Source organism: Eulemur rufifrons, chromosome 4, assembly GCF_041146395.1.
Source record: "Eulemur rufifrons isolate Redbay chromosome 4, OSU_ERuf_1, whole genome shotgun sequence".
NCBI lineage: Eukaryota > Metazoa > Chordata > Mammalia > Primates > Lemuridae > Eulemur > Eulemur rufifrons.
Window position 1 is genome coordinate 81,643,104 of NC_090986.1, and position 144,179 is coordinate 81,787,282.

Consider the following 144,179-nt stretch of genomic DNA (forward strand, 5'->3'; position numbering starts at 1 on the left):
TTGCGCCAGGCTGGCATCGTCCCCTTCTGTATACGCCGATTTTGCGGCGCGCGGTTAGAAACCGGAAAACGAAACGATGACTTACTCGAGTCAGAGCGTCTGGTCCTCCCGCGGGGCCCGCGCCGCTGCCCGGCGGACTCGCGCTGGGCGTCCGGGCGGTGGCTCTTCCGCGGCGCCGCCCACCAGGACCGAGCGCCCTCTCCCGGCGCGGGGCCAATGGGCGTGGGGCCCGCCCCCAGCGCGGCGCCTAAGAGCCGGGCCCGCGCCCGGGGCTTGGCTCTGGTGCGCTTCCCGGCCCGATCAGACCCGACCATGGCATCCGCGGCGCCCGGCGGGGTGGTGATCGTGGGCAGGTAAAGGCCTCCGAGCCGCAGCGCTGTTGCCACTGGATGCCGGGGAGACGCCGGGGACGCGGTGCCCCGCGCGTGGGGCCCTCGGGGTGGCGCCCAGGCCGCGGTCCCCGAGAGCGAGTGGGGTGGCGTGGCTCGCGCCCGCCTCCTACCCTCTGAGGGCCCCTCCGCCCTCGCAGCCCTCCTCAGGAGCTGGCTGGGCTGGAGAAGCGCCCGGGAGCCGCGTGGCGTGGCAGGCCAAGCACAGCACAGAGTGCCGTTTGAGTCCCTCAGGGGTGGCTTGCTGGGAGGCTCCGAAAGCTGACCGCGCGCGCTGCGCTGCCGCAGCGCAGTTTGTGGCGTCAGCGGAACGGTGCGGGGCCTAGCACCAAGTCCACGGAGGTTCGCCAGGCTTTACGTACTAACGAAACCAATTCTGACAACAATCCTACGAGAATATGTTGTTACTCCCATTTCACGAATGAGAAAACTGAGGGTAGGCAGCTTAGCAAAGTCACGTTTACTGATGGAGACGGGACTAGCCCAGCAGGGAGGATCCGGATCCACGCGTGGGCAAGGCTGCCTGCGGGGCGCATTCCGGTGGCGGGGGTGACACCCTCGCCCGAGACGGGAACAGGTGCTGGCAAACAGACAGGGCATTCCTAATGCGTGGGCGAGGCGGCCTTTCCAGAGGGGTAGCCATGGAGCCAGAGTTTGCCAGGTGTGTTAACAGCCTGAATTCCCTCCAAATTGATTTCTGCTTTGTGCTCCCACCCCTCCCCCACTTTTACAACTCTTGGAATTTTCATTTTAAAAAAACCAGGGGATTTATGTGGACCTTACATTGGTTAACAATCTGTGAACGTGTTAATACTTGCTATTGATATGATAGTTAAAAGCACCTTTTTGGTGGCGACTTTGTGTCCCTTTATGCCATGGAAGTGTAGGCCCGCCCGCTCCCTGTCTGGAGACCAGTCCCAGTGTCAGCGTTTTTCCTCTGCAGCCGTGGAAGGAAGGCCTCAGGATGCTCGTTGTCAGCGTGCCTTTGCTCGCAGAGTAATGGAATTAACTGTACCGTTCGTTGTCCTTTCTGGGCCCATGGGTGCCTGTGGGTGAATCGTGAAGGAATATAAAAAAGTACACTGTGCACCGGTTGCAGTTTTTATGCTTGTCTTGCATTTTAGTTATTGAAGGTCAAGGGCTAGAGTTTGCACATCTTCCATCATGCCTTGGAGTAGTGTTCCACGTGCAACTAATAAATGTAAAGCACGTTGAGTTTGTGCTGCAATCCAGCTTTGGGTAGTTCAGTCTTCTCAGAAGGAGCTGTTTGCTATTGGCAATTGGTTTACCTCTGATTCCTTGAGGGAGGCTGACAAGGAATTGGAAGGGGGTTGAGCAAACTTTAAGGACCACAGGAATTACCTGGGGCTTCAGCTTGTTTCTGTATTTTCTGGTTATGAAAGCCCTGTCTTTCCCTTACACCCACCTCCCGCTACCCCCACCTGGACAGACACCCAGCTCTGCTGCTGGGTCATGCTGGTTTCCTCCTTCCTGCTCTTTTTTTCTCTCCTCTCGCTCTCCTAGCCCCACAGGTGATTCCAGGGAATATCCACTTAACAAACAGGGTTTGAGGAATGTAAATGAATGTGCTAAAACCTGGTTTAATTTCATTCTTGGATTTTAGCAGACCAAAATATACATATTTCAATTTCAGGAACATACTGTTTTTCATCTTCCCTTATCAGTTTCCAGATTTCGTCTTAAACATACTTGCTAGAAAGTCTGAATTTAATTCTTTTCTGTTGATCTTTTCCCAAAGGCCACTCTTCCTCAGGGCCACTTAGCTTTCCTTGAGCATCCAGGGTGAGTCCCTTCAGAATGGTGGTCTTAAAAGGGGAAGAGTAGGTTTTGGAGAATTAAGGAAGGAGAGAAAACCTTTCTGGGTTCAGGGCTGCCAGAACACAAAGAGAGGGAAAATCTGGTAATGACAACTTTTCGAAATTGGAGTAGAAATCGGTATCATGAAGATAAATTTGCACTTCAGTAGTGTTCTCAGGCCTCCATTGTTAAGCTTTACCTTTCTATGACACTGTGTTTCTGAATCACTAAAGCATGGAGGTGTGTATTCATACATGTGCTGCGTAGAGTTTATCCACCCACCTGTTAGGCCTTGAGCTTGTTTAAAATATCAATAGGAACAAGTCTGGGAGGAGGCCCATGTTTTGCATGTTCCTGGTGCCTGGCATACCCCTTCCTCCCTCCTCCTTCCCAAGGAGCACACTCCATCAGGACTACGCTCAGGGACCATCTCCAGGAAACATCCTGCTTCTAGGGCCTTTCATTTAGGGTAGAAACTGTATTGTCACCAGCTGTATATCCACCATGCCTAGTCCTAGTAGACAGATGTTGGGTGTTTGTAACAGGTTGCATATTTTTCACTGATGTGCAGTGTGAAGGGCTGGTAGGATATTGTTACATTAAGCAAGGCATCCCATAAACTAGAGTCTCCATTTTTTTTCAATTGCAAAAATTTTGTTTGAGGTGACTATGTACATTTTTTATTAGAAAATTTCTGAGGCGTGACCTTTCTTTGAAGTGTTACCTGAGGGATTTTCCTGCTAATTTTTGCATATACAGGCACATATACCCTGCAAACCTTAGGGTGCTTCTGTTGCCTCTTAGTCAGCTTAAACTCTAAATGTGCCCTTCCTAAGTATTATTTAATAGTTCTTATGGGCAAAATTTTCATAGTAGACTTAGATCTAAGTATAGGAAAGTTTTACTTCAACTTTAATCCAGTAAATAACTGTAGCTGTTACTTATTTAAACGTATCTAGAGATTTATTCAAAGTTAAGTGGCATTCATGATAAAATTGGAATTGAACCAATTTATTAACTTTTCTCCCCTGCTGCTTTGCTGCTGTGTAACAGAATACGTGTCATTTGCATTAGACTTTGGAGCACCAATTGAGATTTATGAGTTTAGAACCCCTAAGGCATATCAGAATGGGAAAGACCTTAAACTACCTCTGTCACAGGCTCCCATTATAGGGCCCCAGGTATCTTGTGGTTCAGAAAAAGTTAATAAGACGTCACAGGTGCTCAGGACAGGAAACTAATTATACTTGGGCCTGATGTAAAGTAGTGTTGGGGACGAGAAAGCTGTGGGAAACAAAGGCAGGGAACTTCCCTCGCTGTGTAGCCATGCAGTCTGATCTCAGTGCCTCTCCGTAGACTGGCCTCCTTGCCTTCTCACTTCTCTCCCCTGCGACTTTATCTTGCACATTGTGCTCTTTCAAGTGTAGTGCTGGTTACTGATTTATAGATTGCATATTTTAGGTCCAATTTTCTGGAGAGGAAATTTGATCGGCCCAATTCCTCTGTGCAAACCAGGCTGCAGAGAGCACAGGTGCTAGCTAGTGAGCGCTGACTGGCTAATTTGGGTCAGGTGTGCGCCTTGTGCTGCTCAGCAGTGATTGCATAGGTGTGTGCGGGGGGAGGGACACCAGTTGGGTACCAGGAGTCAGCTTTCTGCTGAGGGTCCTACAAGGAAGATGGGCAATACAGGTCATGAAACCTGCTACAATAAAGATAAACCTATTTTACCTTTAACACATTATGTGAAATATAACTAATTTTCCCCCAACTTTTTATGATAAATTCTCAAACACACAGAAAAGTTGAAAATATAGGACAAAGATTTCCTGCATACCTTCCCCTGTATTTCAGTCGTTAAAATTTTGCTATATTTGCTTTATGTATAATATAAAGTACCAATTCTGAATATTAGATGGTTTTTAATATTTTTGCTAATATAAATTTCTGTGTATATTGCACATATTAATCTAAGATAGATTCTAGAAATAAAATTCCTAGGTCTAATATTATAAACACAATTTTGATACAGGCTGTTCGACTGCCTTCCAGATACCAAATCACATTCCTCCACCACAGGAAAAGAGCACCCGTTTCTCCATAACTTCACCAACGCTAAGCGTGGCCAGTCTTCAGTCCCCGTGATTCTGTTGTATGGTTTATTTGCCATTGTTAGATTGATACATATATATATTTGGTATTTATTAGACTAAGGTGATTGAATGTTTTCAAATTTCTTATTGCCTGTTCACAGACTTTATCTTCCTCCCTCCATTCGGTGTGTTCATCTTTTTCTTCTGAACTTATAGGGATTTTTGTATATTTATAGATTATAAGTATTATTACTTTTGGACATTTGTCTTATATTGATTTTTCTTCACCATAAACAGTTAAGATCAATTTATTTGGCAACCAGTATGCAAACATGAGGACCATGGTGACTTGGGTGTTGTAAAAATGACTTCGGAAAGTTTGGAAACTACTGCTCTAGTGTAAATCTGTCCTTCCTGTCCCCAGCCCACTGCATTTGTAGGTGGAGAACTGCTATCTTCTTGGGCACGTGATTGACTTCTGGATTTCTGTATGAGCATAGTGGTAGCACAGCTGAGGCTGGAACTCAGGGTCCTGATGCCAAACAGACTACTGAGATAAATGATTGAGTTACAACGCTGCATATATCACCCTGCTCATTAGAAAAGTAAAGTGAGCCACAAAGGCAAGCCACATATGTAATTAAATTTTCTAGTAGTTGCATTTAAAAGGTAAAAAGAGGCCAGTTGCAGTGGCTCATTCTTGTAATCCCAGAGCTTTGGGAGGCCAAGGCAAGAGGATCACTTGAGGCCAGGAATTCAAGACCAGCCTGGGCAACATAGTGAGACCCCATCTCTACAGAAAATTAAAAAATGGAAAAAGTAAAAAGAGACAGGTGAAATTAATTTTGATAGTATGTTTTAACATTTACAAAGTGTTATTCCAACAAATAATATAAAATATTAATGAAATAGTTTTTTTGTATTGTCTTTAAAACCCGGTGTGTATTTTACACTTATTTGTTATATACTTATATTTATACATTTTTATTTTTTATTATAGTGTCATTACACTTGTTATTAGCACATTTCAGCTCTGATGAGCCACTTTTCAAGTGCTTAACAGCCCCTATGGCTAGTGGCTACCACGCTGGGCAGTGGAGGTGTAAGCAGTGATGTAACCTTTGCTAATCGAGAAAGGTCTGCAGAAAACTTCCTTCTCCTCTTTTTTTGTGGCTCCCCCTGCAACACACACTTAAACTTGTTTTCACAACGCAAGCTGTGGGCGGTGGTTTATTTAATGGGATGAACCTGTTGTGTTCTCCCCTGTGGAAGCTTTTGACCTTGGGCTTTTCTAGACCAATGAGCACCCCACCATTCTACCTTTGACAGCTTCTGCCACCCTGCCCGTTCCCCTTGCCTAGTCCTTGCAGCTCCTTTCTCCTCGGTGCCAACCCTTCTCTCTTTCACTGTGCGGCAGACACAGAGATGTAAGGGTACCTGGTAGGGAGAGGGGTCTGAGGCTGTTCTCGGCACCTGAGGGCCAGTTGGTCAGCTTCACCCAGTCCCCAGTCAGCATGTAGTGAAGGCTTTTACATGTACAGAAGGGAAGGGTCATTTTGTGGGGTTGTGGTATTTTCTTAAACTACAGAGTAGAAAGGGAAAGAATTCTCATTTTAAAAAATATTTTTATGAATTATGTCGCACATACAACAAAGTGCAGAAATAATAAGTACAGTTGTGCCCTGGTATCCATGGAGGATTGGGGTCCAGGACCACCCGGCGATAACTAAACTCCACAGATGCTCAAGTCCTTGATGTAAAATGATACTAGCACATAACGTATGCTCATCCTCCCATAAACTTTAAATCATTTCTAGATTACAAATAATACCCGATACAATGTAAATGCTATGAATGTAGTCGTTATACTATATTGTTTAGGGATAATGGCAAGGAAAAAGTCCACATATTTACTACAGTTTTTATTTTCCTGAATGTTTGTGATCTGCAGCTAGTTGAATCCATGGATGCAGAACCCATGGGTCCCAAAGGGCCAACTGTATACAGCTCAGTGACACATCACTGTGAGAGTATTCTTCATTCTGGAGTTAGGCTGCAGTAAGGGCTGTTATGGTTAAATAAGTCACTCTCTGTTTCAAACATAGTGATAGTGGCAATAGGAAGAAAAATGTTTAAAGTCAATGGCTGGTCAGTTGGGGGCAAGCATGAATGTTCATTGGCCTCTTAACTTGAGACCTTACGATTTGGAAATACCTTTCAAAGGCCTCTGCAAAGAGTGGCTGGGGGCGGGGGGGTGGTGGGGAGAGATCCACTTAGCATGAATTACCAGTATTTCATTCCTTTTTATAGCTGAATAAGGTCTGTATGGTATAGCACATTGTATTTATCCATTCATTAGTTGATGGACATTTGGGTTGGTTCCATTAAGCTGTTATGGATAATGCTGCTAAAAACATTAGTATACAAGGTTTTTCGGACATATGTTTTTATTTATGTTGAGTACATACCTAGGAGTAGAATTGCTGGTACACACATTTAAAAAAAATATTTTTTAGACCAATTTTAAATTTATGGAAAAATTGTGAAGATAGTATAGACAGTCTCCATATACCACCTTACCCAGTGTCTCCCGTTAACATCTTACATTAGTATGATGCATTTGTCACAATTAATGAACCAATATATCATTAATATTTAATATTAATCATATTGGCTATTGACAACACATTATTAGGTGCAAAAGTAATTGCGATTTCAGACTGTGAATTTTAAATAATTATAACTAGGCTCAAACACATCTTTATTAATCAAAATAGGAACCATTACAATCAACACATTTTTGCCGACAAGAAATAAGTTTGTTTATTCCTGTAGTATAAAAATCTGTGCTTCAGGGTTCCGCGAACTCTTGGAAAGCATTTTCTGCATCCTACTGGTTGTGGAAGCGTTTTCTCTGCAAAAAGTTGTTGAGATGCTTGAAGAAGTGGTAGTTGGTTGTTGAGTGGCTGATGAGGCAAAACTTCGCAGCCCAATTTGTTCAACTTTTGAAGCGTTGGTTGTGCGACATGCGGTGAGGCGTTGTCTGGGAGAAGAATTGGGCCCTTTCTGTTGACCAATGCCAGCTGTAGGCATTGTAGTTTTCTGTGCATCTCATCTATTTGCTGAGCAGACTTCTCAGATGTAATGATTTTGCTGGGATCCAGAAAGCTGCAGTGGATCAGACCGGCAGCAGACCACCAAACAGGGACCTTTTTTGGGTGCAAGTTTGGCTTTGGGAAGAGCTTTGGGGCTTTTTCTCGGTCCAACCACTGAGCTAGTTGTCACCAGTTGTCGCATAAAATCCACTTTTCATTGCACGTCACAATCCGATCAAGAACTGGTTCCTTGTTGCATACAAGAAAAGAAGACAGCACTTCAAAAGGATGATTTCTTTTGGTTTTCGGTCAGCTCATGAGGCACCCACCTATCAAGCTTTTTCACCTTTCCAATTTGCTTCAAATGCAAACGACCATAGAATGGTCGACGTTGAGTTCTTTGGCAACTTCTGGTGTAGCTGTAAGAGGATCAGCTTTGATGATTGCTCTCAATTGGGCATTGTCAACTTCCGATGGCCGGCCACTGTGCTCCTCATCTTCAAGGCTCTCGTCTCCTTTGCAAAACTTCTTGAACCTCCACTGCACTGTACGTTCATTCCTGGGCCAAATGCATTGTTGACGTTGCCAGTTGTCTCTGCCGCTTTACCACCCATTTTGAACGCGAATAAGAAAATTGTTCGATTTTGCTTTTTATCTAATCCATAGTTTATCATTTCCATAGTTTAAAATAAATATAAAATAGCAAGTAATAAGTCATTAGCAGAAACACATAGAGGAGAAATGCGCAGTAAAATGATGTGTAACATAATCGCATTTATTTAAGAACGTATTCCAATATCAAACGGCAAATTTCAACAGTTCTAAAACCACAATTACTTTTGCACCAACGTAATATTTAATGTCCATATTCTCTTCGGATTTCCTTACTTTTTACCTAATGTCCTTTTTCTGTTCCTGGATTCCATCCAGGACACCAAAGTATGTTTACTTGTCATTTCTGTTTCGGCTTCTCTAGACCATGACGGTTTCTTAGACTTTCCCTGTTTTTGAGGACCGTGACAGTTTTGAGGAGCACTGATCACAAGTGGGGTTGTCTGATGTTCTTCTCACAAGTAGAGAGGGGGGGCTCTGGGTTTGGGCTCTTGGGTTAGACCAAGGTGAAGTGCCCTTCTCATCACATCATGTCAAGGGTATGTACTATCAGATGATTCGTCACTGTTGATGTTGACCTTGAACACCTGCTGAGAAGGCGTTTGTCAGATTTCTCTACTGCAGAGTTACTCTAATTTCCCCCTGTCCATACTGCGCTCTGTAGAAGGAAGTCACTCAGTGCAGCCCACACCTCAGGGATGAGGAGTGAGGCTCCACCTCTCTGAGGGGGGAGTAGCTACATAAATTGTTTAGCATTCTTCTGCAAGAGAGACTTGGCTTCTGAATTTACTTATTTATTCAAACATTTATATCAGTATGGACTCATGGATATTTATTCTGTACTTTGTGTTATAATCCAGTATTATTTGTTGCTCAAGGTGTTCTAGCTTTGGCCATTGGGAGCTCTTATAGTGGGCCCTTGTATCCTTGGGACATAGTCCATCAATATAGGGTTTTTAATTTTTTTGAGCACTTTCTTACTTTCTGGCACTATAAACTGCTCCAGGCTCGGCCTGTATATTTCCTGGTTCAGTCCTAGAATTAACCATTTCTCCAAGAATTCCTGCTTCCTTTTATTGGAGAATGGAATTAGAAACCAAAGTTTGGACTCTAGATATGTTGCGTACATTTGTTTTTAACCCTTTGAACAATGATGTGTGAACTCATGGCTTTTCTTTCCTTTTCCAGTAAATCTGAAACAGCAGATGGACTGTGGTTGTTAAGAGTAAGGACTCGAGTCAGACTGCTTGGCTTCCTCTTGTGGATCTAGCACCTATAACCTGTGTGGACTTAATCCCCCTGTTCCTCAGTTTCCCCATTTGTAAAATGGAAATAATTATAGCACCTGCCTTGTAGGGTTGTTGTAAATGTTAACAGAGGTGAGACCTGTGAAGTGTTTAGTGGTGCCTAGCACCTAATCCATGCTCAAGTGTGGGTGGAGGTGGCAGTAGTTATTTGGGAGCTCAAGGAGTACTATCTCTATTCTTCAAGTTCAGTGACTTTCCAGAGACAATGTCAAATGGGAGTTCACCAACAGCCCTTGTGCCTCCGTGGCACCCTGCCACCTCTTGGCTGTAAGTTTTTGTTTCAGTGTGTGAGCAATAAATACCTGAGATACCTCACTCAGTGCTCCGTGTGGAATATTAACGCTGGCACTGGGGTCGAGGGCTCAGAAGCTCGTAGGAGGAAACGGATAACATTTAAATGCAGTTATCAAAATGTATACTTTTAAAAATTCATATATAATATTTGTACATATTTATGGGGTACATGTCCTATTGACACATGCGTAGAATGTGTAATGATCAAGTCAAGGTATTGGGATATTTCTCATTTCTTTGTGTTGAGAACATTTCAAATACTCCTAGCTATTTTGAAATAAACAACATATTGTTAATTGTAGCTACCCTACTGTGCTATCGAATGCTAGAACTTATTCCTTCTGTCTGTGTGTTTGCACCCATTAACCAACCTCTCCATCCCCCCCACTCCCACTTCCCAGCCTCTGGAAACTATCATTCTATTCTCAATCTGAAATGAGATCGACTATTTTAGCTCCCATGTGAGTGAGAACATGCGATATTTTTTTCTGTGCTTGGCTAAAGTGTGTAATTCTAAGATATTTATTAAATATTCTAAGAATAGGATACTGTATAATTTTAAAAAACTCATTCTAGGTTAGGAATGAAAAGCTGTTCAATTAAGTTAACCTGAATCCCTTCTTAATTTTATTTCCCTTTAGTGGACTCATTGGACGAAGCTGGGCTATGTTGTTTGCCAGTGGAGGCTTCAAGGTGAAACTCTATGATATTGAGCAACAGCAGATAAAAAATGCCCTGGAAAACATCAGGTGGGTCAGCTGGTGCCTTCTGGGAGGAATTGAAATGAGTCTGTTTCTCTCAGTTGGTCTTATTTATCATACCCTCAAGGTTATAAATATCTGTGATTTCACTTCTTCGCTTGATGGCTGTTGTGGCACCTCTGAGTTGATAAAGGCCAGGCTCAAGGTGGCTGGAACGTGAATTCAGACTGGAGAAAGGGCTCCCGTTGTGAGGAAAGGATCCTTCGGGTTGAGGAGATGCCAGATGGGAGTGGGGAGCTGCATGTGAATCTTGGGCTTCAAGCCTGAATGGATTTGCTGATCCTCTCACCTTGTCCACAGGGCTGGAGAGCTGGAGTTTCCTGCGTTCTATCTGGGCAGAATGAGCCCAGTTCTGACCATCTCAGACACGAGTTTGCTTAACTGCTTATTTTCCTCCTTTGGATGGATTTATAACTTGATTTTGTATTTTTGTGCAACAAAAATATACTTAATTTTTCATCTTTTCATATGATACATTGGGCTATAGGCATTAAGAAATTCTGGCTGGGTACAGTGGCTCATGCCTGTAACCCCAGCGTTTTGGGAGGCCAAAGTGGGAGGATTGCCTGAAGCCGGGAGTTTGAAACCATCCTGGGCAACATAGTGAGACCCCTGTCTCTACAAAAAATTTAAAAATTAGCTGGACATGGTGGCATGCACCTGTAGTTCCTGCTACTTGGGAGGCTGAGGTAGGAGGATTGACTGAGCCCAGGAAGTTGAGGCCACAGTGAGCTACAATCATGCCACTGCACTCTAACCTAGGTGACAGAGTGAGACCCTGTCTCTTAAAAAAAAAAAAAAATACCCTAGTCTAACATTGTTTTACAGATTAAGAACCTGGACCCAGAGAAGCTATTTCTTCTACATAGTTACATATAGCCAGTGCCAAGATAAAATGTCAATCTAAAAAACAAACCAAAAAGTAAAACAACCCCCACAAAACCACTCATGCAGACTGTACTAGTTTGGAAGGAAGGGGGCTTGGCCCTGCCAGGCATGTTCTATTCACTACGAATACGTAGGTAGATAACGTAGACAAAGTCCATCCTGCCATGGAGCTATGGCCTAGAAATCTAACTGTGTTGAATGTCATAATAACCCTATGAGGCAGATATTATTGCCGTGGTTGGTTTGTTTGTTTTGGTTTCTTTCTTTCTTTTTTTTTTTTTTGAGACAGTCTTGCTTTGTTGCACAACTTGGAGTGCAGTGGCACAATCATAGCTCACAGCAACCTCGAACTCCTGGGCTCAAGCAACCCTCCTGCCTCAGCCTCCAGAGTAGCTGGGACTACAGATGTGTGCCCCACACCTGGCTAAGTTTTTAATTTTTTGTAGAGACAAGGTCTTGGTATGTTACTCAGGCTGGTCTTGAATTCCTGCCATCTTCAGGTACCCACAGCTTTCCATCTCAGTTTCTCTGCTGCCATCTCTCCGTGGTGGTCTGTAGATGGTCACTTTGGTACTCAGATCCACCTAAAAATGAACCAGCTTTCTGAATGGACTAGGAGCTAGTAAAGTACCAGAAGTGATCTCTGAAACTAGGTGGCTTCCCTGCACTCTTGTCTCCTCAGTGACTGAACTTCTTGTGCCTGGACTCAGGCATTTCCAGGAAGTCACTGGGTCTCTGACCTTACCTGGACACCTTGAACTCTGTTTTGATCTGGGTTTCTCTGGATTGGTCTCTTTCCCTGTTTTGAAACTTAGTTTTCTTAGTAACATACCTTTGGCTAGCATAACTGAGTATGGTAGATCACAGATTGCTCCCATCTCTGCCTGCACTCTGTTTGCAGTGTGACTTTACTACTCTCGCCCCGTGAGTCTGGGCTTGGCCACAGGCTTGCATGGCCAGTGGGCCATCAGCAAACACAGCACATGCGGCAGAGGCCTGAAAGTGCCTGTGCGTTGAGACGCCCTCACGTGCTGTCGGGGGCCCTTCCTCCCTCCTCTGTCTTGTTGGTCAGCTGGAGACATGTGGCCCAGCTCTTAGCCAGTGCCAATAGCAAGTAACTTACTGATACTCAAAAAGCCATTAAGGGGAATAAAATTGTAAAGAACTTTAAGGAATTTATGATATTCCTAAATAAGTAAAATTACATCTAGTTTGTTAAATTCTCCCTTTATTCCCACATTAGCAGTTTTTGTAGGTGAGAGCATAGCAAGCCCCACTTTGAAAACGGTAGTTGTTGCATATGCTGTGCTTTCTGTCCCTGGGTGGCCATCCTGACTTAGCAGCAGGCCTGGACTTTCAATTAATTGGTTTTCTAGTGATAGTATCGTGACAGGTGGGTTTGCAGCCGGGAGACATTAGCTTAGTCACTGGCCCAGTATCAGAGGAGAATCCCATCTGGGGAAAAGGACACCCCCGAATGTCTGACTAGGTCAGGCTTTACGCCAGCCCCGCGTGGGCTCCAGATGAGGGCTTGGCGAGGCCCGTCTGTACAGGCCGGATGGGAAACACTTCAGGCTTTGTGGGTTGTGTGGTGTCAGTCTCAGCTTCTCATCATAGACTGTAAGCAGCTGTAAATGGGCGTGACTGTGATCCAATACAACTTTATTTTATGGACTAACGCTGAACTTTGCTCATGTAATGTTCGTATGTCACAAAATACTGTTCAAAAAAACTTTGTTTCAACATTTGAAAAATGTGAAAACCATCCTGTCTCACAGACTATATAAAAACAGGTGGGGACCAGATTTGGCCTGCGGGCTGTTTGCCCACCCTACCCTAGACTTCAGCTCTGTCATCGCTTCATCTTGTATTTTGTGAAGTCTATTCCAACTTAGGTGTAACTAAGAAAACCCCAAAGTTCCTAACTGAGAAGTTCTTTGTTCTATTTTCTGGGGTATTTGTATTTTAGGCATTATTTTTTAGCCTAATTATTTATATCACTAAAGGTTTTGGGCACTTTTAAAGTCCTTTCAGGCATCAGGGAGTAAGTGGGACGTGTGAGTAAGGTTTTTGATTTTTTTCTTAAAATCAGGTTAAAGATTGTGCTATTATACTTAATTAAGACTTATATTTCTTTTTGTTTTTTTGAGACAGGGTCTCACTCTGTTGCCTGGGCTAGAGTGCAGTGGCGTCGTCATAGCTCACTGTAACCTTGAACTCCTGGGCTCAAGTGATCCTCCCACCTGAGCCTCCCAAGTAGCTGGGACTATAGGCATGTGCCACCATGCCTGGCTAATTTTATTTTTATTTTTTAGAGATAGTGTCTCTCTGTTGCCCAGGCTGGTCTTGAACTCCTGGGCTCAAGTGATCCTCCTGCCTCAGGCTCCTGAGTAGCTTGGATTACAGGCCCGCACCACCATGCCTGGCTTCCTGTTTTTATAACTCACGTATATTTAAGCTGAGTTAACATCAATATGCAGAACTGGTTGTACTACTTTGGCAGGAAATGGGAATCTTGGGGTATCTTGTGACCAACTGCCTCTTCCTTCTCAAATTATTCTTGGCAAATAGCTTCAGGAAAGCCAGGTTGAGTCGTGTCATATTACCCCCCTAGGGAGTACTGAATTCTTGGTCTTGAGTAATTTTTGAGTAAATCTATCTGCTTCCCTTTCTTAAATCACAAGATCTTAAAACATGCCATTCCTGTACAGAGAGTCCAAGGTAAGAGGATGGAGTCCAGACCTTGTTTTTGTAAATATTTGGTCAATATGATGAGTTCTGAGGCCTGCAGATTGGCAGTGACTATGAGCTTCTGTCAACATCATTGTGTGTTGCCTGTGGTCCTTAGACGTTAACGTGAGGTTCAAATGCCCTGGACCACATATTAGGCAAAAGGAATGTAAGGAGAACCAACTTTATCCTCTTGTCAAGAAGAATAAATGATGTTATCTTCCTGACTGTGTTGGGTTGACTGATGTGTCAGATGGTTTGTGCCCTACAGGCATCTTTCATGATGCCGTTTTGTGGTCTTCGTAGGTCGTGGGCTCCATGAGGACAGAGACTGTGCATTACACTCCCAGCATCCGTCACTCATTAATGTCATGTGGTCTCTGTAGTGGTCGTCATGGATGTGGAAAGAAGCAATATGTGTTTCTTGTTCCCAGAGCCTAGAACATGCGAGGCATTAACTCAGTGGTTGTAACTGAGTCACAGGAACCTTTTCTAGAGTCTCAAAAGTCTGGCCATGTTTTTCATAGACGTTCTCCCCATATCTGTTTCACCTTGCAGTCTAGCTCACTTCCCATATCTGATTCTTTTCAACATTTTATAGTTGAAAATATGTGGTTGATATTTCACTACTTCTGTGTGGAAATTTTGTGTATGTCAGATCTGTTAGACATCAATCTTGTTAAACAGCAGACATGGTACATCTGGATTCTGAACTTGTAGAAATGAACTTAAATTGGGTGAAGTTGATTTTTTTTTTTAATCTAAGGAATTAGAAGATTAAAGAAATCATCACAATTCATATCATGCCAAGGGATCTTAGTGAATGATAGAAACAAAAAAGCTGTCATCCAAGACTAATCTTTTCCTAACAGGGTGGCAGAAGGAAAAACTAAAAACTTTGAGTGTTTACATTTCATCATAGAAAGGTAGTTTGACCCTGGGAAACCTTATTAGCAGACACTCTACTGCTTTGTTCTCCATTGTGTGCCCAGTGTTTGCTGCTTATTTGGTCTAAGTAAGGATTTCAGAGGATGGATGCAGTGTTTAAGAAGAACACCCAAGTAAACAAAGTTGTAATATGAACCCATAGCTCAGGAGTGTTTTACTTATAAATTTGGAGCTAGTCTCATTTCCGTGTACTGGTTGGGCCATTCTAGCCTTCAAGAGACCCGGACACCCCTAAAGGGCCAGGATACCCTTGTACAGGCCATGTTGACATCTTGGTGATCACCCTGACTCCAGGGGCAGAACAGGCTGCCTTGTCTGGCCTGAGTCCCAATCTGAAATCACCATCTTCAGGTACCCACAGCTTTCCATCTCAGTTTCTCTGCTGCCATCTCTCCGTGGTGGTCTGTAGATGGTCACTTTGGTACTCAGATCCACCTAAAAATGAACCAGCTTTCTGAATGGACTAGGAGCTAGTAAAGTACCAGAAGTGATCTCTGAAACTAGGTGGCTTCCCTGTACTCTTGTCTCCTCAGTGACTGAACTTCTTGTGCCTGGACTCAGGCATTTCCAGGAAGTCACTGGGTCTCTGACCTTACCTGGACACCTTGAACTCCGTTTTGATCTGGGTTTCTCTGGATTGGTCTCTTTCCCTGATTTGAAACTTAGTTCTCTTAGTAACATACCTTTGGCATAGCTCAGCATAACTGAGTATGGTAGATCACAGATTGCTCCCATCTCTGCCTGCACTCTGTTTGCAGTGTGACTTTACTACTCTCGCCCCGTGAGTCTGGGCTTGGCCACAGGCTTGCATGGCCAGTGGGCCATCAGCAAACACAGCACATGTGGCAGAGGCCTGAAAGTGCCTGTGCGTTGAGACGCCCTCACGTGCTGTCGGGGGCCCTTCCTCCCTCCTCTGTCTTGTTGGTCAGCTGGAGACATGTGGCCCAGCTCTTAGCCAGTGCCAGCCAACACAGCACCAACTGCCAGACAGGTCAGGGAAGCCATCCTAGGCCAGCAGCCCCCACTCACGGCAGCCACATGAGTGAGCCCAGCCAAGATCACTGATCCCCGGGACTGTGGCAGTGGGTAGCCGGTAACAGATACTCTGAGCCTTGGTCTGGTTCTGGGGTTGGGAACCTCTGCGGATACTAGGGTCTGGGGTTTCTGGTTGTGTCTTTCCACAGCTTTCCTGCCCCCAGGGGAATTCCACTCTTGTAGGAAGCGATGCAAAACTATCAGTCCCATTCCCTATCTTAAGGGAATATATTATAGTTTTGTTTGATACATAAAATCCCCATTTGTTTACAGGCCATCTATGGCTACTTTAAGTTTACAAGTAGGTATGACAGACCATGTGACCCACACAACCTAAACTATGTATCCCTCCCCTGCCCCCAGTTAGGGAACTAGATCAGGGACATGTGAGTGACAATGAACATGCCATGAGGTTTCCGGAGAAGTTGGGCAGTTCCAGTCAAACGACAGTGAGTGCTTCATGGGAAAGGTAAAATTTGAATGTAGACTTTGTAGGTAAAATTCCAAAGATGGGGAAAACACATGACATGTTGAAGAAAAAAAAATCAATTATATTTCTTTACATTGGCAATACATGGTTAGAAAACACATTAAAAAATTTGCTACCGTTACCAACAAACAGAAGCAATCTAGGTATAAATATTTTTTAAAAGAAGACAGTCATGGAGAAATTCCTTCAATTTTATTGAAGGGGATAGCAAAGAAGACCTAAATAAATGGAGAAACATATACCCCCTTCCCGGGCAAAAGCCTGTAGTTGTTTTTTTTTTTTTTTTTTTTTTTTTTTTGAGACAGAGTCTCACTCTGTTGCCCAGGCTAGAGTGAGTGCCATGGCATTAGCCTAGCTCACAGCAACCTCAAACTCCTGAGCTCAAGCGATCCTCCTGTCTCAGCCTCCCGAGTAGCTGGGACTACAGGCATGCGCCACCATGCCCGGCTAATTTTTTCTATATATATTTTTAGCTGTCCATATAATTTCTTTCTATTTTTAGTAGAGGTGGGGTCTCGCTCTTGCTCAGGCTGGTCTCGAACTCCTGAGCTCAAACGATCCGCCCACCTCGGCCTCCCAGAGTGCTAGGATTACAGGCGTGAGCCACCGTGCCCGGCCAAGCCTGTAGTTGTTTAATTACCTAGAAGCAGGGCACAGGGAGGCGGGTTGAGGAAAGTCCTGTTGCTGGAAGTTCACAGCTGTAGGTTCAGCCCCGGTTGTTGAACCTGACTTATCTGTGTGTTCACAGATCCTGCTGTTACTTGGCCGTCATTAGGACAGAGCAAACAATTGCTTCATTTTTCCCTTGTTTATTTTTCTTCCCAAACAAATAGTTCTGCTTTATCTGATTTGTGAAAGCCACATATGCTAACTATATGTCTACAAAATCGGGGAGAAGTCAGAACACTTAGACTCTCTAGATGGCAGGATTACGAGTGACCGTCCCAGAACATTCTGAGGGTGCACACTTACGTCATCCTGTGCGCTGAGTGGGCGCGTACATGGTAGCAGTGACAACGGCGCTGTGACGGTGTAGTTAGTGGCATGAGGGAGGTGTGTACTCAAGAATGGTGTGAATCCTCCCTCATCAGGTCATTGTCTCCCTGTGAGGTTTCTGACAATGACAAACAGGAAACCAGAACACCACATTTATTAACTGGGCCAGTGCTTGATACTTCAGCATCAACTTTGGTAAAACTGATTGCCTCAAGGCTGACGCAGGCCCTCTCCTGCCTGCCTCTCCCTCTGCCCTGAGATCTCACTGTCACCACCAGCCTGGAGGGAGAAGAGTTGGGTGCGGGAGGGCAGGGGCCCTGCTGGGCCACCCCATGGCCCTCCTGCGGGCAGTTTTCTTTCTTCCTGCAGGACATTTAAGTTCACATGCCCCACAGGGAGGCTTTTAGCTTCCGAAGTCTAAGGGGCTGGGCAGGTAATGGGGGTGAATGATAGGGTGGGGCTGGGGCCACACTGGAGACAGTCTTCAGTGGAAGGCATTCACGATTTTATAGTCACTGAAAAGTTTGGTACTGTGCCCTCCCCCCAGCTTTCAAAAACACTTGCCGTGACTTTTGGTGTCCACGTGCTGTTCCGCCTTGGCACACGGGCTGTGTTGTTCAGCTTGTGTTCTGGCTCTTGCACATCGTGGTGACTTAATTCAAGGTTCTTACACAGGGTCAGCTTAGCCTGTCCGTGTGTGTAGTTGGAGAAGTCCATGGGGCACTCGGTGAAGTCTGGCTCCGTCCTTGTCCAGGCAGATTACACAGCCATCCTGGAGGCCAAGGAGGAGGCTCACCTCTGTAAGCTTAATCTTACCTGGTACTCCACCTCTGCCCGCTTCTCCCCTGACTTTAGCTGCCTCAGATCCTCAGACCCTAGGGAAGAGGGGGGAGGCAAAAACCCTGCCAGGAATTGTCTTGAGGGTTCACAACAGGCTGATAGGATAAAAAACATAATCCGTGAGCTTTATTCCTCAGGGGCTTGCATTGTAGGTGGAGTCCTGCTGTAGATGGGAAGCAGGAGGTGAAGCACGAAAATAGATGAAGGGTGCACAGGGGGTCATCATGGCTCAGGGCTGCAGGCCGCGAGCTCTGGAGTCAGATCTGGTTCAGTGCTTCATAACTAGGTAACTCGCCTACTCTTTCCTCATCTGGGGTGTAGAAGGAGCAGAGATAAATACATGTGCTTTATTTACCATGTGTAATTTGAAGTCTAAGGCCTAGATCCATGAATCAATTGGAGTATACTAGACAAAATTATTTTCTAACTCATTCTATAAAATATACAAGCTGCTTATTCCCTAAATCAGTTTCTGAATTCTAGTTCACGTGGAGTTTGACCATCTTTACCATTTTTATTTTTTTATTTTTTTATTTTTTTTTCATCTTTACCATTTTTAAATGTGCAGTTTAGTATTAAATATATTCACGTAATTGTGCAACCAATCTCCAGAACTTTTCATCTGTGAGACTAAAATCTGGGCCAGTTAAACAATGACTCCCCACTCCCGTCTTCCCCTCCGCCAGCCCCTGGAAACCACCATTCTGCTCTCTGTCTCTATGATTTTGACACTCTGGGCACCTCATGTAAGTGGAATCACAGTATTTGTCCTTTTGTGTCTGGCTTATTGCACTTGGCATAACATTAAGTGAAAGTTTCATCCATGTTGTGGCATATGACAGGATTTCCTTTCCCTTTAAGGCTGAATAATATTTCATTGTTTGTACCATGTTTTGTCTATCCATTCGCCTGTCGGTGGACATCTGGGATGCTTCCATCTTTGCTCTACTGGGAACAAGCTGCTATGGACGTGGGTGTGCAGCGATCTCTTTGAGATCCCGCTTTCAGTTCCTTTGGCTGTATAGCCAGAAGTGGGGCAGCTGGATCATATGGTAGTTCTATTTTTAATTTTTTAAGTTGCCACCATACTATTTTCCATAGCAGCTGCACAATTTCACATTCCCACTATTGGTGAACAAAGGTTCCAATTTCTCCACTATTTTTCTTTTTAAATAAATAACTCCTTTTGAATAAACTTCAAGAATAAAAATATAAAGTAAAAATCACCCATATCCTACCCTACAGTTTGAATTGTTAACATTTCCTGTTCTCCAATTTTCAATAAAAACTCAGCTGAAGTTAGGATGCAAATATTCTGAGTCTTAGCGTTCGACTGCCCTCTAGAGGTAGAGCTGTGCGTCGCAGCCGTTCGCTGGCGCCCTCTAGCGGTTGGCGGTTGGTACAGCGCTGTGACACTCGGGTGCGGGCGGTTTTGAGAGTCCGGGTTGATGGGCTTATGTTTTCTAGGTGTTTATGTAAATCTTCCACAAAGCCGAGAGAGAACCGCTTGCAAAATAAAACAATGGGATTTGCCTAACTGGGGCAGAACGTTGCCGAGAGCCCGGGTGCGGTTGGTGGCGTGTAGTTGTGTTGGGCTTGAAGAGGGCGCGAAGCCGTCTGGAGGCTCCTCAGACGGTCCCCGGGTCCCCTCAGGACGCTGCGCAGCCGCGAGCTGGACTCCGCGGTCACCCGGTGCGTTAACGCGCGGCGACGTCGCTCCCCGAAGCCCGAGTCTGTCCCTGTCCCGCCCGTGCGAGTCCTGCCCGGGGAGGAAGGACCGTGAGGCTTCTGCAGATTCCTGTGCCGAGTCCGACGCGAGAGCCGGCGGCCGTGGCTCTCGTGCTCTGCTCGGCCTCCCGGGACCTTCTCTGCGGCTCAGAGCGACATCCCGGGAGGAGCGAGGAACGCGAGACCTCGCACGCCCGTCGGGCATTTCTGGAGAAAAGGCGAAAAAGGATGCGGGGACACACGGTGCCCGCTGAAGCTCGGAGCAGGTGCGTGCGAGCACGCGGGACACGGCGGTCCCCCGTGTCACCGCGCGTCGGCGCCAGAGAGCCTGCGAGAGTGCGCTGGAAAGGGTTGTGCGAGGCTGGGGTGGTGGCTGAGAGTCTGTAATGTTGTGTTTACTTAAATAAATGACACGAAGCAAACGTGCCAGGATTGGTGGTAGTTAGTTCTGGGCGGTAGAAATAAGGGCATGTTTATTTCTACATTTTTAACATTTCTGAAATCAACAAAATAGTTTTAGAAAAGCATTGGACACTGTATTACATCTCTCACTTATTTCTCTGTAACACTAAATACTTTCAATTAAGCTGAAGTGAATTTTTGTTTGGTAGCTGCAGATAGCTCTACAGAGATACGAACGTTTTATGTTGGTTGTGTTTATGGGCAGTGTATTCTTCCTGTTGTCTTTGCTATATTGGGTACCTGGAATCTTCAGATTTTAAGCCAATAAATTGTGCCAATTAGTCCTGTAAGTAAATCCAATCAGACAAGATTTTTTTTTTTTTTTTTTTAACAAGAGAGACAATGTGTTTTGGTAGGAAGAGTAAAGAAGAGAGGTTCCTGTGAACTGTGCTGTAGGAGAAAGAGACTGGTTTTAGTTTGTCATTCTTCTGACAGCCTCTTGTCCTGGGCGAGTCTGTAACCTCTTTGGGCCTTGATTTCTTTGGCACCAAAATAAATAGGTGAGACTAAATAAAAAAGAAATATCCTTTTTGTCTTGATTTATTTCCTCAGTATCTCTAATTGTTTTTAAGGCTAACTTTATTAGATTCGAGTGAATTCTTACATATTTTTTTCAAATTGCAAAACTAGGAAACAAACAAGTAGGACTTAGCATTGATAACCCTAAAAATCAGTAATGTTTTTGTCTCTGCACATATGGATAAGAACTGTGATATAATTAGTTAATAATTGTGTGTTATAAATTTATTTGTATAGTAGGGATCATATTCACATTGAATAATTTATCGTTACTAAAATGAAGAAGGTAAACATTTCTCTTTTCTCATGAAATGTCAAATATGCGTAGTACCTAGGAATACTGAACTTTAAAGAAATGGTCTAAAATTCCATTTCTGGCAGTATGGCAAAGTAAGTATCCTCAAAACCCTTTCCACTTCAGAATACTTCAAAATACTGGGTAAAACTCTTAGAGATGTTTTAAAACAATGCACCGTGAGCTGGAAGAACGTCGTGGAAACTCCCAGAGGCCCCCGTGGGAGCACCAGTCCCCGACGTGCTGAGAGCCGGAGCCGGTGGCTGCTCTAAGGACCCAGCAGTCCTGCTCATCTAGAGCTTTGGTCTTAACGGCCAGCCTTAGTCTGTGCAAGGTGAGGAGTCAAACTGGAGACCCCTGACTGAAGCCAGAATTCCCAAAGGGCTACATCCTCAGTGAAAGGGACAGTTAGGACAAAAATCACTGATCTGCAAGTGGAGGCTTGTCTATCTCCGCCTTGACTCTGGGTGTCAGGGAGGAAGTGTTTCTCTGAGGATTTATAAAAGCAGCTCTCAAAGTTCTGGAGTCCAAATTCATACTACCTGTGTGGTCTGAAACACCCCAAGGCAAGAATTCACGTTGCTTCCTTGGTTGGCAGCCCCCAAGTGCCTGGCAGAAGCAAAATGCCGTCATCTCCAGAGCAACGTACCTTAAACCAACAGCTCATGGAATCCTCAGAGTTCAGTGAATAGCCGCTCACAAGCCAAACCCCCAAACACATGAGAAACAGAGCAGAGGACATTATTTAAAATGTAATTCAGAGCGATAAAGAGATGAAAATGTGAAAAAGTGGTTAAGAAACATGGAGGATAGAATGTCTAGCGTCCACGTCATCAGAGTTCTGAAAGATTTAGAGAACAAGGAAAGAAGCAATATGTGGAGATTTAATGATTAAGAGTTCATGTCAAAGACACAAATCCTCGGATTCTGGAAGAACAAAGTGTCCCCAGCAGGACAAATACCCAGGTACAGCATCGTGAAACTATCAAACACCAAGCCACAAGGGGGAAAGTCTTTTTTTTTTTTTTTTTTTTTGAGACAGAGTCTCACTCTGTTGCCCAGGCTAGAGTGAGTGCCGTGGCGTCAGCCTAGCTCACAGCAACCTCAAACTCCTGGGCTCAAGCAATCCTCCTGTCTCAGCCTCCCGAGTAGCTGGGACTACAGGCATGCACCACCATGCCCGGCTAATTTTTTCTATATATATTTTTAGCTGTCCATATAATTTCTTTCTATTTTTTTTTAGTAGAGATGGGGTCTCGCTCTTGCTCAGGCTGGTCTCGAACTCCTGAGCTCAAACGATCCGCCCACCTCGGCCTCCCAGAGTGCTAGGATTACAGGCGTGAGCCACCGCGCCTGGCCACAAGGGGGAAAGTCTTAAAAACGGCTAGAGAGAAAAGATGGATTACTTATAAAGGAATGACAAGTTGACAACATATGTCTCAACAGCCAGTGGAGGTCGGAATATAGTGGGATAATATCTGCAGTGGCTTTCCTAAGTCCTCTTATTATACAAGCACAATTTGGACACTGACTATACAGGATATTCTTATATACATTACATATTCTGAAAGTTTTTTAAACAGGCGTGGCAGGCAGAATAATGGCTCCCCCAAAGATGTCTATGTCCTAATCTCTGGAACCTGGAAATATGTTTCCTTACATGGCAAAAGGGATTTTGTGGAAGTGATCCCATTACGAATGGCAAGATGAGGAGGTTACCTGGGTTGGCCCAGTGTAGTCACAAGGGTCCTCATAAGGGACAAAAGGAGGCAGGGGAGTCAAAGGAGACGTGACGACAGAACATAGGCGGGAGTGGAGATTGCTGGCTGTGAAGGGTGCAGAGGGCGGGGGCACAGGTGGCCTCTGGAAGCCTGAAGAGGCAGGGGATGGCCTCCACCCTGGTGCCTCCAGCAGGAAGGCGGCCGAGCCGCCACTGGGGTGTCCACCTCGCAGAAGTTCCTGACCGAAACTGTAAGATAATACATTTGTGTTCTCCAAGCCACCGAGTTTGTGATAATTTGTTATAGCAGCAATAAGAAACTAGTACACCAGCTTCATTGAGATACAATTTACATGTCATACAATGGGCTAATTTAAAGTATACAATTCAAGGGTTTTCAATATATTTAGAGTTGTATAACTAAACATTTTTGAAAGCTGGATCAGACATACACTATGAAACGGGAAATAAATGACCTTTGCATCACACAGTGCTCTTCCCTGATGACACAGGTGACAGGGAGGTTTGCTGGGCATTACGCTGTGTAATCACACAAACCTCAGACCTGTGAACTTTTGCCTTTCCCTTTTATCTTAGTAGGGGAACCTTTTCTTATGACCCTCTCTGCTGTATTTTCTTCAATGATGTTTCAGATACCTATTTGCTGACACTTACCTTGAACCAGCTTTCTTGATTTTAGCCGTCAAACTTTTAAATCTTAACTAATCTGTTGCTAAGGCACCTCACAAAACCATATACAGCTAATATAAACTTTCGGGTGAACTGGCTCAGACACACACTTTGTGTATTTCTCACTATTTTATAAGCTTCTACTTTAAGGAATTAGTTTTGTGTAAAAATTTAAAAATACCTGCCCATTGAGGGCAGTCAGGGATATTGGGTACCCAGCGTTGAGCTGTTCTGTGGGTGAAGAGATCTGAGGAGGGACCTCTGCATGCTTGTCCTCCAAAATAAGACAGCCATTTTCTGGACTTATTTTAAGGGTTGTTTTTTTTTTTTTAAGTTGATATATTGCAGATCTTCAAAATTATTTACATGAAAAAAAAACTCACATTCTCCCCATCCTAAAAAAAAAAAAAGCCCAGTCCCATGTGTGGTGATGCCTATAATTGCTTTTTTGTCCTTGCTGACTTTTAAGCAGGAGAGACTTTGCATCTGCCTGATCAACAGAGGACTCATTATCTTTTCCTTGAAGCTTCTTTTTGCTAACGATACTGTAGAAACCTATTTGTATTTCAGTGTATCTTGATATTTTTTGCCTTCGCCTGTTGGACGTGAGCAACCTCAGACAGGGTCATTCTTAGACCAGGACGGAATTAGGCAAAGCAAGGCTGCTTCATGAATTTGCCTAAGCACAGACAGCAGCAAGGCAGCATGCAACCCACCGCTCTCTTGGCTAAAACGAGTGACTGCTGCTTCTTTGCCCATGACGGCTTTATCTCCGATCTGGCCTCCCTTCCATATGGATAAGATTTATTGACATCCCCAACCTTCAGATTGCCCTGGCTTTCTCACGGCATGCAATCTAGGGAGCCCCACTTCCCAAGACACTCCTCCAAGTCTCCAGACCAGAGCCCAAACCCTGTTCCAGGCTTTCTCTGGCACTTTCCTCCTGAGATGCACCACGGCGCCCCCGTGCACAGTGTGTGTCTTCCTGGCTGCTCCACCCCACTGGCTCCACTTCAACTTTTTGCTGAAGAGCATCGACAGCTTAAAGATAAAATCTGTGACATGAAATGATGTAAAAATTATTTGACTTACTGGCAAAAAGTCCACAGAATTCTTTAGAAAGCAGGGGCGTTGCTCCTTAGGCAGCTGTGTGTGTGTGTGTGTGTGTGTGTGTGTGTGTACATGTATTCTGCCTGGTTTATTTAACCTGTCATGAAATACAAGCAGCACTGTCTACATAATTTGCGTGGCTCAGTGCAAATGGAAATGTGGGGCCCCTTGTTCAAAATTGAATAAGAATTTTAAGAAGGTGACAGCAGAGCATTAAATGCAGCATGGGCCCCTCCAAGTTCAGGGCCCCGAAGGACCTCACAGGCCACACTCCATGAAGCCCACCCTGATTATAAGACACCTTCTTTCAACCCTTCCATGCCGGCGGGGGGGGGGGGGGCTGACTCGAGCATGAGGGTTGAAGAACCACTGCTTTCCAATCCCCACCCTCAGGGCTTACTGCATCCTTTATTTTTTAAAATTTTAATTAAAAGTTTAATTGAGTAAAGCATATATAATTTATTCTCTTAACCACTTTTAAGTAGGTACATTTACATTGTTGAATGAAGGTGATGGTAGCGCATCTCCAGGACTGTTTCATCCTCACCCACTAAACACAAACTCCTGATTCCCTCAACCCCCAGCACCTGGCAGCTAGGACCCATGCTAGTTTCTGTCTCTGACTGTGACCACTGTAGGTACCTCTTATAGGTAGAATCATACAGTGTTTGGCCTTTTGTGTCTGGCTTATTTCATGTAGCGTAAGGTCCTCAAGATTCATCAGTTTGTAGTATGCATCAGAATTTCCTTCTTTATGGCTGCCTAATATTCCATTGTGTGTATACACAACATTTTGTTTTTCTATGCATCTGTCAGTGGACACTTAGGTTGCTTCTACCTCGTGGCTATTGTGAATAATGCCACTATGAATGTGAGTATGCAAAAGTCTCTTTGAGACCCTGCTTGAAATTATTTTGGGTAAATACCCAGAAGTGGAATTGCTGGATCCCATTGTAATTCTACTCTAATTTTGGGGGGAACCGCCATACTGTCTTTCATAGTGGCCGCACCCTTTACAGTCTCACCAACATGCTCGGCAGTTCCGGTCCCTCCACATCCTTGCCAACGCTTGTCATGTCTATTTTTTTCGTAGTAGCCATCCTAATGGGTGTGAGGCGGTTTCTCATTGTGGTTTTGATTTGCATTTCCCTGGTGATTAGTGCTGTTGAGCTTTGTTTGCTTTTGAATCTGGTTTTGAATACTCAGCGATCATTCTCTGCTCCTTTCCAGAAGGGAACTAAAGTCACTGGAGGAGGCAGGTTCCCTGAAAGGCTGCTTGAGCGTGCAGGAGCAGGTGTCGCTCATCAGTGGCTGTTCTAGTCTCCAAGAAGCAGTAGAGGGCGCCGTGCACATTCAGGTGAGTCAAGGACATTGGCGCCCAGGTATGTGTGGCCCAAGAGATCGCTTTCCAGTCCCTGGAAGAACAGTGCAGTGAAAGGTGTGGACATTTTATACCGTCAAGGTCAAGAATTCTGTTTTCTGTGATAGGAAATGTGGTCCTCAAAACATCCCCAGTACAGATTCTCCTCAAACTACCCGTGACAATGTTATATTTTAGAGGAGTTACAATTTCGAGCAAAAATATGACTAGACTGCTAACATTATTTTATTTTGTTTTATCATCTTATTAAATGAGAGATTATATTTTTGTTCTCGTATGTAATTGAATGAAAGCTTAAACTACCTAAAAGAAAACCTTTCATTTGCATGTAGCCTATTCAACAATTTCACTTCAAAGAGGAGACACCCGAGGGCGCTGTGTCCACAGCGGGACGAGCCTGGAGAGACGCCGCGGTGTGTCGGGCGCAGCCGGCAGGCAGCCTGGCTCTGTGGCCGCAGCTCCGTGCTCTTCCCAGGCACCCGCCCTCCTGACGCTCCTGTGCCCACAGACAGGCCCTGCCCCTGGGGAAGAACCCGAAGCAAAATGTTGTGTTTTGAAAGGTTACACTTACTGCTATTAGGATTAAGTAAATTTACCTAAAAATAAGAGTCATTATTCCCAAAATACTCCTCCTCGATATTTTGTGTTCTGACACTTGCACAACTCATGCTGTTCCTGTGAGGATGTTCTAGCCGAGAATTTGGGAGCAAACCAAAAAGGCTCAGGTCAAATACGGGAGATGGAGGTTCTAGGTCTTTGTGGCTCTAACATTTCTCCAGTTCATTAACACATGTGTCACAGGAGAACACAAGGAGAGGGCTGTTCTTCAATTCCTCGTCTCTCCCTAGATGTGGTGAAGTTTGTGTGACATTGAAGGGTCTAAAAGGGCCCAGAGGGGCTCTCTTAACGAGCATCAACGGCTTGCTCCAGCCCTCCCTGACTGCAGTGCCCTGAGAGGCCTGGCCTCGGAAGAGCAGGGGCTTCCAGGCCTGGTCACAGCAGAAGGGCTTCTTCACGTGGGTTTAGCTTTCAAGGAAGGTGTTTAGTTATAGTGTGTGATCTGAAGTGTGAATATGTGATGTATCATTGTCATATTTCTACTTTCTCGCGTAACAAAACACTTGTATTGAAACTCTGGACTGGTGTCCCCAACTCCAGTATGTGTGTCTTCGTTAGAGTCACTTTTTGTCTTTCTAAACAGTTTCCAAGAGTGGGTAATTTTTGCTTCCTTGGAGATATTTGCTATGCAGAGCTTTCTGAATCCATCTGTGATATTAGCACTGGAAATTTTATCCACATCCTCAATCACTAGCTCTCAGGCACTTATGTGTTTTCCTCTCCGTAATAGTATACTGTGGTTCCATAATGTGACAACTTGCTGTGTTGCTTTTTTTTTTTTCCCCAGAAAGTGATCTTACTAAAGCCTGTTTACAAATTTCCTAGCAATAGCAATTGCAAAGTTATGCCCTAGGAATAATGAATGTATCTATGTTAAATTTCTTTATCTCCTTGTCTCATTTTTAAATAGTTTATCAGACGATTGTTATAAACACCTAAAACTAGCATGACTGAATTAGTTCAGGCTAACGTGTCTTCCTCAAACAGAATATTGTTTTTCAAAAACTGGAGAACTCTCCATAATATGAGAACATTATAATGACTTGAGTATAAGGTGAGTCCTTCTTCTAAGGGATAATTTTAGGGGATATGCTAATTTATAAGACATTTAAAGTGCTTAGCACAGTACTTCACACATGGAAAATAGTAAATGATAATGATGACATGGCATTTATAATAATTTTGATAATAAACGACATGGGGCAATACATGGTGTTCTGTACATAGTAGGCGCCACTGAAGATGCTCTTTAACTAAGGTCCGTCTTTGTCTTGTAGATGAAATGACCGGATTTATATGGCATGACGTGTTGAGCAGCATCTACCATGCAGAAGGACAAGAAAGCAGGCAGTGTGGGGAGAGGCAGATAGAGAAGGGTGGTGTAAACCACTAGGCTTAATTCCTGCGAGAGATTGTGTTCTTCTGAAACCGTTTGTACCTCTAGTACCACAGAGCAGAATGGGTGAAGGGAACGGTTCTGACCAGGAGGGTTTGGGAAGGTTTAATGAAGGCAGGATTTGGCTTGCTGTGGCCTTTGAGAAGTGGATTTTGGAGAAGTGGTGGGGGCAGAAGTAAGGATCGTGTCTCAGGAAGAGATGAACAGAGGATGTGAGGGGTCCCTGTGAGGACGGTCTAGGCACCTGGAGAGGTCGGCGAGGCCGAGTTACAGGCCCATGAGGGGGGTGGGGAAGGGGTGGAAAAAGATGCTGTGGATGCCACCCTAAAGAGTGGCCCAGATGAAATGAAATCTATGCAGTGCTTACAGTGGTGCATGATACATAGAAGCACTATTTAGGTATTTCCTTAAAGAAATAGAGTTTGGGGCCGGGCGCGGTGGCTCACGCCTGTAATCCTAGCACTCTGGGAGGCCGAGGCGGGTGGATCGCTCAAGGTCAGGAGTTCGAGGCCAGCCTGAGCAAGAGCGAGACCCCGTCTCTACTAAAAATAGAAACAAATTATATGGACAACTAAAAATATATATAGAAAAAATTAGCCGGGCATGGTGGCGCGTGCCTGTAGTCCCAGCTACTCGGGAGGCTGAGGCAGTAGGATCGCTTGAGCCCAGGAGTTTGAGGTTGCTGTGAGCTAGGCTGATGCCATGGCACTCACTCTAGCCCGGGCAACAAAGTGAGACTCTGTCTCAAAAAAAAAAAAAAAAAAGAAATAGAGTTTGGATTTCAATCTATACCCTGATTAGAATCCTCTAAGGAAGGTGGTGTGTAGTAGGAGCATGAAACTAATGAGAAGGAAAGATGGGAAAGGAAAAAAAAAATGAAGATTTCATTTTTGCCAGTTTTCTTGGGCATGTTTACACATTTCTTTATATGATGGGCAAATTTTATCCTCCAAATCTTATAACTAGTGCATATTAAGGTCTCATCTTAGGTTTACCAAACTAGTATTTAGGTTGGTGCAAAAGTAATTGTAGTTTTAGCATTTTGGAAATTTGCCATTTGATATTGGAATATATTCTTAAATGTGGTTATGTCATACATCATTTTAATGCACAGTCCTCGCTTTATGCTTTTTTGCTAATGACTTATTACTTGTTATTTATTTTATATTTATTTTAGACTATAGAAATATGTTAGACAAAAAGCAAATTCAAGTGATTTTCTTATTCGAGTTCAAAATGGGTTGTAAAGCAGTGCAGACAACTCACAACATCAACAACACATTTGGCCCAGGAAGTGCTAACGAACATACAGTATGGTGGTGGTTCCAGAAGTTTTGCAACGGGGACAAGAGCCCTGAAGATGAGCACAGTGGCTGGCCATCAGAAGTTGACAAGGACCAATTGAGAGCAATCATTGAAGCTGATCCTCTGACATGAGAAGTTGCTGAAGAACTCAACATTGAACATTCTACAGATTGTTTAGCATTTGAAGCAAATTGGAAAGGCGAAAAAGCTCAATGAGTGGATGCCTGATGAGCTGACTGAAGTCAAAAAAATTGTTGTTTTGAAGTGTTGTCTTCTCTTCTTGTATGCAACAACGAACCATTTCTTGATCGGATTGTGACATATGATGAAAAGTGGATTTTATGCGACAACTGGGGAGAACCACCTCAGTGGTTGGACTGAGAAGCAGCTCTTCCCAAAGCCAAACTTGCACCAAAAAAGGTCATGGTCACTGTTTGATGGTCTGTTGCCACTCTGATCTACCACAGCTTTCTGTATCCTAGCGAAACCATTCCATCTGAGAAGTCTGCTCAGCAAATCGATGAGATGCACCAAAAACTGCAACACCTGCAGCCGGCATTGGTCAACAGAAAGAGCCCAATTCTTCTCCACGACAACGCCCGACCGCGTGTCTCATAACCAGCGCTTCAGAAGTTGAATGAATTGGGCTGTGAAGTTTTGCCTCATGCACCATCTCACTTGACCTCTCGCCAACCGACTGCCACTTCTTCAAGCATCTCAACAACTTTTTGCAAAGAAAATGTTTCCACAACCAGCAGGATGCAGAAAATGCTTTCCAAGAGTTCATGAAATCCTGAAGCATGGATTTTTACACTACAGGAATAAACAAACTTATTTCTCGTTGGCAAAAATGTGTTGCTTGTAATGGTTCCTATTTTGATTAATAAAGATGGTTGAGCCTGGTTATAATGATTGAAAATTTATGGTCCAAAAACGCAATTACTTTTGCACCAACCTAAATACATAAAGCCTCCAAAACAAAACCTGCCAGCATGATACCTAATGCTGTACATTAGTGACATTAGTATTTCTAACAAACTGTAATGTTAAATATATATCTTAAAGAATTAAACATTTCTATAAAGAAAGCTTAGGAGAATCCTGCTTTGGTCTTATTCTGAAACTTTAATATTTTTGTGTATTTGTATTTCTTTCCATTTATCCTATTTATTTTTTTTTTGTCTCTAACATAGTTGAGATAATACTGTAAATGGAATTTTGTATCATGGTTTTTATTTAAAACTTAGAATATTTCTTGCTGTGTGATTTGTTCAGGACTATATCAGGTAGAAGAAATAAATTTTTGGCCTTAAAAAATTGTGATATTATTTGATGTCAAACCTGGAAGAACCTTCCATCTAAGGATGCCGATAACGCTGAAGTCCCCAAAGCATCTGCTGGGCAACGACTGCCTACCCGGCGCCAGGCACGTCCTCACCTTAGGGCCTGTGGGCGTCTTGCTGTCTGCTAGTGCTGCTCTTGTCAGCTCAGACGACTCCTTTTTCTGATTTATATGAGGACAAATTCTCATTGTAGAAAAATCTAGGCTATTTAGAGACAGTTTTCTTAAAAATTTTTACTGACATAGTTGTATATATTTTGGGGATCCGTGTGTATCTTGATGCATGTATACAATGTGTAACGATCAGATCATGGTAATTGAGATATCATCACCTCAAATGTTTGTCTTTGTGTTAGGAACATTACAGATTTTCTCTTCCAGCTGTTTTGAAATATATGGTAAATTATTGTTGACCATAATTTCCTTACTGTACTACCAGATACTGGAACTTATTCCTTCTAGGTCTACCTTTTCTTCCTCCCTCCCTCTCCCCTTCCCTTCCTGGCCTTTGGTAACCACCATTCCGCTCTCTACCTCCATGCGGGCCACGTGTTTAGCTCCCACATAGGAGTGAGAACTTGTGACCTTAGTCTTTTTGTGCCAGGCTTATTTCACTTCATGTGGTGACCTCCAGTTCCATCATGTTGCCGCAGTTGTTTTATAAAAAGAAAATTATTATTATTTTAGGGAATTTTCAAAAGCAGCATACGGAGCTTGTGGATACACACACACTCTCGCAGGTTGCTTGCCACAATTCTTCAGCTAAAAACAATCCCATCATAGGAGCTGCTGGGTCCCAGAGGGCCAGAGCCCTGGCACTGTGAGTATAATTCTCCCTGGTACGTTGTCTTCTACCCAAACCCCAGAGGGCAGGAACATGGGTCAGAAAGTTTCCTAATACTCTGCTGAAATGTGGGAGCATGCAAGAAAGAAACCTGAATTTCTAGAACTTGGTGCAATTTTGAAATCAAATCTTGCTTGGCAAGAAAATCTACCGTGCTGGAAAAATAAGTTTATTCTGAAAAGCCTGTCTCAAGCCTTGATTCTTAAAGAGCATTAAGGCTCATTAGCCACGGTGCAGAGGCGTCATCTAATCTCTGGAATTTAAGACTGGAGATCTCAGGGGCTAGTAGGAGCCAGGGGGATGGTTTATACAGTTATGAAGTTTAATTGGGGTTTCCTTACACAAAATCGGGGCAACAGCTGAAACCTAGAAGGAAAGCTGACATTGTCCATGTAGATGATCAGAATTTGATCTAAACTTTACCTTTAAACTTTAGCAAGTGCTAAGTCATTCTGATGAGGACTTTCAGACACTGTCAGTGGTTACAGGAAGCAGTGTTCTTGAATACCAGCACCATTTTTGACACTTACATATTTTCTTAAGGGAATAGAAGCTTTGTGGACTTTTGGTCTTGGTTCACTGGGAGTTGGGTGGGGGTTCAGGTAGCATCGGGCACATGGATGGCCAGCCTTGGACTTACAGGAGTGCGCATTGAAACTGGAATTTCACTTTTTCTGTTCCATGTGGTTTTCTTAAAAATTATAAAACCAGGTTTACTGAGGTATAGTTCATGTACAATAACCTTGGCCTGTTTTAGCGTTCAGGGCTATGTGTTTGCACATGGTCACATGGGAGACCAGCGTCAGGCAGGCTGTAGAGTGTTCCCGCTGCCCCCGGAGCCCCCCTCCTTGCAGTTAATCTCCTCTCCCTCTTCCCCGGGCCTTGACCTCCACTGATGTGTTTGTCCCTAGGGTTTTGCCTTTTCCAGAATGTTATATGAAAGGGAATCATACATTATGCAGCCTTTTGCGTTTGGTGTCTTGCAGAGGGTAAAGTGAATCTCACATTTGTACATGTTGTGTTTATCAGCAACTTTTCTGTTTATTGCTGAGCAGTAGTCCATGCCTACAGTGCATGGGATGCCCCACGGTCTAGGTGCACGCCTGCCCTATGTGCTCAGAGGTCATTTGGAAGCACGTGGCTTTGCTGTTTTCACTTGCAAAGTGTGAAAAGCTTTCTGTCCTCCTGTTCTTGCTGCAACCCTTACTTCTGATGGTTTGCTCTCCTCTTATTCAAATAGTGTGCTTGCACAAGGGGGCATGGGGTCTTATTTCTGTGTACCTGTAATTTTATTTGCTTGTTTTTTTTGTGGTTTGTGTAACTTCAAAGATATAATACAAGCAAGGAATGAAAAATGTCATCATATACATTCAAGAGACAGGCAAGCTTTTCTCTTAATCTGTAATTCTGTATTTAGCGTCTTCCTGTGACCAAATAGGATGTGAGAAATTGATTCATCGAAACATAAGAAGACCAAAATAAAGTCCTAGAAGAGAAGGGCATCATCTCCACATTGGTCTGGCTGCACACAAGGGCTGAAAATGGCCAGCCTTGTGGGCCCCCAGCATCAGTGAGTGAGTGACAGGCGTTGGCATGGTTTGCACCCACAGGCCCTGTGGTGATGGCCGAGACGATGACTGGCCTGTGTCCCAGATGTCATGGGACCTGTGAGAACATTCCACAGTGATGTTCTCTTTGGCCTGGACTCTGTGGAGTTGAGTATGAAGTTAAATGTGCTGGAGCAGAATATTATAAGGCAACAGGGCAGTCTGAATTTCTACTGTACTTTTTTCTTTCTTTCCTTTTTTTTTTTTCTTTTAAGGAGACAGAGTCTTGCCTTGTTTGCCCAGGCTAGAATGCGGTGGCACCAAGTAGCTGGGACTACAGGCGCACAGCACCACACTTTTAATTTTTATGAAGATGGTGTCTGGCTTTTTTGGTCTCAAACTCCTGGCCTCAAGCTGTCCTCCCGCCTCAGCCTCCCAAAGTGCTAGGATTATAGGCATGAGCCTCTGTGCCCAGCTTACTTTACTTTTCAATTTTAGTATCTTGGCTCGTTTCCTTCATACCAAACTGCAAATGGTACAGTAAATTTTTATGAAGAGTTAAATGTGTCTTATTTTTCAGTAAGATTGGGATCTAGCTGTGTTGCGGTTTTGAGTTAAGCTTTAGGGTGCAGCTGCTGGTATGCTGTGCGGTGAGGAGCGGGTGGTGACATGTCTCGGTGTTTTCTCTCAGCAGTGTAGGGAGACGTGGTTCTTGGTGACAGATAGATGTGGTCGTGACTTAGGGGCACTGCCCAGGACTGGATCCTGGGGCAGTCTCAACATTGACATCCTTAACGCTTTGTCTCCAAGATGGGGTCAGCCATGGTGTTCCTTCCAGGGTGCTTCAGGACACAAGCCATCCCTTAAATAGAGTATCGGGTTATTAAGTATGAAATGTCTGATTTCCTTAAGTACTAAGTTTGACAGTTGGTATCTCTGACATTTCACTTTGACACTTCTTTTATTTTTATTGTGAAGGTGCATCCTCACTCAGTCTTTCAGATATACATTTGGCTTGTCATTATCTTTCAAATTTTTTAGAGCAATTTTTGCAAAACCACAGATAAGTCAAAAATTCATGTTATTTTTGAATATGAGTTCCGTTGGGGAATGAATGCAGTGCAGAAAGCTCAAAATATCACCAAAGTATTTGGGAAGGATGTGGCTGATGAACGCACAGTACGTCAAGGGCTTGAGAAATTCCATTCTGGTGATTTTAGCTTGAAAATGAGCCACATGGGCGACCTGAGACCGAGGGTGGATAATGATGAGCTGAAAGCTGTAGTGGAAGCAAATCCATCTCAACCTACGTGTGAATTAGCAGCAAGGTTTGACATTACTACTGCAACATTGGACCATTTGAAACAAATCAGTAAGGTAAAGAATGATGCTGTGTCTATGAAGACATGCTACAATTAAATGAATATCAGCAGAGAATTCATCTTGAAGCTTGCCTTTCTTTGCTATTATGACATAAAGGCGAACCATTTCTACACCATGTTGTTACATGTGATGAAAAATGGATTCTTTTTGACAATTGCAAGCATTCGGCACGGTGGTTGGATAAAGATGAAGTGTTGAAACACAGTCCAAAATGAATAGTCATCAAAAAAAGCTAATGGTGTCTGTCTGGTGGTCCAGCACTGGTATTATCCACTACAGCTTCATGAAACCTGGTCAGTCCATTATAGCAGATGTCTACCACCACAAATTGGATGAAATGATGAGGATGCTTGTGATTAAGCAGCTGAGATTGGTCAGTAGAGACAGGCCAATCCTCTTGCAAGACAACACTCAACCACATGTCGCACAAACAACGCTGCTCAAACTACAGACGCTGGACTTGGAAACTCTGTCATCCACCGTATTCACCAGACCTTGCACCAACTGACTACTGCTTCTTCCAGGCTTTGGACCACTTCTTGCAAGGAAAAATATCCAATTTGCAACAAGCTGTGGAAACTGCCTTTTTCGATTTCATTGCCACTTGCTCTCCAGGCTTCTTTGCTGCTGGCATAAACAAGCTACCGTTAAGATGGCAAAACTGTGTTGATAGTTAGGCTCATACTTTGATTAATTGTACTGCTGGTTGTTTGAGATATAATAAACTATACTTTTGATTTGAAATTGTACATTTCATGTTTAGTGACCTGTAAACAAAGTTTGGGTGCTGGAAAGGGGGAAACATGACTAATTCAGTTACTCTAACACCCATTTGTTACATTTTTATTTATTTACTGCCAATATTTTTTCACATATAATTTTTTATAGTTATAATTGCAGTGCGTCTTCATGGGTGCAGCATCGTTCTGCTCAGATCAGTCAACATTTAACACTTTTCTGTTAGAGTTTGCAGTTCTTCAGTGGCTGTGTAGGAGGCTGTGGAGTGGATGTTTCAGCTAAGTCAAATCATCATATAGAGAACAAGGACCTTAGAGCTGCTCCCGGTACTGTACGCTTATAGTTAGGCTGGTGGGTCATCCCTGCGTGGTGTTCTTTCCTGCTTTTCAAGGGCAAGTGCGTTAAAAATGGAGTGACTCGATGTCAGCCCCTTTCTGGCTCTTGATGATGGCAGTATGAATTCCCCTTATGCCTTCCGGAGCAACCCGGTAGTGCAGTTCGATGTTAAACTTGCCAGAGTTGGAGTCTATTGCTCTTTAAAATGATTACTAAAGTGTTAAATGAAAACATTGTCCCAATTTGTAACAATCAATATGGCATCGTCCCAACATTGACATTCTTATTTTGGTTTCTAAAATAGCTGTAAAATTGAATGAATAACCCTAAACTTCCTCTAAACTTAAAAAATAAAAGCTAAAAGTATGTTTTAAAGGGTCCTACAGAACAATTTTGGAAAGTTGGTATGGTGAGTTATAACACAAACTAGAGAGTTGACTTTATATTGTTGATATAGTCAGTCTAGATAGAAACCAAATTGTTCCTTCTGCTTTAGAAGTTGTAGGTTGTGTTAATGCCCGAGGTCAAAATAAGCAAGTATCAAATGTAAACATTTATTTTAGAAAGTCTGTTAAATGGGACAAATAAATACAAGCTAAGGAAATAATTTTTTAATCTTACCAGTAGGTTAAAAACATGATCAGCCCATTTGGAAGTGGCCATGGCTTACATATTTAACACTTGGACAATAGTAAATGCTTTAGCACCTAAATGTTTGTTTCTGGTTATTTTCTCCAAACCGTTTTCACTTCTTGCTGTTGGAAGCAGGTGGTGGTTATTTACAGGGAACATTAGACACTGCACCACACAGAACACACCGTGGAGTCTGACTTTTTAAGAGTTACTTTATAAGGTGTGTGAGGAAGTCTGTCTTCATGTAATATTAATAAGGAATAAAGGACATGTGGGCAGGACTCGGTGCTGGTCCAAGTCCCAGGGACCCAGCTGGCGAGTGCTGGGAAGGCGCTGGGATTGCTTGTGTTCCCTGGGCTCTGGGCCTCCTGCTGGCCTGGGATTGTATCTGCTGACTCTGAACCGCCTGGGTTGTGTTTACTCTCATTTGAAAGTCAATATTCAAAGATTTGTTGCCCAGTATATCTGTTTGAACCGCTGGGGGGAAATCAAAAGATTTCTTTCAAGTCAGCGACTTTCACCTTTTGGGAGCTGGGCTGTGCGGTGTCAGTCCCTGTTACCCCGCGGAGACCTTCCTGTCACTCACAGCCCGGCGGTCTGCAAGCCCCGCACTGTGCGTTGGGTGAGGGGGCACGTCTGGGATGCTCAGTCCTGTCGCTGTTGTTTGGCTGAGGGGCAGCTCCTGTGCTCCCCTGAGGGGGGCTGCGTGCGTGAGGTGGGGGGAAGACCTGCCGCCCTGCCAGGGCGTGCGACACAGGATGCTCCCACCGGGCTGAGGCTCGTGGCCTTCCCGGAGAAAGGCAGTTTTGGACTGACTGGGCAAATTTACGCCAGCCTTCCTTTCGTGGGATCTCTGCCCACTGTTTGTTAGTATGTTACAGGGACTTGTCCTGGGGCCTTTTTACGTCTCCTTGCTCTGCTCCTGAGTTTGAAATTTGCCACCAAGTTGGTAGGTGGTGGGGTGGGAATCTTCTCCCTCCAAGGGTCCTGGGTTTCTCCCGTAACTCAGGGCACTGCCAGAGCCGGCTGCACCACACTGAGCGGCTCCCCTGTGTGCCCAGGACCCCCGAGGCTGGCACGGCTCTTTTTCCATCTTGGCCAGTGACCCGCTGCCGGTGGTCACTACCATACATGCGTCGGTCCTCACCATCTATTAAATACCAGGTCCTGTGCCGTGTGCTTTACACAGAGAGTGACCCACGTCAGTCCTCAGGACGACTGTGCGGGGGGCACTGTCAGTTATCCTGCCCCCTGCCCGCTCCCACCCCGGCCACTGGCACCGCCACGCCTCAGGAGCATTTTTTTTTTTTTTTTTTTTGAGACAGAGTCTCACTCTGTTGCCCAGGCTAGAGTGAGTGCCGTGGCGTCAGCCTAGCTCACAGCAACCTCAGACTCCTGAGCTCAAGGGATCCTCCTGTCTCAGCCTCCCAAGTAGCTGGGACTACAGGCATGCGCCACCATGCCCGGCTAATTTTTTCTATATATATTTTTTAGCTGTCCATATAATTTCTTTCTATTTTTAGTAGAGATGGGGTCTCGCTCTTGCTCAGGCTGGTCTCGAACTCCTGAGCTCAAACGATCCGCCCACCTCGGCCTCCCAGAGTGCTAGGATTACAGGCGTGAGCCACCGCGCCCGGCCAGGAGCATTTTTGATTGTCTTATTTGCTGCTGTTTGTCTAGCACCTAACAGTGCCTGGCGTGTGGCAAGGACTTAATAAACACTTGTTGATGACTGAATGGATTATCGTTCACAAATGAGGGGACGAGGGCCTCACCCAGGAGCCCCCAGATTGCACAAGAGCATGTTTGGATCAGGTCCTGCATTCCAGCTGGAGCCTTCACACCTGCCGACCCCAGGGGAGTGAGAGACACGGTGCGGGCGGCGGGGTCTGGGAACACGGAGAGGCCGTTCCCGGCACTCCTGAGGCAGGAGACGGCTCCTCCCGGCCTCTGCCTTTTCCGGGTCTCTGCTGCTTCCCCACCCCTCAGCCCGATGTTGGCTGCCCTGGCCCTGTCCACGAGGCAGAACTCGTCACTCCGGGCAGCTGGCACAGCAGCTGTGGGAGTCGGGACACTTGGCTGTCGGAAGCTGGAGGAGGCAGACCGGGGTTCTGAGCTGGCTGCACCCCGAGGCAGGGCAGCCTCATCCCCGAGCCTTTGGGAGCTGAATATCAAGGTCCCAGATGGGAGGGTGTCAAGGTGGTTGAGGCCAAACTGTCCCCTTCCCTTCAGCGAAAGTGCAGGAGGTTGGGGCGAGCCCCAGTGGGAGACGGTCTCTCCGGCAAAGCTTTCTGGGTCGGGGTGTTGGCTGGGAGCGACTTGGGAGGGCAGAGCCTGGGCAGCCCGGGGCTCCCGCTGCCTCTGAGGGGCTGGGAGCATTTTATTTCTTCCCAAGTTTTCCTCGGGTGCTTTCCTCAAGCAGACCCTTGAAGTACTTGGTTTGGCTGCGGAAAAATATTTACTGATTACATCATTTGTGTGAATGGAAATCCCATGCAGCAACTCTGCACGCTGTCAAAACTGGGCTGAGCTGGCTCTTGGTAAGCCTTTTGATGGCAACGTGGAACTTTTCGCGTGTTTTCTGCTTTATCAGTTGCTGTGGGATGTGCCCTCTCCTCCTAGCTCAGACACTAGAGGCAGGTTCATGTCCCATCTCCTGTGTGGCCTGGGGCAGGGCGTGAGAGCCACCTGCTGCCAGAGCCTGTGCTGGCCTTGGGGTGTGCCCGTAGGTACCCAGTGAGCACTCCCAAGGCCACTATTATGGCCAACAGTGGAAGAAATTATGAAAAATGTGTCGCTACTACCTTAAAACTCCAACTCTCATATTGCCCGTAAGTGGACAATTTTCAGTAATGGTGGTCAAGCCCCAGCCACTGTCCTTTGTAGAACTCGGGGCCACCTGTGCGTGTTTTCCTCTTGGCGCCCAGGTGGTTTTATCCAGTATCTGCGCTCCCCAGCCCAGAAGTAGGGATTCCCCCTCTTTAGAGCCTAAGAAGCGGAAACCAATGCCTTTCATTAATAGTGTTGCGGGTGAGCCACAGCTAAATTACCCTGTTATTTATACCCAATTCACTTGATATGTTTTTGGTACTTTCCTAAGACGACATTAGAATAGGGAAGAGTCATTGTTTTATTACATAAACCATGATAAGAGAAATGAAAAATGAGTTATCTTTAATCCCGCTACCCTCGTAAATTGTCTGTTTTGTTTTTCCTGTTTTCTTTTGATCCTGATAGAATTTAACATAAAGGTTACACCTTGATCATGCTTCCCCAGCCCAGCCGTAACCGAGGGTGTCATTCTACTTTACGTTTGCACTTCTGTGACAGTGCCCATGTTATTTGTGGTGGCTCCTCTAGCTGAAGGCCGGTTCAGAACCTCAGGCTGGTACCAGGAGCTGAGTCTGGCCATGTGCAGTTTCAAAAATAATTGTTCATTTGTTTGTTTGAATGACTCACTGATGTTTAAAAGTCTGGAAATTTCCACATAAAATGTAGCTGTCTAGTAGCTCCTTAGGATTGGGCGCTCCAGCAGCCAGGAGCTGGCCTGCCCACGCGGCCACGGTGAGGCTTTGCCTGTGTCCCCACCACTCTGGCCAAGGCCACATGTCCACTGCCACACATCACCAAGTTTGCGCTGTTTTTCTTCAAATGGAGAGGAAGGTGAAATATTTCTTGTGTTTATATCTCCATCAAAAGTGAGAAAACAAGAACTAGATTGAAGACTAGTTTTTACACCTCCCTTACCTCTCATGGTATCTCTCTGAGCAGGCAGGCTCTGGCGTTGGCTCCTTTGCCAACAGGCCACCCCCTGTCCTCCCCCAGCAGGACTGGATCTTGGCCCCCAAACCCCAAATCCTAACATCCTGATGGCAAGAAGAGGCCAAGAAGTGAGTCCAAAGAGAGATTCCATCTCCCAGATGCTGAGAGCACAGTGGCTTCCACTCCCTGCCGGCTCTCCTCTGCCCTCCCTGCCCCTCCCTGACCCCAGCCAAAGCCCTGAGATTTCCTGTGGTGCCTCCTCCCCCGACCCCAGCAATCCAAGATCTGTGCATCATCCTGGCATTTGGGGAACCGGGAGACAAGGCAGAGTTCCAGCTTCCTGCTCCTCTGTGACAGCTCTGCCCCAGTGAGTCAGTCCCGTGCCCCGCTCTGTCCCTAGCGTCAGGACCCCTCTTCTTAGAGGCGAAGGCCATGGGCAGGGAGGAAGCTTTGACTCTGGCTATCCCCACCCCGGCCCCTACTTCCGGAGAGCAAGGCCAGCAATGTTATGGGGAGTTTAAATAACAGAAGTTTTCTCAGCTATGAATTGAAGATAATGATAGAGACTACCCGCAAGGCTGTAGTGAGGAGGAAATGTCTACTGCACGTCAAGTGCTGGGGTCACCCTGTATGTCGTGTGTGTCAGCTGTGACTGGGCAGCGCAGTTGGTCCGTATCTGCAGGTTCTGCATCCATGGATTCAGCCATGGATGAAAATATTTGGAAAAAAATTGCTTCTGTACTGAACAAGTTCAGACCTTTTTTCCTTGTCATTATTCCCTGTACAATACAATACAATTATTTACGTAGCATTTCCATTGTATTGGATATTATAAGTAAGCTAGAGGTGATTTAAAATGTACGGGAGGATGTGCGTAAACTATATGCAAATGCGATGCTATTTTATATCAGGGGCTTGAGCATTCTTGGATTTTAGCATCTGAGGGGTCCTGGAACCCAGGAACTGAGGGATGAATATGTTAGCGGCGGTGGGAAGGAGCCCCAGAAACCTGGTTTCCTGATATGACCATTGCTGTCAGTTTTGGATTTCTTTTGTCTTTTTCATGCATATGTTTTTTAAATTTGCTTTAGTAAACAGTTGACACCACAGTGAACACATTATTTAATGTAAGTGTTCCATCTGCTTTACGATTCTCACGGCCACTTTTGTAATAGCCGCAGAATCTTACATGTGTGTTTACTGTAACTTACACAACCATTCCTGTACTGTGGGTCCTGCGGCTCAATATTGTTTAATATTTCACCCTGATGACACCTTCATGGCTGAGACAGCTTCTGTGTATTGTGGAGAATTTTGTGTAGGATATGTTCCAGAAAGTGAAACTCAGACCAGATGCTCTATGCTCTTATTTTTTTTTTAATTCTGTATATATTTACTTTCCAAAAGGGTGTGGGTAATGGTTTTATTGTGTTTATCTTAAGATTCTAGGAGAAATGAAGTTTTAGGTTTAAATATAGCCATTCAAAATGCTCTTCCCCTTTCTGTTCTTATCTGTTGTCAGCGCAATGAATTGGCTTTTTGTGTTAGTCCCAGGAAAAACAGAAAATCCCCAGAAGGCTGGAGGCTGTCTCTGTCCTTGTCAGCTGAGCGCGTTCCCATGGCTTCCCAGGCCTGGCTGCTCAGAGACCCAGACTTGGTCTTCCTTCCCCCACAGCTGCGCCTGTGCCGTGCCCTGTGACAGGCACATTTCTACAAGACTGTGCTTGAACCTGCTTCCAGGGCCATGCCTGAGTCAGGACGATGGGGCAGAGGTTTTCCACATACTGGAGGGGAGGTCCTATTGCCTCTCCTGGAGTTTTTCCTCTTCTCTTTTGATGCTGCTTTGATTTTGGTGACAGTGGGCTGCTAAATATATTTCTGTTCTTGGGATATTTGAGGGAGGAAGAAACCCTGCTCTGTAGGAAAGATAGATTTGACTTTATACCAAAACTCCAAGTGATCGTGCTGTCTGTCAGTAGCCTTCTCGAGGACCATTAGGTGTAGAAGATCAAACTCCATCCTGTATGTCTGTGATGTGGAACCAACGTTGTGGTTGTCCATTGAACCATCCCGCCTCACTTTTGTGATGTTCTGTTTGGCACAGAGGAGTAGCCTCAGCTCCAGGAGGTGGCCTTGTCTGGTCTAAGCCCGTTGGGAAGCCGTTGCCTCGCCAGACAGCTCTCCTGTGGGCCAGACGCTGGTGCAAGGATGAGCAAATGGTTCAACCGAGACCTCGACTGGTTTCCTGGGACTTCTGGACTCCTCCCTTTCCTAAGCGAGCCACAGGAGGAAAGTGAACATATTCCATACCTGGCTGTGAGGGGAAGGAATCGTGCAGCGCCGCGCCACCGGCCTGAGGATAAACAGATACAAGAATGATGTAAAGATGAGAACATTCTAGGGGGAGGAAAGGTCCCATCCACTGTGTTAACTGAGGCTACAGCCCCTTCCCACCTCTGGGCTTTCCGTGCTGTGAGCTGCTCATTTCTCTCCTGCTCGAGGCAGGCGGAATTAAGTTTGTGATTACCTGTAGCTCAAAGCATCTGGGACTAAGAAATGTGATAAATAACCTGCTGACCCAGACTCAAACTTCTGAAAGGCTTCTTGGTAGCTTTTAAAATCTTACCGTAGGTTCAGAGGTATAAAATATCTCTTGTTTTGTCCACAGAGTCATATAAGAAAGATTAAAGCAAGTTTGTATTTATAAAGGACTATTGGGCCTGGATTTGAATTACATGAATAAAGAAATGGAAAAGAAAGCTCCGAAATTCGAACCTGCTGACATCTTCACATGTGGTCCATCTGCTGAGGAAATGGCATAAGTTTTAAGACTTCCACAACTTATTTTAAGCCCTCAAAGAGCTTCAAAAAGTAAGTTGTTGTCCTGTCTCTGGCAGACACTTAGCACTCTCAAGAAACCGCTGAGTGAGGATGGAATCACAGTAGTGACGCCGTCCGTGGGGGAGAAGGCCAACATCACTCTCTCCATTTTCCTACCTCTCATTAACGTCTCCAGAAGCCTGGGATGTGGCTCCCAGATGCACAGCGAGGAAGTGGAAAGCAAGATAAAGAAGGTGGTAGTGGTGTCTCCAGAAAGAAGCCTTAGAAACTGGCGTCTGAGTGAAGCTGGTATTTGATGTGCTTGGTTGACGGCCAGTGAGTGGATCCTGCTGGTGGTCATTGGTTTATACCAGAGGTGGTTGGATAGCTGAGGCACTGCTGTAACATAAAAAGTAAATTTTGTGGATATAGCTAAATCAGAAGGGTGCTCACTGATTACAAAACTGAAAAATCTTAGACATCCTTAACTTCTTTTAAAAAATCCAAGGAGTTACTTGTTTAATCGTGGAACAAGGTTCAGGATAGAAAAACAATCCTGTTTAAGGTATTGGTGTTTATCTTTCTAGATGTTCTTAATGTGGGCCTTGTAGCATTTCAAATGAAATATATCTCAGACATTTAAAAAGATATAAATCGATCTTCAATATATTATTCTATAGCCACTCAATTTAAAGGAAAAAACAACTTCACAAATACAGCTCCCTGTTGTAGCTCTCCTGTGCCCACAAGAGATCACTGTAAGAAATTTGTCATGTATGCTTTCTATGTGTTTTTTACTTTTACTACATATTTATGCAACTGTAAACAATACACAGTATAGTACTGTATGGTTTTTAACTTTATTGAAACATGATACTGCGTGGCCTCTTTGGCAACTTGTTTTCATTCATTGCTGTGTTTCATACAAATATTACACAATTTATGTATCCGTTTCCCTGTTGCTGGATGTGTAAACATTATCAACAATGTTGAATTCTAAAGAATGCTGCAGTGAATATTCTTACACATATCTTATATTCACATGCATAATTAGGGCACATAATTAAGCACAGACTCTCTGTCTTGTATAGCAGGTACAACAGCTTCAACTTTCAACTTCACACACACCAGAACTATCTGACATTTCAATTTTTGCCAGTCTGATGTGTGTGCAATGATAACTCATCTTTTTAATTTGCATTTCCTTGATTACTTGAAAGGTAGAATATTTGAGTGGCTGCTGCTTTTTTATTTATTTATTTTTTGTGTGAAGTGCCTGTTGTATGCTTTGCTTGTTTACACAAAATCGTTTAACTTTTAACTGATCTGTGAAATTCTTTTAAGATTTTAGGCCCTAAATCCTATGTTTTAACATTTGATCACACTTGCAGGCTGTTTTGCTTTGTTTATGGTGTCTTTTTATGCACATACGGTATTTTTATTTCAATGCAGTCAAATTTACCGATCTTTTCCCTTTTTTCTTGTGCTCCTTAACACTTAAGTATTCCTCGTGCCCTCTGTTTGGAGACTGGGGCGTGTGCAGGGCTGTGGGGCCGAGCCTGTGCGAAGGCACGTCATGTCATTGCTGCCAGCATCCTAGTAAACTCTCTGTGGGTCAGTGCCAGGTCTTTGCTGAGATGATCTACAAAGTAATACTGCAAAATAGGGAGTGGTGTGAGCCCACCCGCTTGGAAACTGCATGCCGCAGCGTGGTCAGTGCCTGCCGCTGTTGGCTCTTGCTCTTGCTCGTGCTCAAGGGATTGATTGTTCCAGTCCTCTCTCAGATCCTGCAGTGATACTTTTCAATTGTTTGCTTACAGCTCTTTCCTTTCATAAGGGAGAAAATGAAACCTAACCTCCAAATCACTCCCGAGGAGTTCCTAGGAACTTCTTACCCAAGCCCAACCCTAGAAAACCTTTGACATCTTTGTGTTTTGGTTCATTGCTTGAATAACTCGCATTTGTTTCCCTGATGTTCAGAGGTCCGCAGAGGTCGAGCGACTTGCCCAGGATCACGCAGCAGGTCTGCAGGGAGTGGGGAGTAGACACAGGTTTCTGTGACTCCCAGGTTAGTTTTTTGCTTAGTCCCAAATTATTCCCTGCTGTGAGACTTTGTTTATCTGTCCTTGAGGCCACCTCTGGGTATGCTTAGTTGCATAGCTGGGATATTTAAAAGTCTGATATCCCTTAAGCTGTGGGTACTATCCAACTTTAAAATGTTTGCATAGAACAGCTGAAGAAATTGTCCTTCTCTATATAGACTACTTCGGAGTTGTTCATGTATCTTTTCTAAAAGTAAGAGCAAATTCAATATGAAAAACATTTAAAATCTTCTTGGTTGATTGAAGGATTCCAGTAGAGGGACTTCTGGTCAGGAAGCATCAAAGTCGCTTTGAAAAAAACAAAAGGTTTTCTTTCAGGGCTATGGTGACGGTAGCTGTGTGTAGGATGTCTTTGTCCTGAAGGAATGTTTTTATGTTGTTGGCTGTTGTAAAGCCTTTCCTGACACGACATGGAATCCACAGTGAAAGTGACGGGTCCACCTCAGATCAAAGCACTTCTGTGAGACAGACACGATGAACAAAGTCACAGCAAATGGCAGATTGGGAGAACATCGATGGTCGTGAAAAATGTTTCCAAAAGGCTAATACATAAAGAACTGCTACAAGTCAACAAAGGCACAAAGCAACTCAGTATTAAAATGGCCAAAAGTTATGAATGCCCAATTCATACACAAAAAACAGATACAAAGGCCCCAAAACATGAAAATCTAAGTTTTTCCCCCTCCCATCCAACTGGAAAATCAAAGACTGACAAAGCGACAAGGGTGAGACGCTCTGGGTGGATGTGCACTGTGGGGAACTAGGGCTCGTTCTCCTGGTTTCCAAGGGCTGCCATAGCAAATTGCCAGACTTGGTGACTTAAGACAACAGAAATGGATTCTCTTGTGGTTCTGGAGGCTGCAGGTTGTGACTCAGGTGCCAGCAGGGCCACGCTCCCTCTCAAGACTCTGAGGAAAGATCCCTCCTCGGCCCTCTCTCGCTGCTGGTGGTGGCCGCAGTGGCTTCACTCCAGTCTCTGCTCTTGCCGCCTCATGGCCTGCGTCCCTGTGTGCCTGCCCTGTGTCTCTGTGCCGACTCCCTCGTCTTCCTCTTATGAAGAGACCAGCATTGGATCCAGGGTCCACTCCAGTCCGCAGCCCCATCTTAACTGGACATCCGCAAAGGCCTCTTTCTAGATGAGGTCACATTCGTAGGCGTCAGGGGTAAGGACTTGAGCATATTTTTTTGCGGGGGGGGGGGGGTGGCGGGGGACAAAATTCAACCCACAACACCCCATTTGTGTTAAATGGGCATTCACGGAGATCTCATCCCTGGATTCTGCCCTACAGACATAATCCCTCTGTGCACAGAAATATACATTCAAGGATGTCTATCACAGCATTGATTGTAATGATTAAAAAAACCCCAAAACAACCTAAATGTCTTTCAAAAGGAGAGTAGGAAACTATGAGATAGTCATATAGTGGCATATTATGCAGCTTTTAAGAAGCTTTTCAGTCATCTAGACTGACTTAGATGACTGTCATGTAAGTGCAGAGAGCGAGTTACAGATCTATTCCTCGTATCTGTCACCTGGCCTGGTACCGTTTTTAAGGCGGGCCCTGCGGCATGTGTTATGTGTATGTAGGTATGTGCTTGTGACACGTTTGTGTTATGTTCGAGCACAGAAGAATTATGGAGAAACCCACCCACACCACTGGCAGCACTTCCCTGTGCACGCAGGGGGCTGGGGGCAGCCTGAACGGAGTGGTCTCAACCTCCTCGACTGCTTTGTGTCGGTTTGGTTTGCTTTGTAAAATATGCTGGTTCCTTTCTCTGCTCTGAAATATTGATACAGTAGTCATGTGTTCTTTGAAGCTATGTTAATACTCATTAATAAACACTTCACCCTGCTGTCATATTTATCAGTTATAAAAAATTTCAAAAACAGAAAAGCATAGAGAATGATGCATCTTCCTCTTAGCCACCACCTTGGACTGACAAATGCCAACGTTTGTTCTTTGCTCATGAATCTCTCCTTAAGGCAAAATACTGTCAACATAACTGACGTTCCTGGTGCAGCCCTCCCTCACACCATTTCTCCGACCCTCCCTCCTCTTTAAGGCAACCATTACCACAAATGTGGGTATTTTTCTGTCCATACCTTTATACTTTTAGTACATATTTCTGACAATCGGAAAATAACAGTAATACTATTTTGTGTGCCTTAGATTTTATTTAAACGTTATTTGTAACTTGCCTAATGCATGTATTCACATGTATAGAAATGTACATATTTTTGCAACTTGGTTTTTACTCATATGCTTTTTGAGATCTGTTCTAATTGACACACTAAGTCCTTTTTATTCACTTTAATTTTGTTCATCTTAATATCAATTACTATGAATAGCCCACAATTTATACAAAGGGAGCTTTGATGGACACACGGGTTGTTTTCGCATCTTGCTTTCAGGTGTGGTGGTTCCCCACACAGCGTTCGATAGCCCCTCATGGACATGTGAGAGTTGTCTCTGCACATGTACTTAGAGGTAGCATATCTGGCTCGTAGGATTTGCCCGTTTTCAGTTCTACTAGATGTTATAATGTATGTCATATTGTCAATGTCCAAAATGTGTCATTTTACACATTTTCCAACTTTGTGTAAAAATGTATTGAGCTTTCATTTCTCTATGTCCTCTTCAACACTTGCTATCATCAGATGATTCAGTTTTTGCCAGTCTGTTGGGTGTGAAATGACAGGCCATGGTATTAATTGTGTGGGACCGGGAGCTACCTGCCGTTGTTTAAGGAAGGATAGGAATCGGCTCTCAGTTTAGCAAGTGCACGGCTCACATTTGCCTCTGCGAAGCCTCCACCTCCCTTGGGAGTAAATGGGGCTTGAAGGCAATTTTGCACCTGGCTCAGAAAGGGGGTGGTGGTTTCTCCAGCTTGTTGGAGGATGAGGGAGAAAGCTCATGAGAAACGTATGTTGCCGAGATCGTTATACTAGTTGGCTTCCTTCAGAGTGATATACCAGGAGGAGGAGTTTTATATTTTTTCTGTGAGTAAAATCAAACACTATGTCCTAGCTTCATTTGGAGTGAGCTGTTCATGCTACAAGGATAGGAAAGTAGCGGGTTGCAAACCTTGTACGTATGGCGAGCTGTTTTGTTGAGGAAAAATACTGAGGAAAAACTCAACTGTCAACACTGATTATCTCTTGGAAGTGGAGTGTGAGTAAGACTTATCTAAGTTTTCAACAGTGAACACCTCTCTATTTCTTCTGTGGAGGTAAAAGCACACTTATCTTTTGAAAGAGCTCCCATGCGGTTGCCCTGGCGGGTGTGAGTGACAGTCGTCCCCGCCAGGCTGGCTTAGCAGGTTGCCCAGATGCAGGCCCGGCAGGTGGGGAGATGTGGCTTCAGGGCCCGTCCTTGTGCCTTCCTGGTTACATGAGTTTGTGAAATAAATGTATCATTCACAGAATGTGGCTACTGTAAGTATGTGACTACTCTGGGAATTAAATAAAAAGGCATATAAAGTGCTTACCCTGTACCAGGTACTATTTGAAATGCTGGGAAATGTTAGTAATGATAACGACTGACTTTCGCAGTTTCTTATGCCAACAGTTTTCCTAATGCTTTTTCACATTTAAGTGCAACTTAGGCGCCTTTGACTATTTCCGATGGTGAAGGCTATGGGCGGGCACATTTCCTGCAGGAATTGGAAAAACTACGTCTGTGCCTGTTGCTTAGGAGGGAACATGTTCAGTAGCCGCCTCCTGGGTACTCGGCCAGAACAAAGTGAGCTGCCAGACCTGAGGCTCCACGCGAGCTCCCCTTGCGGTGACAGCCTTGGTTTCAGGCTGTAGCCGCAGGCCTTACAAAGCCAAGTGGAGGAAACTTGTCATCTCTCCTTGGAAATGTGGCCAAGAGTGAAACGACTACTTAGTTATTATTTTAAATGTAACCTGCTTAAAGGGCTTATGTTGGTGTGTAATGGCATCCCAGGTGATGGAGCCTTCCAAGAAAACATTCACGTTGGCAAGCTAATTAAAGTATCATTCTCTTCCCAAGAGGCCTGGCTGGATCCCAGAACTTCTTTAGGGCAGTACTCAAACCTGTCATAGTTTATTCTGTTGCTCTGTTTTCAGGCAACAGATTTGGTCATTGCTTTTATTGTGTGGGTGCTGAAAAGGTATCTAAAGATCCACCTACTCGCAAGATAGTCATCTGTATCCTCATTCTCCAGAGATTCCCACAGGCACCGCTGTCTGCCGGTTCCCTCACCTCCCAGACCCGCATCCCACAGGTCATCGTGGGAGGATCCTGCTTCTTGGGATAGTCCTGGAATCTACCTGTTTTTATCTTTTGGCATTTGCTTAAGATTCTTTCTTAATGGCCGTTCTGGTCCATCCTCCCCCGTTTCGCAGCCTCCTGTGGACGGGATGCAGGGCGGCCCTTGGCTCGGTGCTCAAGCCCAGTGTGGACCGCCCCCTGCCTGCCTCTCACCTCATCTCTTCCACCTTCTCCACCTGCCGCACTGAGCTCCCTGGTGGCCGGTGTACACACCTGGATCTATTTCTGGGCCGTCTTTATGTTATATTGATACATGTGTCAATGTAACACTACGTTCCAATACTACTTTCTCTTAATTACTGTAGCTTCATAGTAAATCTAGAAATTAGATTGTGTGTCATCCAACTCTGTTCTTTTTCCAGATGATTTTGGCAATTCTGGTTCCTTTGCCTTTTCCTATAACTTTTAGAACCAGCTTGTTAATATCTACAAAATAACCATTTGGAATTTTTATTGGGATTTCAGTGAATCAGACCGAATTGAGGAGAATTGACATCTTAACAATATTCAGTCTTTCCATTCATGATCATAGTATACCTCTCCACTTTTCCTAGGACATTTTTGGCTTATTTCATCCGTGTTTTGTAATTTTCAGCATATAGATACTTAAGGTATTTTGTTAGTTATCTATAAGTAATTTTTTGTGTGTGCTATTGTAAATGATGTCTAAATTTTTTGAATTCCAATCATTCATTGCTACTGTATATAAATACAATTAGTTTTTTATATTGACCTGATTGGCCTATATCCTGCAATCTTGCTTAACTCACTAGTCCTCAGAATTTTTTGTAGATTCTTTGGGATTTTCTGTGTAGACATTCATGTCTTATGTGTATAGAGACAGTTTCGTTTCTTTCTTTTCAGTCTATATGCCTTTTATGTCTTTTTTTTTTTTTCTTTTTGCCTTATTGCACTGGCTTAGAACATCCAATATGATGTGGAATAGAATTTGAGATTGGACATCTTACATTTTTCCCAACCTTAAGGGGAAAGCCTTTAGTCTTTCATCATTAAGTGTGATGTTAGCATAGGATTTGTAGTTATCCTTTGTCATGTTAAAGGAATGGACGTTGAATTTTGTGAAATGCTTTCTTTTTATATCTATTCAGATGATTACATGATTTTTCTTCTTTATGTCTGTTTATATTATGAATTACATTGATCGGCTTTAAAAAGGTGAACCAGCCTTGCATTCCTGGCATAAACTCCAGTTGATCATGATGTACTATCCTTTTTTGTTGAGAAATTTTGCATTTGTGTTCATAATGGATATTATTTTCTTGTAATGTCTTTGGTATTTTGGTATCAGGGTGATTCTGGCTTCATAAAATGAGTTGGGATGTGGTTCCTCGTCTATTTTCTAAAAGAGATTGTAAAGATTGGAAGTAGTTCTTGTTTGGCAGAATGTTTAGCAGATTTTGGCAATGAAATCATCTGGGCCTGGAGTTTTTTGCTGACAGTTTAAACTACAAATTCACTTTCTTTACTAGATATAGACTGTTGAGGTTTTCTATTTCTTCTCAAGTGTTGGTAGTTTGTGTCTTTCAAATAGTCCATTTGTTCTATCTAAGTTGTAGGATTTCTTGGCATAAAGAATTATGCATAATATTCTTTCATTAGTCTTTTAATGACTAGGACTAACAGTGATGTTCCCTCTTTTATTCCTGATAGCGATAGTTTGTCTTCTCTCTTTTTATTGGTCAGTCAGCTTTGAAGTTTGTTAATGTTATTGGTTTTTCCCCTAAGAAACCAGCTTTGATTTTATTTATATTATCTATTTTTCTGTTTCCAATTTCATTGATTCTTCTCTTATTTTTATTATTTCCTTCATTCTGCTTTCTTTGTATCTAATTTTCTTTTTTTTTTTTTCCCCTAGCTTCTTAAGATAGAAGCGTGGGTTAAAGACTTGAGACCTTTCTTCTTTATTAATGTAAACATGTAAGGCTATAAATCTCCCTCTCAGCATTGCTCTTTGTTGAATCCAATGATATGTTGTGTCTTCATTTTCATCAAATTCAAAATATTCTAACTTCCCATGAGAATTCCACTTTGACGCTGGATTATTTAGAATTGTCTTATTTAACTTCCAAATATTTGGTGATTTCCCAGATATCCTTCTCTTGTAGATTTCTACTTTAATTCCATTTATGGTCAGAGAGCATACTTTGTACGATTTCTGTTCTTTTAATTTTAAGGGTTGTTTCATGGCCAGAATATGATCTATCTTGGTGAATATTCCACATGCACTTGGAAAAAGTATGCATTTTGCTATTGTTGAGTAGAGTGGTCTATAAATGTCAAGTAGATCAAGCTGGTTGAAATGTTATTCAGATCTGCTATGATCTTGTTGTTTTTTAAGCTACTTGTTCCGAGAGAGAAGAGTTATTGAGGTCTCCAGCAGTAGTGGTAGATTTGTCTATTTCTCCTTTCATTTCTCAGTTTTTACTTCATGTATTTTTAAAAAGTATTTAGAAATTAGTGTTTAATATCTAAAATATGTTAAGTCCAAAATATTAATTTTTAGAGCAGTGTTAGTTTCACAGCATAATTAAGGGGAAGGTACAGAGATGTCCCATAACCCCCTGCTGCCACACATGCATGGCCTCCCCATCAACGTCCCCCACCAGAGTGTGCTGCGTTTTTTACAATTGCTGAAGCTACATTGGCACATCATAATCACCCCAAATTCCATAGTTTATATTAGGGTTCACGCTCAGTGTTATACGTTCTATGGTTTTAGACAAATATACATTGACATGTATCCATCATTATATTATATTATCATACAGAGTATTTTCATGGCCCTAAAAAATCTCCATACTCTGCCTATTCCCCCCACCACCCCAGCTTCAGCTCCATTGTTAGGTGCATAAACATTTAGGGTTGTTATATCTTCTTGGAAAATTGACCTCTTTATCGTTATGCAATGCCCCTCTTTATCTCTGATGGTATTTCTTGTTCTTAGTCTGCTTTTTTTTAGATATTAATATAGCAACCCCAGGTTTCTTCAGTTAGTGTTTGCAAGGGATATGTTTTCCCATCCTTTTACTTTTAACCTATCTAAGTCTATGTTTAAACTAGATTTTTTTCCCAAATAGAACGGGTCTTGCTTTCTTTTTAATCTGACATTCACTGTCTTTTAACTGATGTGTTTCTTTAGACTATTCACATGGAATGGGATTGTTGATACAGATAGCTTAAGATGCAGCATCTTGTTGTTTTCTGTTCGTTCCATCTGTTCTTTGTTTCTTTTTCCTGCTTTTGTGTTAATTGAACATTTTATGATTCTATTTTACCTCCACTATTGAAAGACTATTTATAGTTTTAAAAAACTTTAACAGTAGTCGTAGGATTTAAAGTATACATCTCTAATCAGAGGCTACCTTCTAATATTATTATATTAATAATGCTTCACATTCTTTGGGCCATTGTCCTACATTTACATTTGCATTTACAACGCATTGCTGCTATTTTTGCTTTGGATAGTCAGTTATATTTTAGAGCAATTGAAAACAAGAAAACACTTACTTTACCTTCAATTATGACATTTCCAGTGTTCTTCATTTCTTTGTATAGATCCAATTTTCTGTCTCATAACTTTTTTCTTCTGCCTGCATATTCCTTAAAAATTTCTTATAGATTGATTCTGCTGAAAATGAATTCCCTAAGTTGTTTTTCTCAGAAAAGTTTTTATTTCTTCATTGTTGAAAGATATTTTTAGTAGGTATAGAATTCTAGGTTGACAAGGTTTTTTGTTTGTTTGTTTCAGCACTTAAAGCTGCCACTCCATTGTCTTTTATCTTGCATTATCTCTAACAAAAAGTCTGTGATTCATACCTTTGTTCTTGTACATATAATGTGACTGTTTCCTCTGACTGACTTCAGTATTTCCTGTCTTCTATTTCAGGAATTTGAATATAATATACCAAGGTATGTGGGAGTTTTTTTTGGAAGGGAGGGGCATATATGCTGTTTTATATTCTCCGAGCTTCTTGGATATGTGATTTGGCAACTTTCATTAATTTCTAGAATATTCTTAGCCATTATTTCTTTTACTTCTACCCCATTCTGTCTCTTCTGCTTCTGAAATTCCAATTGCACATATGCTAGGTGTTTGATATTTTTAGTAGAGGTCCCAGATGCTGTTTGTTGTTCTCAGTCTTTTTGCTCCTTGGTTTTTCATTTCAGATGATTTCCATCGACTAATCTTTAGGTTTACAGATTCTTTCCTCAACTGTGTTGAAGGAAGAAAGAGGCGCTTGACTATCAGCATCTGGCCTGGATCAGCATTGTCCTAACTGCCTGGGAATGAGAAGCTGGTAGAACCCGTGAAGGGGACATCATCAGAAGTCCAGTATTATGTCCATGTGGATAAACTCTTTGACATTTTTTTCTGAGACCTGCCTTGGTGCTGGACATGGCAGGTACACGGGGAGGGAGTTGGAACACAGTTAAAAGAGCATCTCTTGTGATATTAGTAGGTTCTACCAAACTCTCTGCAGACCCTGCCATCAAAGAAGCACCTTGTCAACTATGCTTGGTGTCCAAGCTGACTTGATACTTCCTTACAGTTTCAATTTCTCTGCTGAAATACCCATATGATTTTCTATGTTGTCCACATTTTTCCTTAGAGGCTTTAATATATTAATCATATTTATTTTAAATGTACTGTTAGACTGTTCCAGTATCTGAGCCATATCTGAGTCTGGTTTTGATGATCACTTTGTCTCTTGGGCGTGTGTTTTCTCCTGCCTTTTTGTGTGCCTCACATTTTTGTGTTTTTGAAAGCCAGATATCTTGAGTAGGAGAGCAGATACCCAGGTGAACAATTTTTATGTATGTGAGAATTGACAAGCCTTTCCTTCTGCTGTGCTTTCATCATGGGGATTTGGATTGATGTAATTGGGAGTTGGGCAAGGTGTCAGGTTTGTGGTTGCTATATGGTTACCCTTGGTGCACTAAAGGTTTCAAGTTCTTCTCGCAATACCCTGTGTTTAAGATGAAGACTGGTGGGCCAGAGGGCTTGGGGCTTTTTTCCCTTCAGTATCTGTTCCACCCTCAGCTTTCAGTTTTCCTTTTGCGTTTCCCTCATAGAGGATCTCTGTCCACATTCTCATTCAGTCCCTCTCCCAGATGGATTCTCCTGTTACTTGCTACTTAATACCGTCCACCTGGGGAGGGCGAGCAGTGGGAGGGCTCTGATTCAGCCTTGGTCCTAGGCCGGCACTATGTCCCTGGGGCTTGGGGGTGGGGACTCCTCAGTGCTCCTGGCTCTCCCTGCGTGGGGGTGGCCAGCATCTCTTCCTGCCCCTCCGTCAGGGATGCGGGTTTATTTCGGTTCCCTTTTCCCAAATACTGTAGGTTTTCAGCAATGAGAGTTTTTGTGCTGTTGTCTCCAGTCACTTGAGTGAATTAAGATGTATTTGTATCGCATATTGAATGAGTCTTATGTTGGGGTGACATCTGATGTCACAAAGAACTCCAATTGTTCCTGATTATTTCCCTTACTTAGATTTTTCCTGTGGACATCTGAACTTTGAGAAATTTGTGTCTACTGATAGCGGTCCTGAGTGGACTGGGGAATCCGCGGGCCTCCTCCCGCACTGGTGGGACCGTCTGCCGGCCCTCCTGTGCCAGCAGTAGTTCAGTCTGTTCTCAGTGCCCAGAGCACGAAACAGGACATCACAGCTGTTGGTTAAATCTCTCTGGCGTACACATAGACTTAAAAGAAATGGTTACTAAAGAAATTTCAACGTAGGTTACAAAATGGTTTTGCCACAAAGGAAGGGCTCCTTTCTTCTTAGTACTTAGTGGTCAAGCTGGTTTATCACGGGAGTATTGAGGAATTTTCTTGACTCTGTTGTTGGATTCAACAATGGGCAGATCTGTGGACATTGTTACCCAGCCCGGGTGGTTTTGTCTTTGAGCTGGCTTCCTAGAGATCTTTAGCCAAGGATTTTGCTCGTTAATGCGGTGGTGAGACACACATAACTGTGTACTAAGCTATAATATGTCGAAGCTATGTACAGTATACAAGAGTAGAATGGCTGCTACCATTCTACCATTTTTAAACCAAAACTAGTTTTCACTAGGTTTTTTAATTCTCTAGTTGACTAGTTTGAATGCCATACCTAGCTGGGTAAAATGGGGGAAAGGCCCCACTGATTGGTACTCCAGCTGTTCTTGCGCGTTTTTGAATGAAGAGGGATTATTCCTTGAGGGAATTGGACCTTCCCCACTGGGCAGAATGGGAGAACTAGCCGGACCCAGCACATCAACTGACACCCAGTAGGGCGACAAAAGTGCTGTCAGCTTGTCCTCACACCCAGATAGGACTTATCCCCTTTTAAGACTTGTGACTCATGGCTTCAGACATTTTTTGGTTTTGTTTTTTTTTTTTTTTTAATCAAGGCACTTTTGTTAATCTAGAGGCTCTGACTAATTACATTCCTGTTGGTAGGGTGTGTGTTCTCGTTAACTGTTTTACCAAGATGATCTTTGCGTTGATTTTATCTGGGGATAGTTGGTACAAGAGAAACACTTCAAAATCTTCAGAGTGAAGGGAACTCTTTCCTTTATTAGACTGAAGGTTTAGGACTGTTACAGAATTTTAGTTTATCCTTAAATTTATCCTTGGGCCAAGACTCTTTATCACATATTGTGAGCCTCATTATGGGAAAAAGAGACTAGAAAACACGTTTTCTCAGTCACATGGAGGCCTGGCTGCTGGGAGACAGTATTCCAAGGGTCTTGCGGTTCTGCACTCTGTGAGCAGAGGCACTGCCCGCCCTTTGGTTCTGGACAATCTTTTCAAGGATGTTTGTAAAACTAACAGCTTTGGAAGACAGAGATGGTGTCTCCCTCTGGGGCAATGGTCAGGTAGGTTTGCTTGTAATCAGTTATAAAAGACTTATGCTCCCTAAGCTCAGCTGTTACACAAACCCAGAGTCCACTTGAAGGTAAGGGGCGCTAATGAGAATGTGAAACTCCTGCTTAATATCCTGTGTTCAGTATAGTCCTTTGTCTCTGACCCAAGAGTCTTGTGCTTCCTCCCAGCATGTATAAAACTGTGGCAGGCTAACTGGCTAGCTTGCAACTAGGGTAGGATCTCAGACCCTTCATAGTTTTTGACACTGTTCTCGAATATTGCCTTGCCTTAAAGCTAATTTAAAAAACTTGAAAAATAGAGAAAAAAAACCTGTTTTAATCCCATCACTCTAAGATCATTATCTTAATAGCATTCTTTTGAAATACGTATTTTAACATACTTTTAATCTGACTGTATTATGAAATCGTATCCTGCATTCAAAAATCAACATTCTTCTGTTTGTATAAGTAATTCATGTTAATTGTAGAAAATTGGAAAATCCAGAAAAATATAAAGAAAATTGGCTGGGCACAGTGGCTCACACCTATAATCCTAGGACTTTGGGAGGATGAAGTGGGAGGATCACTTGAGGCCAGGAGTTCGAGACCAGCCTGGGCAACATAGCAAGACCCTATCTCTACAAAAAATAAAATGATTCAGGCATGGTGGTGTGTGCTTGTAGTCCCAGCTATCTGGGAGGCTGGGGTGGGAGGATCACTTGAGCCTGGGAGTTTGCGACTGTAGTGAGCTATTGCACCACTGCACTCCAACCTGGGGAACAGAGTGAGAACCTGTCTCAAAAAAAAAAAAAAAAAATTAGTGTCCCTATTGCCCAGAGATGGAGCCCCTGTTACTATTTTGCATATTTCCTTCCAATATTTTATGTACACTTTGTAAAGTTATGAGGAAGACTATTATAGTCTTTATTCACGTAACATTGTATTTTGTTTACTTTCCCATTCCATTAAGTTTGAATAGGCTTGCAGGCTTTAGTGATTGCAATTTCTCATTCTCTGGATGTCCTTATTGTCATAATCATTTTATATTCCTTTAGTAAATTTTGGAAATTGATTATCTCTTCATTGCTTCTGCTTCATTCTTATATTCATTCATTCATTCTCTCTTTCTCTCTCCCCTCTACCCTTATCCCAATCACCCTGCGATTGCACTTACTCGTATGTTAGAACTTTTTAACATTTCTCTGTTTCTTAAGCTCTCTTCTATATTTTTATTCATTTGTCTCTCCATGCTTTAGTCTGGATATTTTATCCTGATATGTCTCTCAGCATATTATTTCCTCAGCTAAGTTTAATCTTCTTTTAAATTCATCCTTTATTTTTAGTTGAATTTCCCTTTGATTCTTTTTATAGTTAATATGCCAAAATTGTTCAATATCTTGTAATTCCGTAAACATATTAATTATAGTTATTTTGAAGTTCATATCTGATAAAACCATTATCTGAATGTCCTACGGGCCTATTTCTTTTTTTTTTTTTTTTTCTTTTTCTTTTCTTTTTTTTTTTTATTTAATTTTACAGAATCAAAGAGTCTAACAGTATATCTTGTTAGATACAGTATGTCCTCATAATGTATACATTATTTCTTGTACAATGATATGAAATAATATGGGAAATATTCATGATAAATTATTAAGTGAACAGTGTAAGTTAAAAACAATAGTTTCATATTTTTTTCCCCACCCCCCCTTTCCTGAGTCAGCACCTTCAAGTGTTACCACTCCCCAAACGGTGCGCAATGCACTCATTGTGTAGGCATACCCCCATCCCCTCCCCCACCCCCCACCTCAGTCTGATGTCCAATTGGTGTCATTTCCAGATTTGTATTTAGGTGATGATCAAGGAAACCAATTTTCTGGTGAGTACATGTGATGCTTGTTTTTCCATTCTTGGGATACTTCACTTAATATAATGGGTTCCAACTCTCTCCAGGAGAACCATAGAGATGTTGTATCTTCATCATTCCTTATAGCTGAGTAGTATTCCATGGTATACATATACCACAGTTTACTAATCCAATCATGTATTGATGGGCATTTGGGTTGTTTCCACATCTTTGCTATTGTGAATTGTGCTGCTATAAACATTTGGGTACACGTGCCTTTGTTACAGAATGACCTTTTTTCCTTTGGGTATATGCCCAGTAATGGGATTGCTGGGTCAAATGGCAGGTCTACTTGAATCTGTTTAAGATACCTCCATAATGCTTTCCACAGAGGTTGCACTAGTTTGCAGTCCCACCAGCAGTGTATTAGTGTTCCTGTCTCTCCACATCCACGCCAACATGTGTTGTTTTGGGTTTTTTGATAAAGGCCATTCTCACTGGGGTTAAGTGATATCTCATTGTGGTTTTGATTTGCATTTCCCTGATGATTAGAGATGTTGAACACTTTTTCATATGTTTGTTAGCCATTTTTATATCTTCTTTTGAAAAATTTCTATTCATGTCCTTTGCCCACTTTTTGATAGGGTTGCTTGATTTTTTCTTGCTGATTTTCCTGAGTTCTAAATAGATTCTTGTTATCAGTCCTTTATCTGATGTGTAGTATGTAAAAATTTTTTCCCATTCTGTAGGTGGTCTGTTTATTCTCTGGACTGTTTCTTTGGCTGTGCAGAAGCTTTTTAATTTAATCATGTCCCATTCATTTATTTTTGTTGCTGCTGTGATTGCCTTGGGGGTCTTCTTCATAAATTCTTTGCCTAGGCCAATGTCTGTAAGAGTCTTTCCTACATTTTCTTCTAGAATTCTGATTGTATCACGCCTAAGGTTTAAGTCTGTTATCCACCGTGATTTGATTTTTGTGAGAGGTGAAAGCTGTGGGTCCTGTTTCAGTCTTCTACAAGTGGCTAACCAATTCTCCCAGCACCATTTGTTGAATAGGGATTCTTGTCCCCAGAGTATATTCTTTCCCGCTTTGTCGAAAATTAGGTGACTATATGAGGATGGTTCTATATTTGGATTTTCTGTTGTGTTCCACTGGTCTGTGTCCCTGCACTTGTGCCAATACCAGGCTGTTTTAAGAACCACGGCCTTGTAGTATAGTTTGAGGTCTGGCAAATTAATACCTCCCATTTTGTTTTTGTTGCTTAAAATTGCTTTTGCTATACGGGGTCTTCTTTGATTCCATACAAAGTGTATAATTATTTTCTCTATGTCTGTAAAGAGTGATGTTGGTAATTTAATAGGGATTGCATTGAATCTGTAGATCACTTTGGGTAGTATAGACATTTTAACAATGTTGATTCTTCCGATCCACGAGCATGGTATGTTTTTCCATCTATTTGCAAGTTCTGCTATTTCTTTTCTCAGTGTTTCATAGTTTTCCTTATAGAGGTCCTTTACCTCTTTAGTTAGATATATACCTAGATATTTTATTTTCTTTGTTGCTATTTTGAAGGGTATTGAGTCTTTAATTTGGTTTTCCGATTGACTGTTATTGGCATATATAAATGCCTCTGATTTGTGTATATTAATTTTGTAGCCTGAGACTTTGCTGTATTCGTTAATCAATTCCAGGAGTCTCTTGGTTGAATCCTGGGGGTTTTCCAGATATAACATCATATCATCAGCAAAAAGTGAGAGTTTGATCTCTTCCTTCCCTATTTGGACTCCCTTGATTCTGCTCTCTTGCCTGATAGCTCTCGCAAGGACTTCCAATACTATGTTGAAAAGTAATGGAGACAATGGGCAGCCCTGTCTGGTTCCAGTTCTAAGTGGGAGTGCTTTCAGTTTTTCCCCATTCAGTATGATGTTGGCTGTGGGTTTGTCATATATGGCTTGTATCATTTTTAGGTAGGTTCCATCAATGCCTATTTTGTTAAGCGTTTTTATCATAAAAGGGTGTTGAATTTTGTCAAATGCTTTTTCTGCATCTAATGAGAGTATCATATGGTTTTTGTTTTTGCTTCTATTTATGTGGTGAATTACATTTATAGATTTACGTATGTTGAACCACCCCTGCATCTCGGGGATGAAGCCCACTTGGTCGTGGTGGATTACTTTTTTGATAAGTACTTGGATTCGATTTGCTAGTATTTTATTGAAAATTTTTGCATCTATATTCATGAGGGAAATTGGTCTGTAGTTCTCTATTTTTGTTGTGTCCTTTCCAGGTTTTGGTATTAATGTTATATTGGCTTGGTAGAACGTGTTAGGGAGAACTCCATCCTTCTCAATATTGGAGAATAGTTTATGTAGGATGGGCACCAGTTCTTCTTTGTATGTATGGTAAAATTCAGGTGTGAACCCATCTGGACCAGGGCTTTTCTTTTTGGGAAGGTTTTTTATTGCTGTTTCGATTTCATTTCTTGATATTGGTCTGTTCAGGTACTCTATTTCTTCCTGGTTGAGCCTGGGAAGACTATGTGTTTCTAAAAATTTGTCCATTTCCTCCACGTTCTCCAGTTTGTGTGCATAAAGATTTTTGTAGAATTCATAGATGATATCTTGTATCTCTGTAGCATCGGTTGTGATTTCTCCTTTCATGTTCCTAATGGAGGTTATTAGAGATTTTACTTTTGTGCTCTTGGTTAGTCTAGCCAGAGGTGTGTCTATTTTGTTTATCTTTTCAAAGAACCAACTTTTTGTTTTATTAATTTCCCTTATAGTTTCTTTGTTGTCCTTTTCATTTAGTTCTGATTTGATCTTAGTAATTTCTCGCCTTCTGCTGGGTTTGGGATTGTTCTGTTCTTCTTTCTCCAGTTCTTTGAGTCTATTCGTTAGGTTGTCTATTTGCATGTTTTCTGTCTTTTTGATATAGGCATTTATGGATATGAATTTTCCTCTCAGGACTGCTTTAGCTGCATCCCATAGATTTTGATAAGTTGTATCTCCATTGTCATTTAATTCAAAGAAATTTTTGATTTCCATCTTGATTTCTTCTTTTATAGAATAATTATTCAGGAGAAGGTTATTTAGCTTCCATGACTTTGAGTAAGAGTGAGGGTTTCTGTTTGTGATCATTGTTACTTTTATTCCGCTGTGATCTGAGAAGATGCATGGGATAATTTCTATTTTTTTGAATTTTTGAAGACATGATTTATGTCCTAGGACATGGTCAATCTTAGAGAATGTCCCGTGAGCTGATGAGAAGAATGTATATTCTGTGGACTTTGGGTAGAATGTCCTATAGATGTCAGCCATACCCATTTGTTCTAGCATTCTATTGAGGTCCATTATGTCTTTGTTTATTTTCTGTTTAGAGGATCTGTCCTGTACTGTCAGTGGGGTGTTAAAGTCTCCAGCTATTACAGTATTGTTATCTATCATTTGGTTGAGATCTAGTAGGGTTTGCTTTATGAATCTAGGTGCACCTAGGTTGGGTGCATATATATTGAGTATAGTCATGGCTTCTTGATGAATTGTGCCTTTAATCAGTATGTAGTAGCCATCTTTGTCTTTTATTATTTTTGTTGGTTTGAAAGCTAAGTTATTGGAAATTAAGATTGCCACACCAGCTTTCTTTTGGTTACCATTTGCTTGAAATATCGATTTCCATCCTTTTATTTTCAGTCTAAATGCATCTTTGCAGGTTAGGTGAGTTTCTTGAAGACAGCAGATACTTGGATTGTATTTTTTTATCCATTGGGCCAGTCTATGTCTCTTGAGCGGGGAGTTCAAGCCATTCACATTTATTGAGAAAACTGATAGGTGAGACAGTTTTTTGTTCAGCTTGTTGGGTAGAACTTCATTGTGATGTTTTCTCTCCTGGGCCATTGTCGTATCTGGAATTTCATCTTTAGCTCTTGAGTAGTTTTACATTCGTGGATCTTTCTTGTGCTGATCCGTGTATAATTCTCTTTTGAGTACTTCTTGGAGGGCTGGTCTTGTCTTGGTGAATTCCCTCAACCTTTGTTTATCTGAGAATGTCTTGATTTCTCCTTCGTATAGAAAACTTAGCTTAGCTGGGTACAAGATTCTAGGCTGGGCATTATTCTGTTTCAGAAGCGTGAAAATGGGGCCCCAACCTCTTCTTGCTTGTAAGGTTTCAGCTGAGAAATCTGGCGTAATTCTGATGGGTTTTCCTTTGTAAGTTACTTGTTTCTTTCTCCTTACAGCTCGGAGAAGTGACTCTTTAGTGGATATTTTGGTCAGCCTGATGACTACGTGGCGTGGTGTTTTCCTATTTGCTATGAATCTCCCAGGGGTCCTTTGAGCTTCTTGAATCTGTATGTCTAGAGTATTGGCAAGGCCTGGAAAATTTTCCTCGATTATGTCTTCAAATAGCTTGTCCAACCCTTGCTTGTTATCTTCTTCACCCTCAGGAATGCCAATAACTCTCAAGTTAGGTTTCTTCACATAATCCCACATTTCTTGAAGACTCAGATCATTTCTCTTACTTTTTCGATCTATCTCTGTGACTGACTTATTTAGTTGGAAGGAGTTATCTTCAATTTCTGAGATTCTTTCCTCTGTTTGATCTACCCTGCTCTTGAGACTTTCCACAGTGTTTTGTAGCTCTCTGAGTGAATTCTTCACTTCTAGGAGTTCAGTTTGGTTTTTCTTCAATATTTCAATTTCTTTAGTGAATTTTTCCTCCAAATCCTGTATTTTTTTTGTGTTTTCCTTGTGTTGTTTATCCATTGATTCTTGTATATTATTCAGCTTGTTTATAATCCATAATTGGAATTCTTCCTGTGACATGTTGGTGTTTTGAGTCTGGTTTGTGTCAAATGGTTGGGAGCTGGTATTTCTCTTTGGGGATGAGCTTTCCATTTGATTCTTTTTGCTCTCCGTGTTTTTTCGCTGGGCCCTTCCCATCTAGATTTGTCGTTGGATCTTTACTTATAGGTTTAGTCTGGTTAACAGGACTCTTTGTGCTCTATTCTTAGGCTGTGAAACAGTCTAGGTATGTTGCTTCTTTTGGCAAGAGGGGGAGACTGTTGTGTATTGTTCAGAGATTTTTCTGTTTCCGTTGGGGGACTGCTTCCGATGGGTCCAATCCTAGAGGATTGGAGTGATCCAGGACCGCTTTGGTGAGTTAGGACACTGTGTTGTGGTCTTTCAGAAGGCAGGCAGGGTCCACACTAATAGTAGACCCAAATTCTCTTTGTTTGTTTGTTTGTTTGTTTCCCTTTGGTTCTTCCTCTATAGGGAAGGTTTCTGACTCTATCTGCCGGCAAGATACTAGCTATGGGGAGAGGACGGTGACTTTGCTTGCTCAGCGCCCCAGTTGCTGTAGCTCCCACGGGCAAAAGTCTGTCTTGGCCCAATGTCCCCAGGGATCAGGTTCCACACTCTCGCTTCTGGAGAAGTATTCAGTGTTTACACTTGGGCAGGGATCCTATATAAGGTCCGTGGACCAGGGGAGAGGGCCGTCCAGGGAGCCTCTTGGTACCCTATTGCTCCGCAGTGACTTGGCTGTGGGCCCTAGAGTGGCAATTGCGTGCCTGCAGATCTCCGGCCCTGGGGGTGACTACTCAGGATCCGGTATGTACCAGAGCCAGGGACCTGGCCCGTTCCGAAGCTCACCGTGGGTCCCCAGTTAGAAGGCGAAAAGAGAGGAGAAAGAGAAGAGAAAAAAAAAAAAAAAAAGAAAAAAGAAAAGGAAAGAAAGAAAAGAAAGAGGAGAAAACGAAAGAGAAAAGAAAAAAAAGAAGAAAAAGAAAGAAAGAAAAAGAAAAAAAAAAGAAAAAAAACGCAAAAGGCAAACCAAAAAACACCAAAAACGCCAACAAAAATGAACAAAAACAAACTACATAGCACTTCACCACACCGCAAGGCAGAAAGATACACAAATCTGAAGTATATAATTCAGCGACTCAATGTTTTTTTGTTTGTTTGTTTGTTTTACGCCTTAGCACAGCTCTGCCCCTTCACTTCCGCTCGGCTGGGTCCGGAGCGGCCATTAGATGTTTTTGTTTTTACGCCTTAGCACAGCTCCGCCCCTTCACGCCCGCCCGGCTGGGTCCTGGGCGGTTTCGCAGTGGATTTCAAGATGGCGTCTGCGCGCCCGCACAGCTCCGAGGGTGGTGGGGATCCAACCTCCGCGCTCAAAAAGGCGCGGCAGCCAGAGGCCCAGAGGGCAAAGGTGCCCGCCGAGGCTGTCCACCGCCGGAAAAAAAAAGAAAAAGGAAAGAAAAGGAAAGAAAAAAAAGAAAAAACCCAAAAAAACCCAAAAACAAACACAAACACAAACAAACAAAACCCAGAAGAAATTTACCAAGAATAAAATATACAGTTCGGCGAGCCTATTCTTCTTGTTCGTGTTGTTTTTTTTTTTTTTTTTTTGCCTTAGCGCAGCTCTGCCCCTTCACCCCGAGCGCGGCCCCGGCATATCCCGCACTCCTGGCGTTGGTTCAGAGACCAGCGGAGGGCGCCGGGCAAAGAGAGCCGCTCGGCACTTTATGGCTCCCGAGCGGTTTCGCCCTCGCTTTCAAGATGGCGCCTGCAGAGCTCCGGGGCTGGAGGAGACCGGCTCCTCAGCAGGCAGAGACCACCACTGCCCGGGGGCTGGCGAGCAAGGACATGCATCAGGGGGTCACCGGCTGGAGAACCGCCGAAAAAGGCAGCACGGGCAGAAAGAGCCGCTGGGCACTTTTTGGCTCCCGAGCGGTTTTGCCTTCGCTTTCAAGATGGCGCCTGCCGAGCTCCGGGGCCGGAGGGGGCCAGCTCCCCGGCAGGCGGAGACCGCCACTGCCCACGGGCTGGCGAGCAAGGACGCGCACCAGGGGGTCACCGGCTGGAGAACCGCCGAAAAAGGCAGCACGGGCAGAAAGAGCCGCTGGGCACTTTTTGGCTCCCGAGCCGTTTCGCTCTCGCTTTCAAGATGGCGCCTGCCGAGCTCCGGGGCTGGAGGGGACCGGCTCCCCGGCAGGCAGAGACCGCCACTGCCCAGGGGCTGGCCAGCAAGGACGCGCACCGGGGGTGACCGGCTGGAGAACCGCCGAAAAAGGCAGCACCGGCAGAAAGAGCCGCTGGGCACTTTTTGGCTCCCGAGCCGTTTCGCTCTCGCTTTCAAGATGGCGCCTGCCAAGCTCCGGGGCTGGAGGGGACCAGCTCCCCGGCAGGCAGAGACCACCACTGCCCAGGGGCTGGCCAGCAAGGACACGCACCAGGGGTGACTGGCTGGAGAACTGTCGAAAAAGGCAACACGGGGTACAACGCTATTTGCTGTCCGGGAGTCTTTTGTGTTTTTCTGCCCTGGGGCAGATCCGTCCCTCCTCGCCAAGCGCTGTCTCAGCTGAGATTCCCCAGGTTCTAAGGTAATTTCTCAAAAAAAGCCTCCTGTCTCCAATGCGCCACGTATCCCCCAGTGATTCTGTGCTGGCCTGGGTCAGGGCTCTGTTCAATTGGGAGCGGAGGGCTAGCCGCTTTCCCGAGAGGCTGCACCCGCCCCGGCTGGGGGCGGGTGTATCCGACCCGCGCTCCGCTGGCTAGTGTCTGTCCCGCGTTCCCAATTTTCGTTCACCTCAGACCTCACTCGCTCTGTTTGTCCCACGCTGATTCTCCGTGGATTCACACCGCTGTTCCTGTGTGGGAGCGGTCTTCTAGCGTTGTGGCAGGTCCGGATCGATGCCTTCCTTCCCAGGAGCGCAGATTCAGGCCGTCACCACCACTCCGCCATCTTTGATCTCTCCCTACGGGCCTATTTCTAAAGTCTGTTTTCTCTCATAGTTTTCAGTCAAGTCTTCCCTAATATTTATTGTATTTCTTTGAGTGTGAGACATTGTTTATGGAAAACTAAGGCTCTGGTTGATATCTTTCTCCAAAGAAGGCAGTTAGGCTGGGAGAGTATCTCCCTAATTGTGGATTGAGGTAAGTTGAGGCCAAGCTTAAGTCCTTGAGAAGACTGGTCTGTTTCTTGTTACCATTGTTCCTATGATATTGCCTTTAAGGGTCCCAATTGGAAGCCTGGAGTGACTGCCAGGCCCTGAATGCCGAAATTTTCCCCAGCACTCTGAGTGTGGTAAAAGTCCTGCTTGTCATTTAGCCACTTTATCTGTGCTTTTGAAATAAGCAGTTGCCACTTGGCTCTGCAATTCTTCACTGCTTTGGGTGCTTTCTGATATCTTCAAACAGATTATATTTTACATTTTTCAGCTTTTTTAAAGTTATTTGTCAGCAAAAGGATTTGTCCAAACAACCTGGTCTACCATTGCCAAAAGTGGAACTGTCTACAAGCAATTTGTGTGTGTACTGCTGTGCACAGTGCCAGGCCCTGGGGTATGGTGGTAAATTCTACCTTTTGGAGACATTTTTCATGTTCCTTCTATTATCAGTGAATATTTTTTCTCCTAGTAATTCCATGTAAGTGTAATTTGTGGTGCTATGTCAGTCTTCTAGCTATGATCAGAACACATTATAAGTGTGTGTAGCCAACAAGTCAGCCCAGCGTGTAAGTGTGGCAGTCTGGCGTGGCACCATATTATCATTTTGCTTACTTTTGTTACCGCATATATTGCCTACCCTGTTATGGTTACATGTATCTGTTTCTACTTCTCCACCAGAACATGTGTTTCTTATTTATTTATAGAGATAGGGTCTCACTCTGTTGCCCACACTGGAGTACAGTGGCACCATCTTAGTTCACTGCAGCCTTGAACCCTGGGCTGAAGCAAGTCTCCTGCCTCAGCCCCTTGAGTAGCTGTAACAGACACGCACTAGCATGACCAGTTGATTTTTAAAAGTTTTTTGTAGAGATGGGATCTCACTATGTTGCCCAGGGTGGTCTCCAACTCCTGGCCTCAAGTAATCCTCCTGCCTCGGCCTCCCAAAGTGCTGGGATTATAGGCGTGCGCCGTCATGCCCGGCCAACGTGTGTTTCTTGAAAAGCAGAGTACTTCATCTTGCACTGTTTGGTGAAGTTCCTTGCATGGATTAGTTCCTTAGCAGAGGCGTATTTGAAGCATGTGTGAATGCCGAGGTCGATGCTCCGTCAGAGTGTTTCACACCGCCCTCTTCTCCGTGTCCCCTCAGTGGAGCTACTTCATGCACTGCCCTTCTTCAAGATTCAAAACTACTCTTCTGGAGGGAGAGGGGCCGATGTCTGGACTCCCAACAGAGAGCCAACTTGAGGCCCAAGAAATGCAGTGTGAAAAACAGACTTTTAGTCTGTGGCAAAGAGGAATCTATTTTAAACATGTGGGTCCAGGATTGGCTGGGATTGCCCTGTGGGCTGCTTGAAGACAGGGAAATGTCTTATGTTTCTTCCTCCAGCCCTCTGTAGACACTTCCTCTAAAATAACACTGTGGTAGAGGAGAGTAAATGAGCAGATTCATCGAGCCTGGGGACAGTGCATGAAATCAACTGCTATAATCACAGAATTTTTCATTAGTCCATTAAATGATTCAGTATGTGTTTATTGAACGCCTTCTTTGTGTCAGGCACTGTTCTTGAAGTTGGGAATACAGCAATAAACAAAGTATAAATTTTTGCCCTAATGGAGCTTACAACTTTGAATTCTATTTTATAGTCCTGAGGTTTGTTTAAATATAAACATTTTGTAAATGTCAGCTCAAAAGTTGGGTGATGTTCTGCTAATACTTTTATTTTCTCCTGCATGTGACATGTAACCTTTTAAAATATGTAGAAATATCACACTTTTCCTCCTCCCCTGATCCTGGAGTTTGTTTATTTTTACCTTAGTATGCCCTAGATGTGGTTGTACTCTTATTGGGGGGATAATGGCCTTATAACATCTTTAAGTACACGGTAATCAGTAAAACTTTGTTGCTTATGCCATAATCAGTATTGGAATTAAAAAATTTTGAGCATTAGAATACTAAAAATTAACATTGCTGATTATAAATTTGTTATCACATAAATTTAATACAGAAACATTTTACGTAGTAATGAGACTTCCTAGAATAGGCCCAGTAATTTTGTAGTCAGGGAACTGGAATTATGGTATCACTTACTTTAATAGAGTATTTAAAGTTCTGCTTCCTATGTTGGCAAATGTATAATATATATGCCAGCTGGCACTAGAAGTGGGGACCACATTAGGTAAATTTGAGGTGTCTCTGAAGCATTCATATAAAGATAGTCTGAGAAGGAGAATTAAATGTGAGATTCATGAGGATATAGGTAGGTCAGTGACTTAAGCTGTGGGCTTGGTTGAGATTTCCTAGGGAGAAGCGTAGGATGGGAAGAGAAGAGGGCCTGGCACTGACCTTTGAAGAACTTCAGTTCTTAATGGCTGGATAGAAGATGCTTTCCAGAAGTTTCCCAAACTCATTAGTCTTCTAAAAGAACTAATTTTTGAATGAATCTCCTGTATTTGACCTAGGGTCTATATTACTGATTTCTGCTCTCTATTACTATATTTTTATTTTCTTTGGCTTTATTGTTTTTATATTTCTGACAAGTTAGATACTTGGCTTATTAATATTTTAGGCTTTCTTTTCTTAAAACATTCGAAGTATAAATTTCTCTTTAAGAAATGTTTTACTTGAACTCCACAAACTTTGACATGCAATATTTTCGTGATACAGTTATAAGTATATCAATTTCCATTAGGGTTTCATTGGACCCATGAGATTCTTAGAAGTCTGTTTTTAAGTTTCCAAGTCTATAGGGATAATTTTTTGTTTCCTGATTTCTGTCTTAGTTGCACTGTGGTCAGAGAACATGTTTGTATAATAAGAATCCCCTGAAATTGTTGCTGCCTGCATTATGATCTGCCATAGGCACTGTTATGAGTATTTCACATGTGCTTGAAAAGAATGTGTATTTCCAAGTAGATGGGTGCAAGCCTCTTTATATGTCCCGTAGGTCAAAGTTACTGTGTTTTTAATTTCTTCTATTCATTGAATTTTTATATTTTTGCATCATCAGTTATTGAGACAGGCATTAAAATGTTACAGTACAATGGTGGATTTGTCTGAATCCCTTCCCCACCCCCGACAGGATCTGGCTTTGTCCCTGAGGCTAGAGTGCAGTGGCATCATCATAGCCTACTGCAACCTCCAATCCCTGGGCTCAGAAGATCCTCCTGCCTCAACCTCCTGGCTAGCTGGGACTACAGATGCATGTCATCATGCCCAGATAATTTTTCTATTTTTTGTAGAGACGGTATCTTGCTCTTGCTCAGGTTGATCTCCTCAAACTCCTGGACTCAAGCAATCCTCCCTTCTGAGCCTTCCAAAGTGCTGGGATTTTAGGTGTGAACCACTGTGCCTAGCCTGAATCTCATTTTTGATGTCAATTTTTGCTTTATAGATTTTGACTTTTTTGTGATGTCTATTTTTGCTTTATAGATTTTGACTTTCTGTATGGCATTCCAGGTAACTTCCTTAACTCTATCTTCTAGTTTACTAATTCACTCTTCACCTGTATTTATTCCATTGCTTAACCTATTAAGTTATTTTTCTTAATTTCAATGACTTTCATTTCTAAATGTAATTAGTGCTTTTTCAAATCTGTGTAGTCTTTTCTTGGTTTGAGTCCTTTCTTATGTTTTGTTTTTTAAACTCTATTAGACTCTCTTAGTTATGTGAAGTTCTTTGTTATCTGATCCTGGTCTTTGCTCTGTCTAGAGAGTTTCATGTGTGTTGTGATTTTGGCTTGTGAGCTTTCTTCAGTGGGGCTCTTACTTTGTGAATCTGAAGAAAGGGTTGTGGCCTCTTTCAGCAAGTATCCTTCCAGAATTTTTTTGAGTTTGCTTCTACCAGTCTTATCACTAACCTAGGAGCAATTTTTCTGTTACTTTGTCAGCTTGGGAATGTCCAGACCACATGTGTAGGATAATTTTGAACTCCAAACCTGGGTAAAATTCAGGCTTATGAATATGAATTCATGTTAATTTACTCCTCCTTTCACCCTTTGGCCTTCCCAGTTGGAGGCCAGATCTAGTCAAGCTTCTCTGTCTTTGCCCTCAGCAGGTGGGCTATCTTTTTGTATTAACTAGGTGACCAGTTCACTGAAAATATACCCTTTGAGGGTCTCAGTTTTATCCTAGTGGTCTTGATTCTAGCTCCCTGAATCATGTGGCCGAAGCATTCAGCTCAGCTTAGCTTTTCCTGAGGGATTTGAACCTCAACCTTGACCACTGAAATCTACTCTCCACCCCAGATGGCCTCAGCATCAGCTCTAATGCTGGCTGCTGTGGTTTTCAGTGTCCTTGTTGATTCTACCTGGTGACTTTCCTTACCTTCCCGAGAGCTCAGCTCTTCATTCAGGATGATTTGTTTGGTACAGAATTATGCAGTGTTTGCAGGGGGAGGACTTTGAGGTTTTGTAGTCTACCATACTGCCAGAACCAGATGTCTTCATCAGTTTTTTGGTTTTTTAATGTATCGGTTAATTAGGTTCTTTGTAAGAAATTAAACATCAATTTGTGAGGATAAACTCCATTCTTGGGGCATATACAGATTGCAGGTAGCCCTGGTGCTGAGGATTAGCTTTGATTTTTGGTAAAATTTATGAGTCCACAGCTTTCTGATCAACCTCGTGCTGCTCTGTAATCTCATATTGCTTTTGCCTGTGTCAAAGATCTCACCTCCTGGTGTCTGGGCTTCAGCTGCTGCTTGAAGTGAGGCTCAGTAAGATGGTTTGGGATTTTCGCATTGCTGATGTCAATTTTTGTGGAGGCCTCAATGACATTCCTTGTGTGTTCTTTGCAAAGGAACTTGATTGAGGACCAAAGGTCCATCATAAGTGACAAGCCATTGCTCAGCTGCTTCAGGAAAACCACGCTTTTGCCCCTGTGAGGAGGATCAGTGGGGTCCAGGTGTGGTGCTAGCTCGCAGTTCTCTTGTGCTGACGCAGGAGTTTTTGCCATAGCTCAACAGCTTTCGAGACACATCTTCAGCAGGATGATATCCAGGCATTTTGCAAAGTTTAACCACCTGGGCACCACCATTCTTGTCACCACCAAGTGGTTTTGTAACAGTGGCAAGAACCTTCTCCTCCTTTTCAGTCCTGGATTTAGTGGCTGAGTACTTCCTCGCGTGCACGGCCTTTCTGGGATACACCGCAGATGGGGAATGTCTGCAATTCCTCTAACAAGGTTTTGACTGCAGTGGGGCTTCCCCTTATGCGCTTTTTGCCTCAAGGCCACCCTTTTTAACCTTGCCACTGGCATCAGCCACCCGGGCTCCAGATTTCTTCTCCTTGGTGGCCGGCTTCTCAACTTTTTCACCTACCACCTTGCAAGATGGGAAAGAGGCCTTGGTCAGTTTTATGGGAGAAGTTTTTATTAGCACATACTCTCTCATTTTTAATTTTTGAAAAGTTTGGCATGAAGGTGCCTACCCACCTTTGTTTTCAGGGTCGTGTATGTTTTCTTTTTTTAATTGCTGCTGTGGCAGCTATGGGGAAAATCTGGCGAAGGATATTTTTAGTTGAATTCTATCATAGGCAAAAGGTCAGTTTTTGAGAACAAATATAGACAAACTAATAAATAAGCAAATATAAGTACATCTATATTAACTCTTTCCAAATTAAACAACCATCTTTACTGACAGGAGGCCAAAGTATCAGGGCTGCCACTGGACAGAGCCATGCCATAGGACCCCGAGTGCCCCGGCCTTTGTGGCTTTGGGGTGCGGATCGCTGGAGTGGTGATCCTGCCACCTGCCACACCTCCTCTCAATTCTGAGCCTTCCCGAGAAACTTCATGGTTTTGGGGGTGGGGCAGACGCACATTTAAGGACTTGAGGGGGCAACAGTATGTGCCTCTTTATACAGAACGTGGCGTGGAACGCGCTGCTTGGTGGCTTCCTGAATGTTTTGTAGAGCGGGAAGGGGCAATCATGTATGATCCATGCGTGTGCACTCACACTGCCACAGGCCACAGCTATGTGCGAAACTGAGGGCGGGATTACTACAAGTGTATGTACTAGCAACTCTTGACCCACAGAAAAGGCCAAATAAGGACTATTAAAGAAAAAGCAACTTGATTCCATTTTTAAAAAGAAAAATTTAAAATAAAATGAGGCATGTTTATTGTAACTAGAACTCTAAATCTTTCCCAAAAAAAGAATATGATTTTGGTTCTCTTCAGTGGCATAAGGAAGGAGAGAGTAAATAGATAAGAAAAGAATCAGGAAAAGAGAGACTAACATAACATCGAATTGTCAAAGCTTAAAAAAAGTGTTTAAAAAGATAACCGTTAGTATTTTTTAAATAATAAAAATAGCCAGGATTCCTACCTGAAGTTTTGTAAGCTCAGCTAATCTTGAAAATCTCTATTCCTAGTAAAAATATTTTTCTTTACTGCAAACTTCTTGTCCCAGCAACTAGAGAGAGTGTAGAACCTTAAGATGAGAATAACTGTCTTTCAGAGTGTCTCACACAGATAACAAGTGTTGGAGAGGATGTGGAGAAAGGGAATCCTTGTCTACTAATTTACATTAGCAAGTTAGTGCAGCTATTACAGAGAACAGCTTCGAGATTCCTCAAAAAATTAAAAGCAGAACTACCGTATGATCCAGCGATTCTTCTGGAGATATATCCAAAGGAAATGGAATCGGCATGTTGAGGAGATATCTGCTCTCCCACGTTCATTGCCGCGCTGTTCACAGCAGCCAAGACGTGGAATCAACCTCAGTGTCCGTCAGTGGATGAATGGATAAAGAAAATGTGGTGTGTCTACTCAGTGGAGTACTATTCAGCCTTTAAAAAGAAGGAAACCCTGTCATTTGTGACAACATAAATGAACCTACAGGACGTTGTGTTAAGTGAAATAAACCAGGCTCAGAAAGACAGATACTTCACGATCTCACTTGTATGTGGAATTTTAAACAGCTGACCTGACAGACGCAGAGAGTAGAGCGGTGGTTACCAGAGGGCCGGGAGGGTGGTCGGGGGAGCCACTGAAGGCCGAAACACAAAATTTGAGTTGGGAGGAACAAGTTCAGGAGATCTATTGCACGTGGTAGCTGGAGTTAATGCAATGTATTATATACCCGGAAATTGCTAACATTTGTAAATGTTCTTACCACAAAAAATTATAAGTATGTGAGGTGTAATGGATATGTTAATTAGCTTGATTTAGCAATTCCACAATACATATATCAGAATATTATACACCATAAATATATATAGTTTTTTGTCAACTAAAAATTAATTAGAAAAAAGAATACCCAACACAAACTTTACAAAGCTATGTTGCACTTTTGCAACTATATGCAAAAATGAATTCACTCAGGTTTCTCCTTTGGACAGATGGATTCAAGGTATAGAGAGCTATTGAATATACTATTCCTGTTGTAAATAGTATATAATTATTTTATAGTGAGATATTATGGTTGCAGGGTGAAACCAGTTTTAAAAAACCTGAGTGTTCAAAAATGGGAACATTTACAGAAAACAGTAGTTGTCATCCTAACAAAATAACTCAAATGAATTTTATTCAAAGCAATAATAAGGTGTTTTGGCTAAAAACATTTAGTTAGACTTATCTCAACAAGAAGAGTAGATTTTAATTTCCATGTTTCCCACCCCTAAACCTCATAAGCAGGTTCTCTCCTCGCTCTCTGCTGCTTTGACAATTGCCACGTCATAAACAGGTCACCGGTGGAGATTCATTATGTGTCCGATCTAGAGACAGAAAAAAAGATTATACGAAAAAGTTGTGTAGTCCTCTCAGTCTCAATTGTTAACTGGAGTTTAAAGATATTCCTCACTGATAATAAATGTCTCGGGGTCACTGGCTACTCTGAGTTACTGATGTCCTTCATGGCAACTTTCCATTTTTCTTCTTAAAAATTTACTCTTTATACCCTTAAAGATTCTTTCTCCAATTTTATGTTTCTTGCTATTTATTCCCAGCACTTTAAAAAAAGTTGTATTTAAAAATCTCACTTCTTCCTTATGAGAAATATTAGAAATGCAGTAAAACTGTAAGATAATTGCAGGCTTAAATGAAATACTTTTATTGTATTTTTCATGTCAAGCATTTTAGCCCAATTCTAAATAAATGATTTCATAAAAGGCACAAGAAAAATCACTGGAATGAGGATGGGAATAGACACATGATGAGCGTAGCCACTGTTGCCTGTGCCACGTTAGCCGCCTCTGGGTTCGCTGCGGTCACCCTGAGAAGGGACAGCTCTGCAAAGCAAACAGCAGTAATCCTGCAACCGGAACACCTAAGCCCCAGGAAGTCACATTCCCAAATACAGTCTGCGCTGATTTTTACTTTGGAAAGCAAAGACTTGGGAAAGGTCTCTCTCGATTTGGTATAATTTGTAATTTATTCTAAGTTATTGTAGAATATGTATAGGATTCATAATAGGCTTTAAAAAAAATAAACACTTGATTTTGAAGGAAAAAAATCAGCCCCTGGTGAGGGCAGAGTGCAGTTTATTGCCTGTTGAAAGCTGATATACTCTCCGTTTTTTCTTAACACATTCATACTATACTGTAATTCTTCTAGAGCAAGATTTGTTTTTTGGATAATTGAGTAAGTATAGCTATAGCAGTCCATGAATCTGAGAGATTGTACAGATCGTGCTCTTGAGAAAAGCAGTGAAGAGAAACTGGGGGTATTAATTGGATTGAAGCAGGAGAGGTACCTAGTGCTAACGGACTTTATGATAGAGATCACCTCCATCTTCAACCTGAGAGTGAATTTCCTTGTGCCATAATTGCAGTGGGATTCTAACTCATCTTTTTCTTGAGATACTTTAAGTCCTGAAGTCTTCTAATTTGGTTTTTCTTTCTGGAAACCACATTGAAGATTGTTTCCAGTTATTTACACCAGCAAACAGATTTTCTAGCAACAGGGTGCCTGTTTAAAATGCTTGGATTGATTTTAGAAAAACCTGAACAATATTTTATTTTCACCATGAAAATATGTGCTGGCAAATGTGTGTTGCGTGGCGAGAGGCCAAGCTTCAGAGCGAGGACTTACCTGGCACCCCTTTCCCTGGGAACTGTCCAGTGAGCTGCCTTGCTGTGGCTGTGCCACTTTTCAAACAGAGTCCTAATGAGTGGAATTAACTACATGGGTAACTTTTGCTACTAACAAAACACTAAAGTTTATTAATAATCTACTTAAAAAATAAGTTAGAATTATGTTATACCTGCAATACTGCTTCTTCCTTTCCAGAAGGGAAGGGAAAAGAGACAGTGTTTAACTTCAGCCTCATCTCCCAGCTACTGACTGATAAGCCTCAGCCAGTAAGAGTTATTCAGAGGAAGCTCCTTCTCCTATAATAGTTGTGATAATCAGGAAGTTTTGTTGTGCTTCCCTTCGCCCCAGATTTTTGTACTGTCTGTCAAAATCTGGGCGTTCCCTGGCGGTGGATGCACATGAGAATATTTATTTTGTGTTACATCTCCCTCTCACCTCAAAACAAACAAAACCCAACAAGTAAACAAAAGTCAGTGCTTTGAAAGAGGCTGTCAAAGTTTAATTAAGCAAGGTCAAACTGATTACCCTCAGCAGTGACAGGATTTTTGCTAATGTTTCACATTGGTGGCTGTCTCTAGCAGGGGCCCCTGAAAGACAGTTGAGTTGAGAGCACATGGGGTGGGCCCTACCGGGTGACATCGCTGTAGTTTGGAGAGCAAGTGCAGCAAGGGCTCAGTTGTCTCATTGTTTGACATTCTTCCCTGCCTTCCTAAGAGAATGACTGCAGCCTCCGTGAGCTGTGTAGCCAACTGCAGGTGGGGAGGGTTCTGATGAAGTGTGTCAGACTCCCTTTCTCAGACCAGGGGTATCCCAGTGAACAGCAAGGAAATAAACTCAGGTGTGACAGGGACAGAGGCCTTATAACCCCTGCAGAGCTCATCCAACACAATTGGGTTACTCTTAAAACAGCAATAAAACTTCAAGCAAATGAGCCATTAAAAACCCTTACATAATTGTAGCAGGTTTGGGTTTCCTCTGGTTCAAGGTTTCTTGCCTCTTTGATTATCAAAGGATCTGAAAGAAGGCATAGAATTTCAGGGGAGAATCTGCATGACAGGCTCACAATGAAGCTATTCATGACGACTCTTTTATTAGCTTGAACAGGATCCGCATCATTCTTGGTCTCTGGCTTTGCTACAAGGCTCCATTTAAACTTAACCCAGCTCGCAGACTTAACTGATCCGCGAATGACTCCATACAACTGGCCAGCCACTGTAGCTCTCTTCCCCTTTTGATAAGGGAATTTAACACAATGGGCTTTACAGTTCTTAAATGACTCCTTTTCTTTTTTCTTGTCTTTGAGATGTGGTGTTTATATGACCTTTTGTTTTTAATAAAATTTCACATGGTTTGGTTATATTTTTATAAAGTATAAAAAAAAATACAAAATGGACTCCCTACCCTTAGAATAAAACTTAATCTTGTAGATGATGTAGAAGTGAAATTCTTGTGTCTTACTATTTATATAGCTGACTTCAATATATTAGATATTCTTAACTATTAGATATTATTAAATCAAACTTGAAAATAATCTATTTTTGAGGGGTGATTCTGATATAATTGCTAGTAGTACTTCAACATTGAATTTCCCTTTGTGCACACTTCTGGTTATCTGCTGGTGTTTATACTATTTTCACTACCTTCTATGTAAATTTAACATTTCAGTAAAATTGGCCAGGTGGTTAGAGACCATGAAATGACCACAGTGCTAATTTACTTCTCATTTTTCCCATCAGGACACATTTGTTTTGTTCCTGAGTAGCGGGGGGAGGGGAGAAGCTGACATGAGGGTGCAGAGGAGATGGAGGGCACGTTTGGGGCACAGCACACCGAGTACCGACACCCATACACTGGATGCACTCCTCAGAATCGTGGTTCTCAAACTTTAGCTAGAAAAGGAATCGTCAGAATGCTTATTAAAATTGCATATGCCTCGACCCCACCCCAAGAGACTCTGATTCAGTAGGCCTGTGATAAGGACCTGCGAATTTGCATTTTTAACAAGCTCACAGTTGATTCTGATTGAGTGTTACTAGGCCACACTAGGCCACACATTATCCTAAGGTCACCAGGGAGTGTGGGGAGTCCATGCCATCTCCCCTGCAGTACCTGTGGCCCCCAGGTGAGCAGGGACCCACCTTGGGTAGGAGGGACCCCTGGTGTGATCCCCGGAGGTGCAGGTGGCAGGAAGGGAAGGACAGCTCTAGTATTCCCAGTGTCCAAGCGGCTCCAGCCGCCGCCTCCTGTTCCCCTGCCATCCACGGCAGGGCAGTGTCTACTGCGTCCTCACGTTCCCAGAACACGCCTCACCCAACGGCCTGCGCTGGGGTGTGAAGATGTCATCTCCCTCCCTCCCCAGCTTGGTAATTAGAGTTTCAGAGCAGTGATTATCTGCAGCGTTTAATCCAAATTTGCTTCTCTATCCCCCTCCCTTACTCCTATTAAAGTAATTTTAGATTTTTAGAAACAAAGGTCTTTTTCAAAAGGACTTCCAATTAGATATGGATTCTCAAGGAGCCTTTGGCAACAAAACAAAAATAAACAAATGGGACTTAATTAAACTAAAAAGCTTCTGCATAGCAAAAGAAATAATCAACAGAGTAAACAGGCAACCTACAGAACAGGAGAAAATAATAGACTTCAGAGACTCCAAAGGTGGGAGGGAATTATGGACGAAACACGTTTGTTCATTTCATGAGGATGAGATTTTTGCCTGAAGATCACTTGGTCTGATGGTCTGGACAGATAGGGGGGTAAGTGCTGATGAGACTGCTGATGTTGTAGCAGTTTGCCTGGGGTGCTGCTGGGTGTTCTGTTTGTAGAATCCACCCCCAGATGCTTGGCAAACTTTGCTATGAGAATCTTCAGACCTATTCAAACCAGGAAGCACAGCAAGCTCCCAGGTATTCATCACCTACTTTCCAGAGATAGCAAGATTTTTCATGTTTCAGCAGCCTTTTCTTGTTCAGTTTTGCTGGTATTTTTTTAGGGGAGAAAAAGTAAAATCTGTTCCTCATCTATTAAAAGGTTCATGGCTGAGGCCCCTATAACAAAAATGCAAATTAACAAGAAAAGAGCAATACAGATCTATTTTAACAAGTTTTACATGACAGGAGCCTCAGACATGGAGACCCAAAGACACAGGTGAACTTATGTATTTTTATGCTTAGGTCTGAAGAGGAGGCAGTTGTTTAGAGGTGTGTTGGACAAAGGGCTCTGATCTAATGGCGATAAACTGGGGGGAGCTTGGCAGAGCCCGAGTCTGCAGAGATAAGGATGTTCTTTTCCTCTGGGAATAGGGAGGGTGCCGCTGGAGTGAGGGTCGTGTGACCCGCTCCAGGGGAGAAGAGCAGGAAAAGGTCAGAGAGATCTTCTTGCTTCAGCTGTTCTCTCAAATGTCACGGTGCCGTATCTTGGGGTAACGTCCTGAACCCCATCATTTTCAAATGAGTTCATTTTGGTAATGAATCAAACAAGACCTGCTTTGCTTGGAGCCTGACCGAATACAGTGATCACAAGTAGTAATTTAACTGTGTTCTTTTTCAGGAATGTGTTCCAGAAAACCTAGAGCTGAAGAAGAAGATCTTTGCGCAGTTGGATCACATCGTGGACGACAGGGTTGTCCTCAGCAGCTCCAGCTCTTGCCTCCTGCCGTCCAGGCTGTTTGCCGGCTTGGCGCACGTGCAGCAGTGCCTCGTGGCTCACCCTGTGAGTGTCTTAAACCTGGGGAATTCACAGAATCTTGTTCTGTTTTTCAGGGGCAATACGTCGTGACTAACCCACTAGTATTTTGAATTGCTTTACTGAGATAAGATTCACATACCACACAATTCATCAGTTGAAGTTGTACAATTCAATGATTCTTAGTGTATTTTCAGAGTTGTGCAATGCCAGCATTTTAAAAAAGAATTTATCCAAAAATTCTGTTTTTTTCTGTGTACATGATACACAATGGAATAGAATGAGCAATGCTGTGAGGCTTTTGCCCTTAGGTAACTTGACCGTGTGGCCGAGCAGGCTGATGACTAACCAAGGAATTCCACTACCAAGGTAAAAGTGCTGCATTAAAAATGTGTACATAGAGTAGGATTTTATAGATGTCACTTGCACTATGTCATTTGTACTGTGAAGTTTACTGAGCACGATTCAGAGTAGCATCAGGTGTGTTAAAATGCAGATTCTGGGTCCTCTCCTGGGATTCTGATCCAGTAGGTCTGACCGAAGCCCGTTTCCCCTGGTTGGCCCTCCCACCCATCTGTTGTGTTAACCATACAAGCTTGTTCGCTGGAGCACACGATGAGCTGTACTGGACAGTGGGTTCCGAGTGGCATGCCCCAGCGCCCAGCGCGTCTCTGTGAGGCTAAGGTTCCGATGGGAGGGAAGGAGGCTGAAGGAGGAGATCCAAGGATCACTCAGGGAAGACGTTTGAGTCCCAACTCTGAGCTCAGCGTGATCTTGAGAACCAGGACAGCCTGTTGGGACGGGTAAAGCCGACTTAGCTCAAGCCCTGATAAACGTGACAGTATATGATGGTGGCCACACCCGGGCACCACTGGGTCATCAGAGGTTCAGGTCGGGGAGAGGTGACACAATGAAGCTGGGGCCAGCCAGGCTGGGGTCTGGCTGGGCTGGTGAGGGGAAGGGAAGGTTTGAGGCTGGAGGCGAGCACATGCAAAGACCCCAGGCCAAGAAGAAGCTCGAGCGTGCAGAATCGAGGGAGGCGCACGAGCACACGGACCTGGGAGCAGCGGAGAAGAAGGAAGGCTGAGTAACGCTCGGGCTATGGAGACTCGGGAGAGTTACTCTGAAGGATCGGGACGGCCCAGGTGCAGAGCAGCTACGTGATTGGAGCAAGTGCTGCCTGGGTGGGTGACGTGACGGTCTGTCCTGGTGTGGAGATGGGTCAGAGAGGAGCAGGACGCAGGCAGTATTCCAAGCACGAGTGACCTGCTCTCAGTCAGGGAAGTTTCCCTTAGCAAGAGCAGTTTAGAGTGGGGAGGTAACAGATTTGCTCAGGAGGTGGAGAAGAGTAAGTGTGGACGCTACCAGGTTTTATATGCTGAGAAAAGGAGGCAGCTTGGACTGCCATGAACGTGGCTGTGTGGCTCTGGGTGTTTTGTCATGTACTGAAATATAATGGAAACAGTGAGGAATGGCTATAAAATGAGGAGGCTAAGGCCCACAGAACATAGAAGAGAACCAGTCACATTTAGTTACCACTCAAATACAAGTGAGATTAGCACCAGGAGGGACCCTAAGCAAAAGCCCCCAAATATCCAAGTCCCAGGAAGCCTGCTATGTCTTTGCTTCTATGACGTATCCACGCCCATAGACAGGACTCTCAGAAACCTGAGCACTCACTAGGTTACTCGATTGCTTCAGTGGAAGGTGTGAGCCTCGTGCCTGAAACAGCCCGGTTTCTAACCTGTTTTTACTTTTAAGCTAGTTTAAAACAAAATTAAATCAATCAGAATATACCTCCTGAGTTCTTTGACAAGACCTTTGCCACATCTCTTCAACTTTAAACTACCTGATGGGTGAGATGACACCTGAGTCACTTTCTTCTCTGTCACACCCACCCCAGTCCTCTGGCCAGTAGGACAGTCGGTAATTGTTGAACGATGACGTTTCTCCCCCTCGTTCCCACTCTCCTCCATCCCAGTGTTGCCTGCTTTCACTTATTTAATCAGACAAACAGCATAAAGTCCAGACCTTATTTTTAAAATGAATCTCTCCTTTCTGTTATAAATTATTTTTAACCAAAACTGACTTTAACGGAAGCAAATCAAATAACCCGAGTTAATGGTCTTGGAATTTTATCCTTTCTTTCCGCTGTGTTGGAGCTGCTTGCCTCTTGGTCATGCCACTGGCCTCTAGGGGAGAGGCCAGGCCCTAAAAAAAGAAAAAGAACCACTCATCACCTTTGAGGAGCTTCAGTCATGGGTGATCTTTGCCTGGACAGGAAATAGGATGAAGGAAAGGGAGGCCTGCTTGTACTCTGGCAAAAGTGGACAGTCAGTGGTCGGGAAAGATTGCTGCTGCCTCCGCCCTGCATGGAGTGGCGCCAGCCCGGTGTTCCCATGGGCAGCCGGGTGGGCACATGCTCTCAGCCTCAGGGAGCTCAGAGGGGTGTCAGGGTGGGCTTCCTAGACCAGGGCCAGGGAAGGGCCGTGGGCACCCATCACTGAAGGCCCGGGACAGGCTGTAGTACAGCCCTCCTCTCTGTCCTGGACACGCTTCCTGTCCTCACCTCCCTGCACGGTGACAACAGAATTCCCACATGCAGGGTTCTGTGGTGACAGCGTGGCAGTGACGCATGCTGGGTGACGAGGGTCTGAAAGTGGTGTCTGATCTCGGAGTCTGTTACATAGGATCTATGTTACTGCTCAGAGCAGCAGTTCTCTGCTCGTGGTTTAGCCACACTTTGCAAAGGCTCCTGCACTTTTTCTCCCTTATCTGTGTAGGGGAGGTGACAGTCCCAGGAACTGGTCGGGGTCTCGGTCACTTGAAGGGCCATCTGCAGCGGGAACCCATAGACAGGTCCGGCTGTCGTGGGCTGAGTCCGAGCCCAGGCCTGTTTCATGCCCAGGCCGCGCCCCCAGCGCTCCTTGCCTGTGCCTGTGTCTTCTCTGACTCACCCCCGTCTGACGCTGAAACCACCTGCGCTCCTGTTGGCGGTAAATGCGTGCTTTGGGGGCTTGCTGTTTGAGCAGCACCGCCGGCAGAGGACTGAGTGTGGCAAGTGTCGGAGCCCTCGGGGTTAGATGCTTTACCTGCGGGAGGAGGGAGGGGCACTGGGGCTGCAGCGCCCTGGGCCGACCTGCCCAGCCATGCCCAGGACCTTCTCTCTGAGCCTTTGGAGAAATTGTCTCCTTTAACACGTGTTTCCCGTTTCTGGAGTTTGAGTCTTCCTCACACAGCCTCACAGCAGACTGCCTGCGGGCCACCAGCATTTCGGGGGTGGAGGTGGGGGGTGGCTGACCTTGGCCTTCTTTCTGACAGGGCCCTCCCTTCATCTCCTTTCTGTCCCCTCCCCTCCTCTCTGCTGCAGGAAGTTTAAGGGGCACCTGTCTTCACTGTCGGGGTCCTTTTCTGAGCCTGAGGCGGCATGGACCCTCGGGGTCAGAGGCCGAGGGGTTGTGGTCAGAGCGGCTCCACCCCAGCCCCAGGACACCTGGATCCTGTCCCAGCTCGTAGGGGGATGCAGGTGTGGATAGAGGTCCCTTTGGGAGGTGCAGAGGGTGGACTGCAGATGGCCCCGTGTCCCTCAGTTGTGTGCCTTTTATGGCGGGGGGTGGGGGGGCGTCACAGCAGGGCTGGAAGGGGAATGATCAAGGCCCTGTGTTTTGTTTTCTTAACTTTTAACTGTGGGAAAACACACATTGCATAAAATTTGCCGCCTTAACCATTTTTCAGTGCACAGTTCGGTGGCATCAAGCACATTCACATTGTTGTGTGACCATCACCACCGTCCATGTCCAGAACTCTCCTCCGACACAATCTCTGTACCCATTAAACACGAACTCCCACTCCTCCCTCCCCACCGCCCCTGGCAACCTCTGTTCTGTTTCCTGTCCCCGTGGATCCTGGCAGGCCTCCTGTCTCACCGAGGGTGGCTCTGGTGACAGCACCGGGATGCACTGGGGAGGACAAGACCGCGGGAGGCCCAGGGAGAGGGTGCGGAAGGAAGTTGGAAAGTGGGGCCCTGAGCTGAGGGGAGGCATCGGGAATGGGTTTCGTGAGAGACGAATTAGCAGAGATTTGTCATTGATGGGACATCAGGGAGGCAGAGGCCGAGGACACCCCTCTTGGTGCTGACTTGGGTGTGGGGATGTGAGGCGGGAGCCAGGAAGAGGAACGCCCGCCAGGGTGAGGCAGCGCGAGGGTAATGCGCGCCAGGTGGCCTTGGGCCAAGGTGTGTCTGGTGCGTGGTTACAGATGTGGGCCTGACATCTTGGCGGGGGTGACGCCTGGGGAGTGGGCACAGATGGGGCCACCGTGGCAGGCCGGGAGCACGATTGCGCAGGCAGAGTGTGGGCCAGAGGACAGCTGGATGGGGCAACTGACGAGTCGCACGTAAAAGTGCTTTTTTGCCAACTTATCTCAGTCTGCGGTTGCTGCCGTGAGGCCTACGGTGCTGAAAAGACCCTGGGCCCAGCATCCCTGTTTTGTCGTAAGGTAGAATCCACCTGAGACAGACACGCTTCCTGTTCCTACAACCCTGACTTTTACGTGGAATCAGGTGCCATCCTCGCCTGCTTTCCAAGGAGGCTGAGCGGGTGCCCAGGACGGCTGGGGGCAGAGGACCCCGGGTAGCAGCCCGTGTTGCTCCTCCCTCTCCTGTGGAGATCGTCTTCATGTGGGCGCTTCTTGCTAATGGATGTTTCATGTAGCACATGTGACTTCCTACCAGTGACCCACGTGTGGAGGAAAAGCCATTTAAAAGCATCATTTGGGGGCCAGTTTGCTGCGGTACATTTGGCTCGGTGGTGAGGCCAGTCAGGCTCTACCGAGCACCATTTTCCACAGTAACTCTGTGGGGATCTCCAAGAACAGCTTCTCAGAGTAAACCAAGGAAGCCGGGGCAGAAAGGTCGCACCTCGGGCTGGGCAGCCTCCCTCGGGCCTGCTCACCCTGGAGGCTGCCCACCTCCGGCACATCACAGTGTGGAGGCTGCTGAGCTGTTAGTTCTGGAGCAAGACGGCAGCGTTAGATTGGGGGAGCAGACATTTGAGGTGCAGCGTGGAGAGGCATTCAGGAAATACCAAGTCTGGGGAAGACAGCAACACAGTGGACCATCAGAGCCGGCGGTGACCACAGTGGGCAGATGTGGTTCTGGAGGGTGGGGAGGGGGAGGCAGCTGTGAGGCAGCAGAGAAGCCCCCTGCAGGGGAGGCCAGGGGGGTGGAGATTAGCCATAAGCACAGAGGACGGTGAGCTGACCTCCAGATCCCAACCCTATGTGTTAGTTATGTTTGTTTTTAAAAAAAGAAAACCACACAATTCTTTGTTCAAGTTCTCTTATTTGTTCTTCTTTGTGCATAAATTTCTTAAGTTTCTTGTCATTGGATGCTGAAACTAAAGGGGCCTTTCCAAAGATGCATTTGCCCCACGTGGCCGTTGGAGATAGGTGAGCAGAGTTGGCCAGAGCAACACCCCAAACTCCAGCACCGTCTCCTTGACACCCCTGCTTCTCTCCCTCTCCTAAGGTGAATCCACCGTATTACATCCCTCTGGTTGAGCTGGTCCCACACCCAGAGACGGCCCCTGCCACAGTGGACAGAACCCACGCCCTGATGACGAAGATCGGACAGTGCCCGGTGCGCCTGCTGAAGGAGGTGGACGGCTTTGCCCTGAACCGCCTGCAGTACGCGGTCATCAGCGAAGCCTGGCGGCTGGTGGAGGTGCGTGGGCCCTTCCCTCCCATCCTCCCCTCCCGCCCTTCCCTCCCATCCTCCCCTCCTGCCCTTCCCCTCCCTCCCTTCCCTTTCTCCCTTCCCTCTCTCCCTTCCCTCCCTGCCTCCTTGGCTGATCAGGACAGTGGAATTTGCTTCCCGGGCGCCCTGGAAGCTGAGAAAGTTAGAGGGTGCCTGGTCTTTCTTGCTCTATTTTGGAGACCAAGCTTTGGAAATACAACGTAGCAACTCATTGTTGGAGAGATTCCCCTCACAGCCAGTCGCTGGATGTTAGGACACAGTGATAGACTTCTCTCTCTCCTGCCCTTTCACAGCATGGCCCGGTGACGCCCTGCGTGCCGCATGCTGCATTTTCCCACAGGGTCGGGTTTACCCCCCAGTGTTGTAACTTTTCCAGTGGAAAAAAAATATATTTTGTGTAAAATAAACTTGAATCCCCTGAAAGATTCTAATTATTTCAAGAGCTTGAAGAAGAAACAATGAATAAATGATAAACTTGCTAGTAATATGCTTCTCTTACATATAAATAGGAAATATGTATAATATTTAACCTCATCCTTTAATTAAGGGCTTTTAAATGTGGGCTAAGAAATCTCCCAGTTGCACGCATTCCCGTGTGCGTTTGCGCAAGGGACCGCGGTGCCTGGCAGGGCAGAGGTCAGAGCAGCTCCGGGCCGGGAGTGGAAGCCTCGGGGTCTGGGAGTGGACCGTCTGGTTTCCGCTCTGGTGCCTGCCCAGCTGCTGCCCACGCCCTCTGCCCACACCTGTGCCCACACCTGTGCCACGGAAGCACAACAGTGTGAGGGTTTTCCGAGCAACACGAGGTGAGCAGGACGGTGCTCGGGCTCCAGTCGTCTGCACCTGGCGCAGGTCCACACAGATCCCTGCTGTGACTCGCACAGAGACAGGAACCAGGAAGCCGGCCGGGCCTGAGTTCCTTGGGCGTTGCACCGTTTCCCGGCAGGTCCTGCAGGCCAGGCAGATGTGCGTGACGGACGTGGGCCTCCGGCGCCTGCGCTGGTGTCGGCCAGATCCCTGCGGGCGTCGCCTGGCCTGCGTGCTGCGCGCCGCACAGTGACCAGCGCTGCATCTCGCCGGCTAGATTCGCCTAATGCTCCCGCGTCGCCAAGAAACGGGGCTGGGATTCGCACTCAGCTGGCAGGCTGAATTTCTCAGTAATTGTGGAATGTTTTCGTGTATCAGTCAGGTCAGCGGTAGGGTATTTTAAAGAAATACTGAGCTAAAAGCACCAAGCACCCCCTTGGAGATCTATTTAAAATATTTGTCCAGAACGAGAACAATTTTAGACCACAAGAAAAATTATTGCATTAAAGGCAATTTTTACTTTTTATTTGTGAAGTATTTTAGTGCCCTGAGTTAAATCTTGCTTTTTTTAATCTGAAAGACGTGAGCCAGCTCAGGGAAGAATTTGGAGATTCTGGTGCAAGGGACTTGGGTGGGAGGCACAAAAACTTCTTTGTGCAGCTGCCCGCAGGCCGTGGGCTGTGTGCAAGGGCCGGGGAGGGTGCCGGTGCCGCGTTGCTGCCGGAGGAGCACAGGTGGGCTGTCGGGAGTCCTGGGGGCCCATGTTTCCACCCTGCTTTGGGTCGTCCTGCCCGTGGTGGGCGCCAGGCCGGGTGTGGTCGTGTTCCTGGCTGGCGGGAATGCTCTCCGGGTCTCGGGGACGACAGGCCTCCTGAGAAAGTGGACCCTGAGGGTGTCTCTGTGTTGGCTGCTGTGGGGACTCGCGTGCTGGAGTCCCTGTAAGGAAGCAAGGGCTAAAATCTAGCAGGATGTGGTTTGTGACAGAATGAGAAGAGGCCAACAGACATGGGAAGGTTAAGAAAGTGTGAATAGACCCAAAACGTTGCCTTTGGTGAAAGTCTAGAAGATGATTTTTTTTTAAAAAAAAAAATAGAGATGACATACAGATAGTGAGGACCCAAGCAGATCTAGAAACCCCGGGTCCTCCTCCCCCGGTGGGTGTGGGCAGCCCCGAGCTCTTCCGGGGAGAGATTTCCAGCGTGTAGGTGAGGCCGGCAGAGGGCGTTGGGAGGAGGGGGGCGTCCATCATCGCGCCAAGTTTGACGTCACTGCTCAGCAGCAGCACCTGTCGGCCCGGGAGCGGACACGGGAGGGCCAGGCCGCTGGCACGCTGGACGTGCACCTGCTCTTGACCCAGCCGCTGGCTTGGGCTTGCGAGCCTCCACGCGGAGGCCCTGTTTTCTGGAAGGCTCTAGGCTGGGTGGTAGAGCATGCTTCCTCTCAAGGTTGCCCTTGAGAAACCTTGCCCATGACTAGTGTACCTGCCGCTGAGCAGGCAGTGGTGTGCCTGGCAGGGTTCCCATTAAGTGGGTTGGTTTAAGGATTCTTGACTTTATTGTATGAATTTCTTAAAAGGAAACTTATGCTGCTTGTGGCCTGTTTCCGATTCAGATCCCACAAGTTAGCAAACCTCCCCAGAGCCCCACCTCTACCTCTCGCAAATCTGCATGTGTGCTCTGAGCCACAGTCCCCGAGGGGTTAAATGACACCCCTTTGACTCACGACTTCAAAGCCAGTCGAACTTGAATTTATATCTTGGAGTATTTCAACAGCTGAACTCAAACTTAGATTTGGGGTGTTCCAAGTTTACCTCAAAACTTTTAAGAGCTGCTTTAACATAACAAGGAGTGGAATTGGGGAAGTCTTACACTAGGGACTAAAGACTTGTATATGTTTTCAGTTCAAAAGATCCAAAGGCCTTACAGAGGTTTGCCTTCCAAGAGAGGCTGGGGTGGGCCCATGTGTGTCCAGGGCACCTGACTGTAGTGAACAGAGTGAGCGTTGGTGGGGGGGGGGGGAGTGGCCCCTCAGGGACTCGCTGTGGGGCTTCTGTCTCATTGCTGTCTGAACTCGCAAAGCAAGTTGAAGTTTGGTGGCAGCCTCTTCTGTCTGACCCATGAGTGGCTCAGTGATTGGTTAGGGCTGTGGTGTTCTCAGGGGAGGACAGGCACCAGGTGACTTGGCTCATGGTGCTGAGGGAGCCTGTTAGAAGCCCCCACACCTCTGTCCAGGCATCCGTGGTGCTGGGTCAGCAGGTGCGGAAGGAACGCCACTCCCTGCTGTCCATGTGGGAATAGCTCTGTGCAAATCAAGTCAAGTGTGAATTAGGGTCTGACCCCCAAGTTGGGGCATGAGCCGGAGCAGGACAGGGCAGTGGGCCTGGCTTGTGTTCCCACCCAGCACGGTGGTGTCTTGCTACTGATGTTGAAGGGACATAGGAAGCTGCATAGCCACTCGCTAACCATTGACAGTGAGGGTCACATTGACTGACTTGTGCATGTTCGACCAGCCGCACGTACTTGGAATAAATCCTGCTGGGTCGTGGAGTGTTGTTCTTTTTAGACGTTGCTGGATTCGATCTGCTTATGTTTTGGTGTTTTGTTTTATATTTTTAATTGAGACAGGGTCTCTGTTGCTCGGGCTAGAATGCCGTAGTGTCATCATAGCTCACAGCAACCTCAAACCCCTGGGCTCAAGCCATCCTCAGCCTCCCAAGTAGCTGGCACTACAGGTGTATACCATGCCCAGCTGATTTTTCTATTTTTTGTGGAGTTGGGGTCTCCCTATGCTGCTCTGGGTGGTCTTGAACTCCTGGCCTCAAGCTATCCTCCCACCTCATCCTCCCAAATTGCTAGGATTACAGGTGTGAGCCACTGTGCCCAGCCTACCTGCTTATGTTTTTTGTGAGTTTGTTTTTTACATCTAAATTCATAAGAGATATTCATCTGCAGTTTTCTTTGTACTACCTTTCTTTGATTTTGATATTAAGGTAGCACAGATTGATCATCCTGTTATTCAAAATGCTTAGGACCAGAAATGTTTTGGATTTCTGATTATTTCAGATTTTTGAACGTTTGCACTCAGGGGCTGACAGTGCCAGCTGGCTGGGAATGTAATTTCAAGTCGATGTTCTTAAGGCAGTAGCACAATGAGGGATGCTGTGTTGTGATGATAAACTCCTGGCCAGACAGTAGCTGAGTTTGTTGCCCATAAATTCCTTCCCACAGGACAGGGCAGGTGGAGGTGCCAGGAGTGAATCAGGAAGCCCTCAGCAGGGTCTCACGGTGGCTGTGACGGCGGCCTTGGAAATCGCTGACCTCGGGTTTTATCCGTCCTTCTGGGTGATGTCATCCCTGCACAGGATTTCTGTCCTTAGGGCCCTGAGCTGCACAAATTCAGTTCTTGGTCTCTTGATCGTCAGGGAGGGTGTGGTCCGTGGCATCTGGTTGGCACTCTGGGATTCCAGAGTTCTGTCATTGAGCTTTATGTCAGACGTGAATGCCAACTGTTAGGAATTGTGTCAGTTAATACAGTGTATCTCAAAGATCACTGTTTCTTTAAAAAAAAAATAAATCCTAAACTTTTAAGGTTGAATTTTAAAATACATAAAATTTAGGAAACTCCAGCTGGGGGTGCAGGGTAGGGGGTGGGCGGTTGGGTCTTTTTCGGCTCCTCTAACTTCCCTTTATGGCCAGGCCCATGGTTCAATATGACTCTTCCTGCCAGTTGCACAGACACACGTCGCCAGTGTCTGTGCTGTGACTCTCATCCCCCACCTGACGTCTTCCCACCTGGCACGTTCCAGGTGGCCCAGCCTGCAGCGCTCCCAACGCCGCCCTCCTCCAGGAAAACCGCATGATCCCGCCTTCCAGGGGCCAGTACGAGGCTCCTCTCAACGAGCTTCACGCGTTTGTTTGGATATGTTTGTGCTTTTAACTAGAAGTGAATTAAATCTGTTTTTCCTTAATCAATTTCCACATCTTTTTTGGGATACCAGAAGTATTCAGTGTCTTAAAACTAGGACTGGAAATCTCAGCTATGTAGTAACTCAGGAGAGTCTTCAACGAAGAAAACTTTACGTGCTGACTGGGAATCATCAGCTAGTTAGAACTTTCTAGCAGTGATTCTCTATGAGAAGTAGACTGTTTTTACAATAGCATTTATTTTGTGGGTGGCCATTTTCTGAGTAGTCACATTGGTGAGCAACAAAACCCTGTTGAAAAGAGATAACTGATGATTTATTATTTTAGAGATAACATCAACCACGTGCACATTTATGAAAAACCAAAGCCCCTGCAAGCCTCTATGCTAGTATGATAACAGCTCTAACAAACCTTGCATATAAAAATGCTGCTACTGTAGCACCTCACTGCCAGTCGCCACCAGCAGGTGCTCAGCCGTGAATGTCAGGGACGGATTTCAGCCCCTCAGTTTGAAGCTTGGAAGTTCACGGGCAGTGGCTATGGGCCCTGAAATAGGGATGGGAGGGCAGAAGGCGTCCCCAAGAGTAAAGGCAAAGGAGTGTGCATGTGACAAGTGACACTGTGTGGCCAGTTGCCCTGCGGGAGCCACAGCCTCCCTGCCTTCCCCCCTGCTGCAGGTGGGAGCCAGGAGTGAGGCTGCTCTGGGCTGGGGGGCGTGAAGCCCCCTGGGGAAGTGTGGGGGGGCAGAGACAGGGCTTGTGCTGCTTGTTCTTTGGGAGTGGGGACTTACACACTTTGGTTCAAACCTCTTTGTACTAAACTGTATTCCCAGAGGACCCGTAGGGTGAGGCATCACCGCCCTTGCTGAATGGTAGTGAACTTACATACAAAAGGATGCATTCTTTCTGTTGTTGTGTTTGTTTTTAAGGTCAAGACCTTTCCTTTCTTTCAGACTCTGTAATACTGTTTCTCCTCCTGAAGTGGTTGTTACACTCACAGCAGGCCAAGAAAAAGCACCAGGGACTGTCACTGGGGCCTAAAGAGCTCTGGAACATCCCTTTTATGAGAGCAAAGTCTTTCCTCTGTTTCCCTTCCATTTTTTGGTTTGTTTCTATTTTAAAACTTTATTTTGAAGAAAATTCAAAAGGGAAAAAAAAAACACCTATGTTTGCCCTACCCTAAGTCAAACTGCTTCAGTTTCTCTGTGTTCTGGTCTATTCTCTGTTATGAACGCATTGCTCAAATTTGTATTCAGTTTTAATAGCTTCATGATATTTCATTTAGTTGGTCTTTTTTTAATCTAAAAATTTCCCGATTTGATCTATCGGGGGGTTGTTTCAGGGTATAATAGTTTCGGGTTTTCTGCCATGATGATGCCTCAGTGAGCCTCTCTGCAGACGTAGTCTCTTTTCTGGGGCCTTTCTGTGGAATGTTCCCAGGAGTGGGCTTGCCCTGTCAGTAGCATTTTTACGACCGATAGACTTGATGGAGCCAAGATGCCTCCCAGAGGTGAGACCCGCCTCTCGCCGCCAGCCGTGCGCGTGGGTTTGTTTCCCAGCAGCCTGACTGGCGTGTCCACCCGGCGTTTCTCACCTTCTCCCCCCAAGCTGACTCCTGTGCGTCCTCCCAGAAGGATCTTGACAGGATGGGTGTTTTATGGGCATGATTCAGCGTCCTGTTGCATCAGTTCAGTGTGGTGTTCCGACAGCTCTCCTGGAGTCAGCAAAACCTGCCCGAGTCACCCTGCAGGAATGTCTGTGTCCTACTTCCAAGAACACTTGTAAGTGTTGGCAGCAGACCGGGCAGCTCACAACCCGACCACAAGCCTGCCAGGAATAGTGGGCAGCACTTAGCAGTCTTTTGTTTCTCCTTATTAGGATCTAATATTGGCCTCACCTTCTCCCTGGAAGGTGGCGTGGGTGGGGACCGTGGGGTCAGATCTTTCTCACCCGTGCTCGGGAGCCGTTGCATGTCACACGTGGGAGCAGCCGTGCACAGTGACGAGTGCAGAGACAGAAACATGTGCACACAGCAGATGTCCATGGAGGGAACTGACTCAGGCTACCAGTTAGCTTCTCAGGAGAAACTCATGCATCTTTGTGCCGGTTCTCAATTTAAACTTGACCTTAACTCTTCCACTCCATGTGCCATTTGCAAGGACGCCAGCACCCCTGCTCCTGCTTGAGTCATTTCCACAGCAGTGGTTGTTCTTGTCCAGTCTATCCTTGAACATCTCTGGAGACCAGGAAATCACTGAAGTTGAACTTTGGTCCATCCTTGCTTTAACTAAAGATTCAGGTGGACTCGCTGCCTGTGGTCCCTTCTCCTTGGCCGCTGACCTGGGGTGATGCGCAACAAGCCCAGCACCTCCCTCGGGTCTCCCTTGTAGGATTGCAGAGGGCTCAGCACTCTGCTTCTCACCGTGGCATTCCATCGTCTGTCGCTTACCTAAGACAGAACTTCTTCTGACTCCTGATTCTCACCTTTCTGCTGTTTCTCAGTTAAGACAATGGATGGCTCTGCTTGAGGGAGGGTGGGGGGAAGGACTTGCATAAAACCTCGTCCAGATTCCTGGGCGGCAAGTCTGAGTTCCTGGTGGTGGTGGTAGTAAAGTTAAAGCAGTGTTTGCACAAGAAAAACATGAAAATTCAGGATCAAGTGTGGGGAAAAGTAGGACAGAACAAAATAGAATATCGAAAGCTGGGAATTAGTTTTTGAAAAAAGGGAAAATGAGAAATGAAAACAGCCATGCAAAAAACATGAATTAAAAAAACCATGTAAGAATGGGATGATCAGGAAGGTAATTCTGTGGGGCTGGTGATCAGCAGAGGAAATGGTGGCAGGGGACCATGCATCGAATGTCACGTGCCCCAACCCCGCCAGACCCAGCTGCCTGCCCCTCCTTCTGGGTTGGGCGCAAAGACCAGAGCGAGCAGCACGGCCCCCTTTAACCTCTTGCTGCTGTTAGTCATCAGACACGCCTTGCTGCCTGTTGTCCCCACCCCACAGGCGATGCTCCTGGGAGGTCAGCTCGCCAGGTAGAGCACCCATTCAGGCACGCATGGTCTGCGTGCAGCTGGGAAGGTATTTTGTGGTTCGGTTGACTTGAAGTAAAGATCATCCACAATCTGAGTGGGCTAAATCCAATTGGTTGAAAGACCTTAAAAGCAGAACTGAGGTTTCCCTGAGGAAGGAGAGATTCCGCCTGTGGACTGCAGGGTCGGCTCCTGCCAAGCTGCAGCCTGCTCTGCCGGCCCGTCCTGTGGGCTCGAGACCTGCCGTCCCCATGATGGCGGGCGCCAGGTCCACGAAATGACTGTGTGTGTGTCCTGCTGGCTCTGTCTCCCTTGTAGGACCCTGACTGGTACATCCCTAAACCTTGGTGATACTTACAAGTTGTAGCGTAGTAATCCAGCGCTTCACTATCTCGAATTTTCTCCTGCTTCACAGATGAGTCTGTGGTTCCCCACAGCTGGGTGCTGACTCCAGCATTCCAGGTACAATGTTTCTGCCCAGGCCAGGCGCACATGTTAGTTGATTGTGGTGAGTCTCGGCCTGTAGCTAAAGGAAGTAGAGGCAAGAAGTTTTCCAATAAAGGGGATTCTTTAGCACTCTGTCTAGTGGGTTTTCAGGACATGGTACAAAAACCAGGCTTTGAACTAACAGTGATCTTAGTGTTCATTGCTCTGTATGAGTTTTTAAGAATCTTTTAACCATTGGGGCTTTTCTTTGTACAATGTGCCTTGAGAATTTCACTGCCAGATGGAGGAAGTGCTGAGAGCTATAAATGTTAACTGAACCTCAGAAACACCGGGACTAGGGTCGGGTTCCAGTCTCCAAACAGGTGTGCGGCGCCCACCTCCTCCACGGAGTCCTTTGTCAGTTCAGCATTTCAATGTAAGCACTTGTGTCAGCCCCATGGTTATGTATTGTCATTGTTATGTTAATATAGGTCACGGCTGTCACAGGCTTTGGGTGGGATTGAGCTCAATGGCAGAATTCAGCAACTTGAGCTTCAAAATATCCTGAATGGGAAACCTTGCATACACTGCGGGTGCAGCAAGGAGAACTCAAACCAGCAGCTGCCTCAGTGGCGTGGAGTCCTAGTCTGCCGGCCTCTCAGCCCAGTGACTTGGGGTCATTTTCTTTCTCTAGACTTAACTTCTTGGTGAAAACTCAAGCCTTGAGAAATCTACTTCAGCAATGGAAAACATGTCAGAAAGGAGGGCTGAGGAAGGGAAGACATCAAACCCTTCTCCTTCTCTAACTCGTTCTGCTGGCGAATGGCCACTGATAAAAAGTCAGCCCTTGTGGAGATGACCTGGGACGGAGGACGGTGGGGGTGGGAGGGCGTGTGGCTCTCCCTGCGTCGGGGGCGGCCCCGCAGGCCCCGGTCGCGTGCTGTCAGCTCAGACAGTACTCACACGGCAAAGATCAGCGACCCTGGGGTGGCTCACCTTTGGGGTATTTTGAAATCCTAAAAAGGGTTCTTTACAAATCAGCTCTAAAAATACCATACACAATTCTAGGAGAAAAGAGCCAAGCCCAATAGCACTGGCTTCTGTATCTGCATCCTTCAGTTTGAATGCAAAAATGGAAACTCCGGGCTGGAATGTTGACCTGGAAACCAAGGATGAGGGAGTGTCTGGGGGCCCCACATGGCAGCCTGTCCCAGCATTCTGGAGTCACAGGGTGCAGAGACACCGCATCCATGGCCTTCAGGCAGCCTGGAGAGATGGCCAGAGCCACCCTTCCTGCGCCAAGAACTCGATGCGCAGGGAGAGGGCGGCAGGATGCTGTGGGTGGACATCTGCTCCCTGAGGGTCCTGGACATCCCCGTGGGCCTTCTGCCGATTATTCCTCATCAGTGACGTGCCCTCCCCGCTACAGCTTTGCTATCAGAAGTGCAAGGAGGTGACCCTTGTCAGCATTTGAGTGAACTGGATGAATTAATTTGCTCTCCTTAGCAGTCTAGATGAACACATGGTAGGATGATTCAGCACGAGCAGACACCATTATACCTTACCAGCGCTTAGGAAGCCTGAGGCTCTGCAGACCTGAGGACGCCAAGTGTTGGAGAGGACGTGGGGCAATGGGGACCCTTCCACACAGTGCCGGAGGCCGGGAACACGGTGCACCTGCTTCGCAGCACAGCTCAGCGTTGTCTGCAGCCAAAACTAAATAAAGTGGTTCTTGAAGAGGGAGTTGCTCGGCCACAGTAAGCTGCATGGCTGTCCTCATCTTGGTTCTGGGCTCCGTCCTCTGCGCCCACATCCCCACGGAGATCTTTGCAGGTGAACCCAGGTGTCCAAATTGCCACACACACCTGAGACTACCTGTGTGTCATCCACAGCAGCTGAGTTGCCAGTGACAGGCATTGCAAATCCCCTTTCTTGCTCAGCTTCTTGGGTGACCCATTTGGTGGCCTTTGGAGCCTGGAAGCAGGAGGTCCCACAGGTGGTGGTACAGCAGGGGCCACCTGCAAGGTGGGAGGCTGTTCCCTGTGCACCACAGGGCCCTGCCCTGGGCCGACAGGCAGCCCTTCCAGGGGGAGACAGAGGCTTTGCCCACAGCCCAAGCAAAGGGGACGTGTGTGGTGGGTCGCCTGCCCGGGCTTGTGGCTGGGGGCGGGAGCAGGCGTGTGGATGTGCCCCTGGAGTAGGAGAACCTGGCCCCCAGCTGAGGGCTGCCAGGGCCACCAGGCTGCCAATGGCAGTTAGTGGCCTCTGTCCCCACAGCACTCTGTGAGAGGCAGTGCTCAGGAGATGAGACCCAGAGTGGCAGAGTCCCCGGGAAGCCTGCCAGTCTGACCTGTGAAAGGGTAGGGCAGAACGTGACCGCTTCCCTCAAGGCCGCCCGCTGACAGTCGAAATGCCCAGAAATGCCCACAGTGAAGACACCCCCAAAGGGAGCGAACCGAGGTGGATTCCTGCTTCATCCCCAAAGCCACACGAGGCCAAGTGACACAGATGGTAGACTGGACATCTTACCTCAACTCATGACTTGCCTCTCGCTTTGCAATTCACATTTGCAGGCGATTCTAGGGCCCCACCTTGGCAAGCAAACCCATGGTTCTAAGCTGCATTTCATCAAAGAACGTCACTTTCTACACACTTATTAAAAGCTGGCAAGGTGGAACTCACGGGCAGGTGAAGCCTATAGAGCACCCTCCCGCTCTGGATGGCTCTGATCTCAGCCCCGCGTCCTGGGCAGGTATCCAGAAAGGCCCCCTGCCCTTTTCCTCTCGTCCCCCTGCCTCGCGCCCCCTGCCTGCAGCCTCTCCCGCTGCCCCGTAGCTGCAGGCAGTCACAGGCTGAAGGGTGGGGTGGGGAGGAGTGGACGTCAAGTCTGGGTGGGTCGCAGGGAGGGAAACGGTGAATTAGTATTTGGCCATTTCACAAAGTAGTCTCTTTTCAGGACCCATTATATATTATAGTTTTGTATACAAATTTAGTCAAAATACTATTACAGGTTGAGTATCCCAAATCCGAAATCCAGAATGCTCCAAAATCTGCAACTTGAGTGCTGAAGTGAGATAGGAACTCTTTGCTTTCTAAGGGTTCAGTGTACGCAAACTTTTTCATGTGCAAAGTTATTGAAAATATTGTATAAAATTACATTCAGGCTACATGTATACGGTGTCTATGAAACATAAATGACTTTCATGTCTAGACTTGGGCCCCCTTCCCAAGATACTGCGTAAATGCACATATTCTAAAATCTGAAAACCGTCTGAAACCCGAGACCTTTCTGGTCCCTAGCGTTGCAGATGAGGAATACGCAACCTGTTTAGCGCTCTGGAGAGTATTTTGGGATCCTGCTCTAAAGAAGTCAGGGTGGAGTGATGGTAACGGAATTGTCTTTGCAGAGAACTCATCTGTGTGCCGCCCACTTTCTCCATGCAGGAAGGAGTACTGTCTCCCACCGACCTCGACCTCGTCATGTCGGAAGGGCTGGGCACGCGGTACGCGTTCATCGGGCCCCTGGAAACGATGCATCTCAATGCGGAAGGTACGCGTTCGGGGCTCAGGTGGGAATTCTGTGCTATTTAGACTTCGTGGGTCTTGTAAATAGTCAAATTTTGCCTTTTCTTACAACTGAGTAGAGACTGTAGCATCCGCAGGAGATGATGGCTGGGACAGCTGTGTGCACTGAGGTGTGAATCCACGTGGAATTCGTGCACCTCAGGGCTCTGTGTGGTGAAGCGTGCTCAGGTGACAGCTCAAAGGAAGAGAGGCGGTTATGTCACGGAGACTTCGCTGCATGTCATCCAGCCTTGCAGGAGAGAAAGTTGCAATTTCCTAAGGAAGATGAGGAAGTTATTTACAGAGGCAAGAAGAAAAGGCTAACAGGGCAGACTTAGCCTACTGGGACCTCTGCTGGACATGGCTTCTGCCTAAATATGAGCAGCTTCTAAGTGTGACTTGTTGAGCCCTAGGTTTCCCTTCCGGAAGGCAAGGGAGCCTGGAGGAGGTGCTTCCACGGAGAGCGCGCTGGGGTGGGGGGGGGCGGGGGGGGGGGGGGAAGACGTTCGCCCCGACGACGACGCAGAAGGCCCGGGGCAGCAGGTCTGAGCCGGTGACCTGTGACTCCAAAAGACGGACACCTTGAGGAGGACAAGACGCTTCCAAGAATGAAACTCCATCAGTGAGATTTTTAAATCATCCCAAAAGAAGACATCATTTGAAAAACAACAAATAAAAAACCTGTACATAATTAAAACAAATCTTAAAAGCTATGTATAAAAATCTAGAAAGATATCCCCTAGATATTACCAGCTGTCTCTTAGTGTCAAAGCTATGAGTAACTTTTATTATCTTTTTTGCTTTTCTGTGTTGTCAGAAACTTCTACAATTATGTAGATTACTAATACTAAGCTGGAAAACATGTAGAAAGAGAAAGGGGATATCGTATGCAGCTCCACGGTCTACATTTAACCAAGGATACTGAGAAACTCAGACTTATCCAGCAAAAGGTGACCAGAGAGGTGTCTGCCTGTCCAGGTCTTCTGTGGACAGATCAAAAGACTGGAAATGGCAGGCAGACAGGTCAGGGCTCAGTACGTGGCAGGAAGAACTTTCTAGTAGCCGAAGCTGATGTCCAGAGAGGGCCTCGCTGTGAGCGGGCAGGCTCGAGCGGGGCACCTGGCTGCCCACTGGGGGACATCTGGACGTTGAGAGGAAACTCCTGCAGTGAGGGGGAGTTTGAGTTGGTGACCTCTCTCTCTCAGAGTCTGACTTCAGTTCTATAATTCCACGGCATTTTAGTAGCAATTTTCACAGTAAATGAAATTTCTTTCCAATGAATAACTCAAGGCAGTTTTCCTAAGCATGTTCCTGCACACAGCAGGTGCACACGTGAGTCCCGAGTGGACCGGCCGCGTGCCCTGCACATGCAGCCCGTCCTCTGCTGTGGGTGCCCGAGCGCCAAGCTTTGCCAAGAGCAGCTGAAGGGAAGAGGGGCTGTCGTCTCCCAGGGCCGGCCCGTTAGCTTTGCGGGAGGATAACCACTGAACGTAGGAAGACAAGGTAAAGAAAGATGCTATCTGCAAGTGAAACAAGAGTTTTGAAGTATCATTAAAATGAAGTCTTGGATAACTTCAGATGTTTTGCGACCATGAACCTTCAAAGTGGAGAGCGCGTTTAAGCATTCAAAATGTAGGTAGGCTCTGCCTGTTACCACGGTGGTTCTCTTTTTTTCTTTTTTCCCTTGAGAAAAATAAGATAATTGAGGTATCCTGAGAAATTGATAGGTAGAGAACTGAGAACAGCTTTGACTTTCAAACAAATAGAAACAGAAGCCAATGAAACCAGAAACCCAAGAATCAAATGGGTGGAAGACAGGAAGGAGGCCATGACAATTTCAAACACAGCAGGTATGATAAGAAAACCTAATTGGCTTAATGTGATCAGGCTGGGCGGATGTAATTTTCAACTTCAGAGCATTCCAAAGACCGGAGTTAGACGGTTATAAGATCTGGCTGAGAACCAATGGAAATGGTCATTATTCACAGTGTCACCCAGAATATATCAAGATTGGAGTTTGAGAGAATTTTTTCTTTTTTTCTGATGTTGTTTTCGTAAAGCCAGCATCTCAGGTTAAGGGTAGTTATTAGTCTTAAAAGCTACCATTTATCTAGAACTAGTTCAAATATTTTAGAATTTGCTTTTAATCTAATAAAATAGTTCCTGAGAAACAGGAGGCTGGTGTGTTTACTTTGCCTTTTGGCTACTTTTTAAGAACAAGGTCTCACAATGGCGGTTCTGGCTATGGAGCCGGCCGCTGGGCCCTGCCTTGGCTCAGCGAGTTACTTAAGCTCGGTGCACCTCAGTTTCCTCATCTGTGAAATGGGGACATGACAGTAACTGCCTCCCGGGGGCGGTGAGAATTGAACCAGATGGGAGCACTTGGCTGGATGGCTGGCATGTATTTAGCCCTTAATAAATGTCGTATTCGTATAGTTTTATTTGTTTAACTTACTACTTTCCTAGGTTCTTTTAATTCTCCCAGAAAGATTCGCAGGTACCTGAGAGAGGAATACAGTTTGGGTATCTTTTGCTGTGGAGTAGAAACCTCTCAGCCAGGTACCCAGAGCATCACCGCCTGGTTTGCTCCTTTGCTGAGCTTTAGACTAGACTAGCAGGTCCGTGGCGAGAACTGCTCCATCTCGTCCCTGGGGCTGTGCGGGCCTCTCCTCCTGTGTTTGTTCTACCGTGAAAGGAGGCCATCTCAGGATCTGGCAGCCCCTGGAAGTCACCTCCAGGAGAAGTGGATGTTTATTTACCGTTTTACCTCATAAAATTTCCGTTACGTGTAGACGCTTGTCTGTTTCTAATCGGGGTGCCTACCTGGGGGCTTTGGTTCATTTGCGGGGGGCTGCTGTTTGCTGGCAGAAACGGCGGGGCTGCTGGGGCTGGGCTTGGCCAGGACAGGGAGCCCAGGCGGCTTCCACCTCCCTGACCCCAGGCCAGTCCTCTAGGTGGGAACCCGATCCTGAGAGGAGGAGTTAGATGATGCCGCTCTGTGCTTTGAGGCCTTTTTGATGTTTCTTAATGAGATCTGTGAAACCCTGTCTCTTAAAAGCAGGCGAATTCAGGTAGGTGTGGGTTCGTAGGCTGCGTGAGAACCAGAGTCCTCTGGGGCGGGTAGCAACTGGGACTCGCCAAGAAACTCAACTCCCAGAGTGGCGCACGTGGCCTCCCGGAGGGCTGTGTCCCCCGGCCAGGGTCAAGGCCACCCCAGGTGCCTGCTCCACGATGGGAACAGAAAGGCATCCTGCCTGGGCACCGCGGCATGCTGCAGGTTCGAGAAAACCCGCTGCCCCGCCCTTGCGGGTGCACAGCTGAGGGACCCCAAGTTAGAGAGCAGCAAGATAGTCTAATCTCGTGAGAATCAACTCTTCTGTTTTGTTTTGTTTTGTTTTGTTTTCCACATAAGTACCCTTAAGACATTGGGTTCTGAGTCTTCTAAGAAGCTCAGCCCTGCGAGGGTGTTTGGGGGAACAGAGCTCAAGGGAACAGGCGCGGAGGCGTAGGAGGAAAACGGGGAGGGCCACGCGGGGTAGGAGCAGCGGGAAGGGCAGACTCGGGCCACCAGGGGAAGTGGGTTGTCTTGTGTTTTCCATTTATGATTAATATTTTAGAGTAATTCCCACTCAGTTCCCCTCTTGTGGTATAGAAAAGCCAAACTTATTGTAGAAAATAAATTATCCCTCTCTAAATGGAAGGGGAGGTGTTGCAAATAAGTCAGTCATAAACTTACAGGGACTTGGTTGTAAAAAGGCAGATTCAGGTCCTGAGCCTCGTCACTGAGCGCCCTGTGTTGGGAGCACGTGCAGCCCACCTCTGCGTCGTGGGCACGAGGTGTGGCCCCCACCTTCACGGCCAGGGGAAGCCCAGAGCACATGGCAAAGAAAGGGTTTTTATGTATTAGTAGATAGAAATTTTTGTTTTGTGTTTTTGAGACAGGTCTTGCTGTTTTGCCCAGGCTGGTCTCAAACTCCTGGGCTCAAGCGATCCTCCTGCCTCCGACTTCCGAGTAGCGGGGACCACAGGTGTGCACTACCACACCTGGCTGTTAGCATGGAAATTTTAACTGGTTTCCTGAACAAATGGGGGAGGAGGGGTTAGGAGTTCCACCACATTTTATTCTATTTTGTTAAGTGTCCCTATCAAATTTTACAAATTTTATAAAAGGCGGTAGGGAAAGAAAGTTCCAGAAAGCCCCTCGGAGATTTGAATGATTTCACAGAAAAATGAAAGATGAACACTTGTTTGGAGAACGGGGAGTAATCGAGAGGCAAGTGTGGTGCGTGGAGTGAAGCCCGTGGCTGCAGCTGCTCAGGTCGAGAGGGAGGCTGAATTTGCCCCCGCGAGCGTCTGGGGGTGCTGCTGTCCCGCAGGTGGGGGACGTGCGGCTCTTTGCAGCTTATCCGATTTTTGTGTCTCTGCCTCCCACCCTAAAAGGAATAAACTGTATTTGTGTCTAGTGTTTGTCTTAGTTTGAATAAATAAATAGAAAAAGTAAATAATTTCTAACAAACGTATAGGTGGTCTTCTGCTCTGCGGCATTGCCGAGCCGTCCGAGACAACTCGCCCGCGCCGGGGCCCTTAGGGAGTCCGTCACGGTTCTGCCTCGCCAAGTCAACACTTGCGCCGGGTGAATGAAACCCCTTCCTTTAAAAAGAGTATCCACCAGTTAACTGCAGGTGCTAATGTCAGAAAACTTGGTACGTTTGGTACATTTGAATCTTTTACCCTTCAAAACAACTTCTCGGGGAATTTTTGCACACAGAAGGGAGAACTATTTGAGACAAAATTGAAACCCAATGAATTTAGGCTTTCCCATCAGTGTAGGTCAATCAAAACCAAACCCAGAAGGCATTTGTCTTTTTTTTTTTTTTTTTTTTTTTTGAGAGTATCTAGCACTGATTGCTTTTATTTTAAATTAATCATGCCCAGTTCTTGTGGGGTAGGGAGAGCCACGCTCCAGATTTCTGTAAATCCTGCAGTTTCGTTGTTTCCTTGTCACCTTCTTGGGCTGACTGACCCACTGCTGGGTCTGTCTGGTTTTGGACGCTGTTGGAAATGGGCCAGAGGCAGTCAGCGGGCCTGGCCTCCCTTTATCCACAGGAAGAGGGGAACGCAGTTAACCGGAGCCCAGAGCAAAGCCCTGCGAACACGTTTCTTAGTTTGCAGTTATGGAACATCCTTGCTGATATTGTGGATTCTTGTTTTCTTGGAATTTCAGGTACGTTAAACTACTTTGACAGATACAGTGAAAGCATGAAACGTGTCCTGAAGACGTTTGGACCCATTCCAGAGTTTTCCAGGGACACAGTTGAGAAGGTTAACCAGGTATGAGACTCCGTGCGCAGAAGCGTGCAGGCGCACGTCTGCCGCCAGGGGGCCTTCACCTGTAGCTGGAGCGTTGGCTCTGGAAATTGGTGATTCCTCATTCCTAACCCTGTCTGTCCATGGTTCCATCATGTCAGCAGGACGCTGTAAGAGCACCGGGACCAGTGATTCCTCTTGACTTGTCTCCCAGGGACTTAGGTCTCTAAAGGCTTGGAAGAAAGCTTATGATGATTGACGGTTTAGTACCCTTTTGTCTTTGAAAGCAGTTCATGGGCAGTTTGCATAAACAGGGACATCAGTTACACTCCTGGCAAACTATTAGTATTTCCTCTTCATGCTGCTTTCTTTCCTCTTCCGTCTCCCAGGCCATGTGCATGAAGGTTCCTGATGACCCGGAGAACTTAGCTGCCAGAAGGCAGTGGAGGGACGACTGCCTCATGCGACTCTGCAAGCTGAAGCGTCAGATGCAGCCCCAGTGAGTTTCTCGTGCTGTGACTGCCACTCCTCTCATTAGAAGTCCTGTTTGAGAAAATCAGAGCACTTAATCAGATCTCCGCACAGTGACGTGCCGTGGGGACCCGGCGCGGGCGCCGGGCGGTCTCCCAGTCGCTGTGGATCACGGCCTGGGCGGGACGTGGCAGCAGCGCTGGGGTCCTCAGGGCTGTGGAGTTCCTGTCCCCCCACCCCCACCCCGGGCAAAGGGTTGGAAGATTTTCAGTTTTTGTTTTCAGAGTGATTACCTATGGCTGTGTTTTGTAGCCAATGATTGTAGTTTCATTTGAATCTGTGGCTAAATAGCTTTATAAATATTTTCTAATCCATTTGTGAGTACTCCCTGATGCTGCATTGGTGAGGCAACTACTTTCATTTTGCTAATGATTATTCTGAATAAAATTTCATGATTGCATAAAGACATCCTTTTTCTTTTTCTGGGAAAGGTGGTGTTTGATCCCCATGACTGGCATGTTTCAGAGCGACCATGATGAATGGGAAGTAAGCAAATGCTTAGTTCTGGGTCCTCTGTCCCTCATTCAGCAAAAATCCAACCTGGGCCCGTGTTTCCCAGAGTAGGGTCCACAGCGCCCTGCGGCCTGTGGTCAGACGGAGGTTGGGGAATACCATCGGCTGCCCAGCCCTCAGGGCCTCCCATGTCTGTGGCAAATTAAAGGCACCAAGTATAGATACCTGTTTAATCCAACAATCCATTCTCTTCTTTGACGTGTTTTCCTAGCTCTAGTTCCCAGAACACTCTGGGAAGTACCAGCACACGCACCCCCACCCGTATGGCCACACGAATCACGGTGACTTTGATCACTGGGTGCCACAGCGAGGCCCCCTACAGCTGCCAGCCTTTCAGGTGATTGGCTTCGCTGAAGGGCGATGCCTCTCCTTGGGGCTCAGCCACTGTGTTGGAAACAGTGTCCCCCACTAGGAGGACGTGGAAGGGGTCCTCTTGTCTGACCTGTGCACAGACTCGTTCATCACATTCACTCATCCTCAACATGCACTGAGTGGCTGCGATGCACCAGGCATCATGCGTGATCTGCCCTTTAGAAGGCTGTAGTAAGACAACAAAAGAATAAAATGGGGTTGGTGCTCCAGAGGAGTCCTGAATGCAGGAGGGCATGGCCAGCTGCCTCCCTGGTGCATCCTGGAAGGCTTCAAGGAGGTGGCTGGTGAGGGGCTTGGTACCAGGGGGCAGCCAAGGGGGTACCTTGGCAGAGGCAGAGCGTGGGGAAGGGCCAGGTGTTCGGGAAGGGGGCTGCTCACCAGGCTGGAAGGGAGCTCTGGGGAGGAGGCCGAGGGGACCACAGCCACGGTTCGAGTGTCACCTGGCGCCAGAATAGTCTGCAAGGGGGAGTGGCCCGCCCAGGTCAGGGTCTCAGTTCATTCTGAGGGGGCCGCCTGGAGGCAGGGAGTGCAGCGGCCCAGGCGCAGGCGCAGGTGAGGACAGATCAGGCCGTGAACTCAGACCGTCCTGGGGCAGAACTGACAGTCCTCAGGGAGAACCCGGGAGAAAGGTGATGGCAGGGCCAGGTAATGACACAGCAGCACTGGCGTCACCTACAAGATAAGGGAATTCAGGAAGTGACTGCCCCGATAGGCAAACTTCACCGAGAAGATGATGTGGCCGGACATGAAGGAGGTTTCCTGCCCGGAAAAGGATCCTTCTCTTCGTCGGATTCTGTTTCAGAGGCTCCCAAGACTCTGACTAGACCCCTCATCCGTCCCTCCCCGGGACCCCCTGCTGGGCTTTCTCCCCGGGCAGCAGCCAGGGCCTTGCTCTCCCCTCAAGCTGCTTCCCTGCCACGCGCCCCCTGGTCTCAGCGCCTGCCACGCTCCCCGGGTGAGCCTCGAGGGTCCCGCTGGCGGGCTCATGGCCTCGGTGCGCCACGTGTTCTGTGCCAAGTGGCCTCGGGGTCGCAGGGGCAGCCACGGCGGCACTGCAGTGCCCGCACGCAGGGTGGACGTGGCGTGGCTTGGAGCACGTCCTTTTGCATGTCTACGTCCCGTCTTCCCACTCTCGCTGCCTGGCAGCTGTGGGGACATCGGGCGTGTTCGGACACACACCGCAGCGGAAGCGCTGGGCGATGAGGGAGAGTCAGCAGGCGCGGCCGCGGGGCTGCCGGGGGCCCCACCTCAGGCCGCTCAGGCCTGACAACACGGAGCTCACGTCTGGGCTCCTGGGCCCAGCTTCAGGGAGGCAGTTACGGAAACAGCCGGGCAGAGCCCGGAATTGGTCGGAGGTGGAGCGGGAGGGGGAGCCGGGTCTGTGAGCCTCCCCTGGCAGGAGACCAGGCGACCGCGTCCTTCAGAGATTAGTGGGAAGAGTGAGAAAGGAGCAGCTTCAGCCTGGGGGACCTGCCTTTCAGTCTGCCCCGCACAGAACCCGCTGCCAAGCGGCTTGGGCGCTGTGATGAGTGTAGCAGCTGCACCAGTTTTCCCATAAATATCCTCTTTCTGTTCCAGGACCCCCTCCAGGCCATCACACTGCAGCTGTTGACCTGTCTCCCGGTCCCCTCTGGTCTGTGCTGGTTTCTCAGCTTTGCCTTGCTTTCCATGACCTTGCCAGTCCTAAGGAGCCTGGCCAGGTATCCTGGGGAATATCCCCGGCCTGGCGTTTTTCTCATGATCAGACTGGAATTAGGTTCTGAAAAGAACGCCCCAGAGGTGAAGTGCCCCTTGTCACATTGCATACGGAGGACACGACCTGCCACAGTGACGTTGCTGGGATGTTGGTCTTCATCGTGGGAGTTTGCTGGCTTCCTCACTGTGAATTACTGTTAGAAGGTGGGAAGTTAATTGAAGGCCAGCCCAATCAGATATGGTTCTGACTGGTTTCTGAGTCATTTTCTCAGCAATGCAAATCTATAAATCCCCATCCACAGTGTGTAACACTCACAGTTACTCGTGTTGGGCTCCGAGTCCACGTGTTTTCTTTCCCAAAGCAGCAGCTCCGATCCGTGTGTACGGGATCCAGAGGGTCGCCCCGCTCTGCATGTTTAGCTTAAGGGGCTAGCGGTGGGGTCCCTGCGATCCACCAATTCCGTGCTGGCTTCAGCCAGCTTGGGTCTGTGCAGCCGCCAGGTCTGCCTCGTGGCTTCCTGCCCAGAGGGGCCGGCCCTGACCACACGGGGGCCGGGCATGGGGTACCCGCTGCCACTTTTGTTCCCTGGGGGTCAGGTGCATTGTCAGGCTCCTGGGAAGGCTCTGTGGGCCGGGGCACCAGGCCAGGTTGGTGGCTCCCCTGCTCCCAGGTCGCACACAGTCGGGTCTTCACCCTGTTCCACGTGAACACCCCCAAAGACTGCCCTGCTGAAAGCCAGGGTCCCCCAGGGGTGGCCGGACCCACCTTCTCACACTCACCTCCCCTCTCCTCGACACATGGCAGCCAGACAGACCTTAATGATGCACTCAGATGCCACCCTCTGCTTAAAGCCTCTCTCAGAGGCTTCCCCCTGCACTTAACATCCAACCCAGACTTCTTTCCTCTGCCACGGCTGCAATACCCTGCCGGCGCCCCGTCCCAGCATCGACCTGGAGCCTTCTCTTCCCCTGCAGGTCTCAGCTGGAAGGTTCTCTCTGGAGGGCCTTCCCCGAGCGCAGGCTCAGGGGGCTCACTGCCCTCCTCTACTCACGGGAACCTGCTCAGTTTCTTCCTGGTGCTTATGAAACTCTTTGATGTTGGATTCATGTGTTGATTTTATTTTCCGACTCTCCTGCTGGACTAGCAGCTTCATGAGGGCAAGCGCCACCTCCGTTTGCTCCCTGGAATCTCCCTGTTTTTATTAACATTAAGTAACATTAAGAAGTCCCTGCTTGCACCAACCACACGGGGACAGTGGGAACGGGTGGCACAGCCCAGACAGAGAGCATTTATATCCTTGCAGGAAGTTCTGTTGGGCAGCGCTGATGGGCCTCAGACCCTGGCATGCAGCAATGACTCAGGTAAACCCCACATCCTGGCGCTGGGCACTAACTAACAGCCACCTGCTGGCTGTACATTAGGCCTGGGCTGTGGACCCCAGGAGGTTTTCTGGGACTAAATTTAACCAACAAGCCTGCAGATGACACACTGTGCTTCAAAGCAAATGGAGAACCTACGCATTCCCTTACCTTTAAACTTCTGCCTGTCCAGGTGGCTCTGGACAGGTAGGATGCCCCGTGTCACCAGACACCTGGCACTCTGCCTGGAATTCCCTCCTGTCCTTTAAAGGACACCAGTGCAGGGTTCCAGGAAGGGAGCAGAGGGTGGGAGGGGAGAGGAGGAAGCAGGAGGAGAGAAGCTGGGGGGGCGGGGGGAGGAAGGGAGCGGAGGGAGGCAGGGCTGCGGGCCCCAGGCATCCTTCAGGTTCATGTGGTGACCTTTTGTTTTCTTCCTTGTGAGAAAGTTGGCTCCTGCGGGGAAGGTCATCTGTATTTAGCTGGAGTTCGGGCTCCTTCCGCTCCCTTTCCTTTGGCCTTGGCTTTTCTGCATTTTTAGATTTCTGGGCCCAAGTGTTTTGGGCCAACAACCCCCAGCACACTGACTCAGGATTCACTTTCCCCACTAGAATTCTGGCTCCTTCTGCCCCCTCACACCTTCTGGCTCCACAGCTCCCTAACCGAGCCCAGGAAGGCTCCAGAACCTCAGGCCTGGCCTCTCCCTGGCCGAGCATGGAGGCTCCCAGCCGGTCCGTGCTCTGGGCCGGCAGTCTCCTTTTTTTTGTTTTCATGAGGATCTGAAAGGCTCCTTTTACCTTTTTTGGGAAAATTGCCTTTTAATTTTGTGTCCTCAGATAAACTGTGCTACTTTTTCTGTTTTGTTTTAGTTTTGTTTTTACCTGAACAATTCCTAAAGTAATCTCACTTCCACTTTCTCTCTTTCATGTCAGGAGAGAGCTGGCTGTAGAAAACTATGTATTAGATCAAAGTTTGCCGCCTACCCCTCCGGCCTTTGCAAGAATTAATGTGAGAGGCTTCGCAGAGGGGCAATCGAGAACAGAAAGTTTCCTCTGCTGCGTCTCGTGTTTCTGCGTAGAGGCCAGATTGTCAGTGCCAATTGTGAAATCCTGCAAAAACCAGCTACCGGTGAGCTCTGGTCTCCTTTCCCGGAGGCGGCCTCTTGTTGGGGATGGCGTTAGGAGGCCGCTGGCGCGTGACCTCCGAACGTCACCAGCCGCCTCTACCTGGTGGACACATCGCTACAGCTGACGGGGAAGAAGGCAGCGCCTTCCCGGGCCGCCCCGTCCTGGCCGCCCCGTCCTGCCGGCGCCTTCCCGGGCCGCCTCCTCCGCGGAGCCCGCCCTGGCCCTGCCCGTTCCCCGGAAACTCCGCATGAACCGCCGCACCGGGGCTTCGCTCTGGGGGGCCGTGGCGCCCCCACTCCCGACTGACAACTGCCCGCAGAGTCTCTGAGGACGGCGACGCCTGTTTCCCCGCTGCGTCCCGCTGGCATCTAGCACCGAGTGGGCGCTCAACAAACACTTGTTAAATAAGCCCATGAACGGGTGTCTCAGCTTTTGGCCACTTCTGGTAATGACCATTTAAGTAATTAGGAACAACCCTCTACTAGGGCCACACAGAAAATGAGTATCTAAAAATCCTAAAGGCATAGAAGCGCTAAAAGAAGATAGTGAGGAAGTACTGGGCCACAATCTAAAAACAAAAACCAGAAAGGACGCACCGGTAAGCAAGGACGCTCCCTAAACCCCGGGGGTGGGTCCGAACAACTCAGGGGCCAACAGGAGGGGGTCTCACTGGCCCAAGGTGGGACGGACGTCAGCATCAATAAGGAAAAGACTGCAGTGTGTTACAGCACAGCCAATATGTCAAAACCCACATGTTTATAAGGGGACCTAATAAATTTTCAAAAACCTCATCAGTAATTTTAGGAGCTGTCACAGACTAGCTCATGACCCTGAAAAATGGCAAAGAAAAGGGCCCAGGCATTTAACCTGCTTCTCTGATGTGAAATAGGCCTCAGGGTGACCAAACGGTTGAGGAGCCCACATTGTTCTGTGTGTACTCAAGCTAATAAATTAAGAACGATGGAATTATAAAACTACAGTTCTGCAAAAAACTCCTAACACACAAGTAGATCTCGGCAGCGACACTGAGGGCTAGCGTCACACACACCCACCACAGATTCCACACTCGTTCGAAGGTAATAAGACAATATTATAAACAACTTCTGTATGCCAACTAAATGGACAATTTGGAAAAAGGGAACAGTTTCCTAGAAAATATAATTGATCAAAATTCACTCTAAAAGACAAAATAAAAAAAACCTGAATTGTTCTATAACCATTAAAAAAAGATGGACTCAATCATCAAAAGTCTTCCAGAAAGGAAAACACCAGGCCAGGTGTTAGGCTCAGGCCTGTAATCCCAACACTCTGGGAGGCCAAGGTGGGAGGATCGCTTGAGCTCAAGAGTTTGAGACCCCATCTCTACTAAAAATAGAAAGAAATTAGCTGGGAAACTAAAAAAAAAAAAAAAAGAAAGAAAGAAAAAAATTAGGAAAAGAAAAGCTTGAGTCATAGCATGTTAAATCATGACAGACTGATCCAATCAGACCCAATTTAAAATTTGCTGTTCACGGGGTTCAGAGATGCCCGCACTGACACGGCACAGGAGAAGGGGGTGGGGTAAGGAGTGTGTCTTTCCTAGTCAGGGATCTGGACACCGCCTCCACGTGCCACACTAAGAAAATGGTCTTCACAAAGTAAGAAAGTTTATTTTTCACAAGAAAAGCTTACATTGGATATGAGTTAACTTTTGAAAACTGAACCAATAATTCTTGCATAATACTGGGACTTGAGAAAATTGTTTCTGACAAGCCACCTGAACTAGGCATTCTTCCAAGTCTTAGGGCCACTGTTGTTATTGTGCTTAAGATTATAATAAAAACAATCCTTTAGAAAAATGCTTATTCCACTCAAATGTTCTCTGCAGCTGAGTAAACTACTCCTTGCCGAACACTTTGGGAAGATACTTAACTCTTCATGGCAGAGAGGGTGACATTTAATTCAGTTTTACTAATAATTGAAGATCTCTGTCTCTCTCTCTCTCTCTCTCTATATATATATATATAATATATATATGCGCACACGCGTGTATGTGTGTGTGTGTGTGTGTATATATATATATATAGATAGATGATAGAGATAGATGGTAGATGATAGATAGTTCACATCCTGTCTTCAACAGGTCAGAAGTAGTTAGATCAGTAGAACCACTTTTCCTTCTTCCCAATCCATAATGGAAAAAATTGCTTGCTTGTAAATGAGAAGGTGATTGTCAGTTGAAAAAGCACAATATTTTGATTATGTTTAACATTTTCTGTAAGAGAATTTGGGGTTTTCAAAATATACAAATAGAGTGTCTTTAAATCACACCACCAAAAGATATAAGTGCTCATTTTTCTAGCTTATCAGAATATTCATTCCACCATAGCTCTGATACTAAAATACAGCCTGCCTTTCCTGTCTATCTATTATACAATTGAACACCCAGTGGGATGGTAGAGAAGATAGGTATCTCCACATTGGAGCTCTGACCTTGAAAATAATATCTGAATTGCTATGGCAGCTGAGCTCTGTGCTTTGATAAACCTTCTCATGCTGTTCTATACCATAGTACAACCAAGATCACCCTTCTTTCAGATCCTAAATTATAGACTTCTGGAGTCAGAAGACTTCAAAGTTCAAAACACCCTGAGATGAATAGTGCTTTCCCGCGGATCATGGTGGATCTAGCTTGTCTTCCCCGTTACTGTTCACACTCTATGGATGCAACCAAAGTACGATCACAGAGCAAGCATGTGGTGGAGGTGGGTCTAATCTCTGGTTTCCTCGTCCCCCAGTAGTAATAGCTACCATTCCACCGAGTGCCTGCTATGCTCCTGACACTGTCATGGGGCACTTTATGTCCGTACATTATCTTTGATCCACAAAACAACCCTGGAAGGAGGTAATTTTGTTATCAGTTTTGCAAAGGAGATCAGAACCCAGATCGGTTTGGCTTCAAAGCCTGTTCTTTCCCCTCTGTTACTTTCTGAATTTTCCCTCACTTTTAGGGAAAGTGTAAATGTGTCTCCATTACAAAAACCAGACAGCCTTGGGGAGGGGAAACAGTGAAGAGTTGAAGAACCCCAGAAATGGTGTTCAGTTATCTTCCATTGACAAAAGAATCCATCATAAATTGGATTCTCTTTTCTATGAGTTGAGGCCTGTACTACTGTGAGTGGATTCTTGTCTAGGATCAGATGACATCACAGCCTAATTCCCAGGAATTGCTCTCAGGAATTCAGCATCCCTTTTGCTGTAGATGCAACATTCTTGCCCAGATTCCTAAAATCAAGCCCTAGCAAGTAAAAGACAGTGAGGAAGCGAAAGACTGAATGAGGTAGCACAGGAATTTACTCCAGTGTAGGCAGCTCAATGATTACCTCTTGTTGATTTGAGCCTTTGCTGCAGAACATTTTAAAATCACAAGGATAAACATTTTTGGTATTCATATTCCTACTCTGGGAATTATCTGTTCTTTGTTCATCAGGATCCTACACTCAGTTCCCATCAACACATCTATTAACTTCAAAGGAAACACTGTCAACATCATAGGGATGATTTCTGGAAAGATGAATTAGATCACAGATCACAACTGAAAAGCTCTGTGCATGATAAGCTTACAGGATCAGAGCTTTCTGACGGACTGGGGCACCGTGTGACTATACGATGAACAGAGGGACTTTGTAGGCAAAGCCTCAGGGAAAATGATCCCCATGTACTGTCTGCCTTTGATTGCAGAGAGAGCGTTCCTGATAGATTCTGTGGTTGACACAGTCCTGGGTGTGTTACATGTAATTGGCACTCAACCAAATGAAAGTTCAGCGGGAACTAAGCTTGGTAGGAAAGTTACTCTCCAAATTTAGGACTCCCAAGTAGAAATGCTTAACACTGGATATGTTGTAGCTATGGAGGTTGAGAAAATGAATGTTCTGGTTCCCAGACAACCTCATGTTTGGGAAACAGAACTTTAAATGAGCCCCTTGGTGGGTTAGGTGAGGGGCTGCAGTGGGGAGAGTGGTGAGTTCAAACTCAGGGTCATTGGTTTCCTAACACAGATAGGGGAGGCCTTGCTAACAGGGCGAGTGCTCTAGGCCAGTGGGTAAGAGACAGGCCACTGTCCACCCAACTCAGACATTAGCAGGAGATGCCACAGAAGCCCTGGGGACCAGGCCAGCCACACCCAGGACAGCACACGGCCAGGGCTGCCTTCCCCACCAGGACACAGGTGTGTCAGTTCCTACGGAACACAACATACCTGGAGAGGAACAGAAGTCCACCAGACGGATGCACTTACTCAGTCATCCAAGCAGAGACCGAGTTACCTAAGGAGATAGTTTAAATCATGGGGCTGGGCTGGGCTGGGGTGACCAGATGGACAGAGACAACTCTTTCCACAGTAGCTAGCCAGCAGTGGCTCATGAGGAAGATGGGCTCCATCACAGACAAGGCAAATTGCATTTTTTTTGCACATCTAAATTTGTGACCTTTATGACATATTTTCTCAGTCAAATAAATATTTATTAAGGGCCCACTTCGCGCCAGGAAACGTGTGGGGTCTAGAGAATAATAAAAGGGACCTGGCCCTTGTCCTTCTGGAGCGCACCCTGCAGGGTTCACAGCCAGTATTGATCAAATGACCACACCAACAAATACACAGTTCCAAATTGACAAGTGGCTGGGTCACATTTTTCTGAGTTAGTTTAGGCATCTCTCCATGATATACCTAAATATGATAGAGACATTAACCCCTACTCTTTTGTTTTTAATTTTTAATTGAGGTATATCTTATATACTATAAAAGACATAGATCTTAAGTGTTCAGTTGATGAGTTTGAAAAATGTATACAGCTTTCTAAGTATAAGCCAGATCAAGATATAAAATATTTCTATGTGTTTCTATATAGAACATTTCTATTTCGCTCCTGAAAATGCCCTTGTGATCCTACCCGGTGAATACCATGCTCTTGCCAGAGGCAACCACTGGATTAATTTTACATGATCTTGAACTTGGTATAAATGTTATTCTTTTGTGTCTGGATTTTATCCATATTGTTGCATATATCAAATTTGTTTCTTTTTATTGCTGAGTAGTATTCCATTTATTACTGAATATATTATAATTTATCCATTTACCTCTTGAGGGGCATTAGGTTGTTTCCACTTTTAAGAATACAGCTGCTATGAAATTCTTGTGCAATTTTTTTGGTGGACAAATGTTTTCATTTTTCTTCAGTAAATACCTAGGAGTGAGATTACTGGGTCATATGGTAAGTGTATATTTATCTTTTTAAGGTACTGCAAACAATTTTCCAAAGTGGCTGTATCAATTTACATTCTCACCAGTAACGTCTGCAAGTCCCTGTTGCTTGATATACTCTGCAACACTTGAAAATCCCCTCACATATTTATAATAGCTGTTTTAAATTGCTTGTCTGCTAAATTCAACATCTAATTTATCTATAGGTCTGTTTCTATAACCTTGATCATGGGTCACAGTTTCTGCTTTTCTGCCTGTCCAGTGTCCTTGTAAAAAGTTATTATTGTTTTGGGAATTGTGGATTCATTGTGGAGACTCTGAATTACATTACCTTCCTCTAAAATGTGTTTTGTTCTGGAAGGCTCTTGCATTACTGGCAGATCACCTTTGTCCCGGGAAAGCTTGATTTTAGGCTTTGTTATTTTGGCTTTGTCATTATCCTAGTCATAGTCTTGGGAAGTGGTTCCTGCTCCTAAGGCATGGTCCGACTGGTTTTTCAGGGAGAGCCTGTAGTGCTTGCGAAGCCCTGTCTCAGTGGGACTTGGGACTTGAACTCAGAACTCTAAGCACGAGGTGCTGCTCTGCAGCTTTTTGCCCTTCTCGTAGCTGCTTTCTGCTGGGCTTGGGGCTGTCTCCTTACGCATGCCCCATTCATAAGTTAGCCAGGGATCTAAGGGGAATTCTATGCTGATTTTGCGGTTTCCCCTTGTATTCATCCTGCCTTCTGGGATTTTGCTCTTTATTTCCAGTTGCTATGGCAGCTCTGAACTTCAATCCCTATTTCTTTGGCCCAATGACACTGCTGCTTTCTGCCTGACTGCCTCGTTTGCCTTGCTTTTGGGCAGCTGGATGGTGTCCTCAAAAGAGAAGCTGGTTCAATGTGGAGCTCACTAATGTGCTTCTCCTGTGTCAAGGAAGAGGCTTCTCCCAGCTTTTGGCTGGCCCCTTGCACCTTCAAACCGTTGCTGTTTATATTCTGACCAGAGTTTGTGATTGTTATTAGCAAGACGGTGAGTCCAATACAAGTTATTTTCCCAAGACGGGACTCAGAACCCACTTGAGGAGCTTTGAAAAATCTGGATGTTGAGTCTACACCCCAGACCAATCGCATCAGATTTCTAGGTGCAGCAGCCAAGCCACGGTAGTTGTCACAGCACCCAGGTGATCTCTGTGCACAACCAGAGTTACTCCCGGCGGCACTCACTGAGCCCTTGTTATGTGCCCGCATTTTTCATTATTGAACTTAATTAAAAGTGAAATTAAGTAAAAGTAAAAAGCTTTACTATTTTCATACAAGAAAACAGAGGCGTAGATAAGCGAATGCCTAAAGTCACAGAGTTAGTATATTCAAAGCCAGGATCTGGATGTAGCCAGCTCTAACTCGAGACCTACAACTTAAGCACCGTCCTTTATTGTGATGTGTTGGGGAGGGCAGTTTCAGAGGGGAAGACCATAAATTTAGTTTTGCATGAATAATAGCTTATATTACCATAATTTATTATAAAATTTCCCATATTGTTGGATAGTTATGATGTCAATTTTTTATTATAAATTATTCTGCACAGAATATGTTCTTCATGAAGCTAAGTAAATCTGTAATTACTTACTTAGGATGAATTATTAGAAGAGGAAGTAGTTGGTCAATAGGCAGGAACTTTTAAAACTCTTAGCACATATTGACAAAGCCCTTGCACAACATGTGAGAATCCTGGGTATATCATGGCTTAGATAAATTTTTCACTGGGAGGTAAACCATAGGATTGTTTTTATTTTGCCAATCTGGACTTGGACATTTGATTTCTAGTCTGTCCTTCTGGTTACTGACATTGAATTTAGTGAACCTCATGTCTGTCCATCAGAGTGTGTGGTCCATTGTCTCCTGGGCTTCCCAGTAAGGGGCAGCAGCTGGATAAGAATGGGAAGGAGATGCCACTGTCCTCACAGCACAGATGTATCTCTTGTGGCGTAAACAGGTCCGTCGGCACCTGAGGCTGAATCACCGCCACAGCCCACTTGTCTCTTAAGCCACCTAGGAATTTCCCTGCATATTCACCTTTTCATAATCACCTTGCCATATTTACCTTGGGGTGCTTTGTAGGGGTTGATGAAGAAATAAGAAGAGATTTTTAAAAACATGTTACACCCTTTCTGGATGGACTACCTTCTTGTTCAGGGGTGAAAGGGCAGGAATAGAAAAGCGAACACAAAAAACACAGGGCAGGACGTGCGCGGGTCTGACTTGGCTGGGGCAGGGCCCAGAGGATTGATGTTCTCAGCACTTTCTTTTGTAGAAACATATTGATGGCAGATCACATGGCATTTACAGATATTGTCAAAGCATTATTTCAAATAGAAAACACTATGTAAATTGAGACAAAACGCAATGTCCTAAATTTTTCTTCTTTTCTCTTTCTTTTTAAACTGCTCTTTTCTGGAGAGTGTGATACCAAATCAGCAATCCTCCAAGTCATAGTGGCGCCGCATGGGAAATTTAAAGTCATGCTTAAAAGTACTTTTGAGGTTAAATCCAGAATCTGTTGAAAAATCAAACTCAATTCCTGACCTCTAAGATGAGTATACTAAAACCAAATAAAAATGCATCCTGTTCAGTACTATTATGATAGTTGCTAAATATCAGAACCAATTTCTGTTACATGCACGTGAAAACCTGGCAACTTGAGACAGAGCATTCCACCAATGACTAATTCTGAAGAAGTCCTTTTTGTGTGTTAACCAATTTCATGGAGGTATGATATCATATAATGAAATGCACACATTTTTAGCATACACTTCTGTGACTCTGGCTTATAGGTACACCATGTAACCACCATCCCAATCAGATTGGAACATTTCCATGTAAGTTCCCTTGTGCCCTTTGCAGCCAATTTTCTCTCCAAACCCCCGCCCCAGGCAACTACTCGTCTGATTCCTATCACTAGAGATTAGTTCTGCCAGTTCTAGAACTTCATGTAAATGTAGTCACACAGTATGAACTCTTTTGTGACTGGCTTCTTTTGCTCTCAGCGTAATGTTTTTGAGAGTCACTGTATGGTTGTATGCCAAGTTTGTTTGTTTTTTAAATTGCTGAACAATAAATAAAATTCCCATTATATGGACACCCCACAGTTTGTCCATTCACCTGCTGATGGACACCTGGGGTTCCCCACCCCACCCCAACTTCTGGCTTTTTTGAATAAAGCTTCTGTGAACATTTGCATATAAGTCTTTTATGAAAATGTTATTTTTATGTCTAGAAATGGAATTGGTGAATCATATTGTGAGTCTATGTTTAACATTATAAGAAATGGTTAATCCATTCTTCAGTGTGATTGTACCATTGTATATTCCCAGCAGCAATGTGTAAGAGTCTCAGTTGCTCCACGTCTTTGTCAGCACTTAATACAGTCGAGCTTTCCATTTTTAGCCATTCTAGTGGATGTGAAGTTACCCTAGTGTGGTCATTTAAATATTTCTGATCATGACTTTGAGGATCTTTTCATGTGCATTTTGGCCATACATACATCTTCTTACGAGAAACTCTATTTTCAGAATTTCCGTTTTTAACAGATTACTTGTTATCATGGATCTGTAGACGTTCTTTATGTGTTTGGACAGCCGTCCTTTGGAAGATGGTATGTCCTGCAACTATTTCCTCCCAGTCTGCGGCTCATCTCATCATTTTCTTAATGGTTCCTGGAAGAGAGTCTATCCCTCCCCCAACCCTTCATACAAATTTCCACTTGGATTTCATTTTCCCTGTATTTGTCAACTGTGGCAACATTAGCGCTTTTAGGAAGTACTGTCCCTTCTACAAAAGACACACTCTTCAGAAAACCTTGGCCTTTTCTCCATCACATCTTGGCCTTTAAAATAAGTCAGGAAGGCTTCAGTTACTCTGTACTGGGCTGTGGATCATCTATTTCACTTCACCCGGGTTGAGGAAGCAACTCCCTTCGTGCTGCAGTCAGCTGCCGTGCTATGTCAAGTCCCCACCCTAAGCCTTGTGCCTTCTGTGCAACTGCTCTGCAAGCGCCAGCACCGCGGGGTAGGGGATTCAGCCGGGGAGGCAAAGGGGGATGGGACCCGGATGAAACATGCAAATGCACTTCCATGCAGAGCCATCAGCTTTCCTTTATCCCCAACTCTTGCACCAAGTAGAGAAGGCTGAAGCTGCCGTGTGCCTGCCTTACCCAGTGGTCCTCCTTCTGAGCACGCCAACGCCTGCTACGGACACTGTGTCCTGGAGTTCCATCAGCACCCACAGACAGACGTACTTGGTACAGAACTTTCTGTTACATCACCAATCCCTAGGTAGCCTCAGGGATCGCTCTCATGCCCCAAATGCCAGAACCAGATGGATCCCCGAGTGACATTATCGTTCTCTGAATAATGTCATCTGATCAGAGTCCTTTTCTTGGAACGCCCATTGAAAATTGTTGACAACTACTTTCTGTCACTGTCTGTCCTTTGGATTTTAATATTCAGAGCTACTAATACGGTCTTTCAACACATTTCGCTGTGGTTAATTACACATGGAGTCTGGAAAACAGTGGTGCTGTTTACTACAAATAAGAATTTGCAAAGAAAAGGCAGAAAGGCACAAATTATAGAAACAGATTTAAGGAAAGTCGGCTGTTCTAGTTCAAATTCATGATCACAATTTTATCCCAGCAAATATAAATCGGTGACGGGATGGGTGGACAAAGGCCTCGTGAATTGGAGACTTTGTTATATTTAGAGTCTGCATTAAGAACCAGGCTGCCAGCCTGAGCAAGAGCGAGACCCCATCTCTACTAAAAATAGAAAGAAATTATATGGACAGCTAAAAATATATATAGAAAAAGTTAGCCGGGCATGGTGGTGCATGCCTGTAGTCCCAGCTACTCGGGAGGCTGAGACAGGAGGATCGCTTGAGCCCAGGAGTTTGAGGTTGCTGTGAGCTAGGCTGACGCCACGGCACTCACTCTAGCCTGGGAAACAGAGTGAGACTCTGTCTCAAAAAAAAAAAAAAAAAAAAAAAAAAGAACCAGGCTGATGTGCAAAACTACCCCGAACTTCGGTCGTCTTACTGGACGTGCTCTCAGTGCGTTTTATTCTGGTCTTTCTGGGGCATATTGCAGTTATGCTTCCTTAGGCAGATCAATACCGTACCAACTTTGCTGGGGGAATATTTTCTGTTGAAAATGCAGAGCAGAGCTAAGGATTTTGAGTGAATTTGGGTTTATGTTGGAGGTAGATGTCCAAAACTCATCAAAAATTAGTTTGCCCTCTCTTCCTTTCTCCATAGGATGAGGAGAATGATCATGGGAAACTGCTGAGGCTTCCCATGTTCTCTCCTCTCGTGCAGCAGAACCTGTATTCAGCCCTTCCCATGTGTGGCCGCCGTGTCTGCTTAACCAGCCTGGAAACGGCCGAGCAGGCCATGGCCCGTCGGGTCAAGCCCGCGTCCACCAAGACCGAGCAGCTGAAGAGGAAGAAAAGGAGGACTCGGCTTCAAGGTCCCCAGGGAGGCCTCTCGCCAGAGTCTGTTTGTTCCAGAGAAGCATGGAAAGAAGTCAGCAGCTGCGCCAGCTGCAGTGAATTCCCGCAGTAAAGCCCAAACCACGGTAGGTGCCTGTCTTCCGTCCTCGTGCTTCGCTGGCTTTGCTTCGGCTGTTTACCCGGAGAAGACACCAGTCCTGTCTCCGCGGGCAGAGGGAGCCTTGCAAGGAAGACCCTTGGCCCAAGCCGGACGGGCCAGTTCCTGGGCTCACGTGCACTGTGATTTGGAAATAGGCGCAGCTGTTGCTCAATGGGAGTTGGAGTGAAAATCACAATGCCGTTTCCTACATGTTAACTCTTTCGCTCTTGAGTCCAACACAGACACACACACACACACACACACAGGAAGCAGGCTGGCATGGTTATCCCCTTTCACCATGAAGGAAACACCTTCCTGGGGGTAGGAGTTGAGCGGCTTTTCTGTTTTCAGCACGGAGCTACAAAACCATCAGGAACGCAGGAACAGCCCTGGTCCCGGTTCTCTCCACAGGAGTCCTTGGTCTAATTGGAGCTTCAGGCTGATCACACAGGCAGCACCGAGAAGACAGTCAGTCCTTCCACACGAAGGGTGTGTACGCCCTAAGGCGTTTGGAGAGCCGATAGGGCATGGTGCTCAGGCAGGGAGAGACCTCAGGGGGACATAGCAGTTGAAGAAGTCGTTGCTGAAGACTTGAACCATATTTTGAAGGCTGAACAAGGCTCTCAGGAGTAGAGAGCATGGGAGGGATGGGGGTGGTGCACAGTGGGTCGGAGCTGACCCAGACATCCCATCGTGTGATGCACAGAGGCCAGCCTGCCAGGCCAAATGTCAGGGAGGAATTGTGTGAGACAGGATTTCCGTGGTTCCTAAGTCTGGGCCCGTGTGTGAGGGTCCCTGTCCTTCCCTGACTCACAGGGCCCCTGCGTGGAGATACAGCCTGGTCTCCAGCCTCATCCCACTCTCCCTGCACTACAGAAACCAGCTCGGAGCTCTCCATCTCCAGCCTGACTGCAGGTAGGGATCTGGGTACGATGTGTGTTCAGCGGGCTGCACGGCCTAGGTGAGGGGCTGCGTTCCTGCTGCTGCGGCAGGTGCGGCAGGTGCGGCAGGCGCGAGGTTGTGCAGGCTGGGTCAGCACAGGGCCCAGGACCAGCCGGCAGCTAGGAGGCAGTGCAGGGCTGGGCTCTAGGGCATCCATTGGCGGCGGCAGATCACAACAGGAGAGAAGTTGTGGCTTCTGGGCCAGATGGAGGCACAGGTGAAGAGGCCCTGGGGCTGGAAGTTTCCAGATCCTGAGAGAGGCAGCAGCTCCTTTGGTGACCTTGTTGTGAGATGTGGCTTTGGGAGTCATTTCTGAACCTTGGCTGAGTCTGTTTCTTTGGCCCTCCTATAATACTGTCAGCTGTTGAATATCCTATAATATTAGGTTATTAAGTATGAAATATCTGATTTCCTTAAGTACTAAGTTAGTTGATATCTCTGACATTTCATTTTGACACTTCTTGTTTTATTTTTATTGCAAAGATACACCCTCAGTCTTTCAAACACATGTTTTGGCTTGTGATTATCTTGCAAATTTTTTTAGAGCAATTTTTGTGAAACCATAGATAAGTAAAAAATTCATGTTATTTTCAAATATGAGTTCTGTCGTGGAACCAATGCAGCACAGACAGCTCAAGATATCAACCAAGTGTTTGGGAAAGATGTGGCTAATGAATGCATACATCGATGGTTTGAGAAGTTCCGTTGTGGTGATTTTAATCTTGAAAATAAGCCATGTGGGCAACCTGAGACCAAGGTGGATAATGATGAGCTGAAAGCTGTAGTGGAAGCGAATCCATCTCAACCTACGCGTTAATTAGCAGCAAGGTTTGACGTTGTTATTCCAACAATATTGGACCACTTGAAACACATGGGCAAGGTAAAGAAGCTGGATAGATGGGTACCACATGAATTAAACAAGCATCAGAAGAGAAATCATCTTGAAGCTTGCCTTTCTTTGCTGTCACGACATAAAGACAAATCATTTCTACACCATATTGTTACATGTGATGAAAAGTGGATTCTTTTTGACAATTGCAGGTGTTCAGCACAATGGTTGGATAAAGATGAAGTGCTGAAATGCAGGTCAAAACCGAATAGTCATCAGAAAAAGCTAATGGTGTCTGTTTGGTGGTCCAGTGCTGGTATTATCCACTACAGCTTCATGAAACCTGGTCAGTGGATTATAGCGGATGTCTACTGCAACCAGTTGGACGTAGTGATGAGGGTGCTTGTGATTAAGCAGCCAAGACTGGTCAACACAGACAGGCCAGTCCTCTTGCAAGACAACACTCTACCACATTGCACAAACAACGCTGCTAAAACTACCAAAGCTGGACTTGGAAACTCTCTGTCATCCACCATATTCACCAGACCTTGCACCAACTGACTACCACTTCTTCCAGGCTTTGGAAAACTTCTTGCAAGGAAAACTATTCAATTCTCAACAAGCTGTGGAAAACGCCTTTTGTGATTTCATCGCCACTCACTCTCCAGGCTTCTCCGCTGCTGGCATAAACAAGCTACCCTTAAGATGGAAAAACTGTGTCGACAGTTTATGCACATACTTTGATTAAGTGTATTGCTTCTTGACTGAGATATAATAAACTACACTTTTCATCCAAAATCGGACATTTCTTGTTTAATGACCTAATCAATTTCTTTCTGCTAAAACTTACCTAGAGTAGGTTCATTCTCTGCAAATGAGCCCTCGCTGAGGCAGCCTCACGCTTACCTTACACTTGTGAGCTCGCAGTGCACACCTTCGGCCATCAGGGGTAAACCAAGTCAGACAGGAAGCATGTTTCCCTCCTTGGAAAAGAGAAGCCATTTTTACTATAACAACTGGAGAGCCGGGCCCTGACTGCTCCGCGGAGCCACCCGGGACCGAGGGACTTGTGCAGAGTCAGCACAATCTCGTCCCACTCTCGGTTCTCAGGGCTGGTCCCGCCCAGGACGACACTCTCTTCGTGACACTCAGTTATGTCTCTCACGTCGAATGTAACCACCGCAGAAGTACAGTTCTCCCACGCTTTCGCTGCCAGAGCTGGGGTCACCTGTCTAGCAGCGCGCTGTGGGTGACTCTGAACGCCAGGGGGCCTGTGGCGCAGCCGCCCTGCGGCCGGAGAGACGCGCGGGCGCCCAGCCTGCGTCCCGCCCTCGGGATCGGTCGCCTCCTCCGAGTCTCCCGCTGCACGGGTGCGGGGGCGGGGGCAGGGGTTCCAATTTTGCTGAACCGGACTGCACGATCACTTGCCACAGTCGTCGCCCCAGCTGGGCGTCGTTAAGGCTCCTTCGGACTCCGGACTCCCTTCCCACCGAGCCTGCAGCCCCAGCCGGCGCCTGCGACACGGGCACCTGCCGGCCTCCCCCGCCGCAGCCGCAGCGTCCCGCCCGTCCCGCCCGCAGGCACCTGTGGCTGACGCCTGCCCCGCCGGCTGCTGCCTGACCCCCGCCTGCCCTGGGCGTGGCAGAGGAGCCCCTTTAAACCATCTGTGACAACCTGCACGTCCAGGGGCCCGTGTGCCCCACGCGCCGAGGGGAGGGAGCAACCTGACGTCAGGTGGGCAACCTCGAGAGACGCTCTTTGCTCTGTGAGCCAACCCAGCGGTTCCCAATCTTCGCTATTCATTTTAAAATCCCTGGGGAGCATTAAAAAACCCAAAGCCCCAATCACAACAATGATGGGGAGGGGGGAGCCAAGCATCAATATTTGTTAAGACCTTCAGGTGATTCTACTGTGCAGCAAAGGCCAAACCACTGAGGCCTTAGCCTGATGGCAGAGGCTTCACTGGGCCCCCTGCATGAAACCGGAAGGGTGACCAGCTGGACGCGGACCCGCGCTCACTGCAGAGCTCAGATGGCGTGCAGAGGTGGCCTGCCTGCTCTTTGGTCAGTAGAGAGAGGAGGCCGGAGGGCTCAGTGGGCGCAGGGGGCACTGAATGTCATCGCCGTGGGTGTCTGTCCAAGTGTGGCCCATCTGTGAGCCATTCTAGTTCCTTCTCTGTGCGTTGGGATCTCCTGCTGTTCCTGGGAAAACATCGAGCTGCCCAGCGTGGTGTGGGTCCAATCTCTGTCCCTCACAGGTAATTGACATAATAAGCAGGAGGAAGCCAAGAATTTATTTTCAGGTAATGTGCCAGGAACCAGGGGTTCCAAAATTAATAATAAATAGTTACTGCCCTTGAGAATCTCTGAGATTGGTGGGGGAGAAAGAACATGTGAATAAGTAGTAATTCAATGTGGCAATGCCACTGGGAAAATTAGTGTGTTACGTGCTCAAGCAGTGGCAAAAATAAGTGCTCGCTTCATACAGGCTTCCTGGGATGAACCAGGAGCCAGGCTGCACACTTGCACTTAAATTATTCACTCCGTGTCCAGCGCCCTTTGCACACTCTACAGACGAGGAAGTTGCAGTCCAAAGGTTACCTAACTTGCTGAAATCTCACAGTTAATAGGAGGCCAAGGTGGCATTTGAACCCAGCTCCGTCTGCCTCCCGAACACAAGGGCTCATCTGCTGCTCTTTCGAGTCCTCCTGCATGGCCCTGAGCTGAGTGGTAGGATGTGAGTTCATGGAAGATTCCAGAAGGGAGGTGAGCCTTGATAGATTAACAAGATCCCTGGGAGGAGGGGGATTTCTGGAAGAAAGATGGTGATGGTGAGGATGGTGTCTGTCTTGTTTACTGCAGCACCGTGGGCTCGAGGCGTGCGGCATGCGGCAGTGAGTAGACGGAAGGGAGTGGCTGTAAAGGCAACCAGAGGAGCGTGGCGCAGCGAGGAGCTGCCAAAGGACCACACGCAGCTCTGTGCAGCTGGGGGTCCAGTTCAGGGGATGCTGGGCTCAGATGCAGCTGGAGCAGTAGGTGGGGGCCACGTCATTCCCGGCCTTTGTGGGCCCCAGATGTGCCAGCTCTATCCCATAGTTGGCGGGACTCCACTCTGGGGGTTAGAGCAGAGGGGGACAGGAGTGACGTCTAGATGAACTTAAGGGAAGCAAAGTGGGGGCAGTGATTAGTTGAAGACTTCTGGAACACGGTGGGCCTGAGTAAGGTGGGGATGGCGTGAGGGACACAGGACATGAGTTATCGAGGGCAGTGCACAACCCTTCACTCCGATCCAGAGCACGGACGAGATCGGGCTGTATTTCCACACATGTGACAGGAGGGTGACGATGCATAGGCACACTCCACTCCTGGAAAAAGAAGGCAGCCCAGCAACTCCACTCCTAGGTGTGCCCAAGAGAATGGAAGACAGACATCCACACACAGGCGTGTACTCACGTGCTCACGGCAGCGTGATTCACAACAGCCAACAAGTGGAAACAACCTAGATGGCCATCACTGGACAAATGGACCAACTAAGTGTGGTCTGTCCATACAATGGAATAGTATTCAGCCTTGAAAAAGATTGAAGCACAGATACATGTTACATACAACATGGATGAACCTTAAAAACATCATGCGAAGTGAAAGAGGCCAGTCACAAAAGGACACATAATGTATGATCCCATTTATATGAAATGTCCAGAATTGGCAAATCCATAGAGACCGGAAATAGATGAGTGGCTGTCAGAGGTGGGGTGGGAGGCGAATGCTGTGCACAGGGTTTCTTTTTGGAGTGATGAAAATGTTCTGAAATTAGATACCGAGGATGGCTACACAATTCTATGAATATACTAAAAACTCTGGATTGTGCAGTTTGAAAGTTTTTACGGTAAGTGATGTATATCTCAATAAAGCTGTTTTTACATAAATATGCATATATATATATATATATATATATAGAAGAAGGTAGCAGTCTTTGTTTATGGTTAAATGATGTGCAGTGATCCTCTTCGATGGCCAGCTGGGGACATGTGTCCTCAGGGCCCTTTCTGTTGCATGCAGGGCATGTTTACTGACGGTCTTCATTTAGTAACTGGGGCGGGTGGATGGCACAAAAGGCCACTCTCGACCTCTGCCACCCTTTGTGGGCAGAGAGTGTGTCACAGCAGTGGCACAGGACACAGGCTAGGGGAAGGGAGAGGGTCCCAACAACAAACTTCATTCCTGCCCCCACCAATTAGGAAGCACCTATTAAGTACCTTGTGATTTCTCGAGTCTGTGTCCTTGGGGGGCCTCATTGTAACGTGACATAAAGGCTGATGGGTGACTTCAAGCAAACGTGGAACCTACAATTCACTGAATTGTCATCGTCCCACCCACAAAACCAGAGATCCTGTAAAGTGCTCACTCAGCTCCTGCAAGGCTGGGGGTCTGTGAGTCCCGGGGCTGAGATGACTCAGGAGTGAGGGGCTGGGGGAGGGGTGACTGCACCAGGCCCCCAGGGTGGGCCAGCGGCAGGGCCATTCAGGTTTGCCGTGACCCTCAGGGCAGGACCCTCAGGGCAGCATTCCTTCCCGAGGGCCCAGCTCTCCCTGCTCTTCTGGGAGACCTGAGCCCCCATCAGACTCATAGCTGTGACGGTAGCCAGTGGATTTGCCATCTGCTCTCTCTGCTGTGTCAGGGAAACAGCCACCAGCGACCTTGGCCACATCAGCCCGGCCAGAGCCTGCTGCTCACCCAGCACCGCCTGGATGGTGCCCAGGCGGCAAGTCTTGGAATTGGCCCTGGGAGCACATTCCCACAGGGGTATGACGCTGGTGTCCTGGTTTTGGCTGAGCAGTGTGTAATGTTGAGTTGCATCTCAGCAGGGAGGTGGCAAGGACACAACGAGGGACCAGGAATCATCTAGGTATTTGTAGACAGACAAACAGAGTGAAACGGACACAAAGCTCCATTGTTAGTGTGAAAACATCTGACAGTTCCCTCCAGTTAATCTGTTATTCTCGATGCAGTCTTTTCTCTGTTGAACAATAATTAAACATACACACAGCTTTCAAAATAGCTGTGAGAATGGAAACATAGTCACATCTTTTTCTCTTTGCTGATAGTCAACTTCCACCGTGAGCTCACAACCAAATCTAGTCATTTTCTTGCCCGGAGGCATAGCACACTAACCTGGCCGGCACAGCTTGGATTACAGAGGACACGGAAGGGTAGAGACCCCTGAGAACGACCTGTCGGGAATGACCGGAAGCAGAAACCAATACCAGGTGTTGTGGGTCAGTATAGGAAATAAAGCCACCTGCGAGGTCCTCTGAGAGTGTCTGTCACTGCCTCCTGGGAACCTTCTAGACTAGGACTTCCTCCCTCCCTGCTGCACCCACTTAGGCTCTTCTCCCCCTCTACCTGCAGCCAGGTGTTTGGAGAAGCTATAGCTACCCCCAAACTTGGCCTTAAACCACAGCTTGTTATGCAATTCTTTGGGAGTACCATGCTGTGAGAGCCACTCAGCCCTGGCTTAGGCCAACGTGAGCTCTAGTGAAACCCCAGCACCGAGGAGCCCCCCCTTCCTGGGTACTGATGGGGGGCTAGGCCTGGCCTGCCTGTGACTATCTGCAGGGCTGGAGGCATTCCAGGGAAGACACACAGCATGGGGGCCAAAGCAGCTCTGGAATGTGGCCTAGCTGAAGGCCAAGGGCTCAGCGAAATGACTTCCAGGTGCTGCTTATACCGATAGCAATGCGATAAGAAGTGAATTATGTCAAGTTCAAAGACAAATTCAGATTCATACTTTGAGACTAATGATATTTATAAAAACAAGAAAATGAATAAGAAGCTAGTTTTGATCCTTTGAGATCATCTGTAAAAACTAAAAGTACCCTTTGTGAGCGGGGAAGGAGGGGTGACTAGGCGGCGGGGCACAGGGGATGTTGAGGGCAGAGAAACGGTTCTGTGTGGTTTTGTGATGGTGGATACATGGCGTTATGCATTTATCAAAGCCCATGGAACGCACAGGCCAAGAGTGAAGCTGCTGTAGACTATGAGTGTCAGTTAATAAGAAGGCATCTGTATGGGTTTGCCAATTAGGTCCACACTGATTAATGTAAGGTGTAGACGACAGGGGAAACAGGAGGGGAGAGGGCAGAGGGGAGCGCGCTGTACTTTTCTGCTCATGATGCTCTTTAAAAAGTCTGTTAATTAAAAAAAAAACACACTTTGGCTATTTGCTACATCTGTAGCAAGTTAATTTTTAAGGAATGATTAGCCATGTAGAGTGGAATCTTTTTGTAAGCAGTGGTGCTGGGAAAAGATAACCGACACCCGTCACTTGGGCAGACTGGGAGCCCCAGTGTTCCTGAGCATCTGCCCCTGTGGGTGGTGATGGCCGCTCCTGTGGACGCCAGAATAGGGCTGCGTTTCCCACACACTTCCAAATGCAGCCGGTTCCCTTTGGGTGTTTGTCTGAGAGTGGTTGGCAACCTCCTGCGTTAGATGTGGTATGAATTAAAAAGCACAAATCCTGGGCCTCACCTGAAACTTACCAAGGAGCAGCTAGAGCCCAGAGTTTGCGTTTTTAATGAACACCACAGTAACTGTTATGCACGCTGACGTGTGAGAGCCAGTGCAGTGTTATTTCTAGCATGGAGCCGGGCGGTGGCATTTGGTAGGTGCTCAACACAGAAAGGAATGTATGGAAGAGGCACAGAACACCAGGCCACGAACAGGATTCTTAGAAGTGATTGGGCAAGATGAGATTTTTTTCGTGATCTAAAATACCTATAGTTGGAGCAAGCATGTAAGTAGTGAAGTGATGCGTGCTTTATTAAAGACCCACAAGAAAACACACAAAATGATCCAGAATCTTACAATTTGGCTAAATTCATGAGAGGAGGAATCAGGGAAAAATACTCAGGGCTGGGCCACCTTTCAGCAGCCACCTTACTAAAGAGAACGTGGCCCATGTCACGTTACTAAAGAGAATATGGCCCATGTCACATTGCTAAAGAGAACATGGCCCACGCACTTACCTGTCTTCAGGGCAAGGCATGTAGGTTTCAGTTGCAAACCTGGTTTTCTCCAAAGCTCCAAACCAAGCTAGATTTAGAGATGCTGGAATAATATACTGGCTGTAAGGTTTTCAAAGTTTCTGGAACAAACACTGTGAGGAAATTTTCATGAAAGAATAACATGAGCTCTAAAACAAAGAGCTCAAAGAAAAATCTAGTCACTAGGGAGTGTTAACCACAACTTACTATTTACAACTTAGTTCAGGTGTGTTCATTTGCTTTTTTACCCAACAAATGTTTATTGAGTGCCAACTATGTTCCAGGCAATAGGGATACACCTGGGAATAACAAGACAGACAAGGTCCGTGTTCTCATGGAGCTTATGGGAGGCAGAGAGAAAGTAAACCACAAGATGAATTTAATACCTTTGCACAGTAATAAGTGCTCTGAAGAAAATGAAACATGAATCATGTGGAAGTACTATTTAGTTAAGGTGGTCGGGGCAGGTCTCTTTGGGAAGGTGATATTTGAACTGAGACCTGAATGACACAAAGAACCATCCTTCTGAAGATCTAGATTGTAGGCATCAGTAAGTGCAAAGGCCCTGGGGCATATTCTAGGAAGAGAAAGAAGGTCAATATGATTGGAACATAGTGAGGCAGGAAGAGAAGGAGTTTGGTGAAGTAACGAGTCAGGATTATGTTGCAAGTGTAATATAAGTTATTAGAAGTTTTATATAGTACAGTAATATACTCAGATTTAATTTTTGCAAGAATATTCTGCTAATTCTTCAGTTGAGGGTTCACCGGTGTTATTTGATTATTGTGTTTCATAAACTATAAAATATAATGCATACAATATGAATAATATGGAATATTTTATTTTTAAAATCCTGTCTTCTGTATAGGGAATAATATGTAGACGGGTAACAGAGACATCAGGTAGACCTGCAGAGAGATCATGTAGAGAAACTATGGAGCGCTTGGACTTAGATGGTAGCAATAGGGATGGAGAGAAACAGATAGATTGACAAGGTGTTCTGGAGATAAACCGGCAGGACTTGTTGACGAGCTAGATGTAGAGGAATAGTGAAAAAAGGAGAAGAACCAAAGATGGCTTGAGCAACTGAGTGGATGGTGAGAGTATTTACTGAGATGAGGAAAACTGAAGAGGAAGGAAGTTAGGAAACATGTTTGGGGAAAAAATTAAGAGTTCTATTATGACCACGTTAAGTTTGAGATGCCCATTATGCTTCCAAATGATGATGTTAAGGAGGAATTTGGATAGAGAAGTCTAGAACACAGTGTTGAGATCAGGGCTATAGATATAAATATGAAAGTGACTGGAATACAGATGATAAGTGTATAGACTTGGAATCCCTGTCTTTTAACTGACTTTAGTCCATTTATATTTATTGTCACCATTTATATATTTGGATTTATTTGTACCTTCTTATTTTGAGCTCTCTTTACTATGCCTTTTCTTTGTTCCTTTTCCTCATTTTTCTTTATTCTATAGGGTTCATTTTATTTCTCTTTTACCCTCATACTGGTTTGAAAATTATATATTTTATTTTTACTCTTTTAATGATTACCCTTAAGGATTTTCTTTTGGCTATTTTTCTATTGTGGTAAAAATTCCAAACATAAAATTTATCATTTTAACCATATATTTAAGTATATAGTACAGTGGCATTAAGTGCATTCCCATTATTGTGTAGCCATCACCACTATATCCCAATCAGAATCTGTATCCATTAAATCATAACTCTCCATTCCCCACCCCCTGACCCTGGTGATCATTACTTTACTTTCTGCTTTTATGAATTTGATGATTCTAGGTATCTCATACATGTTGGAGCATGTATCGGGATTTAACTCCTTTTTATTATTAAATATGTATACACCACATTTTGTTTATCCATTCATCTGTTGATAGACACTTGGGCTGTTATCACCTTTTGGCTGTTGTGAATAATGCTGCGATGAACACTGGCATACAAGTATCTGTGGGAGTCTGCTTTTAATTCCTTTGGGCATATAACTAGAGTGGAATTGCTGGATCATAGGGCAATTCTAGTTTTAATTTTTTGAGGAAATAACAAGTTGTTTTGTTGCAGTGGCTGCACCATGCTACATTTCTACTAGCAATGCACAAAGATTACAATTTCTTTACACCCTCACAGACACTTACTTTCTGGTTTTTTGGTAGTTGCCATTTTTATAGCTGTGAAGTGGTATCTCATCATAGTTTTGGTTTGCATTTCCCTAATAATTAGGGCTGTTAAACATCTGTTCATGTGCTTATTGTCCACCTGTATATTTTCTTTGGAGAAACGTGTATTCAAGTTGTTTTTCCATATGTTAATCAGGTTGTATGCCTTTTTGTGTTGAGTTGTAAGAATTCTTTTTATATGCTGTATATTAATCCCTTACCAGATATTTTTCAGATTTTACAGATATTTTCTCCCATTCTATGAGTCATATTTCCACTGTCTTGATAGTGTCCTTTGATGCACAAGAACTTAATTTTGATAACGTCAAATTTATCTATTTTTTTTGTTGCCTGTGCTTTGGCATCATATCCAAGAAATCATTGCTAAATCCAATGTCATGAAGCTTTCCCATTATGTTTTCTTCTAAGAATTTATAGTTTTAGATCTCACATTTAGGCCTTTGATTCATTTTGAGTTAATTTTTGCTTATGGCATAAGTTGTTATCCTTAAATTTTGACATGAATTCTTGACTAACTGAAATCAAAAGTTCCACTGGAGCTATCTGTGAAGGGGGCAGAGAAACAGGGGAGTGGAGACAGAGGATTGGGATACAGGGGGCATAGGAGGCAGCGTATCCTAGAGCATATTTGCATTCTATTGAGACTAATCCAGAGGCGACAGTCTTACCGTGCACGAGAGCGGTGAGCTCACTGCAGGTGCAAGGACCTTGAGAAGGCGGGAGGGGGTCTCTCTGGCAGGAGCCAGGACATGCCACCCCCCTGGGAGGAGATGAAGAGCTGGGGAAACAGGGATCTCCAGTCACCGAGTGCCAGCCGAGGTCGCTGGCAGAGAGTGGGGAGGGGGCAGAGTCTCAGGAGCGTGAGGAAAGACCAGGTCTGCAATGGGCATTTGTGAGGCAGCCATGGTCGTGATCTTTAGTGACTCTCAGCATGAAATGAACATTCTCTCTGCGTCCACCACATTCCTGGGTCTCAGAGAAGAGTGTCTGCACGGGGGTCCGCCTGCCTTTCTGAGGGTCCGGGCTGTGGGCTCTGAGGGTCTGGGGTAGCCTGGAGGAAGCACCGCTGCAGCCGGGAGAGGGCCAGGGCGAGGTGCCCGGTGCCGGGTCTTTCTCATGCCCCTTGGCCCTCTGAGGAAGGGGGTGGCAGTGGGTCACATTCTGGGATCTCACACCCTCGCCCGTGTCCACCAGGCCCACTGCTGACCAAGGGGGCAGGTCTAAGATGTGATGGGAAGGTATTTCCTTTCCCACAAACTAAGCGTGAAAGGGCTCATTTTAAAAAGTACCCCTTGATTACGTTAAATGGGATTGTTTGAAATGGGTCTGTATGTACAATAACTGCTATGTAGGTTTTTGAAAGAAATAGATTTATTGAGATGTGACTCACATACCATACAATTCGCCTATTTGAAGTGTACAATTTAGTGGTTCTTAGTATATTCACAGAGTTTTGCAACCGTCACCACAATAAATTTCAGAACGTTTTAATCACCCCACAAAGAAACCCCACAACCATGGAGAGCCAGTCCCCAAACTACTGCTCTACCTTCTGTCTCTATGGATGTGCCTCGTCTGCGCAGTTCACATAAATGGAGTCACCGTTATCTGTCCCTTGGTGACCGGCTTCCCTCACGGCCGCGGTGTTTCCCGGGCTGGCACCGCGTCCCTCTCTGCGACCGAACAGCGAGCGCTCACTGCCCGGACACACCACGATTCGCTCGCTTACTCATCGAGTGAGAGGCATTTGGGTTGTTTTCACTTTTAGGTTATAGAGGTTTTAGAAACACTTTACAATAGAGTTTCTTGCCTCACTGCTCCAGGGGAAACGCAACCCAGGCTCGCCGGTTACAACCTGCGCTGGAGCCTTGTGCCCACGGAGCCTGCTCCTCCCGGACCCCACCCCAGGACACCGCCACGAGCAATGGGATTCAGTTAACGCTACACGCAGAGCTGAATGTGAACCTGGCCTTTCTTCACATATTTGGCATTAAAATCCAGCCCGAGAAAATGACGATCAAACTTGATAAACCACAATCGAACTTCAATTGGATTCACTTTTTAAAAAAAAGTCATGACTCAATGTTGCCTCATTGTGCAACAACTTTTAATTTGACAGTAATAACTTGACCTTCATTGTATGATCAGATAGTGACATGAAAATATTGATTTTGGTCACAGGTTATGGTTGCATCTTGGAACCATCTTAATACCAGGTGCAGGAGGTAAAACTTGTTTATTTAACGTTGGTTTAGGGCAACCTTCCCCCAAAGGCGTGATGAACCATGGTGGAGCCAGACACCTGAAGTTCTCTGCCTTCCAGGGTCCCCAGTGGGCCCTCGGGGCATTTAGCGTCCTGTTTCCCCCATTTCCGTCCTGCTGTTGGGGACCCAGGCAGAGATCAGTGGGAAGCAGGCATTGCCCAAAGATCAGCAGCTCTAAGCCCTGACTTTCCAAACCCCTGGGCGTTATAAAGATAAGGCAACTGCCAGGGTCAGGCCTTAATCCACTGGTAAAAGAAAAACAGAAGTAATTGTGTTCTCTGGAGGGCAGGGCTCTGAGTACAGAGCGTCTCATGTTTTCAAAGCAGGAAAGCATCCACAGCTAATATTTGGATGGGCCCACGGTACGTGTCTTGCTCACTGGAGCCCAGCCTGTTCCACCACAGACAAAGGGCCCTTGCTGAGCACCTGTGGAGAGGACGCTGGGCTGCAGGCAGGCAGGGCCAGCCTCTGTGTGCTCTTCCTGTTTGAAGCAGAGTTTTGCAAAGGGAGTGGCTCTGGAAGAAAAGCAGAGCTCGGAGTGTCAGAGCCTGGAGTGTTTTGAAATACATCTACTCTAGAGACCCTCTGCGATGCTCGCCGCCAAGGACAACACCGACCCGTGGAAGCAGGGTGTTTGCCAGCCCACAAGCCTGGGTGACATGGAGCTTCCACCAGCAGAGGAGGTGGAGGGAAACAGAAAGAAAACACTGAGCATGGCAGCCCCCTGGAAAGTTTCTTCTAACTCCTCCAACCCAGCACAGCAAACACCAGCAGGGCACGAGGCCCACGCTGAGCACCTGGCGCACCGGCTCTGCCCTGCTCCGAGAGCCCACGGGAAGCCGCTGGACGCAAGGAGCGTGACTGGAACCCAAAGTGCGTGCGGTGCCGTGGCGGGGATAGAGACAGGTACAGAAGTAGCCCCGAGCAAGGAGTGATCAACTAGGTGCAGGGAGACAGGGGAAGTGCCGAAGTGGTGACACCTGGGTAGACTTTTAAAGGGCCAGAAATCACGTAGACAACATGGGGCAAGGGAGAGGCTTGGGGAGTGGGCAGTAGTGTTCCAAGTAGAAGAAACAGGGCAAGCAAAGACACGGGGCATGCAGAGGCAGGATGTGTGACTGTGTCGGCGTGTGAGTGTGCATAAGTGTGTGTGAGCACGAGGGTGAGGTATGAGTGAGCATGTGAGTGTGAGCATGTGAGTGTGAGCATGAGTGTGTGGATATGAGTGAGCGTGAGTGAGTGTGGTTAGTGATACATTTGTGATTTGGTGATCTACAAATGTAGTCCTGGGGACATTTAACACTACTAACATATCACACCTTATTAAAAAATTTTTAACTGTCAATCTACACTACATTGTAAAAGTCATGTTTATTTTGATCAACCTTAAACAGTCTTGAACAAATGGACAAACGTATTCTACATTCTTACATGAAAACATTTAATTCTGCAAAGATACAAACATTCCAAATTAGCCCATAAATTTTTAACGTGGCCCCACTCAAAATCCCAATGGGATGCTTTTGTAATGTGATTCTAGATTTAAATTCTATCTGTATGAGTAAATATAATAATGTTCAAGTCAAAATTGTAGATGAAGAATAATATTTTAAATTATAGTATAAAACTGTAACAATAAAACGTGGTTTTACTGCAGGAATAGCTGGCCCAACAGACCAGAACAGGAAATTCAGAAGAAAATTTAGGTACCTGTAGTAACTTAGTTAGGATAATGGCGTTTAAAACGCCACATAAATGGTGGCAGAATAGCTGACTATAATTTGGAAAACGGCTTCTCCGTGGTTCCGTGTCCGTCCTCAGCGCGCACAGCCAGTCCACCCCGAGCTCGCCCGCGGCTTGGCGACGCGTGTGCCGGACACCAGGCGCACCCGGGTCGCCGCCCACGCGCCTGTGCGACCAGCCGGAGAATCCAGCGTCTTGCCCGGGAAGTCGCCTGCCGGGAGTCGTGTCGCCCGGAGTCCCTTTCTCGAGCGCGGGCGGTAGGATAAGCGTCCCCGCTCCCACGGATGACTGTACGTCTGCGGAGAGGCTGGTCCTTCCTAGAAAAGCGATTCACGGTGAATTCACGTGTGGGGCTTTGAAAGGGAAAAGCCTTCCTTCTCCGAGTTCAAAATGCAGGATTTTGCAGGGTTTAGTCAGTACACTCAATGACACAAATTTAAACAACTTCCGTTCCGGTAGGTGAGCGCCCAGAAGGGAGAAAGACAGGACGGAAGAGCCGCTGAAAGGCAGCCCGGCGCTCGCTCTGGCGCAGGTGTGGCCGCAGCTCCGGTGTGACGTCGCCGTCACAGCACCGGGAACGGACCCCCGATGCCACCGGACGGCGCACTGAGAAATGGCTACGAGGGCGCACTGTGTGCTGCGCGTATTTCACCGCATTTTAACAAGGAGTTGGGAGAAGAGAAGGCGCCGGAGGAGGTGGGACAGGCTGACTCTCCGCCCCGGGGCCTCGTCCTAGTCCAGCCGGGCTCAGGCATCCGCTGGCGCCAACATGGCACTTTCAAATCTGTTCAATGTGCCGGGGACTCAGTAAAAACGACTGGTTTTCTTCTTTCTTTCTTAGGCTGCTGCCTCCCAGTTACTCGCTTGGGTCTCTGGAAAAGCATCCTGGACGTGGGACATCATGTCACGGGCGCTGTGCGGGCGTTGGCGCAACTGCTCGCTGTCCCGTCTGCTCTCGCGGGGCCAGCGCGGCCAGCATCCCACTTGGTGGAGCGAGGGCGCAGGCTGACCGCGGTGGGTGCACCAGGCGTCCTGTCGCAGCCATCCAGGCGACCTGCCACTGGTCCACGGCCTCCATGGCCTGTGCGAGGCACCTCTGTTGTGTCCACACCCTCATGGTGCATGTCACACGCGCGAGCAGCTGGAATTGTGACTAGCTCTCCCACTGCGCTCAAAGCTCTTTGAGTGCAGAGACCAACTGGGGTTCAACTCCCTGTCCTCCTCCTGCCACATGCCCCCCTAGAGAACGTGCCAAATTCTTGCTTAATAAATGATATTTGAACCTCTTCACGGTATTGCTGAGGCCTCTGAGGCCCAGAGCTCTTAAGTGGCACGCCCTTGGTGGCAGGTAACCGTACAGCCCTGCATGCTGACCCCCAGCCTGGGCACCCCTGCCTGCACAGCCTGCTGCCATCTCCACAGGTCAAGTGCCCCAGGGCCCCAGGATTGCTCCCACCAGCAGAAATCACTGGCAAGTTGAAGTGAGAAGAACAGCTGGGGCTTGGAGGGGGCAGTCTGGTTTGAGGTGGCACCTCTGAGCTGGGGAAGTGCAGCTGCCCTTTTCCTTGGCGTTTCCTTGGCCATCCCTGCAGCCCTGCTCAGACCTGTGCTAGAATCCTAAGAAAACTTGGTAAGGGCCAGTTCTACCATCCATGGGGTCTACACACATGAGTTGCTTTCACCCACTCAATAAATACAAATAATAATGTAAATATTCACATCTTAACAGACTCACATGTTACATTTTCCTGGAGGTTGTGGATATAGAAGCATACGTATAACATATTAATAAAATATTAAATGGAAGATGTAGAGAAAACAATTTGCATAGTAATTTACATTATTTTTTTCTTACAAATAATACAATATTATTATTCCTGTTACCAGTGAGAAAACTAAGTCTCATTGATAAAATAAAATGAAGTGAAGTGACTTCAGTCTCGTGGTTGTAAGTGAAAACACTGTGATTCAAACTCAAGTGTCTGACTCTGAAACAGGTTTCTTCTTCAGTTGAAGCATTGCTGCTAGAATAAATCAATCATTGATGATCCATGTCTCAGTCTGTTCTGGCTGTTATACCAAAAATACCTTAGACTGGGTAATTTATAAAGAAGAGAAATTCATTTCTCACAGCTCTGGAGGCTGGGAAGTCCAAGATCAAGGTGTCAGCAGATTGGTGTCTGGTTAAGGCTGTCTGCTTCCAAGATGGTGCCTTCTCACCATGTCCTCGTACAGCAGAAGAAACGGAAGGATGGACTGGCTCCCTTTTGCCCTTTAACAAGGGCATTAAACCCATCCATGAGGGCAGAGACCTCATGATCTAACCATTTCCCCAAAGCCTCACCTCTTAATACCATCACTTTGAGGTTTATGTCCCAACATAAGAATTTTGGAGGGACACCAACATTCAGGCCATAGGAATTCATATCAACAAAGGAATAATGGTGTATTTGAAATAATGTAATTATTACTTTCAACATCCATTAGTCCTAATACTTACTAAAAATATGATTAGAAGTTTAGGTTGGGGTAGAAACCTCTGGCATCTGGTTTTATCCTACTTATATAAACTTTCTGCATGGAAATATTTGAAAAAAATTAGATACATTCTCTCTTATTTTATATGGGTTTAAGAAATCAACAACACATAGTTGAGAAAAAATTGACTTTAGTAAAATGTTTAAATATTTTAATATGGTTATATAAGCAATATACATGTAGGATAGAAAATTTTTTAAAGATAAAGATGATAAAAATCTCACATAATCCTGCCACCCGTGATACTACAGACAGCATTCTGACACATGAGGAAATAAATATATGTTGAAAGAGGAAAGGAATTTTCTTCCCATCTTTCTTCTAAGCATGTAGAGGTATGTTGTTTACATAATTAAATCCATCATGTTATCCTGAGACATGTTTTCCATGTAACATTATATCTCAAATGTAGCAATATGAATTGCAGCCCACAACTCAGGAAAGCAAGAAATATAACTTTCCATTCTTACCACACTTACTTCTGTTTCAGTCCGCATCTGACAGGGGAGCCGAAGAATCATCTCATCAGTTAGAACGTTTTCTGTCCGAAGACTGCCTATTGCCGAGTGCAGGGGAGGCAGGGAGCGTGGTCACCAAGGCTCCGGAGCGCCCTCCCCTGGGGTCCAGGGTGAGCCTGGTGTCATGGTGAGGCATCCTTTCCCTGGGGTCCTATCCAAAAGACCAGGGGCACTTGGCTCTCTCAGACCTCTCAGGATTTGGGGCCCACTGGTGTACACCAGAAAACAATACTATTGTGATGAGCTCATTCCATGAAACCTTTGTCAGAAGTTCTGTTATTTCCAACGGTGGAGTCAGAAAGTGAATCGCAGAGTCAAAGGGTAGGAAGATGTTAAAGCTCTTGATACACATATCAAATTGCTCTCCAGAGAATGCCGTCCTAATGTCCGCGTCCGAGAGCAGCTGCCTAGAGCAGCCTGGCTGGCCCCATGGCTCAGGGCGGCCTTTCTCCACCTCCGCCAGTAGACCTGACAAAGCGTGATTTTGTCTGCTCGTCTACTGAGCTTCATTTCTTCCAGTTAGAAGGTCAACTTTTATTGACTACTCATTAAATGCAAAGTGTATATAATTGGGACAACTCCAAGCCTCTGCTTTTCATCTTCAAATAGCAGAGCAGGACTGCCCTGCAGAAAGGAGGGCAGAGGCGGCCGGCAGGCACACGTAGGACCCCCAGTTCTCTCTACAAAGAACCTGGTCACGAGTCAGCTTAGGGTTTGTGGGAACCCCGCAGAAGCTTCATGCAGAGGTTCTTGTAGTCCACCTCACCCAAGCCTTCCCTTACGGAGGAGGAAGCAGCAGAGCGATGAGGCAGTGGTGAGTCAGGGGTGCAGCCTGGATGGGACCCCACTCCACACTGAGCCTGGGTTCCGTCCACCCGCCCTGTGGGTGCCTGGCCCAGCTGGGAGCTCTGTGCCCAGATGTGCTCACCCCCTCGCCGCAGGGGACATGCCCCTCAGGTCACCAGACCTGCTCCCGGGGCAGCTGGCCTTCCTCCCTGCACCAGCACAGGCAGGAGCGCATCGGAAAGGCCAGCGGACTGCCCAGAGCTTTCCCTGGGCTGGGCTCAGGCGGCCGCCCCAACCGAGGGCTGCGCTCCATCTTCTTGCTCGGTCGCGGCATTTCCTGCTTTCCATTAACTACATCTAAGAGCAGCGTTTAACCGATTAAAGGAATTTCTAGCACCACCCTGCCTTACATTGTTTTCCTCTTGCTCAACATACTGCTTTATACTTAGGGTGGTTTATTTCAAAGGCTTTTCCCCTTTAACAGTGCCCCTTGGCCTTGTCACCTAGTTTCCCCGCCAGCTCCAAAGGGCTCTGGAGGCCTGTGTCTGTCCCCACTGCAGCTTGAAGGACAAGCAACAATACACACCCACACATGGAATCATGAGGGCTTCAAGTATTTCCAACTTTGGGATTTTTTGATGTGGGACATTGTGAAATTATTATGTTGTGACATGATTTTATTTTTCTAATGGATCCCCATGATGGCACAGGCATCATAACGAGCACTTTATAAACATTCTGTCCTTTTTTCCCACAGCCATCCTTATCACGCTTCCTTTACTCCCAAGGAAACCGAGTCACGCGGCTAACAGACCCCACCCCAGCCGGCACCGCGTCTGCCGTGCGGCATCGCCGCTGCCCGGGCGTTATCTTAAAGCACGTGCACATTCTAAAGGGTGGCTCTGTTCTCAGCGGCCATCCACTCCGCAGGGACCACAGCATCAGTTTAACATGTACAGTGGCCGGGGAAACGGAACTGTTTAATAGACATCGCCCGTTTCGCTAAGAGGCGCGTGAAGGAACGTAGAGAATGAGGAGGTTGCTGGGTGATCGGCTCACGCTTCTGAGTGGAAATGGGTTTTAATGGGGTGAGAGTCATGGGGTGGTGACGAGGAATCAACATGGCCTTTCGTGGGGGCTGGGCCACGGAGAGTGCCTGCCAGCGACAGCAAGCCCCTCACCAAGCCGGGGCGAAGGTCGTGGAACAGTGAGGAGGACTGACGAGGCCCTGAGCTGAGCTTGTAAACTTGCTGGTTAGCCGTGGCTCCTTTTACTGGGAAAGAAAACTCGAGTGAATTAAGTGACCTAAATTACATGCCTAGACCTACAAATGACCTCAGGCAGATAATTCTACCTGTTATGACTCAAATAAAATGGGAGAAATAACATTGCACCAAGTAGTCAACTCCCTTTACTTCCTAGAGATGCTGGGAGGACTTGCAGAGAGATTTATTTCTCAACCTGTCAACTAATGTTGGTTATGCCCATATATAGTTCTCTAATTTTTTATTTCTTGTGTCCCAGGACCACAGGAAAAGAAGCTTTCTGACATAAAACACAGGAGCCGCGCAGAGCTACCCAAGTTCATCCTAAAATTCAGTTTCTACCAATGAAGTACCATTCTCGGTTATAGATTCATAAAACTAAAAGGTCTCAGGGATGACTCAGTCCAGTGACAGCCAGTGTCTGGCGGGCAGCCTTCCACCCCCAGGCCAGCCCCAGGTGGACAGCGTCATTCCATCGTGCTCTCGTCCTCGGAGGCTGACCACAGCCCCCAAGGCCTTCCCCACCAGCCACCGCGACTGACTACAGCTGGCATGTAAGTAGAAACCTGCTGGCTTCCCCGACCTAGTCCAATCCTTTCATTTATGGAACCACCAGAAGGCTAGAGAGGTTCAGTGAGGAAACCCGGGTCCAGGGCTAGTAAGATGCAGAGCCAGGACTACAATCTAGACCTCTGACTTCCACGTCCATATCCTTTTTACACCTTTAAAGCTAACAAGACCCAGCTCTACTAAATAATGCAATTATTCAATAAATATTTATGGAGCATCTACTATGTAGCAGGCATTATGCCCAGACAAATGACTGAGCCACCTGCAGCCAGCTAGAAAGAAAGTTCATAAATCACATACCTTTTTCACTGACTACGAGCTGGATCAATATTCAAATATATGTGTATATACACAATTATGGTCCAAGGACTTGAGAAATATTTCTCAAAAGGAAGAAGTTACAGAGTGATCAACAATACAGTTAGTGACTGGTACCCACTAGTAGCAGACTCGTGTATGTCCTTCTGTTTCTCCTCTGGCCTTTCCCAGGTGCTGTGCATAAGAACCCAGACATGCAACATGGCTATACATAGTTTCAACGGAAAAACTCTCCTGGGTGGGAATTGAGCACATTGCTCCAAGTCTCATTAATATGTCAAGGTTTGGGAGGGCAGAAACATCTAACCATCATAGCTTTGGTTACATTGAAATTATTAACCAGAAATAATAAGACAGCAGTTGAAGGTCACTATATTCTCTTTCCCTGGTTGCACCACAGGGAACACAGCCTTGAGCGGGTGTCAGAGACCTGGTTCTGGTCTGTTTCTCCCCCAGGCAGCTTGGGGATAGTGAATCACTTTAATATTGCAGAGCCTCTTTCCTCATTTATAAAATTCGAATGACTTATGTTCCCTGCCTGCCTGGCAAGGCTGTTATTAGGATTAATAATACTAATAAAAGCTCCACTGCTATTGCACTTTGCAACATTTGCCACACTCTTTCACAACAACCGCGAGAGGCCGGTAGGGCGTTTATAATTACCTGCAATTAAAGGATGAGAAACCCAAGGCTCAGAGGAGTGAAGTCACCTGCAGAAGGTCCCGGCCCGCAGCGCGGGTGCGCCCTGGCTTTCCCCTCCGCGGGGCGTTTCCGGGCACCGAGGCCACTGGGGGGGTCGAGGGGGGCACTCTGGGTTCCTGTGCCTTTCGGAGATGGCCGGGTATCAGGGTGCGCAGGGTCGCTCTGGCTCTCGCTCTCTAGGCAACTCTCAGGAGCTCAGAAATATCTCAGTGGCTCTTGGCAGGTTCTCTGGGCACGGAAATTAGGACAGGATGTTTCCAGCGAGAGAAGTCTGCTGCGCTCCGAGGAGTCGCATCTGCGGGCTCCAGGCTGCTTTGCTTCTCTGCCACCTTAGTCACCGCGGCCCCTGTGTGTCCGCAGCCAGTTTCCCCCCTATCTCTGCGGGACCTGTCCGTGTGCGCACAGGGAGGGGCTGCCACCACCCGCGGGGCTGCTTCTCCTCTCTGGCCTCCAACAGCCTTGCAGGGACTCTGAAGCAGGTTTGCAAACTTTTTAAAATACGTGTGTGCACGTGAAACAAAAAGCAGTGCTCACCCGCACTACCCGTGCTTTGAGGTTTCCTGGCCGAGTCTATTTCATATAAATGAAGTGCTGGTTGCGACCTAATGTATTGATGGTCTGACCCTCCCATGGGTCAAGACCCACAGTTTTGGGAATCCTAAAAGTGGCCTCTTTCAAAGGGTGATCTCGTGGCCTCTGCGCACCAGCGGCAAGTCCCTGCTGTCTGGGATGGAGACTGGCGAGTCCGTCCCGGGCCCTCCACACGGGCTCCCAGGAGCTGCCTGCCTGCAAGCCCCCTGCCCCCTGCCCCAGCGGGGGTCCTCGGAGCCTTCTCCTCCACTGGCAGCCAGAATGGTTTTCTGAAAATAGAAACCTGCCCTTTCTACTCCCTTCTTTTTTTTTTTTTTTTTTTTTTTTTTTTTTTTTTGAGACAGAGTCTCACTCTGTTGCCCAGGCTAGAGTGAGTGCCGTGGCGTCAGCCTAGCTCACAGCAACCTCAAACTCCTCAGCTCAAGCGATCCTCCTGTCTCAGCCTCCCGAGTAGCTGGGACTACAGGCATGCACCACCATGCCCGGCTAATTTTTTCTATATATATTTTTAGCTGTCCATATAATTTCTTTCTATTTTTAGTAGAGATGGGGTCTCGCTCTTGCTCAGGCTGGTCTTGAACTCCTGAGCTCAAACAATCCGCCCACCTCGGCCTCCCAGAGTGCTAGGATTACAGGCGCGAGCCACCGTGCCCGGCCTCTACTCCCTTCTTAAAACCCTTCACAACCTCCCCCAGCTCCATCACCCATGGGAAGCAGGCCGAGGAGGCCTCTGAGCCTGCGACGTCCTCCCTGCCGTCCCCACACTTCCCCTGGGCACCCCTACTGCACACAGTGCCTGAGGAGGATACCTAGAAGGATCTCTCTAGGTCCTTTGCCTATTTTTTAATCAGGTTGTTTGTGTTTTTTCTTGTTGAGTTGTTAGCTTAGGAATTTACTCAGGCGAGTCAAGATTTATACTCATTCCATTAAAAGTTCAAATTCTTTGTCAATTCTTTTGCCTTCCCCTCTTCCTTCTCCTGGGGATGGTATCTGGGTGCAGACTGGCTAAGGCAAGCTGCTGTAATAAATACACCCCAATAGGCATATACTGGTTCAAACACAACAGAAGTTTTTCTCGTTCATGTCAAGTCCCAAATATGCATCCTAAGTCTGCAGGTGAGATTTTTCCTCAAGATAATTCAGGGAACAAGCTCCTTCTCCCTTGTGCGGCTGCCACCCTGTAGGGCCTGGCCATGGTTGACATCCAATTGTGTAGGAAGAGCATACACATGGAGGGGCGGGTGGCTCCTAAAAGCCTTGACCTGGAACTACAAGCAGCTCTTCTGCTCATCGTCCGTGGTGCAGAACCTCATCACCTGGCCACCCTACCTGCAAGGAAGCCTGGGAAGCCTACCCTTCTTCCGGAAGAAGAGAGAATGATTTGCGGGGAGCAGCTTAAATTCCACCACAAGGAGGAAGCTTGCGTCACAGAGCCTGGGGGGAGTCTCATCTGCGCATCCCTCGCCTTCACGCCTCGCAGAGCTGTCTCCTTCCACTTGTCCCTGCTGGTCTCTGTCCGCTGCAGCCGTTTCTGATGCAACTGCCCTGGCCTTGCGGCATCTGCCCCTCAGACGGGCCCGGTGCTCGGTCCTCAGCTGCCACTGAAATGTCTGAGCAGCGGGCCGGGAAACACGCACACGGAAAAGGACAACAGAGGACAGCACTGAGGGAGGAAGATGGAAAACCAAATAGAAATTAGGTTAATAAAGTTTAAGAAGACATGGAGACCAATTACAGAAGAGAAAACAATATCAGAAATAAAAATCCACAAATAGATTAAGCGACAGTGATGATACTAAAAAAGAACAACAGAATCAAGTCCTCACAAAGTCACATAAATCGAGTAAAAATTGGATGGAAGTGCGGGAGACAATCCACACAAGGACCGAGGCAGGGAACGCACAGAAGAGACATTCAAAGATATAACACAATAGAATTTTTCTGGAAAGGAAAAAGAACAGCATCTTTGTCCCAAAAGAGCACACCTCATTTCAGGAAATTATGAATTAGAACACTCAGGTGCTAGTTAAGCTATTGAATTTCAAGCATAAAGAACAAATTATGAAGTCATCAGGCAGAAAAAACAAAAAACCACCTACAAGGACAACAACAATCATTCTGATGTCCAACTTCCGTCCCGCAGCACTCCGTGCGGGCAGACACAGGGGCAGCGCCTGGCAGCTCTGAAAGGCAGTGCGACGGGCCTGTGCCAGCCAGCGCCATGTGGGCGGGGGCGCGGGCAGCACCCAGATGCCACAGAACTCAGGGAGGAGGCGCTGTAGTCAAAGGAGCAATGTGGTCACCGGCGAATATGAGTATGACAGTTACAAACCTGCACACAGTGAACTGAGAGTGTAACTGACAGAAATAGGCCAGCATGGGGGGAGGGGGGGAGGTAGAATAGGCAAGAGTCAACAGACGCTGTCAAAATGGAAATACTCACTCTGAGAGACCAGTAATGGCCTTAACCTCAGAATGCTTCTCACATTCTTTGTTTAAATTGGGTATGATTTTTAGGAAATCATATTTCTTGCAGTGAAGAAAGTTTTATTTGAGTTTCAAAAATTCCTTCCGTTTAATTTTCTTCTATTAAACTGAAGGAAAATAAATTTAATACTTTTTATTAATGATGATATTTTAGTATGATTATCTTTTTACAAAAGCATTTCTCTCCATGCGGCCGTCCGTCTTTGTCTATGCATGGGGAGACGTCCGAGATAATGTTCACCTAATGGTAACCATAGTCATTTCTGGATGTGGAATTGGGGTGATTAAAAACTGTTACTTTTCTATTTATTGAACTTTTTGTACTTGATATTATATACATACATTATTTTTATAAAAACAATAGAATGAATTTTCCTAAAAAAAAAAAACCCAACTGAAAGCAAAATATGCCAAGATGGTAATAGTGGTTAAATCTGGTGGGAATATGAAATGTCAGGGGTTTTATATTTTTCCTTGTTCATTAATAAAGGGGTTTTAAAGAGATTCTAGTAGAGTTCAAAAGCATGCTAAATATAGCAGCACAATTCACAATCGAAAACACGTGGAAACAACCCAAGTGCCTATCAATCCATGAGTGGATTAACGAAATGGGGTATATATGTATACCATGGAGTTCTACTCAGCCACAAAAACCAGTGGTGAACTAGCACCTCTTGCATTATCCTGGATGGAGCTGGAGCCCATTCTTTCAAGGAGGTTGGATGTCACCGGGGAAGGGGTTTGCAGTGGTGCCCTGAGACCCTCAGCTCGCCCCTGTGCAGTCTGGGCGGGAGTGGCTCTGGCGGGAGGTGGGGTGTGCAGGGCAGTGGGGATGAGAGCCAGGGTCCAGGGTAGGCGCCTTAGGTACATCGTTTCATTCCATCCTCATGCTAAAGCTGCACAGAGGCTGCTGTGTTCATATGTTACAGATGAGGAAGTGGCAGCCAGGTGTAGGTCAAAAGGAGACGAAGGTGAGGTCAGGGTGTCATCGCAGGAAGGTACGATGGGCCTTGGGAGGCCCCACGGGAGGGCGTGTAGAGGGCCCTGTCCCAGAGAGTTAGAGTCAGGGGTAACACATCCAGTTGGAATCACACCCAAGTGTATACACCAGGCGCCAGTTCTTTGTGTCCACTGGGGGGGCATTCATTTCCGCTGGCCAGGTGCTCACATGTGCATCAGTACTGCAGAGAGGCCGCGTGTTTCTGATACTTGCCTGGTAGGTGGTCTCTAAGCAGCAGGGACAAGGCCCCTTACCCAGGTGAGGACCATTTACTCAGGCCACAGTAGGCTTGTTCCAGAAGGTTCAGTTGACTTGGGTGCAGTATCTCTCTCCCCAACACAGACAGCTCTGGCTCCCCTCTCTGTGGTCTCCACTGACCCGTCTCCTCCGGCCACGCATTCGCCCTCTGAATGGGTCACTCTCAGCTTG

The 144,179-nt window shown here is 46.0% G+C and overlaps 1 protein-coding gene and 1 pseudogene across 2 annotated transcripts; one reads left to right on the top strand and one right to left on the bottom strand.

Moving 5' to 3' along the window:
- The first annotated feature begins 269 nt into the window (after positions 1-269).
- On the top strand, positions 270-102,441 carry CRYL1 (crystallin lambda 1). Of its 2 annotated transcripts, XM_069467454.1 has the most exons (8): positions 272-353; positions 10,247-10,354; positions 26,048-26,174; positions 78,558-78,719; positions 84,220-84,414; positions 96,080-96,185; positions 101,424-101,530; positions 101,896-102,441. In XM_069467454.1, the coding sequence occupies exons 1-8, from the start codon at positions 313-315 to the stop codon at positions 102,007-102,009; spliced, it is 960 nt and encodes a 319-aa protein (XP_069323555.1). In that variant the 5' UTR covers positions 272-312; the 3' UTR covers positions 102,010-102,441. The 2 variants fall into 2 exon arrangements, with proteins under 2 accessions (XP_069323556.1, XP_069323555.1); XM_069467455.1 differs by lacking the exon at positions 78,558-78,719 and having other exon boundaries at positions 270-353.
- Positions 70,455-71,367, bottom strand: LOC138382876 (large ribosomal subunit protein eL6 pseudogene; annotated as a pseudogene).
- Positions 102,442-144,179: the final 41,738 nt, after the last annotated feature.

Coding starts and splice junctions, on each gene's coding strand:
- CRYL1 (XM_069467454.1), top strand. CDS start 313: ATGGCATCCGCGGCGCCCGGCGGGGTGGTGATCGTGGGCAG. Junction 354..10,246: donor GGGGTGGTGATCGTGGGCAG/GTAAAGGCCTCC, acceptor ATTTCCCTTTAG/TGGACTCATTGGACGAAGCT. Junction 84,415..96,079: donor AAGCCTGGCGGCTGGTGGAG/GTGCGTGGGCCC, acceptor TTCTCCATGCAG/GAAGGAGTACTGTCTCCCAC.